The sequence below is a fragment of the Lynx canadensis genome, chromosome A2 (genome assembly GCF_007474595.2).
Source record: "Lynx canadensis isolate LIC74 chromosome A2, mLynCan4.pri.v2, whole genome shotgun sequence".
NCBI lineage: Eukaryota > Metazoa > Chordata > Mammalia > Carnivora > Felidae > Lynx > Lynx canadensis.
Genome location: NC_044304.2, coordinates 153,287,126 through 153,430,418, shown reverse-complemented (window position 1 = coordinate 153,430,418; position 143,293 = coordinate 153,287,126). Strand labels below are relative to the sequence as shown.

General features: G+C 43.4%; 3 protein-coding genes across 6 annotated transcripts in view; 2 read left to right on the top strand and 1 right to left on the bottom strand.

Moving 5' to 3' along the window:
• Window positions 1-20,433, top strand: part of KIAA1549 (KIAA1549 ortholog) — a 93,784-nt gene extending 73,351 nt beyond the window's left edge. The window contains exons 17-19 of the mRNA XM_030297111.1: window positions 233-390; window positions 12,127-12,272; window positions 14,707-20,433. Coding sequence (XP_030152971.1) covers window positions 233-390; window positions 12,127-12,272; window positions 14,707-14,961 — 559 coding nt within the window. The 3' untranslated portion in view covers window positions 14,962-20,433. The remainder of the gene's footprint in view (window positions 1-232; window positions 391-12,126; window positions 12,273-14,706) is intronic.
• A 17,971-nt stretch (window positions 20,434-38,404) lies between these two features.
• On the bottom strand, window positions 38,405-44,551 carry TMEM213 (transmembrane protein 213). 2 transcript variants are annotated; one of them, XM_030308529.1, is made up of 4 exons: window positions 44,452-44,551; window positions 40,854-40,925; window positions 39,791-40,003; window positions 38,405-39,710 (listed from the first exon to the last, which is right to left on the bottom strand). In XM_030308529.1, the coding sequence occupies exons 1-3, from the start codon at window positions 44,531-44,533 to the stop codon at window positions 39,834-39,836; spliced, it is 324 nt and encodes a 107-aa protein (XP_030164389.1). In that variant the 5' UTR covers window positions 44,534-44,551; the 3' UTR covers window positions 38,405-39,710; window positions 39,791-39,833. The 2 variants fall into 2 exon arrangements, with proteins under 2 accessions (XP_030164389.1, XP_030164388.1); XM_030308528.1 differs by having other exon boundaries at window positions 38,405-40,003.
• A 28-nt stretch (window positions 44,552-44,579) lies between these two features.
• ATP6V0A4 (ATPase H+ transporting V0 subunit a4) lies at window positions 44,580-140,568 on the top strand. Of its 3 annotated transcripts, XM_030308522.1 has the most exons (25): window positions 44,580-44,639; window positions 66,298-66,392; window positions 66,506-66,571; window positions 66,666-66,784; window positions 67,478-67,616; window positions 69,789-69,922; window positions 70,997-71,075; window positions 71,373-71,467; window positions 78,677-78,802; window positions 79,252-79,346; window positions 80,665-80,791; window positions 86,015-86,097; window positions 87,232-87,325; window positions 89,920-90,132; window positions 93,575-93,725; window positions 94,812-94,951; window positions 96,788-96,945; window positions 100,240-100,333; window positions 104,377-104,495; window positions 106,123-106,339; window positions 109,373-109,474; window positions 130,999-131,127; window positions 134,796-134,913; window positions 138,297-138,468; window positions 140,061-140,568. In XM_030308522.1, the coding sequence occupies exons 6-25, from the start codon at window positions 69,806-69,808 to the stop codon at window positions 140,152-140,154; spliced, it is 2,523 nt and encodes an 840-aa protein (XP_030164382.1). In that variant the 5' UTR covers window positions 44,580-44,639; window positions 66,298-66,392; window positions 66,506-66,571; window positions 66,666-66,784; window positions 67,478-67,616; window positions 69,789-69,805; the 3' UTR covers window positions 140,155-140,568. The 3 variants fall into 3 exon arrangements, with proteins under 3 accessions (XP_030164382.1, XP_030164386.1, XP_030164387.1); XM_030308526.1 differs by lacking the exons at window positions 66,666-66,784; window positions 67,478-67,616; XM_030308527.1 differs by lacking the exons at window positions 44,580-44,639; window positions 66,298-66,392; window positions 66,506-66,571; window positions 66,666-66,784; window positions 67,478-67,616 and adding an exon at window positions 68,143-68,358.
• The last annotated feature ends 2,725 nt before the right edge of the window (window positions 140,569-143,293 follow it).

Genomic DNA, 143,293 nt, shown 5'->3' with positions numbered 1-143,293 from the left:
AACGAGGGCATTTCTTCTTCAGTCATCCGGCATCAGCTCTATTCCAGGCACCGTACTTAGTACTGAAGATATGTCAGGGAGCAAACAGGAAACATTTCTGTGTTGTGGGAGAGGAGATCATACTACACCAATAGATAGGTCTTCTTTTTCTGTAGCACGAAAGGTGGAGTTAATAAAATGCCAGAGTCCGGGTCCAGTGCGGTTCTGATGCTTGGGCTTGCTTTGCCTTCAGACCAGGTTTTGGCCCCGGTTTGCTGCCGTCTTCGGAGCTGGTGCCTTCTGAGTCCCAGCAGACACAGGCATCGGCTGACGCCCCGTTCGCTGCCCGAGGGATCTACCCTGAGGAGATGCCATCGGTGGCCCGGCCACGGCCTGTCGGGGGCACCACAGGTACATGTGGCTGTTTAGCTTGCGTTTCTGAACTAGAGAACCTCTGCTTTCTGGCTATTCCGGCAGAGTACCTTTCAGACTTCCCAGGGTACCGCCGTCCCCGTGTCCGTCACCTCCTCCACTAGTCTGTGCTCCCTGGGATCCTGGTAGAGGTGCAGGCAGGGGAGGGGGGAAGAGAGAGTGGCGGAGATCCCAAGACTGATGTCCTCTGATTTGTTCCTGTGTCAGTGTCTCAGAACATCCTTTCACGTGGAGTGCACAGCACATCTCTGCCAGGGAAAGTGTTTCTTAATTCTTATGGTAAACTGAAAGATCTGTTTCTGAGCACTTGGTATGGCTTTAAAACAAGTGTCGTTTTCTAAAAAGGCACTTTTCCAGCCTGTGATAAACAACCCCAAATGTTGCTGGACAGTAACCTAGGGAGATTTTTGTTTCATTTGGTTCTCGTGACGAGGGACGCTGCTCATAGGTGACAGTCAAGTCCAACATGGCTGAGCTGAGTCTCACATGGCATGTGGCTGGTTGGCCCTGGCGGTTTACCCAGAATTAAAAATTGCTGTTTCATGTCACAGAACTGCGTCTCACGAATAGCTGATACTACAAATACCATATTTGTGAATGTTGTTCATTGTTCCTCAAGCGTCTGTGGAGTTTAAGATTGTTTTTTTTGTACAGCTCAGCATGCTTTGAAAGGTCTTCGAAGTTCGTTATACCCATCTGACTGTTTTACTCAAAGTCACTTTTATTTTCATTTCTTCACCTTCCTGTTTGACGGTTTAATAAGAAATTGAAGCTTTAAAAAGAGGAGCTATTACATGTTTGCTTATCTTTTACAGTTTTCTAACTTTCTGGACAATATATACCTTTATAATGTCAACAAGGAACTAGTTTAAGCCTTTTCGAAACTTGTAATCATTGGTGGATAGTGATCCTTTATGGTTTCCTAGGCATTTATTATAGGTTGCATTGTCTATCAGTCAACAACAAAAATATCTCTGGATATCCCACAGGATTTCCCATATTTTACAGGTGCTGTACTTGCAGTGAGTTTTCTTTCTCCTGTTAATTACTGCTTATTTGAACATTGGTGCATATTAGATCTCCCAAACAAAATTCAGACAGCTTCATCTTTAATCTAGAAGAATAGAGAAATGGTACATATGAAATATTTGAAGAGGAAGTTATTTTCTAATAATTTCTAATAAGAGATTAAGTTGTATAAAAATTTGTAATAGAAAATATTAAGATATACTGGAAGAGTTACCTTTTGACTATTTAAAATAATCGAATATGTCTATGTCTAAAAATTACTAGAAGCAAAGGAAAGTAGAATCCAGGGAAGTATCCAGCAGGTATGCCCATGAGGTATTTTTGTGAGAGGACGATTCAAAGAAATTGATAAGTGGGCAGACTTCAGAGCCTAAATGGACAAAGGACAGGAAGGATGAATTCACAGAAGGAATATGTGTGTGGGGTGTGTATCACAGGAAAGTAAACATGAAAGATGCCCAGTTTTGAACATGACTGAAGAAATGCACATTAAAACCACGGGGAGACACCATTTCAGTCGTGAAATTGTTTTCATAATAACGTAGCAGGACAACATTAACATCCACTTTCTTCTTCTGTACAGTGGGGGTAATGTGGCTGTTGTGTGGATTACAGAAGATAACAGGTGCAAAGTGCTCAAAATAGTGCCTGACGTGTTGCAAACTTTCAGTGAATATCAGCTGCAATTATTAGTATATTTCCAGTGGTGGTAAAAGTCACTAAATATTGGGAAAGCAGCTGGGCAGTACGACTTACTAAGCTTTGCATTTGCTAATTCTACTTTTGAGAATCGAGGATCCTCCTCCCCAAAGAAATCCAAATATTGGGGAAAAATGAGTGCAAAGGTGTTTATCAGCACATTATTTGTAATAGAGAATTGTGAGCCCTCTAAATGCCTAGTAATGAGAGGATCAGTGCATAAATTGTGCAGCTGTTTATTAGTAATTAATTAATTAATTTCATTTTAGTTTTTTTTTAAATCCCAGTATACTTAGCATGCAGTGTTATATTAGTTTCAGGCATACAATATAGTGATTCAGCATTTCCATATGTTACTCAAGTCTCCATCAAGGAAAGTATACTCTTTTTTTAAAATTTATTTTTAATTTTTTTTTTTATTTAAAAAAATTTTTTTTTAAAAAAAAATTTTTTTTTTTTAACGTTTATTTATTTTTGGGACAGAGAGAGACAGAGCATGAACGGGGGAGGGGCAGAGAGAGAGGGAGACACAGAATCGGAAACAGGCTCCAGGCTCTGAGCCATCAGCCCAGAGCCTGACGCGGGGCTCGAACCCACGGACCGCGAGATCGTGACCTGGCTGAAGTTGGACGCTTAACCGACTACGCCACCCAGGCGCCCCAAAATTTTTTTTTTTAACGTTTATTTATTTTTGAGACAGAGAGAGACAGAGCATGAACGGGGGAGGGGCAGAGAGAGAGGGAGACACAGAATCTGAAACAGGCTCCAGGCTCTGAACAGTCAGCCCAGAGCCCGACGCGGGGCTCGAACTCACGGACCGCGAGATCGTGACCTGAGCCAAAGTCGGCCGCTTAACTGACTGAGCCACCCAGGTGCCCCTTTTAAAATTTTTTTTAAATGCTTATTTATTTTTGACAGAGAGAGAGAGAGAGAGAGAGAGAGAGAGAGAGACAGCATGAGTGGGGGAGGGGCAGAGAGAGAGGAAGACAGAATCCGAAGCAGGCTCCAGGCTGTGAACTGTCAGCACAGAGCCTGACGCGGGGCTCAAACTCACAGCCCGCGTGACTGTGACCTGAGTCGAAGTTGGATGCTCAACCGACTGAGCCACCCAGGCGCCCCAGATACTCTTTTTTATTAAGTTTATTTTGAAAGCGTATGCACATGCATGTACTCATAAGTGGGGGAGGGGCAGACAGAGAGGGAGAGAGAGAGTGTCCCAAGCAGGCTCTGTGCTGTCAGCGCAGAGTCCCCCATGTGGGTCTCGAACTCGCAAACCGGTGAGATTATGACCCGTGCCAAGATCAAGAGTTGGACTGTTAACTGACTGAGCCACCCAGGCGCCCCAAGATAAGTGTCCTCTTAATCCCCCTCACCCTTCCCCCCAACCCTCTCCCTTCTGGTAACCATCTGTTCTCTATAGTTAAGAGTCCGTGTTTTTGGTTTCTCTCTTTTTTTTTTCTTTATACGTTTGTTTTGCTTCTTAAATTCCACATGAGTTAAGTGATATGGTATTTGTCTTTATCTGACTGACTTGTTTCACTTAGCAGTGTACCCTCTAGCTCCATCCATGTTGCAGGTGACAAGATTTCATTCTTTTTACGGCTGAGTAATATTCCATTGTACATATACGCCACCTCTTCTTTACCCATTCGTCTATTGATGGACACTTGGGTTGTTTTCACAATTTGGCTGTTGTAAGTAATGCTGCTATAAACATAGGGGTGCATATATGTTTTCAAAATAGTGTTTTCATGTTCTTTGGGTAAATATTCAGTAGTGTATTTGTATTTTTAGATCACACGGTAATTCTGTTTTTAATTTTTTGAGGAATCTCCGTACCGTCTTCCACAGTGGCTGCACTAGTTTACGTTCCCACCAGCAGTGCACAAGTGTTTTTCTCCACATCCTCACCAACACTTGTTTTTTGTGTTTTTGATTTTAGCCATTCTGACAGACGTAAGGTGCTATTTCCTTGTGGTTTTGATTTGCATTTCCCTGATGATGAGATGTCTGTTGGCAATCTGGATGTCTTCTTTGGAGAAATGTCTGTTCATGTCTTCTGCCCATTTTTGACCTGCATTATTTGTTTGTTTGTTTTGGTGTGGAGTTGTGTCAGTTCTTTATATATTTTGGATACTAGCCCTTTATTGGTTATGTCATTTGCAAATATCTTTCTCCATTCTGTAGGTTGCCTTTTTGTTTTGCTGATTGTTTCCTTTGCTGTGCAAAAACTTTTTATTTTTATTTTATTTTATTTTATTTTATTTTATTTTATTTTATTTTATTATTTTTTAAGTTTATTTATTTTGAGAGAGGGAGAGATGGGGGTGGGGTGGGAAGGAGCAAAGAGAGAGGGAAAGAGAGAGAATTCCAAGCAGGCTCAGCACTGTCAGCGCAGAGCCTGACATAGGGCTCAAACTCATTAACTGTGAGATCATGACCTAGCCAAAATCAAGAGTGGGATGCTTAACTGACTGAGCCACCCAGGTGCCCCCAAAAGGTTTTTATTTTGACGTAGTCCCAATAGTTTATTTTTGCTTTTTTGCCCTTGCCTCAGGAGACATAGCTGGAAAAATGTTGCTGTGGCCGATGTCAGAGACCTTACTGCCTGTGCTCTCATCTAGGATGTTAATGGTTTTAGGTCTCACATTTAGGTCTTTAATCCATTTTGAGTTTATTTTTGTGTAGAGAAAGTGGTCCAGTTTTATTCTTTCGCATGTAGCTGTCCAGTTTTCCCAACATCGTTCTTTGAAGAGACTTTTTCCCATGCATATCCTTGCTTCCTTTGTTAAAGGTTAATTGACCATATAATTGTGGCTTTATTTCTGGGCTCTCTGTTCTGTACCATTGATCTGTGTCTGTTTTTGTACCAGTACCATACTGTTTTTATTACCACAGCTTTTTAGTATATCTTAAAATCTGGGATTATGATAACTCCAGTTGTTTTTTTTTCTTTGTCAAGATTGCTTTGGCTATTTGGGGTCTTGTGTGGCTCCATACCAATTTTAAGATTATTTGTTCTAGTTATGTTGAAAAATGTTTTTGATGTTTGTTTAGTTTTGAAAGAATGCAAGCAGGGGAGGGGCAGAGAGAGTGGGACAGAGGATGTCAAGCAGGCTCTGCGCTGAGAGCAAGGAGCCTGATGTGGGGCTCAAATCCATGACCTGTGAGATCATGACTTGAGCCGAAGTTGGACACTTAACCATCTGAGCCTCCCAGGCACCCCTATATTGCTGTTGATAGTATGGACATTTTAACAGTATTCTCCTAATCCAGCAGCATGGAATATCTTTCCATTTGTTTGTGTCATCAGTTTCTTCCATCAATGTTTATGGTTTTCAGAATGTAAATCATTCACCACTGTAGTTAAGTTTATTCCTAGGTGTCTTATTCATTTATTTCGGTGCAGTAGTAAATGGGATTTTTTTCAAACTTCTCTTTCTGTTACTTCATTATTAGTGTATGGAAGTGCACTAGATTTTTGTGTATTGATTTTGTATCCTGTGACCTTACTGAATTCATTTATCAGTTACAGTAGTTTTTTGGTGGAGCCTTTAGAGTTTTCTATGTTTAGTAGGTATCTGCAGATAGTCAAAGTTTTACTTCTTTCTAACTGATTTGGATGCCTTTTATTTCTTTTTGTTGTCTGATTGCTGTAGCTAGGAATTCCAGTACAATGTTGAATAAAAGTGATGAGAGGGGAGCCTGGGTGTCTCAGTTGGTTGAGCACCCGACTCTTGATTTCAGCTCAGGTCATGATCTCTCCGGTTTGTGGGTTCAAGCCCCCTGTTGGGCTCTGCAGTGACAGCAGGGAGTCTGCTTGGCATTCTTTCTCTCTTTCCCTCTCTCTATCTGTGCCCCGCCTCCATTCCCTCTCCCTGTCTCTCAAAATAAATAAATAAACTAAAAAAAAAAAAGTGGTGAAAGTCAACGTTCTTGTCTTGTTCTTCCTGATCTTAGAGGAAAATTTCTCAGTTTTCCACCATTGAGTGTGATGTTAGCTGTGGGTTTTCATATATGGCCTTTATTATGTTGAGGTATTTTCCTTCTAGACCTAGTTTATTGAGGGTTCTTAGCATGAATGGATGTTTTACTTTGTCACATGCTTTTTCTGCATCTGTTGAAATGATCATATTGTTCTTATCCTTTCTCTTGTTGATGTGATATATCACGTTGATTGATTTGGGAATATTGAATTACCCTTGCATCCCAGGAATAAATCCCACTTGATTGTGGCAAATGAGTTTTTTAATGTGTTGTTGGATTTGGTTTGCTAATATTTTGTTGAGGATTTTGTATTTATGTTCATCTGAGATATTGGCCTGTAGTTTTCTCTTTTTGTGTTGTCTTTATCAGGGTAATGCTAACCTCACAGAATGAGTTTGGAAGCTTTCCTTCCTGTTTTTTGGAATACTTTGAGAAGAATAAGTATTCTTTAAACTTTTGGTAGAATTAATCTGTGAAGCCATTTTTTCATAGACTTTTGTTTGTTGGGAGCTTTTTGATTACTGACTTGATTTTATTACTGGTAATCAGTGTGCTCAAATTTTCTATTTCTTCCTGATTCAGTTTTGGGAGGTTATTTGTTTCTAAGAATTTATCCATTTCTCCTAGGTTATCCAATTTGTTGGCATATAATTTTTCGTAATCTCTTAGAATCCTTTGTATTTCTGTGGTGTTGGTGTTATTTCTCCTCTTTTGTGTCTGATTTTGTTTATTTGAGTCTTTTTTTTTCTTTTTGATGAATCTGGTTTAAAGGCTTATCAATTTTGTTTGCGTTTTGAAAGAACCAGCTCCTGTTTTTCATTGATCTGTTCTATTATCTGCTTAGTTTCTATTTCATTTATTTTTGCTCTAATATTTATTATTATCTTCCTTTCATTGGTTTTGGGTTCTGTTTGTTCTTTTTCTGGCTCCTTTAAGTGTAAGCTTAGGGTATTTATTTGAGATTTTTTTGCTTCTTGAGGTAGGCCTATATTGCAGTAGGCTTCTCTCTTAGATCAGCTTTTGCTGCATCCCAAAGATATTAGGCCACTGTGGTTTTTTTTCTTTTTTTCATTTGTCTCCCTGTGTTTTTTGATTTCCTCTTTGATTTCTTGGTTGACCCATTCATTGTTTAGCAACATGTAATTTAACCTCGATGTATTTGTGGTCTTTCCATATTTTTTCTTGTGGTTGATTTCTTGTTTCATGGTATTGTGGTCAGAAAAGATGCATGGTATGACTTGTCTTTTTGAATTTGTTGAGACTTGTTGGTTTTGTGGCCTAACCTGTGATCTATTCTGGAGAATGTTCTTTGTGCACTTCAAAAGAATTTAACCTTCGTGTATTTGTGGTCTTTCCATATTTTTTTCTTGTGGTTGATTTCTAGTTTCATGGTATTGTGGTCAGAAAAGATGCATGGTATGGCTTCATTCTTTCTGAGTTTGTTGAGACTTGTTTTGTGGCCTAACCTGTGATCTAGTCTGGAAAATGTTCCTTGTGCACTTGAAAAACATGTGTATTCTGTTTTGGGATAGAATGTTCTGATATATGTTAAATCCAAGTGGTCTAATGTGTTATTCAAAGCCACTGTGTCCTTGTTGATTTTCTCTTTGGATGATCTATCCAACAATGTAAGTGGTATGTTTAAATTCCCTACTGTTATTGTATTACTATTGATACTGCCTATATGTTTGTTAGTAGCTGCTTCCTGTATTTGGGTGCTTCTATGTTGGGTGCATAAATATTTGTAATTGTTATATCTTCTTGTTGGATTGTTCTCTTTATGACTATGTAGTGTCCTTCGTTGTCTCTTGTTACAGTCTTTGTTTTAAAGTCTATTTTGTCTGATATAAGTATTGCTACCCCAGCTTTCTTTTCACTTCCATTTGCATGATAAATATTTTTTCATGTCTTCACTTTCAGTCTGCATGTGTCTTTAGGTCTGAAATGAGTCTCTTGTAGGCACCTTATAGATGGGTCTTGCTTTTTTCTGCATTCTATCACCCTGCATCTTTTGATTGGTGTATTTAGTCCATTTACGTTCAAAATAATTATTGATAGCTTTGTACTTACTGTCATTTTGTCACTTGTTTTACAGTATTTTTGTAGTTCTTTTCTGTTTTCGTCTTCTTACTCTCTTATCTCATGGTTTGCTGGTTTAATTTAGTGATATGCTTGAATTCCTTTCTCTTTATTTTTTTTCATATTTATTACTGGTTTTTCCTTGTGGCTACCATTAGGTTTATATAGAATATCTTATGCATATTGCAGTCTATATTAAGTTGATCGTCACTTGAAGTTGAACCCATTTAGTTGAAAGCACTAAATTTTTACTCCTCTCCATCCCGTGTTTTAGGTATATGGTGTCATATTTTCCATCCTTTTATTTTGTAAATCCCTTGACTGATTTTTATGGTTACGCTTAATTGTAGAGCTTTTGTGCTTCCTATGTTTCTTATTTGTGCTTATGTTCTCTTGTTTCCACTCAAAGATCCCCTTTAACATTTCTTGTAGAGCTAGTTTAGCGGTGGTGAATTTCTTTAACTTTTGTTTGTCTGGGAAACTCTTTGTCTCTCCTTCTATTCTGAATGATAACCTTGCTAGATAGAGTGTTTCTCGGTTGCAGGTTTTGTTTTTGTTTTTGTTTTTGTTTTTGTTTTTCCTTTCAGCATTTTGAATATATCATGCCACTCTCTTCTGGCCTGCAAAGTTTCTGTTGAAAAGTCCACTGATAGCCTTATGGGGTTTCCCTTGTATGTAACTGTTTTCTTTTCTCTTGCTGTTTTTAAAACTCTCTTTTTATCACTACTTTGTGCCATTTTAATTACTATGTGTTTTGTTGTGGACCTCCTTGGGTTGATTTTGTGGAGGGCTCTCCGTGCCTCCAGGATCTGGATTTTTATTTCCTTCCTCAGATTTGGGAGGTTTTCAGCTATTATTTCTTCAAATAAATTTCTGGCCCATTTTCTCTCTCTCATTCTGGGATCCTTCTAGTGCAAATCTTGTTGTACTTGATTGTATTGCTGAGTTCCCTTAATCTATTCTCATTTTTTATCCTGTTGAGTTTTTTGTTTGTTTTTTTTTTTGTTTGTTTGTTTTTTAAGAAGACCTGGCTAGCTACATGCCAGGAAACCAATTCCCTTTATTAAAATAAAATTAGAAATATTAAGGACTATGCCTTCTGACGTGTATTTTTACAACAAAGATGGTGTAACATATTAAGAGAGATCAATACATCTGCAGAGGCAAAGAAAGCTTTACCACAACATGAACCACTAAGAAAGAAAAACTAGACATATGTGGCACAGCATGTTGAAAATAGGATTTAAAAGAAATTTAAAAAAAAGCAGGGTGGAACCTTTCAGGGTTCCTGGCACACTGCCACACTTAGGGCGCCTCTTTGGATGGACTCCTGCCAAGGGCATTTTGGAGGGGGTGTGTCTGCAGGAGAATGCGGGAATAGGGTGCCTGGTATTAGCAAGGTTTCTCAGTTCTGCCCTGGGAGGAACCTGGAGCCACTTTGGAGAGGTGCTAAGGGTGGGTGGGAGGGGGTAGGTCCACAGAAGAGTGCAGGGGTGCAGTGCACAGTTAGCGAGCTCGGTGGAGAGTATTTGTGCTGCACTGGTTCCCGCAGGTGTCACCTATATAGGCTGAGGGGCAGGGCAGGGAAGTGACACCTCTATATCCCAGGCGTTTTTCAAACTGCTGCTTCTATGCTGTATCTAAGTGGAGCTGTTTGTTGTCTTGTCTCTTTAAGGGTGGGGACTCAGTTTCCTCTTGCCCTCTGACTACCAGAGTCGAGTCTGCTTGTTTTTAAAGTTTCGGGTGTTCAACCCCACTGATTGTAAGAATTCATGAAGTTAAGCTCCTCTGGTTTTTCAAAGCCAAATGATCAGGGGGTTTGTCTTCCCAGTTTGAGTCCCCTGTGCCTGGGGTGCCTGGTGTGGGGTCTGCTTCTCACCCTTTTCTGTACTTGAAGTGACCCTCCCTCCTGAGGACAATCTGGAGGGTCCGTTTGGTTCCTGACCATGCCTCTGCCCTCCCTACCCTTTTGGATATGGCCTCTTCACTATGTTTAGTTGTGGAGAGTCTGTTCTGCCAGACTTCAGGTCGTTTTCTGGGTTATTTACACTGGTGTGGGTGTTATCTCGGTGTCAGTGTGGGACGAGGTGAGCCTCAGATCCTTCTATTTCGCCACCTTCTCTGGAAGTCCCCAAGTGTGTAGCTATTTAAAATGAAGAGCTCAAAAGGAATCAGAAAAAGAGGATTTAAGATTTCCCAATTGCCTCTTATGTTTATGGTACTTGACCTATTTTATCTCTTTCAATTCTGAAAATAACATCATGAAGTGGGTGTTTTTTCCCCATGTGAGAAATGAGGCATCAGGGCTCAGTGGGAGTGGTAGCCGTCTGCCCAAGGTCACAGGGCTGTCACTGCCGGGGCTGGAATGCAAACCCAGGCTTCCTGGGCGTGATGCCCCACTTGAATCATGGGGAAAGCCTGTGCCGTATTGTTAAGTAAACAAAGCAAGATACAGAATTGTGTCTGAATTATGATTTCGACTACCATTGCACTTTTAACACAAAGGTATGCTTTTCTGTCTGTGCACTTGTGTGCACCTTGGTAAATGCTGGGGAACAGTGTGCTACATTTTTGTTCTTTGCAGGATTTGCTCAACCAGTATCTGTTGAGCAAACTGTACTGATGGTCCTAATAATTTTATTTTTTTAAGTTTGTTTATTTATTTTGAGAGAGGCCGTGCAAGCGGGGAAGGGGCAGAGAGAGAGGCAGAGAGACAGAATCCCAAGGAGGCTCTGCACTGGCAGTGCAGCGTGGGGCTCGAACTCACAAACTGCAAGATCATGACCTGAGCTGAAGTGGGATACTTAACTGACTGAACCTACCAGGTGCCCTGGTCCTGATAATTTTAATCAATATTATGAAACTTCAGTAATTGGCAAGAGCTCTTCTGCGTACATTGCTGACAGGAGCCTAGCAGGTTTTTTTTTCTGACCTTTAGCATTTAGTTATTACAGATCCAAATGAAACTGTGGCATTCCTTTGTTTAAAAACATGTATTTGGTTCATGGAGGCTGTTACTTTGACAGCTAGAGTAGGAGAAGGCTGGAAGAAGGAGAGGGCCGCCTTCCCTACCTCTGAAATCTCTGAACCTCGTAGGGCCAGTCTGCACAGCATAGACAGATTTGATGATCCTGGGAGCATTTGGGAACAAGTATTTGATTTCCCAGAGCTTAAAGGTCACTTTTTTGTCTCCCTTAATCTATGGAGTAGGGATATATCCATATGCCATAAGTTGATGGAGTAGGAAAATATGTCATTTACAGCCTGGCCTTCATAGCTCCCCGAGGCCACAGCATGTCTACGTGTAGAGAATGAGCTGTAGAGAGACTCCTGGCTTTGCCATCAGCACAGCTCCCTGAAGAGGCTGGGTGGGTGGCTTTAAAATTTTAATTATGACATGCCTAAGTTGTGGAAACAGTGTAAGTATAGTGAACATAAATGTATGTAAACATTCTGAAATCAAAGAAATACACACCCTGCCTTTTAAGAACAAATACATACTGTATTTTCTCTCCTCGTGAGTCTCAGAAACACGAGCACACAGGAGCCAGGTTTCAGCTTTCTCCAAAACCTTTCCCTTCTTTCTTTGGAATCAATAAGATCATCCTTCTTTATAACCTCTTGGAAATGAGTGGAAAGGCCCTCTGCTATAGCCTTTATTCCCCGTCCTCTGATGTCTATATAGAAACATAAGAACATCACCGTTAGGCACCGTATTAAACGGAAGTAAGAGGAACCAAGAAATTCACAGTCCGTTTTTCCTAGGAAGTATCATCCTCTGGAGATGGAATTGGGGCCGTGTTTGAACAACGCTTGTATCCCTTGTCCGTAAGGAAGATCTGTAGTCAAAACCCAAGCGTCTTGCCAGGCGACTTCGCTTCTCAACAAGTGTTGACCCAAGTGCCCGCTCTGTTCCTTCAGGCTCCCAGATTCAGCACCTGACACAGGTGGGGATTGCAAGCAGAATTGGAGCCCAGCCAGTGGAAATCCCACCGAGCAGAGGCGGCCAGTATGGGGGACCAGGCTGGCCTTCCTACGGGGAGGATGAAGCGGGCCGAAGAGAGGCTGTGAGTATCTTGTGTGTGGGTCATCACGGAATAATCACTTAATTTAGCTGCTTCTGCCTCTGCTTTGAGGATCGCTCTTTAAAACCTACATACATAAAAGTTGTAACTAACTCCCTCACTTTTTTCTCCATAAGTGTATTTTTGCCTGCAGTTTTTAGATCATAAATTCCCACCCACCGAGAGGGGGAGAGTACTGGCATTGAACTTTTCAAAAATGTATCATCTTTCTTGAGGCAGATTTTAGACTTAAAGTAGTGAATTTTTGAAAATAACCTTGCAGAAAAAGTAATAAAAGTGATGTTCGTTACATTAAATTTTAATGTAACGACAGAGACCTATAAGTAACAGCTACTTTGAAAATTTTTCCAATTTTTTTATATTGTGGTAAAACACACATAATACAAAATTTACCATCTTAACCCTTCCCAGTTCCCAGTTCAGTGGTTTCAAATACATTCATGATGTTGCACAACCATCACCCCCATCCATCTCCTTGGCATTTTTCATCTTGTAAAATGGGAAGTGTGTGCTCATTAGACACTAAGTGCCCTTTGCCTCTCCCCCAGCTACAGGCAACCACAATTCTGCTTTCTGTCTCACTGATTTTAACTTTCAAGTAGTGAATGCGAACCTGTAGGTGACTAAAATCTGGACTTGATCTTTGGTGTTACTGTTGTATACACGTGTATGATCTCACATGCCTACTTGCTCACCATTTGTGCTTTGTCGTGGGCTAATCAACGTCATATCCATTATGACCCCCACGAGATGCTTCTGCCGTCATCTCACAGGTTGGAGCATTCCAAGGCATAGGGTTTCTTTTAGAGGCTTCTCCTTGCGTTGACTGCTCCTTTGTAGGAATGGAGTCAATACGGGCACAGGTAATTTCCACAAATGATTTCCTTCATTTTTCTCAAGACTTTTACATGCATTTATGTGTCTTTCCAGCAGATACACTAAATTCTTTTCATGGCCAGATGGTTCTACTATTCAGAGAAAGAAAATTAACTCCAGAATGTAATTTTCCCCTATCAGATATGCTCTTATACTTAGAATCTCAGGTGTCTACTTGACATTTGCTCACACTTTTCTTTTTCTGCCTTCGTTGTGCCCAGCTTATTTTTTTACTGTGCTTTGTGTTTTCCTATCAGATCTAGCGTTCACTTTATACTGCCTCTTTTATCACTATTTGGAAACGTGAAATGTAGAAATATTCTAGAGCTTGAACGCCATGTTTACCATTAGGCTAATTTTTAGCATAAGTGAAACCACAGATTTAGTACTTATATGTACATCCAAAGAGAGATTTTTCACTGAAAAAATATGAAAAAAAAATCACTGAAAAGTATAATTCTGGTCAAATGAATGCCAAATGAATTTATATTATGTAAATATAGGCAAAACTCTCGTGTGTTACAGTACAGATAACTATTTTAAAATGTTTATTGTTTAGAGAGAGAGAGAGAACGTGTAGGGAGGGGCAGAGAGAGAGGGAAACAGAGAATCCCAAGCAGGCTCTGTCCTCTTAGTGCAAAGCCTGACATGGGGCTTGATCCCACGAATCCTGAGATCATTATCTGAGCCAAAATCAACAGTTGGACGCTCAACCGACTGAGCCACCCAGGTACCCCAGTGCAGATAACTTTTTTTTTTTTAATGTTTATTTTTGAGAGACTGAGAGAGACAGAGCATGAGCAGGGGAGGGGCAGAGAGAGAGGGAAGCACAGAATCCAAACCAGGCTCCAGGCTCTGAGCTGTCAGCACAAAGCCCAACAGGGGGCTTGAACTCATAGACCACGAGATCATGACCTGTGCTAAAGTCAGACGCTTAAACCAACTGAGCCACCCAGGTACCCCAGTGCAGATAACTTTTTAAAGAAAAAGGTCTGCAGAACAGTCAAAAGACACACATGAATAAAATGGAAAATGATTTTGTGACCTTGTGCGTGTTCTGTGGTCTCAGCATGTGTCACAGGCACACCCTCCCAAAGCTCCAGGCCCAGAGCAGAGGCAGTTCTTGTCATTTGCTCTGCAGGGACTTGCTCACCTCTTCCAGCTCTCAGATGCCCTCATTTGACCTTTCACCTCCCCAGGGAAGGGACCCCAGCTCTCCAGGTCCCTTCCTGTTCTCCCAGTGGACCACTGACCTCCACACATAGAGGCCCAGAGACTTGGCCAACCTCATCATTCCTTCTGTCTGCTTTTAAGCAAGTATTTATTAGGCATCTGTGAAGTCCAAGGGTTTCTTTATTGTACTGCTCCCCTCCAGCACTTTTTCACAGTCTGTCCATCCCACCTTGAGGCCTGATTGGAGAGCCAGGGTGGGTGCGCAGTGGTCAGAAGTCGTCCTGGGAGTACACCTACCACCAACGAATTTGACTTTCCCTCCTGTTCTTACGTGGGAAATACAGTAACGTTTGCCATGTTCTTTCAGACGCACATGCTTGGCCATCAGGAGTATTCTTCCTCACCGCTGTTCCAGGTGCCAAGGACTTCAGGCAGGGAGCCCTCCGCTCCTCCTGGGAACCTCCCACACAGGGGGCTGCAGGGCGCGGGGCTGGCTTACGCCACCAGCTCCACAGAAGACCTCCAGCCCGGCCACTCCTCGGCTTCTCTCATCAAAGCGATCCGCGAGGAGCTCCTCCGGCTTTCCCAGAAACAGACCGCCGTGCAGAACTTCCACAGCTGATCGGCCTCGCCTTGCAGATTTGCCAAGTATCTGCTTCCCGTGGAAGCAAGACTAAATGGAAATCAACTGAGTGGGTGTTTGTAAGAGGATGTGCATCTCCTGGGCTAGGCGCCCATGTAAGGGAGCAAGTTGCAATTTTAGAAGATGCCATAAGTCACATGACAGCTCATGATGCTTTTAATCGGTTGGCAATTTTTTGACCACTTGGGTTTCAGTCGAAATTTACGTACTTTTGGCCAAAAGCCAGCAGCACTTCATGAAGACAAACCATAAGACTAAGCTAACAAAAATCACTAAATTAGTCTCCTTTCTAAAGGTAAAGGATGAAAATTGTGTAGATGGTTTAGGGATTATTGGAATCCAGCGTTTCTGTGGGAAGATGTGATTCAGACTGGTTTGTATGATGAACTTGCTGCTTTGTTTTTTGAGAAAAGAGATTTGAAGACATTTTATTAACAGCTTGATTTTCCTCTTTTTCTCCATAGGAACTTATTTTAATAGTCATATTAACAACAAAAATACTAAGACTGTTTGGGAATTTACAAAGCTACTAGTGAGAAACCAAATGATAGATTGTAGAGCCTGATGATTCCAAAAGAAGCCATCATCTGCATTTTTCCTTCTACTTCTGGTGCTACAGCTCCGAGGGCCCCCTTCACCTTTATGTCTGTGAAATGCAAACTTTGGCTTTTTCAGTGGAAGAGTATGTTGAGGATTTCATTTTGTCCTAGGGAGGAGAAAACAAACAAAAAAACCTCCCAGCGCGGAGAGGGGAAACGTTAACTATTTATTTGGTTATTCAAAATACATATCGAAGTTTAGATTTACATTCTTAAGTGTATTTGCTGTTTAATTAATTGGGCGCATGTGACTGCCAATAGCATCCCATCTCAGCGCATGCCGTCAGTAAGGCCAGTGCTAGAGGAGGCGGCTTTCAGGAGGTCATAACTAATCCTTGCACTTAGCTGATGAGTTGCTCGCAAATCACATTTGAATGAGAAATCTCCCACGAGCAAAAATTGTCTATGAAAACTCCTAGGGCCAACAGATTGTTATGCACGAGTGCATTTCTAGTAATCACGTTCTCTGTGTTCAAGACCTGGAAATGAAATGGAGTTCGGTCCAGTCTCTCTGTAATAAATCAAGAAATGTAAAGAGGAGCTTTGAGGACCACAAGGGAAAGGAGGGAGTTGCTCCCAGTTTCTGATTGTATTGTGCACGACCGCTGAGTGACTGTTAAAACTATCTTACATCCTTGGGGCCTGACAGAGGGTATCGCCTCTCTTGAGATTCACTCTTGAAGTAAACATTTCCCTACTTCCCAGATTAGAGGAAGGATCATAATAATAAGGGCCGTTCTGCTTTCTGGTACTTGAGTGAAGTTCAGAAGAAAAACAGATAACTGGTTTCCACTCTGAATCCTTTTTTATTAGATCAACTATTACTTTTAACTAACCACAAATCAACAGGCAGAATTCAGGACTCTGAGGAATCAAAATCTGCATCAAATTTTAAGAACCCTGCAACAGCTGAAATAGGTTTTCAAAATGTAATCAATTATTGGGAGCCAGAATCGTTTCAGCGCTTCCTCATTGAAGTCTGTCAGATGGTCTTATGATACAGGGCATCTCGCTTCTGGGAAGTTAAATGTAGCCATTTCATCCCTGCCCCTCTGGAAGAGAAGGGGCGCAGGAGAGGAAGTCTCTCGAGGATGTTAAAGGAACGGAGACCCCTTTTCAGGCAGCCCTCAAAGGCTCCAAGGAGTGTGGGAGAGAAGACCCCTCTGGGCTTGATTTCTTACCTCTCAGTCTTGGTCACATACCAGACTCTCCCCAGAATGGAGGAGTACTTTGCATGTCATTCAGAAATACCAGGTTTCCCGATACCCAAGCAGAATTTTATTTGGGACATCTTACAGTGAGTTCAGACTGTGTGACAGCAAATGGAATAAACACAGGCTCCCTTCTGTTCTGCTCAGTGTTGTGTTTGTACCCAGTGTACTAAGAATCATTACCTCCTGTGTCCATCACAGAACCAGATGTCTGTTCTCCAGGGAGCTGCAGTAGGGGATCTTGATGCCTTTCAGATGAGCATGAAAGGATTCTACCTGTATTGTGCTTAGAATTGATACACTTTTAAGCAAATGTCAAGACCAAAGATAACATGTGATAACCGGTGGTGTGTGGTGTGGTGTGAGCAGGCCCGTGGGATCACAGCGTTCGTGAGTTGGTCGTAAACCACACTTGGTCTGCACTTGTGTTCTCTAAACACCTGCAGCAGTCTACCTGTCACAGAACTCAGGACAGACTAACTGTTGTGGGGAGCACCACACCCAAATGGATCTCCAGACGCCCAGTTAACGTGATCTACTTAAAAGAAAGGTCCTCATGTCGATCGTGGGTGGCCTTGGAGTTCTAAAATGAAAAGTTAAATTTTGAGTCTCTTTTTCCTTAGTTTGAAAGTTCTAGTGGTAATAACGCAAGCTATGAAGTTGAGTTACAGTTTTAGAGAGAGTTGGAGAAATGATTGTTTTCAGAGACTACTCTGTCACCAACTTGCTGTGTCAGGTCCATTCCTGAGCCTCATTCTCCCCATCAGCTGAATGAGAACAGACCTCCCCTGCCCACCTCCCAGAATTTCTTGTTTTGAGATTCACATGTGCTCATATGTGCAAACAGCCTTTGAGGAGGGAGCACAAAGCTTGGTGAAATGTAAGATGTTATCTGTATGATTGCACTGGAATTGGACAGTCTGATACGCTGTCATCTACCAGTGAATGAATTCACGTGGAGGTAACCAGAGCGAAACTAAGGTCTCCGTGTGTCTCTTCTTCTCTCCCGATTTGCTTTAAATTCGCTTCCGTTGCCATTAATTTCAAAACAGTGTTTATCAAACATCTTTCTGCTCGTGATTTTTTGCTGTTTGTAGCACCAAAAAAAGTCACCATGAGCCCTGTATTCTGAGATCTTAGAGTCTAAGGCAGATAGCACAGATGGGTATAAAAGACAGAAGAAGATACAGATACATAATGTGGTGTGAACGTCAGAAAGATTCATTGAAAATACACCAGTGCGTTGGGTACTCAGGAGAAGGGAAGTTGCACTTTGGAAACCACGGGGTTCTGGGGAGAAGCCCACTTGAGAAGCTACTGTAATGAAGACGGGGGAGCTGGTGAGATGGCAAGGAAACAGCTGGGAGTAGGCCTGAGGAAGGACGTAGAAAGTGGGCGAAGCTGTCATTGAACATGAACTTGATCTGCTGCAATATGAGGACAGGATCCCTAACCGCACTCAGTAAGGAGTTTTAATAAAACAAGAGGAGGAAATGGGACTGTGAGAATGGGTTTGCAGTAGTACAGCAAGAAAATGGCCAGGTCCGCGAAGAAGGTCTGCTCAGCAAGAGATCCAGTCTGGAGGAGGGAAGAGAAAGGTACCAAGAACTGCTGGAGGAACCAATTACAAAGTATGAAAATATTGCAAGAATTCCACCAAGGTTTATAGCGTAGAGCCGATCTCAGTGGTCAGCCCTAAAACCACATTAAATCCTTTGTGGAGCAGAGTAGGTTATAAATAAATACATTCCACTTCTTTGTAGCTACCTACACAATTTTCTCCAGATTTTATTTAATTTCAGAATATGGTTTGATTGTGGTGGCATATGACTTTTGAGCAGCAGACTAAGCGGGTTTTGCCAACCGGACTTTTCAGGGCGTGAGGCCTGTGATGCAAAGCACAGGTGAGAGGGGCACCTGAAGGCTTTGGGCCGAAACAGGTAATGCTGTGCTTCTTGAGCCTCCCATTTAACTGTGTACAGGGTCAGTGTTTACTGTATTCGCACTTCTTAGTGCTCCAGTGGCCAAACCGGTCACTCGGACACCGATTTGCTTTTGCAGTAATTCACACATTAATCATTACATGAACTTCCCGTCCCCTTTCCTACTGGATTCTCAGACGTGAATGAATTTGCTGGTTGAAAGGAAAGCTGGTTGAGGTTCTGGGCAGGGGAGAAGGGGGCTTCCAGTCTTAAGTACCACACTGACCTCTGCTCGAGGTGAGTTGCAGCCATTCCATTTCTACCTCCAAAGCCAGTCTCCAGAGCCTGCTTATCCACATTTGTCCCGGCGGGAGGGTGAGGGGGTCTGCTTCTGTACCTGCACACTGACCATTTGATCACAAAATGCATTTTTATGGGATGGTAACTTGAACTTCATTCTGACATTTAATCCAACACATTAATGGATATTCTTGTAACAGGTGAGAGGGGTTTCTAAGAGCAACTGCTGTAACATACTCATAAAATGTAACAGGCTCACACTTACTACCTAATGAATAAGGGGTGTGTATATTTCAGGTTTCTTTTGATATTTTTGGAGGCAACTTTCAGTGTTTAGGACTCCTCTCTCTAGTATTAAAAAGACTTGAAAACTGAAACCTCACGGTACGATCCTAATTCCATGCTTGTGTGTGTTAACAGTACATTTGAGAATTTATCTTAAGAACACGCAGCAGCATTGAAATTTAGGTAAAGCATTTTAAATGCCTTTGGAAACATGAAACAAAGTTAGGAACCCGCAAGCAAGTGAGAGAAGGAATGAATGTCTTAAGCTGAGGTGGTCTAGTCCAAATTAGTTTCCCACAGGGTAGTTATGCAGGCTCCTTGCTTTGCCTTTCTTCCTCTGGGTTGCTCTGCCCTGGGCCACTTCACATTTAAAGAAAGAGTGAATAGTAGAAGGGACAGAGATTTTGAGTCGCTTGGTCCCTGATTCCACCGGAACTTTCTGGACAACTTGGAGCGTTGTGAAGGGTCTCATGCCCCTGATTCAAGTATTCATGACTTGACAACCTAAGTGTGCAAGTTAGGAAGAGCACAGGGCCAAGTTCAAGCCAGACACCCTGTGCTGTTCCTCTTGTTCATGGCGGGGGAAAGAAGGAGGCTTTCACCGATTAACACACTTGCTCTAAGCACCAGAGGGCTCATTTCAGGAAGGGGTATACACTCTGCTTAGCCCTCCTCCAGAGCATCTTCGAAGGAGCATGGAGATTGGGCTCATTACCCTTGCAGGAAAGGAGGCTCAGCAGAGCCATTCTGGGATACCTGCTTGTCTCCTCCTACTTTGTCAAGGTCCACGTTCCTCTGACTCTTCCTGCACTCTCCTTCCTGGATTGTGAGTGATAATGTACGAAAATACGCAGAGTCAATTGAGGCCACTTGTGGCATCAATACTGCAACTTGAACTTGACAATCATGGTTTGCTGGTCTCAAACGGGCACTTAAATTTCAGTGTGGGTATATGATTTAGTAATCGAACCTTCCCTTCTATTTGTCAGTTATGTTTCTACCCTTCAATTAGCTGCACTGTTTTCTAATGTGCTGTAGAGTTTTTGAAATAATTTATGCAAGTGTTTGGTTTCCATGTTTACAATTTATACTGCTTTCCTAGCATTTTAAATGGAAATGTCAATAAATGCTATGAATTGGTGTCAAATGATATTTTTCTGTTTCTTTCCTTTGTAACGTGATCATTTTTTCTCATTTGTGAAATGTGATGGTTGAAGGAGATGATCTTTTTCTCTAATTTTTGTGGCCCTGGCGAGAACACCTATGACTTTGATTTTCTGAGGAATTAAGTGGAAAGGAGTCTCGTCAGCCTGTGGAATTCGCAGAATTGTTTTCACTCCCCTGGGTTGGTGCCCACCCCCTTCTGCTCACTGTGTTTTGCACTAATCAAATTGATGCTTGCAGATTCATTTAGGAATTAAAAGATTAGGACTCTACAAAAGATTAGGACTCTACCTTTATCTAGAAAGGTAAATGAGAAGATCAAAGTCTGCACAATCTTGAAAGGTAATAGGGTCAACCTGGAGTTGTTTATGAAACCCAAGACAACGCCTGGAAACGGAGGAAAGCCAAGGGAACAAAATGCCGTAGAACATAACAACGAGATGAAATGTGGAAACCTGGATGGGATCCTGGAGCAGCGAGAACAAAACAAATGACATTAGAGGAAAAAAAAAAAAAAAAAAAGCAAAACCAGTGGGACCCAAATAAAGTCCCTAGGCTAGTCAGCGGTATTGTGCAAAGGTTAATTTTGTTGGTTTTGCTAACTTTACTAGGATTACTAAGACTTCTCTTAATGTCAGTAAAGGGCATGCAGAAACACTATTTTTACAGCTTCTCTCGAAATCTAAAATCATCTAAAAATTTTTACAACAAGTTTGATGCAGATCAAGCCCCTAGACCCGTGCAGAGGCTCACATGAGCCTTCCATGGGCACCCACAGCCCAGCACCTGCCGTGCTCCTCTGGGCGGCCAGCTCTTGCTGAAGTCGGAACCGTGGTTAGCAGCTGCAAGTCGTGGGTGAAAATAAACCTTCATGAAGGAAAAGTCACAGGAGCAACCGCAAGGAGAGTTTGGACCTAAAAAATCAGAAAAAAATAGACCACTATGAAAGAGACCTTCAAGTATGTTTTAAATGATTAAGAGGTTTATGTTAAAGAGAAAACAAAAGCCCAGTAAGCAACAGAATAGGATATTATGGAAGTTGAAGCACATTCGACAAAACCAAATATTAATCCTTGAAGGAAAAATAAAGGAAATTTAAAGCATACACATGCACGCACAATGGCCAGATACTCTGGTGTTTTTGACATAGCTGAAGAAGCAGTCGTTGTGGTAGTGTTGATGAATAGATCCTTATGTTTTAGTAAACACAGCTTGAGATTAAAAACAAAAAATAAAATACAGGGTAGACTAACTGCACACCTCGTTCCCCTAAGGCATTTTCGATGGTCTGCATGCAAATCGCTTCAAAACTGTAGAAGAACAAGGAGTTACCAGAAGTAGCTAAGGCTTATGAGAAAGGTCGGGCTGGTCCCATGCCCAGACCTCGAACACCGAGTTGACATGAATATGAATTTAAGCTGTAATTGGCATTTCTTTTCCCTCTGTCTCCTCTTCCATATTATACCTGCCAAGCGTAGCTTAAGGTAAAAAGAAAACGAGAAACTGTAGCATTCCCAAGAGAGAGAGCCTTTGGTCCAGTGTCTGAGATAGTCACACTAACAATATGTTTTTATTGTTGTTGGACCACCTGCTATTTGTTTAGTAACTTTGTTCCTCTAAAGATCTCCTGAACGTTCCTTGCTACACCCTCATGAGGAATAAATGAGGCTGGTGTAGGCTTGATTTTTCCTGTGTTGAGGACTTGAAAAATTACAGCCCCACCTCCAGGTAACCCACATTTGTGTAGTTGAATGATGTTTTGCTGTACTCTTGCCAAAGGATAGCATTCAGAAGCGTAAAATAGAACATGTCTAGAAAACTTACTGTGAACTTGCTTTAGAGTGGCTGTGTCATGGGTGGTTTATACCAGTGTCTTGAAAATTCAGCAGTGTAAATACTTAGGTTTTGATTCTGCGAAATGATGATATGCCTTAAATCAGTGGTTTTCTTTCAGCATCTTAAAGTTCTGAGACTGTTCTTTAAAAAAAATTTTTTTTAACATTTATTTAATTTTGAGAGAGAGAGAGAGAGAGAGAGAGAGAGAGAGAGAAGAGAGTACAAGCCGGGGAGTGACATGGAGAGAGGGAGACACATAATCCAAAGCAGGCTTCAGGCTCTAAGCTGTCAGCGCAGAACCCGATGCGGGGCTTGAACTCACAAACTGTGAGATCATGACCTGAGCTGAAGTTGGGTGCTTAATCAACTGAGCTGCCAAGGCACCCCAGAATTCTGAGATCGTTCTAAAGGAAACAGTACAAAGAGTTAAAAGAGAGAGAAAGAGAATGGCTTAAAAGCTGAAATGGGGTTGCTGATTTCAGTACAAATGAATGTTGGTCTTTTTTTCCCAACAGTAGTTGTGCACTGTGGTTGCTTTCTTTTAAAAAAAAGTTTTTTTTAACGTTTATATATTTTTCAGACAGAGACAGAGCATGAATGGGGGAGGGTCTGTGAGAGGGAGACACAGAATCTGAAACAGGCTCCAGGCTCTGAGCTGTCAGCACAGAGCCCGATGCGGGGCTCGAACTCACGGACCGTGAGATCATGACCTGAGCCGAAGCTAGCCACTCAACCGACTGACCCACCCAGGTACCCCTGTGGTTGCTTTTAAAGAGCAGCAAGAATGGTCTACTTTGGGGCGCCTGTGTGGCGCAGTCGGTTGAGCGTCTGACTTCAGCCAGGTCACGATCTCGCAGTCTGTGAGTTCGAGCCCCGCGTCAGGCTCTGGGCTGATGGCTCAGAGCCTGGAGCCTGTTTCCGATTCCGTGTTTCCCTCTCTCTCCGCCCCTCCCCCGTTCATGCTCTGTCTCTCTCTGTCCCAAAAATAAATAAACGTTGAAAAAAAAATTAAAAAAAAAAAAAAGAATGGTCTACTTTGAGCAGAATCTAGAAGAAGCTATTCCCCCTTAGAGTGTCCTAAAAAGTGTAAGAGACAGGAGTCCTCACTGCCTAGGTTTGAAGTCCAAGAGCCTGTATGTTTTTAGATTGCTTTACATTTCTCCAATACTGTTATTTCTGGATTTCTTGTGAGACCAATTTTATACACAGATTAGGAATACAGTTGTTTTTTTTTAAAGAGGACATAACCAAATTTTAAATCAGAACATCCTATTACTGTATGTAGCCCTTTAGCCCTAACCTTTTTTGTTCTACCTTTTCTGGTCAAGATGCAGATTAGCAAAAAAAGAAGGAAACAAAAACAACACCATCAGAAATACTGCAGTCAATATTTTAGTAAATTTTGGTCTTTAAAAAAAATATATCTCAGCCAATTTCATCTCATTTGGTGACTGGGACTGATTTGCTTTCTAGTTGCTATTACAATAAGCTGTTGATTTGGATTCCAAAGCATGGGGTGGGGGGAGGGCGAGGCGGGGGGCGAAAGGATTAGAATTGGTGCTGGGGGCAATCTGGAAAGCAGCACAGGGAGATGTGTCTGAGGGTCTTCAAGCAGTAGTTTTCTAACTGTTGGAGGAAAATGGCACCATGACCTCGAGAGGCCCAGCTAGTGCCTAATTCTGCACACCAGTGGGGGGCACTGCTCGACGGGTCCCCTGACACAATACGTGGAATTTTGTAGGGGCTTTGTGCCTGGTGTTTGTAGCTCTCTTGGAGGACTTCGTGGGTAGCAGAAAGCATTATTCTGGTCCAGAAAGCGATATTGTTTCTGGCCCTTGGCCTTAATGCTAGTAATTTACAGATTTCAGCCCACAAACGGCTTTTGGGGGACCCTTGTGAAAAGTGTGTGCTTTGATGTCTTTTCCTTGACAGTGGGGCTTCTCTTTAACTGGTGAATTTAGGCATACACATCAACTCTGCGCAATGCATTTCCTGCTCTGGTTGGCCCTTCATCTGTCTCTACCCCCTGCCACTTACATACCCATTGACCACACGGAGAATGAAGCAGGAATAGTGCCTCAGCTCTATCTGCAGGGTCCATGACCTGTGGTTTCTGACACATTTCTCTGTGCCTCAACCCTTTTCCAGATAACTAAAGCTTCACCTTCTGAGGTTACTGGCCCCTGGAACTCAGAAATTAGAGTTTGTATGGTCTTCACATCAATGGGTTCAGAGTGACCTACTAAATTTTATAAGCTTCAAAATTTAGAAGGATGATATTGTGATGGGTGGCAATCAGAAACACAGGCCAAAAAATAAATAATAATATCATTTATTCCTACTAAGTTTAAAGCCCTACTTCTAGGATTAAAATGTGTGTGTGTGTGTGTGTGTGTGTGTGTGTGTGTGTGTATCCCATATATATGTATATGGAATATGGCCTAACAGGAAAAGAGTTGAGGATGTTAATGGGCATGTTAGGAGTGCTGGGGATACTTGAAAGATCAACCCAGCCTCAGACACTTCAAACAGAAATATATTGACCCAGTGAGGGGATATAAGAATTTCCACCTCCCCAGCTGGTTACTTGAAGAATATAGGTGCCAAATTTGGAAAGGGATGTTTATGAATTGGATGGAGAGACTGGGAGAAGAGGAGCAAGAATGGCAAGATTAGAATCCATGTCATTTGAGGAAGAGTTGAAGAACCTAGGTGTTTCGCATGAGCAGGGAAGGCTTTGTAGGAAGCAAAGCTGTCTTCAAATATCCGAAGAGTTGTCTTGAGAAGGGAGATTGATTTGCTTTACAGTATCTTGGAAGACAGAACTAATACCTCATAGTAAGTCTTGGCCCAGTCAAAAGAACTGAACAATTAATAGGTCAACACAGAAAAACCATTCTCTAGAAGTCCTTCCCATTGGCCTCTGGTGAGGACCTGTTTGCCATGGCACTGAGGGCATATCTGGGCCCTGAGACCTTCCAGCTCACCCAGTCCTTTTCTAAGACTTTCATGAACTGATAAGGTAGAAGGTGAGGATATGGACCCCTGGAGGAGAGATGGTGCTATGGAGGAGGGACTGCCCAAAACCAGCTCAGGCTTTCCCCAGAGTTAGTACAATGGGGAAATACTCCATCCCCCACACCACTGGGGGGAGAATATTGTTTTGTATGTCTGGGAAAAATAACTATGAATAAGGTTTAATGGCTTATAAATACCCTTCTGCAGTTAGAACTTGGCATATCACTTGTGTATAAAAGCAATCTCAGCTCCAGTGTTAAGAATGTCATGGAACAGCAAATACGTTCACTGCACTGCACTAGTGTGTATGGAAATACTACCGGCACATGAATGCATCATGAGGACCTTGACAGGAGCAGTCTGTGTGGAGTCCTGGAGAAAGAAGCTAGGTTGGAGGGGGAATGAAGGAAGACTAGGAGATGGGAATGGAGAGACAAGTGAATTTAGACAGTTCTTTTCAGATATTTTGCTGAGAAGGGATGCAGAGAAATGGGGTGGTTACTGAAAGGTAGGGATGTAGGGTAAATGACATACAAGTTGCCAAATAAAATACAGGGAAACCAATTAAGTTGAATTTCAGATAAACACGGGATACTTTTTTTAGTTTAGGTATGTCCTAAATATTGCATGGACACACATACAAAAATATTGTTGCTTATCTGACATTCAAATTTAGATGTGTATTTTTTTTTTAATTTTTTTTTCAATGTTTATTTATTTTTGGGACAGAGAGAGACAGAGCATGAACGGGGGAGGGGCAGAGAGAGAGGGAGACACAGAATCTGAAACAGGCTCCAGGCTCCGAGCCATCAGCCCAGAGCCTGACGCGGGGCTCGAACTCACGGACCGCGAGATCGTGACCTGGCTGAAGTCGGACGCTTAACCGACTACGCCACCCAGGCGCCCCTAGATGTGTATTTTTATTTGCTAACTGGAAACCTTAAAATGACAGGTACCAGATGTGTTGCCTGCTTATGGGGATGATCCACGGAATTGGGGAAGTTGTTACTGTTAATGCAGAAGACAGAGAAGAAAGTGAGAGATGCTGGGATTCAGAGCATAGTGGGGAGATTAGCCTTTGGAAGAGCAGGGATATTGTTCCATTGTGCAAAGGAGAGAAAACAGAGCAGAAAACAGATTCAGGTCAGTGAATTTTTGATTCTGAAAAAAAAAAAATTGCAAGTGAATATGCTACCATTTCCTTCAATTTGTAAGCTCAGGGATTGTTTTTAGTAGGTAGCAAAAACATTATTTGATTTCACATTAAGTTGTCTAACCTTGTGCTTGTTTAAAGATGAACTCCGGTTCATTTTACGTGGCTGGTAAGATATATTCAGGTTATTAGTGTCTGTTATTTGGGGTAACATAATGAATGAGTGACATAGTAGTATTTATTATTTTAAATTTGTGAAGGTGTGTTTTATGGTCCAGAATGTAGTCTATTTTTGGTGAATATTACATGTAGGCTTGAGAAGAATGTATCATCTGCTGTTGTTGGATGGAGTAGTCTATATATGTCAATTAAATCCAGTTGATTGATGGTGGTGTTCAGTTCAACTGTGTCCTTACCAATTTTCTGCTGCTGGGTTTGTCAGTTACCGATAGAGGGGTGTTGAAGACTCCAACTGTAATAGTGGATTCATCTGTTTCTTCTTGTGGTTCTATCAGTATTTGCCTCACACATTTTGTTGCTCTATTGCTAAGAGTTTACACATTACGGATTGTTAATGTCTTCTTGGAAAATTTGCCCCTTTATAATACTCCTCTTTATCTCTGACCAGTTTTCTTGCTCTGAAGTCTGCTCTGTATAAAATTAGTGTAGCTACTGTAGCTTTCTTTTGACTAGTGTTAGTATGGTATATTTTTCTCCATCTCTTTAATTTTATCTATGTCTTTATATTTACAGTGGGTTTCTTGTAGACAATATATAGCTGGGTCTTATTTTTTTTAATCCATTCTCATAGTCTCTGTCTTTTATTTGGTGTATTTAGACCATTCACATTTAAAGTGATTATTACTCTATTTTTTACTATTTTCATCTACTGACCTTGTTCCTTGTTTTTGTTTTCTTGTCTTCCCTTCTTTTTCTGCCTCCTCTGGTTTTTTGAGCATTTTATATCATGCCATTTCTCTCTTCTCTTAGCATATCAATTTTTACTATTTTAAGCAGTTGCCCTAGAATTAGCAATATACGTTTATGACTAATACAAGTCCATTTGCAGATGACACTGTACTGCTTTACAAGTAGTGTAAGGACCTTACAACAGAGTTCCGAGTTCTTTACATGTTGGACTAAAACTTGGAAGACATAGTGTATCTAATTCACAAACACATACACACACTTGCCATTAAGATACACACATTTCTGCATCATGTTGCTCAAGATTAGTATGCATTTATTCAAACAGTCTTCAACATTTAGATGAAATTTCTTCCAAGCTCTTTCCTATGCCTTTTCTTTTACCTAGTACAGGGACATAATGTATATATATAATGTTCTATCCTGTTTTCCTTCTTTATTTTTTAAGAAAAAGTTTTAATGTTTATTTATTTTTGAGAGAGAGAGAGAGCATGAGCAGGGGATGGCCAGAGAGAAAGGGAGACACAGAGTCCCAAGCAGGGCTCCAGGCTCTGTGCTGATAGCTCAGAGCCTGATGCAGGGCTCCAACCCATGAACCATGAGATCATGACCTGAGCTGAAGTCAGATGCTTAACTGACTGAGCCACCCAGGTGCCCCCTGTTTTCCTTCTTTAGCATTATCATAAACGTTATCTTGTGTCATTAAAAATTCATTTTTGTCCATGATTTTCTGTCTAGATAGACATATTTTCCCCAAATTCTTGTATAATTTATTATTTGTTTATCTTATAGCTTCCATGTATCCGAGTTCATTTCTTTACTAAAAACATTTTTTCCCCCTTTGGCAACTCAGTTACGCTTGGTTCTTTTAAAATTTTTGTGGTTGTCACTCCCGGTTCCTTTAAAATTTCTTTTTCTTTAAAAATATTTTTTTAATGTTTATTTATTTTTGAGAGAGAGAGAGAGAGAACATGCGTGGGGGATGGGCAGAGAGAAAGGGAGACACAGAATCCGGAGCAGGCTCCAGGCTCTGAGCTGTCACCGCAGAGCCTGACATGGGGCTCAAACCCACAAACTGTGAGATCATGATCTGAGCCCAAGTCAGATGCTCAACCGACTGAGCCACCCAGGTACCCCTCCTTTAACATTTCAATAAAGGAATTGCTGATTTGTTCATTATTATTGTCTAAATATGATGTACATAATTCTGGAGGTGGATGTTGGAGATCAGGGTATCAGCTTGGTAGGGTGAGTGCCCTCCGTCTGCCGAGTTACAGAATCCTCATTGTATCCTCACAAGGTGGAAGGGGCTAGATATTTTTTTCTGCATAATGTTTTTTTTCTATGGATCTACCATAATTTGTCCATTTCTCTAGTGTTGATGTTTGGTTGTTTCTGATGTTTTGCTATTATAAATAATGATGGGCTAAATACCTTTTGTGTATAAGTTGTCTGATTTTCAGATTACTTCCTTGGAATAAATTCCTAGAAGTAAAATTACTGAGGTGAATGATCTGAGTAGATTTAAAGGGACTCCTTTGTATTTTGAATTATTTTTCAGAACTCCTGGGTCAGTTTAGATCCCCAGTGTCCACCTTGAGAATACATGCCATTGTCCTCGGAAACCAACATTGAGAAAACAAAACTATATTTATATTTATTTTTTTATAGAGACTTTTAAAAAATGTTTGTTTATTTATTTTGAGGGAGAGAGAAAGACAGCGTGAATGGGGGAAGGTCAAAGAGAGAGAATCCCAAGCAGGCTCTGTCTTATCAGCAAGGAGCTGGATACGGGGCTTGATCCCATGAACCACAAGATCATGACCTGAGCTGAAATCAAGAGTCAAATGCTTACCTGACTGAGCCACCCAGGTGCCCCTTTATTTATATTTTTAATATTTTATAATTTGACCAACAAGAAAGTTTCCACATAGTTCTCATGGTTATCATTTTACATCTATCTAATATCCCACAATGTTATCTTACCTTTACCCTGTTCTTTGCTAGCAGTCTTTTTCCAATATGTTATATTATCTAGCATAGCAAATTATTAGAAGCAACTATTTTCCAGACTATTTTCTAGTCTTGTTTTCTTTGAATTATTTTCTGTCAGGCAAATTATCAGCAATAAGTCATAAGTTCTGAACATTTTTATTATGTATGGATTTTAAAGGGCTCTCTCATGGCGTGACGAACATCATTTACTGGAGGTCACTGAGCAAGGACACATCCTTCTTGAAGTGTGGGAAAGTGTGTGTGTGTGTGTGAGAGAGAGAGAGAGAGAGAGGAGAGGGAAAGGGGGAGGGAAGAGGAGAGAGAAGGGAAAGATGGGAGGGGAGGGGAGGAGGAGAGAGATGGAACCCATTGGCCTCTAAGGTCTCATCTAACTCTGATTTTGTGGCTTAGTATATCGTCTCAGTATCCAAGGCAGTCTTGCTGATGAGGGTTTGAAGAACTCCAATGTGACTTTGGCCAACTCACATTATCTCCTTGGGTTTCATTGAAACCCATAGATGCACATAAAGATAATTTATGTAAATCACATTAAATGCTAAGTTAAATATCTCTGGGTAAAAAAAAAAAAAAAATAATATTGTCACCCTTAGACCATCATGGAAATCTGATTTGCTTCACATGCAAATTCCTTCCACCCCACAGATTTTGTCCACCTGGCTCCTTGCTACTCCCTACCTGCCCCCCACCCCCCAGCTTAGGGTTCTTCAACGGGAATTACCCTTGGGAAGCTGGAGGTGAGAGGTTTGTTTGCTCCTGTTGAGCTGGCTGCCTTCCACATGGCTTTATCTAGGATGGCTTGGAAAGCTGCCATCTCTGAATGCAAATTGGAGATGATGGGAGACAGTGGGAGGTTCATTGTATCCTGGAGAATTGAACTCTTGCAATAGTATGTGTCAAGCCTGTGAAAATTAGTTTAAAGTACTAAAAATAACTTTTTAAAATTCCACTGTAGTATTTTATAGAATAACACTGCACCTTGGGGCGCCTGGCTGGCTCAGTCAATAGAGCAGGAGACTCCATCTTGAGGTTGAGTTTGTTCAAGCCCCACGTTGGGTGTAGAGATGACTTAAAAATAAAATCTTTAGAGGTGTCTGAGTGACTCAGTCAGTTAAGTGTCTGACTTCAGCTCAGGTCATGATCTCACGGTTTGCGAGTCTGAGCCCCGCATCAGGCTCTCTGCTGTCAGCACAGAACCTGCTTTGGATCCTCTGTTCCCCTCTCTCTCTCTGCCCCTCCCCCAGTTGTTCATTCTCTCTCTCTCTCAAAAATAAATAGACGTTAAAAAAAATAATAAAATCTTTAAGACAAAACAAAACAGTGGACCAAAATATCCTCCACATAAGCCTCATAGGTCATGGTGTCTGAAGTTTTCTCGGCATCTTAACACAAAAACCGGGGTGGTGTTTAACCTCATAATCTGCTCATTGTTCCGCAGACTTGGAGAAGTGACCCGCTTTGTGTACATCTTCATTCATTTCTGAGAAAAACACATGGTGGTCTCACTCAGTACCAAAAAAGCCAACTGCCGATTGCTCTCCTGAACAAAACAGTTTCTTCACATTCTCCCAAACTTGGCATGATCCTGGTACATCTGAGGGCAAGAAGACCGTGCTGGAGCCCAGAATCTGATAACAGGGCTGTAAATTTTATTTTTAACCAGCCAGAATGCATACTTGCCTAGAATTTTATTTACAGCCAACTTTTGAAAATCTCACATTGAAAGCAAAATGCTAAATCAGATACAAATCAACAACAATTCTGTCTTCAGATTCAAAACAAAATTGAATTCAGTAAATCGAATTCAATATCTAACAGTGGGAATGCTGTGCATGTTATTTTGGGAGAAGGCGTGGACATGATTGATGTCTATCGTGAACAGGCAGATAGAAATAGTAAAAAGTCGATTTCAATTTCTGAGGCAATTGAATGAAATACCTACGTGTGGATTTAAAAAGCATGTATCCCATACTACTTAAATTAAGAATGTGTTTCTTCTGTGACCCAGCATTACTGCATCTGGCAATATTTCCCAAGGAAATACATTCACAGGCCCATAAAGAGAGCATGTGGGGATTTTCATGGTGGTGCAGTGTGGAAGGGGGGCTTGAGCCCATCAGGAGTGCATATCTGAGGGAAGGGAGAAATGAACCATGGTGGCTTACACAGTAGAATTCTGTGTGGCAGCTAGAGGCTTGGGACATATGGACATAGTGTAGGTAGATCTTAAAAACATTACTACTGAGTGAGCAAAGAGGCAGGATGAGATCTAGGTAAGGTAGGTTCAAAATACCCGAACTTATAATCGTTCACTTTTTATAAGAGCATAGATAGGGATTCATGTGGTTGCCTTATGGAATGGGAGCAGGAAACTGAGAGAGGATTGGGGATGAAAGTGAATAAAGGGTAAAAATGCATGCAAATTCCAGAGGCCAATGACGACAGAATGGCAACGATATCCTGCACAGACACCCAGAAAAGTGGAGGAAAGTACAAGGTATGAGTGAATAAAACTTCACGTGGAGGAAGGCTGGGTCTCACACTGGGAATATGGCATACACTTTCCCAAAATAAGTAAAAAAAAAAAAAAATGAGTTCTGTTCTCTTAAGGATAAATGCATATTTATAATTTTAATTTATTCAGCCATCCCAAGAATGGATTTAGTGAGCTAATTGGGCATTAAAGTTTGATGCTAGTGCATGTGATGCAGAAGGTGTCCATCCATTAGTTGGTCTTCTCTAAGTTGGTTTTTCAAAAAATACACTCTTCCCATTCATCCTTTTCTCTCCCACTAACTACTGATCTGTTCCCTGTCGACGTAGTTTTACCTTTTCCAGAATGTCATATGGTTGGTATCAAATGGCAAGGAGCCCTCTCAGATTGGCTTCTTTCACTTACTAATATGCATTTAAGGTTCTCCCATGTCACAGCTCGGTAGCTTATAAATCAGTTTTCAAAAGAATATTTGATCTGAGTATCTTCAGAGTATAATTAAATATTCTCTGTGCTTAATATATTGCTTATAACAATATGAAATTTGTATCAGACTAGCCTGTAATTGAAGCCAAGTGTTACACCTTACCTGTCATTTTTTCCCCCCTCTTAGGTTTTGGTGGCCCTTAGGACACCTCTCTGCAAATTAAAAAAGGTGCCCATTCCTCAAGAAAAACTGTGTAAGTGCAATGAACAACATGAGCTACCCTAGAAGGGCTTTCCAGATGCCAATGGGCAGCAGCCTTGCTGCCTTCAATTGCCCTCCTGCTCATGTGTACCCCGGACTCCAGGGTGCCCTGTGTTGGCTTCTCAAGCGCTCCATGTTCCTTCCATGCTGCCATGTAGAGTCAGGCAAGGGACTCTGGCTCACCAGTGTCAAGTGACAGGTAGGTGAGGGAAGCAAGCTCTGAGCCCCCAGAGAAGGGCTGGGACAAGGTGTGTGCACGTGAGCTCTGCAAGTATGTTCACAGCTGTGTGTACAGTGAAGGCTGATTAGAGGAATTTACCAGAAGGAGACTTCCTGCTGCCCCAGGGCTTGTACAAGAGCCTGAAATGGTACATTCTCCACCCACTGCTGCCACCAGCTCTCACATAGGTAAGTCTGGATGGAATGGTGACTTTGTGGGGTGCACGGGATGGGTGTGACCCTGTGGCTGGCATCCGTCACCTCAAGTAGCATCTCCCAAGGAGAGTCTCCACCCTCTTGACCTGTTCTTGGGCAAGTAGTGTGTGGTGTGGGGGAGGAGAGCCATGATGGGGCCCAGGGAGGGGCAGGAAGGCCATCTGGACGTCCTGTGGTAGAGGGTGAATCACTGCACACTCCCATGGCTTGAAGTTCCCTGGGTACTGCATCTTGCCTATTTACCTACTTGCTTACAGTTCTGTGGTCTGTACTTTGCAAGCCTTTGAGCACAAGGCTGCCCTTGGTTTCCAGTTGAAACTACTCTTTTCAAAAACTCCTGCTCTGCATTAGTTTGCTGGGGTTGCTATAACAAAGGACCACAAACTGGGTGGCCCAGACCAACAGAGATATGTTGCCTTACTGCTCAGAGCCTGAAAGTCTGAGATCAACATGTCAACAGTGCTGGCTCTTTCTCTCCGAGGGGGAGAATATGTTCTAGGTCTCTCCCCTAGTGTCTGGTAGTTTGCTGGGGATCTTTGGGATTCCTTGGCTTGTGGACGCGTCACCCTGATCTCTGCCTTCAGCCCGTGTTGTTCTCCCTGTGTGCAGATCTGTGTCCAAGTCTCCCTTTTACATAAAAAACCCGCTGGATTAGGGGCCCACCCTATTCTCGTGTGACCTCTTCTTAAGCCATTATACCGGCAACGACCGTTATTTCCGAATAAGTTCACATTCTGCGGTCCTGGAGGCTTCAACGTAAGAAACTGCAGGGGATACAGTTCAGCCCATAGTACTCCCTCCTTCCCAGTAGTTTCCTTCATTTGACCCAGTAACAGGAATCTGTCAGGTGAAAACGTCTCCTTGAGGGTACGAAGTTTTCAACAAAGAGTCACTATGGAAATAAATGAGGACCACTTGAGGAGCCAAAGCTATTCATTCCGAGCTTGCTCTAGCGACGACGGGGGCTGGCCACCGTCACTTCCATTTGGCAGACAGAGGCAGGCAGGGGAGGGGGAAAGCTTTATCATGAAGAGGGGGGAGGCCCTGCATCTTCCATGCGCCCTGATTGTAGGCTGTTGGCATGGATCAACTGTAGGTGGGCTAAGGAGTGGGGTATCCCGTGTGCCTGGTTAAAGGGGCACATTTGGCTTTCCCTGGATGGTCCTACGTTGGAAACGGGGGCGGAAATTAAATCACCGAAGCTATCTGTTACTAACCAAATCCTGGCTGTTTGGGCCAGTTGCTGTGGAGGGGTTTGGCTTCCTGGCCTGGGTGCTGCAGGTAGTAGTTGGACTTCCTAGACCAAGTTGACTTCCTGGACAGGTAATGGGTTGGCTGCCCGGACTCGTTGCTGCAGATTGTGAGCCAAAGTTCCGTTCTTATGTATGATCTGGCCCCTGGTCCATTTGTCTCTCATCGCAGAATTAACTTGTTGGGCAGACCTGCCAGTTACTCGCTTCCACAAATGGCTTAAGCATGTCTTAGTATAAACTTATGGAGACAATAATTTAAATGTTTCCCAATCTTGAGGACTTTCCTAAGTTTTCCCAAGAGCCTCCTCCCCTGTAACGGCTTTACTCCGGTTGTTAGCACAGGCCATGTTCTTGGGTCTCCTGTGATTGGCTAAATCATCAGATGTTTACTAAAGCGTGTGCCGCACATGTAGGCCTTGGGTGGATGGACCCCTGCCTTCAGAGGGACCAGTGAGAAAGACAAGCAGGTAGATAGTATAGTCCAACCTGCTCCGTTGTCAAAGGTAAAAAAAAGTCAGACGCTGAAGTGGCGAAGGACAGATTTTAATTGTAATATACTATTACTCTAGGGAAGGGGGTCTAGCGGGAACTCAACTTCAATTATACAGAGGTGATTGGGTGTGTTAGGGGGAATGAGGGGGTAGGGAGTGGGGTGAGCCGGGGCTCAGTAGAGTTGGCGGAGTGAGAAATTACAAAAGTCAGGTCAGTGTAAATGCCCATTAGGCCAGCTGTGACTGCCCGCTGTCAGTCGTCCAAGTTAGGATTCTGTCCTCCCAGAGGCTGGGGAGACAGAGGCCCTGTCCTTCCCGATGATTACGTTATAAAGGATAGCTTTCAGGTCCCGGTTGTGGCTGATAGATAGATGGATAGATAGATATGTAGGTGTAGAAATAGACATCTACATCTCAAAGGGACAGAGGCAGAATTCACAATTGTGAGCCCGTTTTAGTAAATGCTCTAAGAAAGGGTGATCAGGTGCCTATTGTCAGACTTTGGTTAGAACAAAGGGTTAAATCTTTCCAGTCTGGAGCTTTCTCAGGCAAGCATTTGGTGAGGTTGGGTCATCCTAGGGATGTGACCTTGAGCTGTTAGAATCTGTTGGTGTTTAAGTCTCTGAATATGTGGGGAGAAGGTGGTCCTATCAGAAGAGGGAAGGAGAAGGGGAGGAGTAAGGTTGAGGTTTATGGGGCCTAACATGTATACAATTAAAAGACCCTCTTTAAAAAATACAGAATACAAAATTAGGTAGTTGGGGGTGGGGGGGTGGAAAGCAGGCAGTGAGGTGACCTGAGCTGTAAGCTTCTCTTGGTTCTTGAGAAATCTACCTCTTGGGAAGGGTGTCTTTTGGGCCCTGTGAATGTCAAGAGCAAAAGTGGTGAGGATAGAAAGGCCTGGCATGTTTAAGAACTGAAATCACTCAGAACTGAAATCACTCAGAACTGGGTGTGCGTGAAGGATTTGTAAGACATTAAACTAGAGAAACGCCCCGGGGATCCAATTACAGAAGGCCTTAGGGGTCATCCTAAAAGTATGGATTTTACTCTGTCAGCTGTGGGAGTCACAGGGGCATTTCAGGCAGAGGAGTGCCTTGATCATTTACTTACGTATTAGAAAGAATTATTATTCTGGAAGGAAGTCTGGAGGATGCGCTCGACCAGGTAAGGCTGGAAGGAGACGCCAGGTACAGGTTGGCTACAAGGCACTCCTACCACAAACCAAGGAAGACCTATGTAGTCAGTCACAGCACATTATATATAAATGACCTTAGAACAGATGCCAGGGTGCCCACAGAGAAAGCTGCTTTCCATCAAAAACATTTCTAGGGGCACCTGGGTGGCTCAGTCGGTTTAACGTCTGACTCTTGATTTCAGCTCAGGTCATGATCTCGTGCTTTGTGAGTTCTAGCCCTGCCTCAGGCCCTGTGCTGACAGTGCAGAGCCTGCTTGGGATTCCCTCTCTCCCCTCTCTCTCTCTCTCTGCCCCTGCCCTGCTCATGCTCTCTCTCTCTCTCTCAAAATAAATAAACTTAAAAAAAAAATTAAAAAACAAACATTTCTAGATTATTGTTTCTCTAAGTTTAAAGGTAAATTTACATGCATTTTTATGGAAAAGAGGCCCAGGCCAGCCTCAGGCTTGTTGATGAGTTTTGCATGCATAGTATCACATTTTATTTTTAATAAAAAATTATATATTTATTTATCCTTAGGTATCATACATATAAAACGGAATCGATTTTCAGATGATGATTTTTAAAAGTCAGATAATTATACCACACCTTAATGTTTAATATTCTATCTCTACGCCTTATACTTTGGTACAGAAAATGCCTTGAGCAGTGTGGGCTCTGTATCACACAGCCTGTGACAGTGCTGAGGGCGACATCATTTACTAAAAGCAAAAACCTTAAATGAAAACTGCTAGGCAAGTCCTGCTGCTTTATACCAGGGAGTTCTTAGATCCCTGGAAGGGGATACTTGGTTTTCCCCTCCAGGTTTTCCTTTTTCATTTATTGACAAATCTTTGCTTTGATAGAATAAAGAGATTCCATGTTGAGAGGGAAGATCTGAGATAAAGCATGTGGAAAGCATAACCGTCAAATTATATAACTGTCTTTCTCGTCTCAAAGGGAAGAGGGATTATTTGCATTTGGTCTGTCCTTCCTCTTGTACAGATGAGAGAAGGGCGATTGATTCACAACACGCCTAACTCTGAATTCGGCAGTGGCGGCCACATTCACTTGAATTCGCTTGAACGTAGTCTAAAAACTTACAAGTTGTCCGGATTGGAGGGGATATCAGGCACCGACCGGTGTTCTGGCTTTCTGCCTTTTAAAGCAGCAAATGAAATCTTACCGTAGGGGTCTGGTATAGACGGGGTAAGAGCCCTGGTTGCAGGGACGGGCCTTATGCCCACCTCCTTCCGTGCGGCCCTCCAGGCTTTTCCCCTGAGTTAGTAAACACTGACGTCCATTTCCTACATTTTCCACTTAGAAAACTGACACTCTGAGAGTACGTGGGTGGCTCAGTTGGTTGAGCATCCATCCAACTCTTGATTTCCGCCTGGGTCGTATGATCTCCTGGTTTGTGAGTTCGAGCCCCGTGTCGGGCTGGAGCCTGCTTCGGATTCTGTATCTCCCTCTCTCTCTGCCCCTCCCCAACTCATGCTCTATCTGTCTCTGTCTCTCAAAAATAAATAAATGTTAAAAAATTAAGGGGCGCCTGGGTGGCTCAGCCGGTTAAGCATCCGACTTCAGTTCAGGTCATGATCTCATGGTCCGTGAGTTCGAGCCCCGTGTTGGGCTCTGTGCTGACAGCTCAGAGCCTGGAGCCTGTTTTGGATTCTGTGTCTCCCTCTCTCTGACCCTCCCCCGTTCATGCTCTGTCTCTCTCTCTGTCTCAAAAATAAACAAACGTTAAAAAAAAATGCTTGCGGATGTTAAATCAAAGGGTGGGACTTCCCGGGTTTTTCCATCTCTAAAGAATTCAACCATCACAGATTGTGGAAACCCTTTCCTCCACTGTCTAAAAAAGTGGATCATGCTCGTGTATGTTCATACCGTCTCATCGTGCCGACACTTCTGTGCACGTTGTTTATTTAACATGTAGGAACAGTAAATCCACTCATTTTATCGATTAAACAACTGAGATTCTGAAACTACCTGGCTCTTGAGAAAACAGCAGACTGAGGCCAGGCAATTGTTTCAGTGCCCGTTGTCAGGGAGATGTACTGAGATTTTCTTTTTTTAAATGCTTAGTTTTGAGAGCCAGCACAAGCGGGGGAGGGGCAGAGAGAGGGTGACAGAGGATCCGAAATAGGCTCTGTGCTGACAGCAGAGAGCCTGATGCAGGGCTCGGACTCACACACTGTGAGATCATGACCTGAGCTGAAATCAAGAGTCGGACACTTAACCCATTGAGCCACGCAGGTGGCCCGTATTGAGATTTAAAAAAAAAAAAATTTTAATGTTTATTTATTTTGAGAGAGACAGAGCATGAGTGGGGGAGGGCCAGATAGAGAGGGAGACAGAATCTGAAGCAGGCTCCAGGCTCTGAGCTGTCAGCTCAACTGACTGGACCACCCAGGCGACAACCCTCCCCCCCCCCCCCCCCCCCCCCCCCCCCCGCCTCGCCCCGGCATCGAGATTTTCTAAAAGAACAGCCAAGCAGCTTTGAATCACCTGCCGTCTCCAGGAGATGCTTCTTCCTGCTTCAGAAGCCTCTCCCTTTTCTGTATTGTTATTTCGTTTGTCCAATCTAAATACGTACTCCCTCCCAAAGGGCAGAAATCGGCTCCCAAAGAGAGTCGTTTTGTCCTTTCTTCCTTCTGGTGAACCCACCCTCCTCTCCTCCTGACCCCACTGGAAATGTTCACGATGACCAGCAGCATCCTCGTGCAGGATGAACAGAAACCAAGCCAAGTGGCTTTTTTAAAGACTGGCTATTTTCAACCATTTATAGAGAAATGGAAGTGCTGTATGCGGAGCGATAAGCGTAAGTTCATGTAGGGCAAGGACTCATTCGTTCATCCATTCATTCATCGGACAAATGTTACAGAGCGGTCTGTCCCCAGGAGCGAGAGGAAGTAGCTCGGACTGTGTCTTCACAAGGGCTGCACTTCAGGGCGGAGCAGATGCGCCCCAAAAAGCACCAGCTCCAGGTCCCCCACGGCCGTCGGGGAAGGGAGTGTCAATCCTCCAATCTGGAGGCGGAGTTGGAAGGCAGGCCCGGAGGCGAGGGCCTGGCAGCAGAGAAGTGGAAGATGGGGGGCTGAAGACTGGGCCATCGGTGCCCCGCGGCGCCCTGGCCCTGGATGTGCGGGGAGACAGGCCTGGGAAGGTGGTCGGACTCCCGTGAGGAGCTGAGGGCCAGACTGAAGTTCTGTGTTAGGTGTTACTGAAGGTCATGCTCACAGCTGCCCCCGGGGAGTGGCCAGTGGGGAGGCAGGTTCCTGCCGGCGGTGAGAACTACACGGGATGGGTCTGCGACAACGTAGGGGCAATGTAGGAAGGCCAGAACCGGGGTGCCGGCGGGGAGAGTGGGGCGGGATGGCCCTGGCAGATACCTTGAAGAAGGGACAAGAGCTGGAGAAGCAAGGCACATGGGGGTGAGGACAGAGAGTGGGTCAATGACGACGCTTCCGTTTTGAACTGCGACAGCGGCGCCCGTGACTGAAGCGAGGGATGGAAGACAATGACCTTTTTGGTGAGAAGGCTCTGAGTTTAGCTCTGAATGCATGGACAAGAGTCTAGGTCGCATGTTTCTTGTGCTTCCAGAAGGAAGCAGCAGTTACAAGAGAAGCACTCCCCGTAGACCGAGAAAGGAGACTGTCAGCGCTCAGAAGGCATGACCGCCTTGTGAATTTAGGTGTGAAGCGGTACTGGCTTTCCTTCCTTGGATCCCCCTTTCCATCTTCCTCCCCTTTCAAGAGCAACTGAAGCACAAAGGTGACAGATGACCGTCACACGGCAGAAACCACATCGGCAACCACACTCCCCTCCCGCTGTTACCCACCCAGTGGTGGCCACGGCCATTCTTGGGGCTGCGGCTCTAAGCCTCATGCTTGCAAATCCTTGGGCTCCTCCGGAGTGAGCTTCATCAGTTTATCCACACAGAGCAGGATGAGGGTGAGGAACCACAGGCTCCAGCCAACCGCGGCCGCGATCCAGCCGTATTCATCCACTCCGGTGTGGCAGCACCGGGCTGCCTGCGGGCAGAAGTCCACATCTGGTGGGGGAAGGGAGGGCAAGAACAACGGGGTGCATCACACCAGCCCACCCAGCTCTTCTCTAACGTCTGCAAGAACAGGCAAGGAGGAAGAATACGGTAGCTAACATTTCCAAAGCGTGTGCATGCGCTATTGCTACGTGCTTCACACACGTTCCCTTATTTATTCCTGCCAGAGTGATGGATACAGTTAGTGTTCCCATTCTACATGAACAAGCTGAGGCTGTGACTCACCCGAGATGGCAGAACAAGAGCTCCAGCCCAAGTCTGTAGGAGTCCAAAGCCATGTGCTTCACCTCTCTTGTGTTATTGCCCGTTACCCTCCTTCATAAGTGCCCGTAAGTAAACACATTGGGTCATTCAGTGAGGGCAGCATAAAGGGAGCCAGATATAGCATAAAGCAAAACTTTCTAGTAATTGGACGTGTGTGACAGCGGTTGGTGCTTTATGAAGTACGGGCCTTCTTGCCATTGGGAATATTCAAGTGGGGGATGGACAGAAATAAGCAAAAGGTACAAAACCAAGCTCCTGCAGAGGATAGAGGCGGATTTTCATGGCTTTTTCCTCTTGTAAGTTTCTAAGGCCTCTTTGGCTGCTGTCCTGTGGATGGGTCATTAAAGCCACCTATACTAAATATCATGAGCTTAGATCGAGGCCAAGGCTGAGATAGCTTTTTATATGTGCTATGCATGCAGTTCTGGAGGCCATGAACAAACCACACCGTTGCACAGAAAGGCCAGGCAGGCACTCAGCCAGTGGACACCAAACAACAGAAAGCAAGGAGGCTTAAGATTCCCTCCCAGGTCCAAGGCCACCTCTGCAGTTAGGGCAGTTACCAGGAGAAGCTTACTGGGACACTGCTCCAGGGTTCCGGGGTCTGGGTGGTGGGTGGTCAAGGTTGTGTTGATGCTGTTCCTTGCTTCTGGAAGAAAAGATAGAAGATGGTCTCAGATGGTAGGAAAAGTCATTCCCAGGTATAGAGTTTGAAATCTGTTTTGTGAATCAGTAGTGATACTATGAGATTATTATAGATGTTCCACTCTAGGTACGTTACGACTTCATGCGACAAAGCCAACTCTCTGTTATGGACTGAACTGTCTCCTCTCCCATGAAGTTCATTGAAGTCCTAACCCACAGGAGTGACTGTATTTGAAAAAAGCGCCTTTAAAGAGGCAGTCAGGGTTAAACAGAGTCATATGGGTGGGTCCTCATCCAATATGACTGGTGTCCTTGTGGGAAGAGGAGGACACATCACGGAGGCACCTGCACAGAGAAAAGACCTAGTGAGGTCACAGGAGATGGTCATCTGCAAACCAAGGAGAGGGGACCCAGGAGCAAACAAACCTGGTGGTGACACCTGAAGTCTTCAGAACTGTCAGAGAATAGATTTCACTTGTGGAAGCCACCCAGTCTGTGGTATGTTGTTATGACAGCAAATGAATACACTCCCCTTTTCCTTTCACCGTTATCATTCAGAGATGCTTTATCTGCATATCTCATTGACTCATTCCTTCACACCTCATATCCTCCAAATCTCATCTCTTCAGTGGCCAAGGGCCTGTTGTATACAGCTTTCCAAACACTGTTTTAGCTGCTTTCTATACAAAGAGCTACATCCATAAGTGGTTTTTCTAGTATATATTAAAACAATCACTTAAAAATCTAGAATGTCTTTCCATAATTCTTCAATTCCCTTTAAAAACTTGAGCAAATAAATGTTGAAACCTGACTTTGATTCTGTACTTCTGATGATTATGTTGGTATTACTCAGGCAGATGGTTATCACAAAAATGAAACCCTGTACAAACAAGTCCACAGGTTGCTAGAATATGCAGCCTTTAGAATTGGCTCTCAAGGAGCACAAAGATAAAACGAGCTCTAGCAGGAATTCTCAAAGTTCTATCATTTTGGGGGTGAGGTGGGGCTATGGACATGAACATAAAGATCCCAAGCCAGAGAAGCCATTGTCCATGTTCCCTCTCAAACTGACAATGAGCAGATGGATGATCTAAGTCCATTTTGTCCAATATGGCAGTGACTTGTGGCTATAAAAAATTCAGCTTCCTGGTCATATTGGCCACATTTAAAGTGCTCAATTACCACAATGGATCACCACATTCCAACATACTACCATATTGGAAGCACAGCCTGGATCTGGAACATTTCTGTAGAGGCCACTTTTAGGCAATGGGCTTGAGCCCTGGAAACTTGAGGACGACAAAAGGGCCCACAGTGACCACGGAGCTGAATGCCAACAGGCTGATCAAGTGACCCACCTTGAAATAGCTATAGGCCCCAACTGACCAATTATAACCAGGCACAGTTCCTAAGATTACCAAAAAAGAGGAAAAATTCCATACATTCCCCACACTCCTCCGTTCCGCCCTATAACTACAGCCCCTCACCACCACCGTGTGGCAGACAGTATCTCCTTTGCTGTCCTGCCTTCTGCTCCCTTGCAAAACTTCTATCTCATTTGTTCCGCCTTGGGTGAATTCTTTGACTGCCTGTACTGCTGGCCCCCACCCAGCAACTTGCATCATCAAGAAAATGTTTATTAGATAGTGTTAATCTAGGTAGATCAAAACCAAGAGATCAATTTTAAAGATTTTTTTCTGGACGTTATATGGATGTTCTGCTTCCTTGAGGATGCCAAAAACAAAAAGCAAAAACACAAAAAAACGTGTGGCTTGGAAACTTTCAAGGCCCCACTGACTCCAGGTCAGCGTGTCCTTCAAAGAAGCTTGTTGTCACGTAGCAGGACAAGTCAGGAGGAAACTTCTTGTTTAGCCAAAGCCATGAAATTGCTGCCCACTAATTTTATGCCACCCACCCACCCACCCAGGCCACTCCAATGTCCTGCCTAAAGTCTAGTAATTACTTTGATGCAATCTGATTGTTACTGTAAATTATTTACAACTAAATGACTTAGAACTCGGTCTTTATTTGTTTTGGAGAGATTGATTCAACATTTAATTTCCCTTTTAACCCAGATGACTTCCTTGGCCTTGACTTTCATCTCCCCTCTGCCCTAGAATGGAAGTGGTCTACATCTAGAGCAAGTGAGTGGAAAAAACCTACTTAATCAGATGCTGGTATTAGGTTAAACCATTTGAAATTGCCATTTCAATAAGTCAAAAAATTGCTCAATATCTACTGAATAGCTTAGTTATTAATTTCTAACAGTTTAAATCTCATCCTCCTCCCTTATAAGCACAGCTGGTCAGGGACTGGTCCTACTTGGGGTCACTTCCAAAGTACAGGGTGCTGGGAGGACCCAACAATTCAGTGTAGTTAGTTTTGTCAAGTTTCTTGAGAGCCTATCATAAGCAAGTCTCTGTGAAGGTAAATAAAAGGAGTAAAACAGTCTTACTTGGGGAGGGGTATTGGAAAATAAAACAAATATGCTAACAGTCATTGAATGTTTACCATGTGCTAATTTATTGAAAGTTCTTTACCTGCAGTACTCTCATTTCATCTTTATGACAACCCTATATATAAGCACTGCAATTATCCCCATGGTATAAGAGAGAGAACTGGGGCACAGAGAGGTTATGTAATTTGCTAAAGTTCACACAGCTGGTAAGTTGTGGAAGCCAGAATTAAGTTGAGGTTGAGTGGCTAGAGCTCACACTCCGAACCTTCAAAGAAGAGGTGGTGAGGCTGAGAGAGACAGATACTGCCCTGAGGGGGACGTTGACGGGTTGGCTTTGGGAGGGGAAAATCTCAAGGAGCTGTGGAGCAAGATCAAAGCTGGAGGGCAAAGCCAGGAGCTTAAGAGTGTAAGGGAGGTCTCTCTGCGTGAGTTGCAGAGCCCAGCCTGAGAAAGCAAGACAGGGGCTGCCACTCAACCCCTCCAGCCTCTTTGAGAAGACAAGACAATAACTCAACATCTCCCACGCCCGGAGAAGGTAGGAGAATGGTAGTCAGGCTTTGGCAGCTTTCATACCTTAAGGTTTTGTGAAAGTTGCAGAGGAAGTGCAGGATCAAGGGAAGGAGGGAGGACCTTAGGTGAGGATCAGGAGTACAAAGAGGGGATTGCAAACCACAATAGCCAGGGGCACTGAGAAGGAGCCATTGAGAAACAGCAACCAAAAAAATTTTAGGACAGTTTGGTCCCTTGCTGGGAGAGACTGTCAGTACATTGCTTTCTCCTCTTTGTGGCAAAGGCCAATTGAGATGGTTGCTCCTGTCCTAGCTAAGGAGTTGATTATTTGATCATGGTCTTAGGTAAACGTAAGATACCCCCACCCCAACCCACCACCTCCTGCCTAATCCTTTAGATGAAAAAGAACTGTTTGCTCTTTCCTTTGTGCAGGACCAACCCTAGCCAAGGAATCCTCCTCCCTCCTTCTCTCCCTTCCACCCTCCCTCCTTCCTTCCCTCCCTTCTTCCCTCCTCTCCCTCCCCCTTCCCAGGGTGGCCAAGAATAAAGTTCACAGTTCTACCTGCCAAGCAAGCCAAGTGGAAGGAGGCAAAGACCAGGCTGAGGGCCAGAGTGGCCCGGGGTGCAGGGGTGAGGTGCTTCATGCTGAGAGGAAGACGTCTGTCTGCACTATCTCCACAGAGGAGTGCTGCGTGCCATGGGTCCTGTATGCACCGTGTCCGCAGGAGCTTGAAAGCAGTGTTGTCAGAGGTGAATTTCTGCTCTGTGTTTGGGGGAAAAGAGAGGGGGTGGAGCAAAAGAAACCAGCTGTCACTCCTTGCTCTTACCTCTCTAGAAGGGAAGCTGAACTGTGTTGGCTGGGGAGGGGTGGGGGTAAGGTGGGGGGAGGAAGGGAGGGGCGATTTATGCAATTCTTCCTTGAGTTCACATTTTATCCCTGCTGATAAAAAAGAGGACAGGAGGGAAGTTTTGTGCTCTCCTGGTTCCTTGAAATTGAGCTGGCTGCCTCTTCCATTTGAGGTGGAGCACTGGGTACCTTCTTCTCTTTAGTCCAGTTTTTACTGAAACCTACTGTGTGCACCACACTATGCTAAAGTCTGGGACACCTGCCCTCAAAGTGCTTTTATTACAAACACACCTCTTTGAAACACAGTAATGTTTCAGGAATGACTCCAGAAGGACAAAGTACTTTGGTTCTTAGCAACAAGAAGCCACATTTACTGATAGGATGCTTCATGAAAAACATGGCATTGGCATTGGGCCTTAAAGGATGAGTGGAATTTTGACAGGCAAAGAGAAGAGGAGGGCACTGTAGGCAGGAGGAACAGAGGAGTAAAGGTCCAGAGAGAAGGGGTGCTCGAGAGTCCACTGTGGCTAGAGTGCAGATAGGGGAGGAGACCAGAGGAAGGTGATATGGGTATGTGAATGGATAGCCATGAGGCTAGCAGATTGGAGTGCCAGGCTGGGGAGTTTGAAAGAATCAGGAGGCAAAAAAAGGCTTTGTAAAGATTTTGAACCAAGTAATAACATTGATTGAATACCCACCATTTATATGAAAGGCATCATTCTAGGTATTTGGGATTCAATACCTTGGATTCAATGATGCCTGACATGATCCTACTCTTGATGCTACTCATGGGCCAGCAGTGAGACCAAGTAGTAAAGAAAGACTTGTGATGCTGTATGGTAAGACTCCAATATAGTATCCTCGGCAGTTGTGGAAATACACAAGAGAGAGTGGTTAAATCTGCCTGAGAGGTATGGGGGAAGCATTCACAGGGGAGGTGACATTTGGGCTGGGTATTAAAGTCTGTATACACAGATGGGAGTGGATGGCCTTTCAAATAAAAGGAATAGGATGCACAAGGGCAAGAGAATTGTCTGTGTGCATGCAGGCCTGCCATGTATAGATACATGCACTGTTTTCTTGTACAAAAATTTGTTCAGTCAAGAGAGTGAGAGAGAAAGTCTAGCTCATTCAAAGCTATGCGGAAGGACATGTAAGCCATGTGTAAGCTCAGAGGAAAGGTGTCTTTGTATTGGACTGTGTATTGGAATACATCATCTCAGAGCAGGCGTTGTTTTCTTATTTGCCCTAAGGTACAAACTTTAGTGGTGGCCCTGTATTCTTGGGCTTGAGAGCTGGGGGCGGAAGTGCTTTAAGAAGGCTAATCTGCAGGTACACAAATCTAATTTAGACCTACCACTTGTTTGAACATTCAGTTATTGAGTAGTAGCCACTATGTGCTGGGCCTTTGGTGTGGCAGAGGGATCTGAAGTGGGTAAGGCAACACAGCTCCTGTCTTCAAGGAGTTCAGGGTCCAGTAAGGGAGATGGACAAACAAATGATGACAACACAATGAAATAAGTATGGTGAGGAAGTCTCTACAAAGAATGGGAAAATCGTGGAGGAGAGTTGGGGATTAGGGGACTCAGTGAACATTTCACAATAAAGATGGCGTGCTGACCTGAAACTTGAAAGCTGTGTAGTCCACTAGGTACAGGAGAAGGGAACAGTGTGTGCAGGACCTCCGAGACATGAACGAACGTATGCCCCTTGTCCGGGGAGTAATTACCATCTTGGAAGCACGGAGCGGGGTCACAATGTGTTTGGTTTGACTAAGTACACACTAAATGGTCTTGAATGCCAGACGAAGCAAACTGGACTCTGTCTTACAACTGGGGCACCTTGTAAGGAACTTGTACATGTGGATACCATTATATTTCAGAAACATGGAGGACAATCCACCAAGGGCAGGCCTGGATTCAGAAGATCCTCTCAGAAGCTGTTGCAAAAATCCCAGCCAGATGGGGTGTCTGGCTGGCTCAGTTGGTAAAGCATGGAGCTCGTGATCTCGGCATCTTGAGTTTCAGCCCCGTGTTGAGTGTAGAGCTTACTTAAAAAAAAAAAAAAAAAAAATCCCAGCCAGAGATGGAAAGAGCCCTGAATTTAAAAGTTGGACTAAGGATAGAGAAGAGGGGAACAGAGTCAAGAGGCATCTAGCTGGCTAATTCAACAGAAGGGAACCCGGGGAGTGGCATCTTAAGTGAAGACACGGTTTCCAGCTGGGGTTCCTGGGTGGCCATGAGGCCAGCCTCGGGTGGAATTCTAGCCTGGCTCTTCTTGACCAAGTGGCCCTGGCAAGTTACTTTATACATCCAAGCCTCAGGTTCTTTATCTGAGAAGGAAGAGGGTCTATCTCATGACTTGCTTTGATGACTTAATGAAGTAATCCATGTGAAGTGCTTCACACAGTGCTCCTGGCCGACGGTAGTAAGTACTCAGTGAATGTTAACTACCCTTTTGACGGAAGGGTCCTTGCACTTAGAAAATATGGGACAAAGGCAGTTTTAGGGGAAAAAAGAATGTTATTTACGTATTGGCTTATTTATATCCTGCCTTGGTCTAAAAAGGGCTCAAGGAAGCTTACATAGGATTAATTAAACTAGATAAAATGAATTTGAAATGAGTGGGAAGAAATGAGGCGAAGAGAAAGTTAGGGTAGGAAATATATAAATGAGTTTAGAGCACAAAATGGCATGCATGTTTTCTAAGCTTTGCGGCGGTCAGTGGGAAGAGGGTAACATGGTCACGTGCATGATTCATGGGCTCACAAGATGAAAAAAAAAAACCAAAACAGCGTGAATACAACAGTTCCTGATACCAGACTAGAGAGACATTTTCTCCTCGGGTTCTCACAGAGGTGACATTCCTTAATGGGATGGACACTCTTCTCGACATTTTCCTCACGGTAAACCCCACACTAAGCTTCATAGACGAGGGCTGATTTATCCAGTGGGCCCTAGAGATGACAGTGTGTGGGGTCAACGAGATTTTCAAGGATCTCAAAAATGTTGGAGACCTTCACGAAAGGAGGTTCTCAGCCAAAATATGAACAACAACAACAGCAGCCTGTGCATTCGAGAAGAAAAGATTTGTTTCTCAAAAGCAAATTTTATATAATTCATTTTAAATATGGAAACAGAAACAATTGAGTATAGGAGGTTGGGTGCATGTTCATATGTTTGATGTGAGCGGGGCGTGTCCCTCCAAAATGATGACAGCCTGGGACATCGAAAGGTTTGAAACAGCCCGGCCTAGGGTGGTAGTGACAGTGGTTTGAGTGACACCCCTGATCTAAGCTGACGGCATCGTATCAAATTGTGCCAATGAAAATAATTCTGGATCTAGTAGATGGAGAGGGCAAGAACAGTAATCTGTCCCCTCTCTCCTTTTTAACCCACTGTTGTTTGACTGGGACTGTTTTAGATGTTTCGAGCCAATTGAAAGAGAAACATTCTCTTAGCAGATGAAAGGATTTTATTATCCTAAAATAGGAAGGGCTTGACTGGTATCTGCTAACTCATTAATTCCCAAAGGAAGGGCTGCATAGCAACTATTTTCAGAAATGTCACCACTATTAGCTGTTTTTTTTTTTTTTTTTTAAACAGGTCTGTAATAACTCCATGCAGCTGGTTGCCTCACCTAGCAACTTCTCCCATACATTTTATATCAGGTTTGCTTTGGAGAGCGTATGGGGAAGTAGATTGCTTAAAGCTAGACGTTCTGCAGGAACTTCCTCAAGATTTTTTTTTTTTAAATAGTTAAGATAGGTGTTTGGTTACACATACTTTTAAAAAAGTCCAGGCTAAAATATTTGTGGCCAGGCTCCATGGTGGTGATTGGGATGGAACTGGCCAGAGGGGTGGGGATTCCATGGCCCTCAGTGCCTCCGATTTTATCTGCTTTCCCTGATAACATTGCATGTAAAAAAAGAGAAGAAGGGGGCACAGTGTTCCCTGTGCTAAAAGACTGAAACCCAGCATTCTGTGGCCTGGAATGGCCTCCTATGGGTAGGATATTTTATGTTAAGGAAGCTTCCCTTGTGATTCTGATAGGCCCCTTTCCCATCCCTTCCATCTCTGGGAAGAGACTACTGCCTTTGAATTTGGGGCTTTGAACTGAGCCTGGGTGGCTCAGTTGGTTGGGTGTTGGGCCTCTGACTTCGGCTCAGATCATGATCTCACGGTTTGTGGGTTCGAGCCCCTAGTCAGGCTCTGTGCTGACAGCTTGGAGCCTGCTTGAGATTCTGTGTCTCCCTGTCTCTCTGTCCCTCCCCTGCTCGCACACTGTCTCTCTCTCTCTCTCTCTCAAAAATAAATAAACGTTAAAAAAATTTAAATGAACTTGGGGCTTTCATTTCCAATTAACCTGTCCTAAAGAGAATCTTGGCCCCGAATACAACTATGCCTGCTATATTCTAACTTGTGACCAGAGATAGGTCCATAGCTCTTCCTGCAGAGGGCTTTGTCAGAATGTGTTTTCACAAAATAATTGCCAATCTCCAGCTGCTCACAGGACTGAAACATGTAGTTTCACCTGAGCAGGATCTAGTTAACCACACTCACTGCTGTTCCGTTATGGCTCTATAATTTGGAGAGATTGAGGAGTACACTTTTAAGAAAAATGAAGTCCAATCTGGAGATCATGCCATAGAGTTGATCAAAGTAACAAGGTAAACAAGGTCTAGAGCCCTCCATTTGGAACCATTTCTGAACAGTTCCCAGGATAATTCATTCATCTGCACTAATGCTTCTGTTTGTACCAGACAGAAGTGGGGTTAACAGAAGGATGGGATTTCCTCTTGGCTAAAGCCATCTTCCATGTGGGTCCTGGATCTCATCCCCTCCCTGCCCCCATTTTCTTGGATTGCCCTGCAATCTGTGAACATACTTTGATGATTTCTATGTTTTGCTATTTATTAACAACCATCGTATGGCCATTTTTTTGGTAAATATTTGGCAGTGATTGAAAAGAATGTGTCATGTAGTTGTGGGGTTCAGTGTTCCGTGTTAAGTCCATCAGATCAGGAGTGCTAATTGTGTGGTTCACATCTCCTGTATTTTTCCTGTTTTTAAAAGTCTGGTCTGCTTATTCAGTTGAGTACTGAGACAGATGATTGTGGGTTTCTCTCTTTGCTTTGTAGTTTTGTCTGTTTTTGTACTAAATATTGGAGGCTGTAATTAGGCCTCATGCAAATATAGAACTGACACCCCAGTGAACTGAAACTTCCTTAAAAAGTCATTTTGAAATACCCCTCTCTATCCCTAGTAATACTTTGTGCCATCAAGTTTACTTTGTCTGATGTTACTATACCACCTTTCTTTTGCTTAGTTTTGCATGCTGAATCTTTTCCCATCATGTCTTTGAGTTTTTCTAAATTCTTATTATGTTTTAGAAGTATACCTTATAAAAACATAGTGTAGGACTTAAAAAAAAAAAACAACCCAGTCTTACAATCTTCATCTTTAATTTGGCCGCTTAATCTGTTTACCTTGGCATGTGTTTACTGATCAGTTTAGATTTGAAGTTCTGTCTTACAAGTGCTCTTTGGTTTTCCCATCTGTTTTATATCTCTTTTCTCTTTTTGCTCACCACTTTTGGGTTGAGTCTTTTATTCCCTTTTTTTAGAGATTACTACATGTATTCTTGTCTTTATCAAAGTCTAATATTAATTGATACTTTTACCATCTTCCCAAATAATGGGAAGAGCTTGGAACTTTAATTCTACCTGTCCATTCGTGATTGTTCTATCATTACAGTCATGTATTTTAACTATATACATATCTTTTTTAACTTGGTAACTCATTATTACTTTTTTTTTTTTTACATTTATTTAATTTTGAGAGACAGAGACAGAGCACAAGTTGGGGAGAGACAGGGAGAGAAGGAGACACAGAATCCGAAGGAGACTCTAGCCTCTGAGCCATTAGCACAGAGCCTGATGCGGGGCCCGAACTCAAACTGTGAGATCATGACCTAAGCTGAAGCTTAACCCCTGAGCCACCCAGGCGCCCCTCATTATTACTTTTTTATTCAGTGAATGTTTACTTAAATTTATCCACATATTTACCAATTTCTTGTTCCTTGATTCATTTCTGCATGTCTGGTCTTCCATTTATGATGCTTCTTAAGTATTCCCGCAGTGGAGTGACTAATGCTGTCAGTTTTTGTTCGTCACGATATGTTCTCATCTTCCTTTATTCTTGAAAGTTATTTTCACTGAGTGTAGAATTCTAGGTTGACAGATATTTTCTTTCAGTGCTTTAAAAATATGATTCTATTTCTTTTGACTCCCACTGTTTATGTTGAGAACTGTCCATCTAACTGCCCTCCCTCATAAGTAATTTGTCTCTTTTATCTTTGGTTGTTTGTAAAATTCTTGTGTTGTCTTGGTTTTCAGAAATTTTATTACAGTGTGTTCAAGTATGGATTTCTTTTTAATTGTCTTGCTTGAGGTTTGTAGACAAGTGAATATGGAGTTTGAGGTCTTTCATCAGTACTGAGACGTTGTCGGCCATCAAATACTACTGTCCCATTCTTTTCTCTCCACTGCAGACTCTAATTCTCTTACTATTTCCTTTATTCTCTATCCTTTTGTTTTCATGGGCTTTATTCTGAATATTTTCTTCAGCCCTATATATTTTTTTAAATTTTTAACGTATTAATGTTTGACAGAGACAGAGTGGGAGCAGGGAGGGGCAGAGAGAGAGGGAGACACAGAATCCAAAGCAGATCCAGGCTCTGAGCTGTCAGCACAGAGCCCAACGTGGGGCTCGAACCCATGAACTGTGAGATTGTGACCTGGTTGGATGCTCAACCAACTGAGCCACCTATCTTTTATTAGAACTCTTATCATCTGTGTCTAATTTATTTTTTTAACTACCCATTGGGTTCTTAATTTCAGTTATATTAGTTTTAGAATTTCCATTTTGTCCACTATGAAATAACTTTTTGTTATACAGTCTCATTTTTCATATTTGTGAACAGAGTGACCATAATTTTTAAAAATCTGTTTTATAACTTTAATATTTGTTCACCCCCATTGATCTGTTTCTTTTGTCTATTATTTCTGCTGGTTTTCATCCATGTTGCTGTGTTTCCTTATGTACCTGGTTATTTTTATTGTGTGCATAATTGCAATTACACATATTGTAAAAATAAGTAGGATGAGTCATGGGGTTTTTTGTTTGTTGTTTTTTGTTTTTTTTTGTTTTTTGTTTTTGTTTTGGTTGGGTTGCCTTAGTCAGGTACTTGGGGCCAACAACATTGTGTTACCATATGTCTAGTCTCCGATATTGGCCTATTTGTAGCTAAGTTGTAGACTTTGTAAGGGTTAATTTATTTTAGTCACCTTTCTTTCTATGTGAGGCTCATTGGAAATTTTTTTTCCCCAGGGAAATAGAGATGAGCATAAAAACATATATCCAAGATTCTCTACCTCAACATTATAATATTTGTGAAAATGAAAGCCTAGAAGCACCTTATAGCGGAATAAAAGATAGATTCTATCTGTTAAAAAAATTTTTTTTTAACATTTATTTATTTTTGAGAGGCAGAGTGTGAGCAAGTGAGGGGAAGAGAGAGGGAGACACAGGATCCGAAGCAGGCTCCAGGCTCTGAGCTGTCAGCCCAGAGCCTGATGCAGAGCTTGAACCCATGAACCATGAGACCATGACCTGAGCCAAAGTCAGATGCTTGACCGACTGAGCCACCCAGGTACCCAAAGAGGGCTTTTAAAATGATGTTTTAGAATGATATATTTTTTTCCTTTGATATTTAATGATTTGGAAAAACACTTGCTATGTAATACAAAGCAGAAAGAGCAGGATGTGAAACTATATATTCAGTGGGATTCCAGCTATTTATTACACATGCATAGGCAAAGAAAAGGCTTGGGAAGCATCCTATCAAGATGTCAGCAGTAGCCATATCTAGAATTAACACTTTGAGACAATTTTTATTTTCTTCTTTACACTTTTATGTGTCTTTCAAATTTTCTGCAGTGAACACATATTACTCTTATAATCAGGCAATAAAATCAAATTAATACATTTTATTTAATTATTCATTTATTTTAAAGATTTTATTTTTAAGTAATCTCTACCACCTATGTGGGGGCTTGAACTCACAACCTTAAGATCGAGAGTTGCATGCTCTACCGACTGAGCCAGTCAGGTGCCCCTCAAATTAATATATTTTAAAAAAGGATATTTCACAGGAAAGCAATACAGTCACAACAGAGCAGATAGACTACATTTAACAGTACCTATCTGGTTGTGTGGGAAAATTTTCAATGTCAGGAAATCCTTGGTTGCATTAAAGAAAAATCTTAATCAAATTTCAAGTTGTATTGGGGCACCTGGGTGGCTCAGTCCATTAAGTGTCCGACTTCAGCTCAGGTCATGATCTCAGTCTGTGAGTTTGAGCCCTATATCGGGCTCTGTGCTGACAGCTCAGAGCCTGGAGTCTGCTTTGGATTCTGTGTCCCCCTCTTTCTCTCTGCCCCTCCCTTGCTCATGCTCTGTCTCTCTCTCTGTCAAAAATAAGTAAACATTAAAAAAAAAATTAAAAAAAAACCCATAGACTCTCAATGTTGGAAAGGGATCTAGAAGCCGTCTGGCCCAATCCTTAACCTAGTAAGGATCCTCTCCTGCAATGAAAGGAGAAGTTAGAGAGTTTGGTATGGCTGCATTTGACTTCTCCTGGCTCTCAAGGTTGTGACTTGGACTTCTGCTAAAATGCCTCAAGTAGCAGGCTTCTTACCAATTGTTAAGGCAGCCAGTTCCACTGTGGGATAGCTCTACCTGTTAGAAAAGTTAGTGAGTTACTAGCATCAAACAGGTAAGGGCATTTTAAGGTGAAGTTAATAAACAGTAGGAGGGCAGGTCCTGTTCAGCTCTGCAGCCCTATGAGTGGCTATTTCTGGCTCCTTCATTCCCAGCCTTACGATTTGTACAAAATATTTCTGTTGGCACAACACTGCGTGTGGTCAGATTCATTTTGTGTTTAATAAACAGAGATGCGTGTTCTCAAAGAGTAATTTTAAGCTAAGGTTTTGGGGAAATAAACTACACGTTTGTGGTAAACACTCAGCCAGTTTTTCTTTTCCAGTTTGTCCATGTGAAAAGTAAAAAGGACCAGAGAGCCGAGTCAGAGATTGTTGGCCTTCCTTCCTGGCATCCAGCTTCTTCTCTCCGGCCATGTCTTCTGGTCTCTTCTGTAACCTTCCTTCACCATCTGTCTCTTGTCCAGGCTGCCTGTGGCTTGGACAACCAGCCCTGAGTCAGGAGTCCTGGGTTCCCTTTTCACGTTGTCACCCTCTGTGTGACCTTGGGGGAAGTCATGTAACCTTGGTGATGATGCTTCCCAAGAGATGTGGTGGGGGTTCTCTGGGAGGGAGTCACTTGGGGAAAAACCCAAGGAAATGTTGCCTTCAATCCTCTGTGAGAAAATCTTTGTCTGGGATCCCCAGGACTCTCCAGAGGGGATAAACTGGTTCTGCTACATATAGTACCTGATACAAAGGGATGTTATGTCCTTTGAGAAACAAACAGGAAAGCTATGAAGAGAGCATGAGAATCAGGGGCACATATTCTGCGTCAGGCTCTGCCACTAATTTGCTGCAGGACTAGGCACATCCCTTCACCCCCTGGGGTCGTTTACTCATCCCTAAAGCAAGGGGATTGGACTAGAGGATCTCAAAGTTTTCCTCCAGGGGTACAATTCTGTGACTCTGCTCAACACAGTATATTAAACGGAGAAGAAACTAGAGGTGGGAATTGTGCTGAAAAGAGCCTCACCAGTGGATTTGGGGGAAAGTATTATTACAGAAAAATAACTGGGGAGGCTCCCGAGTGACAAATTTGGAGATCTGATGGGTAAAACGCATCCATGACAAACGTTGAGGCATTCTCTTCTCTTCATGATGAAATTTTACTTTCCTATATCTCACTTCCAGTCAGTCTGTGACTTGGCAAGTGAAGACAGGAATGAAAGGGGTGTAAAGTGGGTTTGCTTGCTCTGGAGAGGAGAGGCAGAGAGACCAGGTCAAGAAACGTGGAGGTGGAGAAAAAGGATGTGGGAGGGTTCCATGATGGAGGGTCTTCTCCTAAGGAATGAGACTCAGCCTTGTGCTGAGGGGAAGGAGGTGAGATGAGATGGAGGGGAGAAGAGAGTGTGCCAGTCAGTGAGAGACGTTGGAGGGCTCTTTCTTTTTTAGGGCATGATCTGGGGGACAGAAAGGTGTAGAACATCCGTGAGGACCCACCTGATGTTGGATGTGCGCCATTGTTCCCTCTGACACTCACCACTCACTGGAGGGAGTCCACGGCCAGGAGGGAAAGGGAATGTACGCGGCAGGAGATGATTCTGGTTTCAGCACAGAGAACACTGACTTCAGTGTGCTGATGACGTGAATCTTGGACATTACTGTCAACAAATTGCATTTGTGTGTGTGTGTGTGTGTGTGTGTGTGTGTGTGTGTGTGTGTGAGTTGAATGTCATTCCCTCTCTTTTTAGCAACCTCAAGCCATTCTCTGTCTCTAGTACTTTGTCTCCATTAACGCATATTGTGAAGGTTTGTGGATGTTGGGGTCAGTGCCTGGCCAGTGGTGGGAACTGCTAGGTAAGTGGATGTTAAAATCAATTACGTGAAGGAAGGTCATCTGGCCGGAATTCAGTTCAGAAAAATCAGACACTGTTTGTGGAGAATCAGGTTGTTACTTCTGCAGCTACAATTTTATTTTTGGATTAAATTCCTTGCAAGCATTTTAGCTTGCTCTCCACTTACCCCTTTTCATTTTTTAAATTATAATGATCTCCTGAAAGTTGATCCTGTACCGCTGAACATGTGGTCGTACACAGTATCTTCCTAATCCCCGGTAGAGGGATACAGGAACAAAGGGGGCCCTTTGTTTAAAGGAATGTCCGCTTTGAAGAGATGTACGGGGAGTGCTCGCCTCTTTAGCTGGTCAAGAGCCACCTTATAGAATGTCCTCGGGCACAAAAGTGCCTCGCCTGAGACCTGCCCAGACAAGTGTAAAGTGGCCCAAACTGGCATTGTGCCCCAGACTTGCCTAAAGAACAGGAGTAGTGGTACGAAACCACTAAATGTCCAAAACAGTACTCTTACAGGTGGCCTTAGGGGATTGATTCTGTTCTAAGGGGGTTGTTTCCCTCAAGACCTCGTGCCAACTGTAAGTGTCATTTTCCTTTAAAGCATTGGGTTGAGAGGTGCCTGGGTTCCTCAGTTGGTTAAGTATCCTATTCTTGATCAGGGCTGAAGTCATGATCTCACGGTTTGTGAGTTTCAGCCCCGTGTGGGGATCTGCACTTGGAGTGCGGAGGCTGCTTGGGATTCTCTCTCTCCCTCTCTCTCCGTGCCTCCCCTGCTGGCCCTCTCTCTCAAAGTAAATAAATAAACTTAAAAAAGAAAATAAAATCTTTAAATGAATAAATAAGGAAGGATGCTTTCAGGCCAGTGAGTGGTCAGGACTCAGTCTTTGGCTCTTTTCTGCCCGTCGCCGGAAACCCTCTTGAGGCTCATCACTGTGAAGGGCTCTCCTCTCCCCTTTTCTCTCCTTCCTCCACTGTTGAGATCACAGGAGATAATCTGGGAAGTTTACTTTGGTCCTAGACCACCTGGACTGTGGGTGCTCGCACTTGAATCGTTCCGACCTTGCGTGAGTCAGCGATGCTATGAAATGCTGCGTGTAAGATACCAAGCTCAGTCGGGACACTTGCAGAGAGATGTAAAAGATACCTTTATGGGATTCAAGGTGATTGTGCCACAAGCACCTAAAAGATCAGGAAAAGTAGAAGTTGCCAGTTTCTACACGTGCTGGGCCCCTAGAGCTCACAGAATTGTCTTGGATTATTAACTGTCTCTTCCTTGAAAAAAATAGAGGAAATCTTCCCACGAGGCTAATTTTCTCCTCAGTTCCTTCCCTGCTCCCTCCTTCCTTTTCACAGCCTGGTATTTTGGAAGAGTTGTTGGTATTGTCTTTCTTCACCGGCCAGTGACTTCCCAGTTCCCCAGTCTCTGAATTCTGCCTCCTTCATGCCCCTGAAGGAGGTCCATCAGTGTCACCAGGCACCTCCAGATGCTTCTCAGCTCTCCTGTTGTGTAAGCCCTCCACGATTCTTGAGACACTTCTCTCGAATTCTCTTTCTTCTGACTGTTCTCCTCGATCTCCATTCCTGGTCCGTCTCCTCTGTCCTGCCTTGGAACCTTTCAGGTCTCCCACACTCAGCCCTGATTTCACTGCTTCCCCCTTGTCACAGACCGAATTGTGTCCTCCACCCCCCACCCCCATTCATATGTCGAAGTCCTAACCCCGCACCTGAGAATGTGACCTTATTTGGAAATAGGGTCTTTGTAGAGGTGATTAGTTAAGATGAAGTCATACTCTTACTGGAGTAGTCTGGGCCCCTGCCCCCAACCAACATGTCCTTATTAAAAGGGGAGATTTGGACACAGACACACACACATGTGAAGATGAAGTCAGATCCCAGAGGCTTCTGTAGCTAAGGAACCCCAGAGATGGCCAGCGAATCACCAGCAGCCAGGTCAGAGGCATAGAACAGATTCTTCCCCATAGTCTCAGAAGGAATCATAACGCCCCACCCCCATCACCTTGATCTTAGACGTCCACCTCCAGGACTCCTAGACGATGAGTTCTGTTGTTTACGCTACCCAGTTTGTGGTGTCCCCTGTCGATGCAGTTCTAGTGAGCTGATAAACCCCAGGCCAGTGGCGGACCAATGTGTTGGTCTAGAAGCCTCTTCACTCTTAAACATTATTGAGAACCCCAAAGAGCTTTGGCTTATGTGGATCCTATCTACTAATATTTCCCACACTAGGAATTAAAACTGAGAAATTTAAAAATGCTTGTGTATGAACTCATTTAAATTCATATGAACCTGTTTATTATGTTAGTATAAACACCTCTTTTTATGAAAGTACTGTATTTTCCAAAACAGTTTCGTGAAGAGTAGCACTGATTGCTTTCTTTTGCAAATCTCTTTAATGTGTGACCAATAGAAGACAGCTGGGTGTCTTTTGCATATCTATTTTTACATTCAGCTCATTGCTCTATGTTATTTTTTTTTGAAATATACAATGAAAATCTGGTCTCACGTAACTAAGTAGTTTTTGGAAAGGGCAAAAAATTTTTTTTAAATTTTATTTAAATTCAAGTTAGTTACCATATAGTGTAATAACTAACACTACTACAGTAGTAGAATTCACTACTAATTCTAGAGTAGAATTTAGTGATTCATCCCAGGAAAAATGTTTTACTAGACTTTTCAGTAGTTGTGGACATTTTTCTTTGATACTATAGGCCTTTTAAAAAATTTTTGTTAATGTTTATTTTTGAGAGAGAGAGACAGAGTGTGAGCAAGGGGAAGGTAGAGAGCGAAAGAGGGAGATACAGAATCCGAAGCAGGCTCCAGGCTCTGAGCTGTCAGCACAGAGCCCCACACAGGTCTGGAACCCAGGAACTGTGAGATCATGACCTGAGCAGAAGTCAGACGCTTAACTGACTGAGCCACCCACGTGCCCCAACAAGTAGTACTTTTTAAAAGCTTAGTTGCAGTGTGGACTCTGAAACCAAATCAATGACCTTTTCATTAAAATCCCTTGGTTAAGCATGTACTTTTCAATGGATCGTTTGCCCAAGCATGACTTTATAACATCACGCATTGGGCATTTGGGAAATAATGGTTCATTGAGTTTTGCAGATCTCCCAAATGCTGTCCCGTTTCATTATACAATAACTTTTAAAACTCACATTTATAAATATCCCCACAGAAATATCCTCATCAGAAAAGTTGTTAGCATTGAGAAGCTGTCACGTTCATGTGGGTGCATAAAAGTTTTCCAAAATGTTAATTGTTGTTTGAGAGTTAGAATTTCATCACTGGCAACAAACAATGTCAGTTGTTTGCCTTTCAAGTGACAGAATCATTTGGATCATTTCTGAGAAAATGCCTGCCAAATGCCTATGTCTGAATAACCACAGTGTGTCAGCTGTTCTTTTCAAGTAAGAATGGTGTTCTGTCAAAATAGCTAATTCAGCTGGCAAGTCAAACCATCACTCTTCTTACTTCGTTATGCCACAAAAGGGCTTTATGTGTGCTTTCCATTTTGTCACATGGGATATTAACGATGAAACAATATTTCGTCTTTTGCCTGGGCCACAGTGCTGGTCTCAGAACTGCTCTGTCTGCTGCGGGGATTGCCTCTCCTTGTGTCCACTCTGCAGTTAGTAACGTGTTTTCTGGGGCGCCTGGGTGGCTCAGTCAGTTAAGCATCAGACTCTTGATTTCAGCTCGGGTCGTGATCTCCTGGATTGTGGGTTCGAGCCCCTTGTCAGGCTCTGCAGGCAGCTCAGAGTCTGCTTGGGATTCTCTCTCTCCCTCTGCCCCTTCTTCACTCTCTCAAGATAAATAATGTTAAAAAAAATAAATATGTTTTCCAAGTTGTGCCATTTACTCCTACCCTACCTGCTTCAGAGCCGTCAAGGGCCCCAGACGCTCTTGTGATAAAGGCACAGTCCTTAATACAGCCTGCAGATCATGTCCTCATCCTGCCCGCTTTGTCCCCACCCCCTCATTCTCTCTGCCCTGTGTATACTGCCTTCTTTCCCCAAGAAGGAGTCAAGTTACACGACTTAAAGAGCTGTGTTCTCTCCTTCAATGTACCCATCTTCGTTCTGACACATTTGTCCCCGTGGTTATTTAATAATTTGATTACTGAGACTAGACTGTCTCAGCTCTGGGGCCACACTACCTGGGTTCAAGTCCCCTCTCTACCACTTGCTAGTGAGCAACCTTGAATGTGTTACCCATCTCGGATTGCTAATCTGCAAACCAGACAAACAATAACAACGAGGGTTTTAATAATACCTATCTCTTAGGGTTTTGTCTTAAATTTGCCCGTAGTGGGCATCATCTGTTTGCCATTGATATTAGGATTATTACTTTTGCCTGCCCTGCTAGAGTTTACCACAACAGGCACTGTTTTGCCCAATTCGTACCTTAAGTGCCTAGTGCCTTGCCTGGCATTTCATAGTTGCTCAGTCAATATTTTTGAGATTATTTTATTTTATTGTCGTTTTAATTAAATGTTTGATTTTCTTCAAATTAGCTGATGGATACAAACTGTAAAAATCAAGTCGTACAAAGGGTTTGAAAGATCAATGCTCAAATCTCCTCCCTCTCCATTCCATCTGCAGCCTTGTTCTTACTCTTGACTAATTTTTTCCTTTTGTGGTTACTTTCAAAATCTCCAGGGACGCCTGGGTGGCTCAGTCGGTTGAGCGACCGCCTTCGGCTCAGGTCATGATCTCACGGCTCATGGGTTCGAGGGTTTGAGCCCCACATCAGGTTCTGTCTGTGCTGTTAGCTCAGAGCCTGGAGCCTGCTTCGGATTCTGTGTCTCCCTCTCTCTCTGCACCTCCCCTGCTCATGCTCTGTCTCTCTGTGTCTCAAAAATAATATAAACATTAAAAAAAATTTTTTTTTTAATCTCCAGATAATATGCTCACGCTGCTCTTCTCAGTTTATCGGCGTTTGACATTATCTTTTGAATTGAATACTTGTTTCTTTTTGGTCTCTCCCATCTCCACTAAAATGTAAGCTCCATAAAAGCTGTGACTTTGGGGCGCTTGGGTGGCTCAGTCAGTTGAGTGTCTGAATTCAGCTCAGGTCATGATCTCACAGCTCGTGGCTTCAAGCCCCGCTTTGGGCTCTGTGCTGACAGCTAGGAGCCTGGAGCCTGCTTCGGATTCTGTGCCTCCCTCTCTGCCCCAACCCACTCGCATTCTGTCTCTGTCTCTCTCAGAAATACATAAACATTAAAAATAAATAAATAAAAAAAAAAAGCAGCGACTTGGTTGTATTTCCTGCTGTGTCTGCAGAGCCTAAAACAGGGCCTGACGCACTGGGGGTGCCCCATAAATAAGCCCTGGATGAGTAAGCATCAAGACATGCTTCATGAGCATCTGTAGATGCTTAGCGTTGTGCTGGCCTCTGAGAGGCACTCAGCGAGCACCAGTAATGCTCCATGGAAATGAAATCGGTGCCGTCTCTATCCTTACTCTCGTACAACTGTTACCTTCTCTCTCTTCTTTTGTCTGATCAGTCTCCAGGTCCAGGTCCATTTTATTACTTATACAGCTGTGAATATGAGGCCCGCTCAAGTTGACATTTTGTTTTGTAACATTGCATCGCCAAGGGCTTAAAGTTTCCCCTCAAAGCAGTTTCTTGTACTGTTTTTGTCTTTATGGTCCATAATCTGTGATCTGCTCTCCAGAAATCCATAAAGCTCTGAAAACAAAGATGTTTTTATGCACGTGGCAGCACAGTCTGACCTGATTTAACGTGAGGCATGTGTAATTTTTATTGATTCTTCATAGTGAGGATGTATATATTTAAGTACAGAAGGATTAACATGCTTTGATTACAGCGTGCTGCCCCCAGGGCCCATGTGGTGTTATATAACATATAGTATATACCTGGCTTAACTTTCTAAAATAGGCGACATTCTGAAATCCAAAAGCCTTCTGGCCCCAAAGTTGAAGACCTGTAATATACGAGCTTTATGTGTTCGTTACGGAAATATCAGGGAATAAAGAAAAGGACAAAACACATAAATCTAAATCCAAATCCTATCCACCACGATGATTTCAGTATAGTTCCTTCCACATCTTTCCTGTATTGATTATACATGTTGAAGAAAGTTCAATGATCCTGTTTCATAAAATACTTTTTATCAACAGCGTTCCAAGAACCTGCTTCCTTGTCTATAGAATGCTTTTCATGCTATTTTAATAGCTGCACTATATTCTATCACAGAGATGTGTCAGAGTTCGCTTAACCGTCTTGATCTTTTACTTCTTCCTCAAAGCGGCCCCTGAAGAGGGTTCTGCAAAATCTCCAGGGTTCTGTGCACCAGTTTGAAAACCACCAATCTGGCTTAGGATCCTTTTCCAGTGAAGGAACTGAGTCTCCTGATGGGTAGCTGCCTTCTCTGGAGCCACTCAAACCTCCCGGGCTACTTTTGATTTAGAACACACATCTCCAGAGATTTGTCTCTGTCCTCTCTCCACTGTATAACGCCAGCTAAGCACAATTCTTCTTTGCTCTTTCTGAAATCTTTTTTTTTTCTAACCTTTTATTTTGAAATAATTACAGATTTTACAGAAAGTTGCAAATAGTACAGGGAGGTCTTGTGTGCCCTTCAAGCAGTTTTCCCCATTGGTTATTTACGTGGGGAAACTGACAGTGATAGAAAGCTTGTATATGGTTCTGTGTCATTTTATCACGTGTATAGATTCACATCTCCGGCACCATAGTCAAGCTATAGAACTGTTCTGTCACCATGAAGATTTTCCTCATGTTGCTCCCTCATAGACACACACATACACCACCACCATGACCATTCCTAATGCCTAACAACCAGTAATTTCTTCTCCATCTCTATAATTTTTGTCATTTGGAGAATGTTGTCTAACTGGAATCATATACTGCATGACTTTTTCAGATTGGTTTTTTTTTTTTTTTTCCACTTAATCACCTTGAGATCTATCCAGGTTGTTGTGTTTATCAATAGTTATTGCTTTTAGTGCTGAGTGGTGTTCTCAGGTATGAATATACCATAAGCAGGATATTTTGGTTGTTTCCAGTTCTGGGCTATTACGAATGAAACTGCTATGATTGATGTATAGATTTTTTAGGGGTGAACATAAGTTCCATTCTCTGGGATAAATAGCATGAGTGTGACTGCTGGGTCCTAAGGAGAGTGCATATTTAGTTTTTTTTTTTTTTTTTTTTAAATTTTTTTTTTTAACGTTTATTTATTTTTGAGACAGAGAGAGACAGAGCATGAACGGGGGGAGGGGCAGAGAGAGAGGGAGACACAGAATCAGAAACAGGCTCCAGGCTCTGAGCCATCAGCCCAGAGCCTGACGCGGGGCTCGAACTCACGGACCGCGAGATCGTGACCTGGCTGAAGTCGGACGCTTAACCAACTGCGCCACCCAGGCGCCCCTATTTAGTTTTTTTTAAAAAGCTGCCAAACAGGGGCTCCTGGGTGGCTCAGTCGGTTAAGCATCTGACTTTGGCTCAGGTCATGATCTTGTGGCTTGCGGGTTTGAGCCCCGCGTCAGGCTCTGTGCTGGCAGCTCAGAGCCTGGAGCCTGCTTCAGATTCTGTCTCCCTCTCCCTCTGCCTCTCCTGATCTCACACTCTGTCTCAGTCTCGCAAAAATAAATAAACATTAAAAACAAATATTTTTTTAAAAAACTGCCAAACAGTTTCTCAGAGTGTACCATTTTACATTTCCACTGGCAATGCATGACACATCCAGTCTGTCCACATTTTTGCCAGTGTTTGGAATTGTCACTATTTATTATTTGTCATTGTTCTGATAGGTATATATTGATATTTCATCGTGGTTTTAATTTGTATTTCCCTAATGGCTAATAATGTTGAACGTCTCTTCCTGTGCTTAGTGGCCATCTGTACATCTTTTTAGGTAAAATGTCGTATGGCTTTGGCCCATTTTTCCAGTTGGATTGCTTGATATTTTGTTGAAGTTTGAAAACTTGATAAATTCTAGGTATGAGTCCTTTATCAGATACGTGACTTGCGTATATTTTCTTCCAGTCTTGAGCTTGTCTTTTTATCCTTTTTTCTAGAATCTTTTGCACAGCAAATTTTTGAATTAATTTTTTTTATTTCTCTTGTGGATAGCAATTTATGTGTCTTATTATAGGAACTCTTCACCAAACCCTCGGTTCTGAAAATGCTCTACTATGTTTCTGCTCAAAATTTTATAGTTTTACATTTGAAATTTATCCCTGATCCATTTTGAGTTAATTTTTGTCAAGGGTGTGAGGGTTGTTAGGTCTTTGTTCCATTTTTGGCCTGTGGATGTCCGTTTGCTCTAGCACCATTTGCTGAGAAGGTGATCTTTCCTCTACTGAAATGCTTTCCACTTGTGTCAAAAATCAGTTGGACTGACTTGTGTTGGTCTGTTTCTGGGTTCTCTATTTTCCTGCATTCACCTGTTTGTCTGTCTTTCCCCCAGCGCCACAATCTTGATTACTGTAGCTGTATGGTAAGTCTTGAAATTAACTAGAGTGGTTTCTCCTACTTTATTTTTCTATTCATTATACCTCTGCTGATAAGACCCTGGCTGGGAGGAGAGGAGTGCCTGGTTACTGCTCCCCACATGACCTCAATGAGGGGGTGGCCTCATTGCCAGTGGCAATCGGGAAAGTTCCCATTAGATCTCCTCTGACATCACCCAGTGAGGTTAACAAAGGGTGTCTTATTACCACAGGGTGGGTCTGGGAGTTCAGACTCCGCACTTGGCCTTCTCTGACACGATACTGGAGGGTGTCGCTTTGGTGCACTTGGGGGAGGGTAGAAGACTGGGCTCTCCCCACTTGGGCTTTGCTGACATGGGTGGGCATAGAATCACAGTTTTTTCTGTGGTGTTTGGCTGGATTAGAGTGATTACTATCTGAAAGTCTTCTTTCTTACTAGGCTGCCTCTTTCCTGATGCCTTGGGTAGAGAGAGCAGGCTGTATTGGGGATTTTTTTTCTATCTGCCTATCTTGCTGGCTTCTGCAGCACCATGCCTAGAACACAACAGGCAAAAGAAACCCCAGAGAACTTGCCTCTGTCATTCCTTACACCCTCAGGTTCCTAGAAGGTCTGTCTTCTCTCTACCTTTCAGAGTCTTCTAATATTTCTTGTACGTATAATGTTCCGGGTTTTCAGTTTTAGTTATTGGGAAGAAAAAGTGTTTCCACTCCATCTTTCCAGAAGCAGAATCAAAGTAATTTTTCAAAAATGTCAATCAGTTGGGGCGCCTGGGTAGCTCCGTTGGTTAAATGGCTGACTTGATTTCGGCTGAGGTCACGATTTTACGGTTCATGAGTTTGAGCCCACATTGGGCTGTATGCTCACATACAGATCCTCTGTCTCCCTCTCTCTGCCCCTCCCACGTGCATGCACTTGCACGTGCGCTCTCTCTCTCTTGCACTCTCTCTCTCAAAAAGAAATAAATGTTAAAAAAAATTTTTTTTAATGTGAATCAGTTAAGTAATGTCATTTCTCTGCTTCACAATTTCCAAGGGCTTCCTGGTATGATTATAAAAAATAAAATATATATAAATCATAATCAAAATATATAAAATCAAAATTTCCTAATCATAATCAAAATATATAAAATCAAAATTTCCTAAAAAAAGCAAAAGAACAAAATCCAAATTTCCTATTGGCCCATCAGAACTTCCGTGGCTCCCTGTTTCCACTCTGACGTGCTTTATACTCCCTCTCCCCACCCCTCTCATGCCCCAGCCACATTGGCCTCCTTTCTGTTTCTTGAACGTGTTGCGCCTTCTTGGACTATGAAACAATATCACGCATAGTTGTAAACAGGGACTCTGGTGTTAGATGACCTGTCCGGAGTGACTGTGTGATCTTGGGCCACTTTCTCGGCCTTTTTGCGCCTCTATTTCCTCATATGTGACTTGAGAATAAGAATACTGTCCGCCTCCTAGGGTTATTGAAACGATTAAATGGATTGGCCCATGTGATGTAATTTGAGGAACTCTAAAGTGCAGGAACCATACCCAGCGCAGAGGAAGCATTCAACAGATAAATCAGCTGTGGGGATGAAGTTACTTACACCTCCCTGCTCTTGAATGGCTGTTTCTGTTGCCTGGAATACCTCCTGCCACCCCCTGACTCCCATGCCCCCCAACCCCACTTTTTTTTTGCAAGACTGACTCATTTAAATCTTCCACGCCTCAGCCTAAGTAGCCTTATCTGCTTATGTAAAGTAGTCTCTCTTCCTTTCTCTAAAGCCTATCTTTCTATAATTGCACTTTTTATAATCTGTGATATCTGGCTAACCTATTACTCGTTTACTGTTTGTCTCTTGCCCCGTGGACAAGAAGCTTCATGAGGGCAGACACTCTTGTCTCTTACTCACTGCCCTACCCCCCCCCCCCCCCCCCCCCCCCCCCCCCTAACAGAAGGAGCCACATAGTAGACTCTTAATAAAGATTTATTGAATGGATGAAAGAATTCAGGTCATTTATGGTTACACACCTATTACACATAATGCTGCAATAGACATTATTGTGGTTAAATTTCCGTATACAACTTCCAAATTTTTTCGTAGGATGAACTTCCTAGAGTGGGGTTGCTGGGTCAAAGGATATACACATGGCCTTTCAGACAGATTGTATTAATTTACTGTCCTGCCAGTGTCCTGTGAGTGTGTTGTCCTTCTGCATTTTCCACTCAGGGCTTTAGGAGGGAAAAAAAGAAGCAAACCTTGAAATGCATTCTCCCTCCTCTCCTTCTCCATTCAAAATAATTAATATTCTGTTATACTTTGCAGATGAGGATACTGGGAACCTGGGGTTAAATAAGCTTCCCCAGGGTCAATGGCAGAGCTGGGATCGTGGCTCGGGTCATTTGGTTGTAAACTGTGGTCTTAACTATCGAGGTGTGCTTTTCGTCTATATTTTTCCTCAGTGATTCCTGGGCACCGGGACATTTGAGGACGTCTGCACCACCCACTGACTGGGGGACCCAGCAAACCCCAGGGGGGCTGAAGAGCAGAATGAGAGGTAGGCAGCGGAAGGGACATGAGGAGGGAGGCACCAGTCGAGGCAGGGGCTCCTCGTGCCTCGAGTTCGTCTGGCAAGAGAGACGGAATCAGTGTCGGGCATTCTCTTTGCAGTTGCCAGTTCGAATCCTTCTGCTCTGTGCTGTGGGTCCTGAGTTCAGCCTTCAGAAGTCTGACCAGGTGAGGCTGGACTCGAGTGATTCCGCCACGTTGGGGTGGGCGGCTCTGGCCAACCTCTGTGTCTGAAGCAACCCGAGCATTGCTTTTCCTACAGGCCTCGGCACAGGCCACCTGCTCCCCCCAGGGGCCCTGGCCTCCGCTCCCCCAGGTTCAAGCTGCCCCTTCTCAGCTGATCTTCCCAAACTGCCTGCATTCACCCTGCTGCCTCCCAAGGTAAAGTTAGATTGTCCACCCTGTGTTCTCAAAAGCAGTAGTTCTAATTTGATGACACACAAGCATCACCTGAGGCGCTTACTAAAAAGACCTCAGACAACCTGGGCCATTTGAATATTGACGGGATATTTGATTACTGTTGAATTACTGTTGAATTTTAAGTGTGACCATGGTATTACATATGTGTGTATTATATATGTAATATATATGAATATGTATCTTTTAGGTTACATATGTATTATATACATTATGTTATTATATAATATATAATATATTATATATTATAATATATAATATATTATATATTATAATATATAATATATTATATATTATAATATATAATATATATGTATATGAAAATGTATCTTTTAGGTTACATATGTATTATGTATATTATATAATATATAATATATATTATATATATAATATAATATATGTATATGAAAATGTATCTTTTAGAGATACATACTGAAATATTTTGAAAGAAGAAATATGTGTGTGATTAGCTTCAACGTAGCCTGGGGTGGGTGGGAGAAGTGGGTAAAAGAACTGATGATACAAAATTCACCAGTTGACGCTGAGCGGTGTGAATATGGGGGTGCCTTATATTGGTCTCTGTACTTTTGCGGTTGCTTTAATTTTTCCACTCTAAAAAGTAACAACAACAACAACAAAACACCCTTCTTGTTCTAGGGTACATGTGCCACTCACCCCAGGTGGGTGCATGAAGGGATCTGCACCCCCCCACCCCCTTGAGGAAAGCTGCTTTGCCAAGCTCATTAGTGTGAACGAAGGTGGCCACTGCAGAGGACCCCCAACCAGGAGACACGGTGTAATTGCTTTACTCCTCTGCTCCTCGCCCCTCTCCACCAAATAAGTTGATCAGGGCAGTAATTCTCGGTCAAAGGGTAAATAGTCATGTCTGGCCCTGTCTCTTTACCTGGGCCACATTGGAAGCTGAATCGTAGCTATTGAGTGTTTATCTGTCTGTTTTGTGTTGCAAGTGAAGTGTTTTTGAAGATAGTTGTTGATAAGATAGTGGGCATGATTTGTTTTTCATGTCCCAAACGATTTCATTTTACAGTGACAAGAAGGAGTGTTTGATGTGCTTAGTAGATGCACTCTAGGGCCCTTCTAAGTCCTCTAGAAACCTTTCCCAAAACTGCTCACCGAGGGGTGAGTTACTTTTCTTACAGGAGAAATTCACTGCTTCCTGGTGGGGCTCCAAGGTCGTGGCCCTGGGCTCAGGTGGCTGGGGGGGGGGGGGGGGGGGGGGTTTGAGCAGGGCTGGCCGGTGAGGCAGGTTCTCCTCACTCCCAGGCAGGTGTTGATACAACAGAGCTGCCTCTGGGCTCTGTAGGCACCTAGGGAGGAGAAGCACCGGGAGGGGCTCTTTGCCTTAGGGAAGCCACCCGAGGAATCCTGGTCCCAGGCCTGCCACTCACAGGCCCTGACCAAACACAGCTGCCTCTGGGGGCTCCCTGCTAGGGGGGTTGGGCCGAGGGAGTACCAGAGAGCTGCAGCCCCCGCCCTGCTGCGGATCCCTGTCTAGAGCCTGCTGGGACAAAGCCCGGGTAAGAAGGCCCTTTACACTGTGTTCTTGGTCTGCTTGATGCTAATGTCTTGTGTCTCTCTTCTACGGAAACATTCCTTTATTTATCAGAGAGGGTAGTATGAAAAGTTTTGATTCATCTAGGTGTCAAAAGGCAAAAAATGCAGCATCAGGCGATGCATTCTGGAGGGAGGGATGATGTTTGGTCTCTAGTCAATAAATTGGGCAGTAACTTTTGAGAACCTGCTTTGTGGCTGAGCTATACTGGTGATAGAATGGAAAACATGACATAGTTCTCACCTCATGGAATTTACTGGTTAGTGGGCAACACAAACGTGAAACAAGTAGTTGCTGATGATTTATCTTCTGGGAGTACTGGTTTCACGTGGTGGTGGTGGTCTGAAAGGGCTTAGGGTAGAAGAGGATCTTTGCACTGAGGCTCCAATGACAGGATTGTGTTGGGTGCATGGAAACCAAGGGGACTTGGGGAGGAAGAAAGTGAGGTTCCAAATCTAGGGGAATGCATGGACAAAGGTCCTGAGGTAGGAGGGAGCTCCGGGAGACATTGTGTGTCCAGAGAGCAGTGTGAAGGGCAATGAAGCTGGAGGGGAAGGCAAAGGCCAGATACACAGCCTTTTTGTTGGCCAAATCAACGGTTTTAGACTTGATTCTATGAGAAATAGAGATACAAGAATAATTAAAGCAGAGAAGGGATAACCCCAGTGTCTGTCAAACAGCAGCTACTGTATATATGATAAAATGAAATGAGAAAAAGGGGCCCGTTCTGGAGGTGTGATAGTTATTCCAGAAGGTTGGTCTTTGGGGAAATTGATTTGGCTTGGCAGTGGTAGATCAGTCCAGAGGGCCTTTGGTGGGAGTGGGTTCTACATGAATACCCTTTTTCCATACAGAGGACATACATACAGATTTATTTCATTCTGGCTGACTGCACAGGGTTCTGTGAGTCAGCTTAATCACTGTCCTGTTGATGGATATCTGGGTTAGATCCATTTATTATAATTATGATATACAATGTTATCAGGAACATCGTTGTGCATACATTTTCCCATACATCTCCAAGTTTGTCCAGATGAATAGCAGTGGAAATCCTGGGTCATGGATATGAGTGCTATAAAATTTGATAGGCACTGACAAATTGCTCTCTGAAAAAAACTGTCCAAATGTATACTTCCAAGACTAAAGTACAGTGTATGAAGATGCCTGCTGTCTCATACCGTCCACAACATGGGTCTTTACTCATATTTTTTAATCTCTTGCCAGTCCGATAGGTGGTGAAAAGTGCTATCTTGTTTTTGTTTATATTTTTAGAATTAAGAGTCATTCCTGTTGGATTTTTTTCCCCTGTCGGATATTAATATAATGCAACTAAAGCCAGTTTTCATCCTAAGGCTTCTATACTCTTATTCCCTCCGATGTCTTTGTCTCCTGCAGACTAAGGCTGTGTCAAGATGGCGTCCGTGTTTCGCAGTGAGGAGATGTGTTTGTCCCAGCTGTTTCTCCAGGTGGAGGCTGCATATTGCTGTGTGGCTGAGCTTGGGGAGCTTGGACTGGTTCAGTTCAAAGATGTAGGTGCCACATTCTTGGGAGACCAGAGGAAGGTGGGGTGGGTGTAGACAACTCTTTCACACCAACTTCTTGGTAGTGAACTAAGTTCAGGGAGTAGAGCCCCGAGCTGGGATAGACGGAGTTCCACGTGGTTCTAGTTGTTCTTGCTAAGGTTTGTGATAACGTTGAGAAGTGACTTGCAAACATGTTCTCCTTTCCTCTAGATGTATCTCTTCTATAGGAATGTTTTGAGGCTCTAATGCAGTCACTACATTTAGATGGCATTATACTTTATTTCCTACATAGTACCTTCAAAGAATTGGAGGTCTCCAATGGGCATGTGGACTACCAAACCTTGTTCTGAAGACAGAAACCAATTGTTCCTAACTAGCTGGTCTGAGGACAAAGTGCACAGTCTCCCTAGAGTGACATTCTAGGGCTAGACAGTCTTGAGTGTGATGTTGGGGTATCATTTCTCAGAGGTGGTTTGGATCCTTACCAAGCTTTTTTGAACAACGTTCTTTACTCCTTTACTTCCTCACCAAGATCACAATCAAAACTAAGCTCCTGCAGGAAGGATCTTGTCTTGTTCTGTGTGTTCTTAGTTTCTAGTACAGGACCTGATGTGAGGCAGTTCCTTAATAACATTTATTGGGCTGAGCTGAGGGTCACCATCACTAGGACACTGAATTTTTGTTGTGATAACATTGCATGGAGCTATGCAATTTCAAGATTCTGTCATATTCATGACTCCACTGAGGATTTCAAGGCTCATTTGGATGTAAATCCAACTAAAAGCAAGGAAACCTTAACTGTGGGAGGACTTTCTAAGTGTAGGAAGACCAGAGCTGAGGCATTTGGGAGATTGTGTATAAGAACATCAAGGTGTGTTTTGCCTGTAACTTACCTGTCTCATGCATGGAAGTATCTATTCCGAAGATGGTTCCAGCAACCTTCCCCAGCATTAATAATAATAATAATAATAATAATAATAATAATAATAATTCCCCAGCATTAATAATAATAATAACCAAAGGGAATACATTGGCATCTGTTGCTACTAATGTGTGGCTTCTGGTTTCCCCCCACTCTAGTTAAATGTGAATGTGAACAGCTTCCAAAGAAAATTTGTGAATGAAGTCAGAAGGTGTGAGTCGCTGGAGAGAATTCTCCGTAAGCCAGTTTTCTGTTTACTGTCTAAGTGTCACCTGGTTGGGAGGTAAATGGTTTGCAGAACTAGATTATAACAAACATGTACCTGTTTGTATACTTTTTGAGGTGATTCTAGAGACAGAGTGGGGAAATTAGGGTTGGGTTGCTGGTGCCATGGCAGTCCTGGGGGGGCGGGGGCGGGGGTGGCGGGGAACTCAGGTAGCTGGGCTGGCTGAAAGGTACCTGTCTGCTTGGGCCCACTTCTTAGGTGAGAAAACACAATCACCTTGGGCTCTCTCGTGGGGTTTCATCCCACAGGTTTTCTGGAAGATGAGATGCAAAATGAGATCGCGGTTCAATTGCCAGAGAAAGCCCCACCAACCCCTCTCCCACGGGAAATGATTACCCTGGAGGTAGGTTCTTTTCTACTTTGCTAAAGACAGTCACGAAGCCTGTCTCCTGAGGAGCTCAAAAAAAACCACTCACGGATCTTTACCCAGTTGCAGAAGGTGTAGGGGCGGATTTATGTGACTGTCCACTTTTCAGTATTAATCCCCCAGGAAAATCCCACTGTAAAATTTTTATTTTCATTTTAAATGTTTATTTACTTTGAGAGAGAGAGTGGGTGTGTGCATGTGAGTTGGGGAGGGACAGAGGAGAGGGAGAGACAGAATGCCAAGCAGGCTGCATGCTGTCAGTGCAGAGCCCGAGATGGGGCTCAATCCTGCCAACCATGAGATCATGACCTGAGCTGAAACCAAGAGTTGGAAGCTTAACCCACTGAGCCACCCAGGCACCCCACCCCCACTGTACAATTTTTAGAGTCACTTCTGATCATGGGGAGAGCTCTTGTTTTCTCCTACTGCAGCCCGAAGGGAGTTCACCCCACTTTGAGAAGTGGTTTCATTGATGGACATAAATTCTCTCTCTCTCTTTTTTAATGTTGTATCTATCTATCTATCTATCTATCTATCTATCTATCTATCTATTTGAGAGATATAATTTTTATTGAGTATTCCTTAGGTCCAAAATACTGCTCAAAACATATTGTATGTTTTACATGTAATTGTAATTGGTCAATGATTGTCCCTATTTACAGGTCAAATATTTGAATCAGACGTCAAGTAACATTTCTGTCATCATAGAGTTAATAAATGAAGGAGCCAGGAACTTATCCCATTGGTATTCAGAACCCATATACTTTTTGTGGGGGAGATACATTTTATTTTGAAATAATTACAAATTTATAAAAAAATTGAAAGAATAGGCCAGGAAACTCCTGTTTATACTTGTCTCAAATACCTTAACTGTTAATATTTTGCATATTTTTTCTCTCTTATTTTCTCTTTCACTCCCTTTCGCTCTCTTTTTCTTTCTTTTTCTTCTCCTTATACACACTACACACAGATAAATGTGCATACAAGTTTTTTCTAAACTATTTGAGAGTAAGCTGTAGATACGTCCTTAACCCCTAAATACTTTAGAGTACTTTTCATGAGAAAAAGGACATCCTTTTGCATAAACTCACTACAGTGATCAAAATCAATACATTAACATTGAGACAATACTATTATATATCTCATTTACAGACCTTGTTCAAATGTGACCAACTGTCTCAACAATGTCATTTACAGAAAATTTGACAAATTTTGTAGTCTGTCTATTCTCCTCTCCAGTCTAGTATCATGCATTGTATTTAATTGTTATTGCACTTTATTCTTATCTCTCTGCCACAAGCCGTCAGTCTTACTGTCTTACTCAACCATAACAATTTTGAGAAGTCTTAACCATTTACTAGAGTGTCCCTCAACTTGGGTTTACCTGATTTTCTATGCTTATGATTAGATTCAACTTATGCATTTCTGCTGGGAATACCACACAGTGATACTACATCCTTCTCAGTGCATTATGTAAGTTTGCACATGATATCCATTTGTCCCAGAATTGTTGACATTAAATTTGATCTCTTGGTTAAGGTTGTATTCATCAGATTGCACTCATGTAAAGTTAATATTTTCCCATTGTTCACTTAAATATTTTGTGTGGGGATACTTGGAGGCTATGGAAATTTTCTGTTCTATGATCCATTGATGATTCTTTTTTTTTTTTTTTTTTTACTTTATATTTCTTTTTGTTTTAAATAATTTATTTATTTTTAAATTTACATCCAAGTTAGTTAGCATGTAGTGCAATAATGATTTCAGGAGTAGATTCCTTAATGCCCCTTAACCCATTTGGCCCATCCCCCCTCCCACAATCCCTCCAGCAAGCCTCTGTTCTCTATATTTAAGAGTCTCTTATGTTTTGTTCCCCTCCCTGTTTTTATATTATTTTTGCTTCTCTTCCCTTATGTTCATCTGTTTTGTATCTTAAAGTGTCATATGAGCGAAGTCATATGATATTTGTCTTTCTCTGACTAATTTCACTTAGCATAATACCCTCTAGTTCCATCCAGGTAGTTGCAAATGTAATGTTTTATTTATTTTTGAGAGAGCGCAAGCAGGGGAGGAGGAGAAAGAGGGGGACAGAGGATCGGAAGTGGGCCCAGCTCTGAAAGCAGTGAACCTGATGTGGGGCTTGAACTCACCGACTGCAAGATCATGACCTGAGCCAAAGTTGGACGCTTAACTGAATGAGCCACCCAGGACACAAAGTTCTTAGAAGCAGTGAAGTCTTGTCTTTTTGATGCTACTGAACAAGACTTTTGCTGGCACGATGGGATCTTCTTTTTCTTGTCTTGTCTTCCTTCTTTTCTTAACTATTGTCACTGTACTATACATTATAGCCTAAGGATTTATTTATCTTATAGCTGGAAGACCACCTTCACCCATTTCACACCCCGAAGCCCCCATAACCACCAGTCTGTTCTCTGTATCTATGAGTTCAACTTTTTGTTTTTTTTCTTTTCTTTTGTTTCTTTTTTTTTAAGATTCCCTATTTAAGTGAGATCATAAAGTATTTGTCTTTCTCTGCCTGATTTATCTTACTTAGTATACCCTCAAGGTCCATCCATGCCATTGTTATGGCAGGATTTCCTTCTTATTATGGCTGAGTAATATTTCCCTGTGCACATATACCCCATCTTTATACGTTCATCTGTTGATGAACAGTTAGGTTGTCTTCACTCTTGTAAATGATGCTGCAATGAACACGGGACTGCAGGCATCTTTTCGAGACAGTGATTTTGTTTCCTTCGGATAAATACCCAGAAGTGAAATTGCTGGATCCAATGTGTTGTTAACTAATCATCTTTCTGGTGGGAAATGACTCATGCTTTATATCTACTCTAGACTGAGGCCTCTCCTCGATTGGCTTCTGGGATCAGCTGTGCCTCAGCCAGCTGTTTTCTTTAGCCAAGGACATTATAACTGAGGGGACTACCCCTTTCTTTCCCTCTCTCCTTCCTTTTATAAAACTTTGAGTGCCCACCATGCACAAGGTAGCTTAGAGAGAAACAAAACATGGCCATGTCCATTAGGAGCTTCTAGAGCAGGTGGTGGTGAAAGGAGGGAGGGGTGAGGCAGTGAGATAGAATGTCAAAAGGTAGGCAGAGCCAGATCCTGGAAGGCCCTGTAGATCTTGATTTAAAAAATTGGATATTTTATGCTAAGAAAAGGAAGGGCCCATTAAAGGAGGCAGGAAGGGAGGGGAGCTTCACTGAGCTGAGCCTTATCTCTGGCTGGGTTTGTTTGTTTGTTTTCTTTAAAGATAATGTAAAGTTCTTGAAATTTTTGAAGCCTTTAGTAGTATAAATAAAGATACTCTAACAGAGATACGAGACTGGCAACTCCCCTGGAAAATATTTTGGACTGGCCATACTAAAACCTGGATATTTTGGAAGATATTGAGTTGGTTATACGTTTCAGATAGTACTTAAAAAAAACAAAAATCATTGCCTCCAAAGGAGGTAGGCATTGGCCCACTGGTTGGTTTTGAAACTCTACACTTTCATACATTTATACTGGTAACCAGTTAGATTACAGTCCAATGTGTACCAACAGCCCTTCCTCAGTATTTTCCTCCTGGGTATTATTTGTTGTAAAGATGAAATTAGAATGGCATGAGCTTGTACGTAGCAATATTTGTCTAACCATTGACCAAGGGAACAGACTGATTCAACGGTCTGGCAGTTAGTTGAGTGTTCCTCCAGCATTCCTATGAAGGGGAATCCTTCAAGATTGTGCAAGAGTACACAAGTGGCTTTGGGCCCTTGACTTGCAAATTTTCTAAAGAGGCTTTCATAACAATCCTAGAGGAAATATTAATTCAGAAAAAAAAACTTCCCACAAATCCACCATCTCAGCAGAAACTGCCATAACTTCTCAGTTTTTAGGTTTTATCCTTATCAGCTATATTTTTATGTAACCCCATGTCCATTGTCTACATTATAATTTTCTACTTTTTGCATTTAACTATCACTTTGTAAACTATGTTTTAAATAATGGGCTGTTGTCCAAAATATTTTTAAAGGCAGAATTATTTTTAAAAAAAGGTTTTTTTTTAATGTTTATTACTTATTGAGAGAGAGAGAGAGAGAGAGAGAGAGAGAGAGAGAGAGAGACAGAGTGTGGGGAGAGTTAGAGAGGAAGATACAGAATCTGAAGCAGGCTCCAGGCTCCGAGCTGTGAGCACAGAGCCTGATACAGGGCTCGAACTCATGAACCGTGAGATCATGATCCGAACTGAAGTTGGATGCCCAAGTGAGCACTATTTATGTAACCCCATGTCCATTACTATTTTTTCTTTTTAATATATGAAATTTATTGTCAAATTGGTTTCCATGCAACACCCAGTGCTCATCCCAAAAGGTGCCCTCCTCAATGCCCATCACCTACCCTTCCCTCCCTCCCCCCCCCCCCATCAACCCTCAGTTTGTTCTGTTTTTAAGAGTCTCTTATGCTTTGGCTCTCTCCCACTTTAACCTCATTTTTTTTTTCTTTCCCCTCCTCCATGGGTTTCTGTTAAGTTTCTCAGGATCCACATAAGAGTGAACACATATGGTATCTGTCTTTCTCTGTATGGCTTATTTCACATAGCATCACACTCTCCAGTTCCATCCACGTTGCTACAAAGGGCCATATTTCATTCTTTCTCATTGCCACGTAGTATTCCACTGTGTATTTAAACCACAATTTCTTTATCCATTCATCAGTTGATGGACATTTAGGCTCTTTCCATAATTTGGCTATTGTTGAGAGCGCTGCTATAAACATTAGGGTACAAGTGCCCCTATGCATCAATACTCCTGTATCCCTTGGGTAAATTCCTAGCAGGCCCCAGCACTATTTTTAATAGAATCATTGAGCATATAGAGCAAATGGTTAAGAAGCAGTTAAGAAAAAACTTCATTTTCTCCCCCAACTTTCTGCCACTATAGTTAGTGTTCAAAATTTAGGGTAGTGATTATCACTGGGTGATGTGCATGTGGGGCCCATGGTGGAGTTCTCTCTGCAACGTGTATGAAATTTTCCATCATAAAAAATACCAAAAATTCAATTTTTTTCTGATATTAATATGCTTTTTTTGGGAGGGAGGGGAACTAACATTTGCAGGAATATTTTTGTTTTATTGTTTATTTTCTAATAATTAGAAAATTTATTAGACTGTTGGTAAAGGTGTCTCTTGGGTAGATTAAAAAAATATCTAGCATGATCTTCTCCGTCTTTTAACAGGTGACCTTAATCCACTTTCATCTATTATGGTTGCTGATTCACTGACCATTGTTTTTGTTAAATGTTGAACTGATACAGTAGAATTTTTAGAAACTGTGTGTAAGGTATAAAGAATAATGATACAGTAAACACTGAGTGCCATCACTCCGAATGAGATAAAGGTGACCACAGTGATGGTGTTAAAGCCCTCTGTGTGCCCTCCCCTCCCCCCTCTCCCCTCCACTCTCCTCCCCACTCCCCTCTGCACTCCTCCCCACTCCCCTCTGCACTCCTCCCCCCTTGGAGATAATCACTGTCCTGAATTTTGTATTTTTCTTTTCTTTGTTTCTGTAGAGTTTTATCGCGTATTTAGTCTTCTAAATAGCATATGATTTAGCTTTGCACATTTTAGTTTTATGTAAATGAAATCATGTTTATTCTTTTGCAACTTTCTGTTTTCTTACATCGTTTTATTTTTAAGACACCATATTGTTTCATGTTTCTGAAATTAATTCATTTTCACTGCTGGGTAGTGTTTCTTGTATTGAATGTACCACACTTTATCCATTCTATTGTTGTTGGACATTTGACTAAGTGAGAAATGAGCTTTCATATGTGTGTGTGTGTGTGTGTGTGTGTGTGTGTGTGTGTGTGTTTAGAGAGTCAGGGAGAGGGGCAGAGGGAGAGAAAGAGAGAGAGAGAGAGAGAGAGAGAGAGAGAGAGAGAGAGAGAGAGAGAATCTTAAGCAGGCTCCATGGTCAGTGCAGAGCCTGATGTGTGGCTCGATCCTACCACTCTGGGATCATGACCTGGGCTGAAATCAAGTTGGGCCCTTAACCAGCTGAGTCAACCAGGCACCCTGAGCTTTCAAATTTTTTAATTATTTGCCAAATCTCAGTAGTGCATTCACAAATTGTGCCCAACAGAGAGATCCTCACCTATTACATTTTGAATTTCAATACCTATATTTTACATTTCCAAGATTTCTTGTTTTTAAAGTTTATTTATTTTGAGACAGAGAGAGTGAGCACAAGCTGGGGAGGGGCAGAGAGAGTGGGAGAGAGAGAATCTCTCCCCCACTGACAGTGCGGACCTGTCAGAACAGAGCCCAACTCAGGGCTTGAACCCATGAACTGTGAAATCATGACCTGAACCGAAATCAAGAGTTGGATGTTTAACTGACTCAGCCACCCAGGTGCCCCACATGTCCAATGGTTCCCCTTTTATATTTACCTGTTTTTTCATTTTAGGACATGCTTATTTAATAATTTAGTGGTGTGTGTGTGTGTGTGTGTGTGTGTGTGTGTGTGTGTGTATGTGGTGCTCTTTGAGCATTCTAAAAAAAACCTTAAACTCTTTTTCAGACTATTCCATAAAAATAATTGCACCCAGTGTGAGTTTGTGTTCTGACTGTTGATTTTGTTGGTGATTTTCTTATCGTAAGATTTCTTCTTGAGACTTACTCATTTTGTATGCTCATTTTGGAAGGAAGATTGTTTCTTATTTTTTGATTTTGTCTTCATGCCTATCTTGCCGTTTCTCTATGTAGCCTTTTTCTCTTGCCTGTACCTGGTTCTCCAGACTCCAACCCAGAACTAGTGATTTCTCTTTTTGTATTTTATCAGTACAGTGTGTTTGAGGCGGAAGGAATTCTCAACATGTAAATTCACTTTAGCTTCCCTTTTAAGTGTTTGAAATGGGGGAGAGACACATACTTTACTGAAATGCCTTGGCTTCCCGAAGCTAATTTCCATCCCCCCAAAGTGTTTTCTAATCCTCCCTATTTGGTGAAAACGGATCTAGCTTGTAGCTCTGCGGTCATACTGTGTTGCACTGAATGGGCCACTCAACTCCAGGCTACCTTATGATGCACTGAATTCTTTTTGATATTTAGTTATTTGTAGTGGTGAAGGTAGGGCAAATGTCATAGGACTTTCTGCCTGCTTTACCTTCTTTTTCCATTCTGCATAGACTCTTCTAGAAAAACTGGAAGGAGAATTACAGGAAGCCAACCAGAACCAGCAGGCTTTAAAGAAAAGCTTCCTAGAACTGACCGAACTCAAACATCTCCTGAAGAAAACCCAGGACTTCTTCGAGGTTGTTATCTGGGGATTATTTATTAAAGGGACCTTTCCCCCAGGGCCTCAAGTTTCCATTTTGAAAACTGACTGGTTTTGGAATATGCATAAATCACTGTGTTTCTGTCCCATGGCTAGGTCATTAGTGAGGGGGAGGGTATTCTGGGTGAAACATGTTGCCATTGTGAACTAAAGGCAGAAATATTATGGCGCTCATTAAGTAGTACGTGCCCTAAACACGCAGAACAAAGTCAGAACAAAGCATGAGATTGGACAGTTTTGGGCTTTAAGTAGTAAAAGACTGGGGAAGGTTTTGATCTGGCAAGGAGCACTCCACTTTTTGAATTCTACTAACTCTTTGTGGAAAATTAAAGTTTCATGAAACATGGACAAACCCTTGAGACGCGGGGAGATTTTAAGGTAGTCCAAATGCATGTAAAAGAAAATAAATGGTTCTTTGACTTTCAGACCGAAACCAGCCTAGCTGATGATTTCTTTACGGAGGATACCTCTGGCCTCCTGGAATTGAGAGCCACACCTGCATATGTGACTGGAAAGCTGGGGTTAGTGTCTCTCTGCTCTGAAAGTTACATGTAGATGGGTTTCTGGTCCACAGCTCAGTGCCTGGTTGGTGTTGGATTTCCCCGAGTGTTTGAGTGAGTGAATGAATGAATGAATGAATGAATGAACAAGCCCCTGGAATGATGACTATTTCAATAAATATAAGGCCTCCACACAGTAATAAACCCCAGAGTAACCTTTTCAGATTGGTGGAGTGATAACTTCCTGTTAGTGGTGAAACTAACATGCTGGAGCCTGAAGAGTACAATGTTTGTGTTGTCCCCACACGCAAGGGCAAGACTATGGCAAGAATTGTTTAGATGGGTTTTCGCAACTGTTCCCTGCTTCCTTATCTTTGATAATAAAATAGATTTGGAGTTTGCCATTTGAAGTGCAATTAGAAATGAGGTAATTATGTGAGCAGCTCATCCATAAGGAGCAGTAATGTGATATGATGATACCCACCAAAATGTGTGGTGATTCAAAATGGAGGGATTTCATTCAGTGTCCAAGTCAAATTGATGAATCCGTATAGAAAATATTTGATCAGAAGGTAATATGGGATCAGCGTAGGTTTAAACTAATAGATCGCCGAAAGTAACCATTTTGAAATGAGTATAAAGTTTCTGTCAGAAATTATCTAGACACCTGGATGGTTTTAAAAGTAGAGATGAATGGAAATTAGTATGTATGTTACACTTCTATTTTTTAAATTAAAGTTTATTTATTTAGAGAGAGAGAGGAGAGAGAGAACGGGTAGGGGAGGGGGGCAGAGAGAGAGAGGGAGAGGGGGAGAGAGAGAGAGAAAGAGCGCATGAGCGAGCGCATCCTAAGCAAGCACCACATTCAGCACGGAGCCTGATCTGGGGCTCTGTCTCACCACCGGAGGGGCAGGACCTGAGCAGAAATCAAGAGTCAGAGGCTTAACTCACTGAGCCACCCAGGCGCCCTGTATATTTCATTCTTAGTACATTATTTGTAAAAATACCCAGAGCCCATTGTTGAGCAGTTGGGATAGTTCCTTTCTTTAGTTCTGATGCCATAACAAATGGTCTACTGTATTTCTAATCGCAAATAAGTGAATCGTAGTATCGAGGTGAGTAGGGAAACCTCAACACATGAGAGGAAACACGACTTGGTGGGGTTGGGGCTCTGATGCAGGGTGGCCTCCCTACGCCTGCCACCAAGAGCCGAGTCGTTGCCTCCTGCTCAGGGAGAAGCGGGCCTCTGTCTCCTGGTGGCATAACCTCACGTCCTACGGGGCCTTCTCCCTACCTCCCGCTCTCCGTGCTTCAGCAGTGCCTCTGTCTGATTGCCCAGGTTCACGGCCGGTGTGATCAACAGGGAGAGGATGGCTTCCTTTGAGAGGCTCCTGTGGAGAGTCTGCCGAGGGAACATCTACCTGAAGTTCAGTGAGATGGACGTGACTCTGGAGGATCCCGTCACGGTGGGTGTCACGGGCTACAGAGAACTCTCTCCTCGGCTTCCTGGGGCCTTGGGCCTGCAGGGGTGGGGGTGGGGCTTCTCTGAAACAGTGAGTCTGTAGTTCTTTGAAGCTAATATCTGCTTCCTTTCTTTTCTCTGCCCCCCCCCCTTTTTTCCTCGTTTCTTTTATTTTTAAAAATTTAAATCCAAGTTACTTAACATATAGTGTAGTAATGGTTTCAGGAGTAGAATTTAACGACTGATCACTTACATGTAACACCCAGTGCTCATCCCAACAAGTGCCCTCCTTAATGCCCATCACCCATTTAGCCCATCCCCTGCCCAAGTCCCCTCCAGCTACCCTCAGTTTGTTCTCTGTATTTCAGAGTCTCTTCTGGTTTGCTCCCCTCTCTGTTTTTATATTATTTTCCCTTCCTTTTCCCTATGTTCATCTGTTTTGTTTCTTAAATTCCACATATGAGTGAAATCATATATTTGTCTTTCTCTGACTTATTTTGCTTAGCGTAATACATTTACTTCCATTCACATTGTTGCGAATGGCAAGATTCCATTCTTTTGATCACCGAGTAATATTCTATTGTATATATATTCATGGTATATTTTATTAAAAACTTTTTTTTAATTAATTGATTATTTTTTACATTTATTCATTTTTGAGAGACAGAGAGAGACAGAGCACGAGCAGGGGAGGGGCAGAGAGAGAGAGAGACACAGAATCCGAAGCAGGCTCCAGGCTCCGAGCTGTCAGCACAGAGCCTGACACGCGGCTTGAACTCACAAACTGCGAGATCATGACCTGAGCTGAAGTCAGATGCTTAACCAGCTGAGGCGCCTCTATTTTTAAAATTTTTTAACGTGTATTTATTTTTTTTAACATTTCTTTCTTTCTTTTTTATATTTATTTTTTAGTTTACATCCAAGTTAGTTAGCATATAGTGCAACAATGATTTCAGGAGTAGATTCCTTAATGCCCCTTAACCCATTTAGTACATCCTCCCTCCCACAACCCCTCCAGCAACCCTCTGTTTGTTCTCTAAATTTAAGAGTCTCTTGTGTTTTGTTCCCCTCCCTGTTTTTATATTATTTTTGCTTCTCTTCCCTTATGTTCATCTGTTTTGTCCCATGAAGCCCTCATATGAGTGAAGTCATGTGATATTTGTCTTTCTCTGACTGACTACTTTCACTTAGCATAATACCCTCCAGTTCCATCCTTGTGGTTGCAAATGGCAAGATTTCATTCTTTTTGATTGCCAAGTAATACTCCATTGTATATGTATATACCACATCTTCTTTATCCATCCATCTGTTGATGGACATTTGGGCTCTTTCCATACTTTGGCTATTGTTGATAGTGCTTCTATAAACATGGGGGTGCATGTGTCCCTTCAAAACAGCACACCTGTATCCCTTGGATACATACCTAGTAGTGCAATTACTGGGTCATAGGGTAGTTCTATTTTAAATTTTTTGAGGAACCTCCATTCTGTTTTCCAGAGTGGCTGCACCAGCTTGCATTCCCACCAACAATGCAAAAGAGATCCTCTTTCTCCGCGTCCTCGCCAACATCTGTTGTTGCCTGAGTTGTTAATGTTAGCCATTCTGACAGGTGTGAGGTGATATCTCATTGTGGCTTTGATTTGTATCTCCCTGATGATGAGTGATGTTGAGTATTTTTTCATGTGTTGGTTGGCCATCTGGTTGTCGTCTTTGGAGAAGTGTCTATTCATGTCTTTTGTCCATTTCTTCACTGGATTATTTGTTTTTTAGGTGTTGAGTTTGATAAATTCTTTATAGATTTTGGATACTAACCCTTCATCTGATATGTTATTTGCAAATATCTTCTCCTAGTCTGTTGGTTGCCTTTTAGTTTTGCTGATTGTTTCCTTCACTGTGCAGAAGCTTTTTATTCTGCTGAGGCCCTAATAGTTCATTTCTGCTTTTGTTTTCCTTGCCTCTGGAGGCCTGTTGAGTAAGAAGTTGCTGCAGCCAAGGTCAAAGAGGTTGTTGCCTGCTTCCTCCTCTAGGATTTTGATGGCTTCCTGTCTTACATTGAGGTCTTTCATCCATTTTGAGTTTATTTTTGTGTCTGGTGTAAGAAAGTGGTCCAGGTTCATTCTTCTGCATGTTGCTGTCCAGTTTCCCCAGCACCACTTGCTGAAGAGATTGTCTTTATCCCATTGGATATTCTTTCCTGCTTTGTCAAAGATTGGTTGGCCATACGTTTGTGGGTCCATTTCTGGGTTCTCTATTCTTTTCCATTGGTCTGAGTGTCTGTTTTTGTGCCAGTATCTGCCCCCTTTTCTAAAAAAAAAAAAAAAAACCTACAAAAGTTCAGTTCAAGGTCTGATTGTTGGTAACACCTCCAAGACACAGCTCTACCAGTTCCTGGAAGTTTAGCTAAGAACTGAGTTCAGTCAGTGCAATCCAAGCTTCAGGGTGCACAGGCACATGAGTGACCCTGGTACCTAGTTAAATGCAGATTCTGATACAGTGGGGTGGGGGTGGGGCCTCAGATTCTGCCTTTTTTTTTTTTAGAGGGTTTATTTTATTTTATTTTTAAAGTTTATTTATTTATTTTGAGGGCGAGGTGCAAGCAGAGGAGGGGCAGAGAGAGAGAAGGAGGGAGAGAATCCGAAGCAGGCTCTGCACTGTCACTGAGGAGCCATGAATTGTGAGATCATGACCTGAGCCAAGATCAAGAGTCAGATGCTTAACTGACTGAGCCACCCAGGTGCCCCCAGATTCTGCATTTTTAACAAGCATACTGATATTGGTTGTCAGTGGACGGGATGCTTCAAACAAGGCTGCTGAGAGGGCTCTTCGCCGAGTGCCACGCACTTCCTGTTATTAATTCCGTAGGGTTTACTTCCTCTGCCCTTCCAGTTAGTATTTAAATTCCCTTACTTAAAAAAAAATTTGTTTTAATGTTTATTTTTGAGAGAGAGAGAGAGAGAGAGAGAGAGAGCATGGTTAAGGGAGGGGCAGAGAGAGGGAGACACAGAACTTGAACCAGGCTCCAGGCTCTGAGCTGTCAGTGTAGAGCCAGACTTGGAGCTCGAACCCATAGACTGTGAGAGCATGACCTGAGTTGAATTCCGGTACTTAACCAACTGAGCCACCCAGGCGCCCCTAAGTCGCCCTACTTTTTAATTCCAAGTTGGGCTTACTTCTGAGTGTCATCATCTTTTCCAGGATAGAGGGGAAAAAAATTAACTTAGGTTTTATTTCATGGAAAACAATTTCATAGTTAAATTTAAAATAGGAAGAAAGCTTACTTTTCTCTAGTGCTATTTTTCTCTTGTTCATAAGCCATAGGCAGGTCGTAGTAATAAACATGGAATCATGTTTTTGGCCTTCTCTTGATCTGAGCTGATACAAAATTCCTCTATATCACTATGTGTCCCTTATAGATATTATTTCAAAAATTGACTTTAAATCATCACTTTGACAACCATGTTTTGGCATGTAATAGTCATGGTGGTAGAGACAGTATTTATAAAGTCAGCATCTGGAAAAGGATGACCTTAGCCTGTCAATATTGAAGATCACTGAGCAGATCAGATGAGATCAGAGCAGATTCCTGGTTCTGGTGGATTAAGGGACAAGTGGAATTGAAGGATTCAGAAAAGGACCAGTGTTTCTTGGACAAAGGAACCTTTGGAAATAATGTAAACCAAGCAGCTCCCCAAATCTTAAATACCCCTCACCTGCTGCCAAAGAGACGTTTCAATTTATCTTCTTTTTAATTGATGCCTAGGATTTCCAGTGAGTTGATGTGACATTAACTATCTATTTATGGACTTTATTTCCTGTGTTTCTCCAGAATATAGACACTATGATGAACATCTTCGTGCATGTGGATTATTTTCTTTTGAATTATTTCCATGATATAAATTCAAGGAAATAGGATTGCTGGTTTAAAGTGTATGGGCATTTTCATGACACTTGATGGGTCCTGACAAATGACTTTTCAGTGGGGCCATACCTGATTCCAGTGCCCTGAATGGTGTGTGGTTATAACTTTTCCAACAATGGATTTCATAACTTTACCTTTACCCCCATCCACCCCGAACTAAATAAGAGCAAAATAGCTCATTTCTTTGCTTGAACATTTTCATATATATTTGTGAAATATATATTTTCTCTTTCTTGTGAACTGTCAAACTTGAACTTTCTTTTTTTTAAATTTTTTTTTTTTCAACGTTTATTTATTTTTGGGACAGAGAGAGACAGAGCATGAACGGGGGAGGGGCAGAGAGAGAGGGAGACACAGAATCGGAAGCAGGCTCCAGGCTCTGAGCCATCAGCCCAGAGCCTGACGCGGGGCTCGAACTCACGGACCGCGAGATCGTGACCTGGCTGAAGTCGGACGCTTAACCGACTGCGCCACCCAGGCGCCCCACAAACTTGAACTTTCGATTTGCATTTTAATCAGTGTTCTTATGGGCATACAGTGAGTCAAAAATTAGACATGGCTTTATCTTTGTTAAACATCGAACACCCACTCACCCCTGAAATATAGAAGTTGTGTATGAGTTGGGGCACCTAGGTGACTCAGTTGGTTAAGCATTCGACTTTGGCCTAGGTCATGATCTCGCCGTTCCCGAGTTTGAGCCCCGTGTTGGGTTCTGTGCTGACAGCTTGGAGCCTGGAGCCTGTTTCAGATTCTGTGTCTCCCTTCCCCCACTCATGCCCTGTCTCTGTCTCTCTCTCAAAAATAAATAAACATTAAAAGTGGTGTGTGAGTTAACTTTAGCAAGCTAGGTCAGCTATTTTCATTTTAAACTTTATAATATCCTGGTTCCTGTCTTCTGCATGGTTTCTTGTTTATCAACCCGTCTCTTAAGTGTAGGGTTAGAGCTGAAAACAGGCCCAGCTGTAGTCCAGCTAGTGTAGCCAGTTGTTGGTTGTTGTTTTAAGGCTGCCTTGACCTGTTTCAGGGGCCTTGCCTTCAACCATAAGGAATAACGGATTAGATTAACTGGGAGAGAGTGAAGTTTTCTTCTTTCTTTCTTTCTTTCTCTCTCTCTCTCTCTCTCTCTCTCTCTCTCTCTTTCTTTCTTTCTTTCTTTCATTTGGATGCTTAGCCGACTGAACCACCCAGGTGCCCCAAATTTATAATTTTTTTAAAATATGAAAACAAGATTTTACATTTCTGTTACATTATAACCACAAAGAAAACATTATATATATATAAATATAATTCTGATTTTTGATTTTCCAGAAAGAAGAAATTAAAAAGAATATTTTCATCATATTTTATCAAGGAGAGCAACTCAGACAGAAAATCAAGAAGATCTGTGATGGGTAAGAGACTGTTCATGGCTCTTTCATCAGGGATTGGGTCATGATTAGGTGAAGAGGGATGGGAGACAGAGTACTCTTGACTGGGCCTTCTTTGAGATCCCTTAGGATTTTAGAACAACTTTCTGACGTTTGACCAGATAATGTTAAACATGAGACTGATTTTTATGGGGCACCTGGGTAGCTCAGTCAGTTAAGCATCTGACTTCAGCTCAGGTCATGATCTTGTGGTGAGTTCGAGCCCTGTGTTGGTCTCTGTGCTGACAGCTCAGAGCCTGAAGCCTGCTTTGGATTCTGGTCTCCCTTTCTATCTGCCCCTCCTCCACTCGCATTCTGTCTCTCTCTCTCTCTCTCTCAAAAAAAAAACAACATTAAACAAATTAAAAAAAATTTTTTTTAATGTTTATTTATTTTTGAGACAGAGACAGAGCATGAAGGGGGGGGTCAGAGAGACAGGGAGACACAGAATCTGAAGCAGGCTCCAGGCTGAGCTGTCGGCACAGAGCCCGACACGGGGCTCAATCTCACAGACTGTGAGATCATGACCTGAGCCGGAAGTCGGAAGCTCAACTGACTGAGCCACCCAGGCGCCCCTAAATTTTTTAAAATGCAAATAATTTTTAAGAGCTGTGGGACTAGGAGCAGAGAGGACTTGAATCAGCAAAACTCAAGGTAACTAAAAGTAGACATTGTAATCAAATAAGTGTATTCCCTCTCACACCCTTTATCAGCCACTAATGAGTAGGCAAACTGCATGCTGAATTGTTTCTGATTTTACAGAATCGTTTTATTCCAGCAGAAATTATTCAGTAGGGAAGGACGTTATTGCATTAATATATTCTGGGGAGAAGAAGAGACAAGTCACGCTGTAGTCTTATTTACATAAGAGCCCACAGTTTCTTTGGTTTGAACGAAGCTCATTCATATAATAGAACCATAGCTTTAATTCAAATAGTGCGAGCGATGCGTTGGGAACCCTTAGAACTGGGATTCGCTTTCCGAGTGCCAAAGAGACAGTTATTCTAGAAAAGGATGGTCATCCAACCGAAGCCAGTGATGGCTAGCAGAAGAGGACGTGCGGAATGCTTTTCCGCAGTAATCCCCCGCCTTGTGACCTTTGGAATGTATGAAACACAGGTTTCGAGCCATCATATATCCCTGCCCGGAGCCTGCAGCGGAGCGCAGAGAGATGCTGGCCGGCATCAATGTGAAGCTGGAAGATTTAATCACCGTGAGTGAGGCGTTGAGGCGCGTGACCTACCTCCCCCACTTCCAGAGAAGTCCTGTGTCCCAGGGCCCTCGCTTCCAGCCTGGCTGGAATGGTAGCTGTGCTCTCCCAGCTACCACTGCAGGAGATTTTGTAATCAGAAAGCAGTGTTCACGGGGGTGCAGGGGGTGATTGGGGATGTCAGTCCTGCTCTTCCTGGGCTGAGAACTGACCGCAGCCCCGGTCGGCTTTTGGGTGGCCAGCCCAGTCTGATATTATCGCTGAGGCCACATCTATGGTACAGCTAACTAGCTAACTAGCCAGTTAGCTAGCTAGCTAGCTAGCTAGTACAGCTAACTAGCCAATTCAGTTGACCAACCAGTCTGACGGATTCTTTTTCCATGGACTCACACACTTCTTTGAGCTGACTAATTACTTCTGTAAAAACAGTGAGTGAGTCCTGTTTCACCAAGGGCACATACCTCAAATTCAGATCCTTTTGTAAAGTTAGTCGTCCCCCAGGGTGACACTCAGCACTTCTGTGATTAGAACACTTGCTTCAGTAAACTTTCAAAGTAGTCTCTGAATGCTGCTGGGCCTACGTCAGGTTGTTTATTGTAGATGAATGCGTTCCACCGGAACTTTCTGTGGACCTGTTGTCTGACTTGCAATGCCGTGGCCATGAGCTCCACGTAACCACTGAGCACTTGACACGTGGCTAGGGCAGCTGAGGAACTGAATGTTTTTTTTCACTTTTTTTAAATTTGTTTTTTAAATTTTTTAACATTTATTCATTTTTTTTTCTTTTTTTTTAAATTTTCTTTTTTCTTTTTTAAAATTTACATCCAAATTAGTTAGCATACAGTGCAACGATGATTTCAGGAGTAGATTCCTTAATGCCCCTTATGCATTTAGCCCATCCCCCCTCCCCCCACCCCTCCAGCAACCCTCAGTTTGTTCTCCATATTTATGAATCTCTTCTGTTTGTCCCCCTCCCTGTTTTTATATTTTGTTTCCCTTCCCTTATGTTCATCTCTTTTGTCTCTTAAAGTCCTCATGTGAGTGAAGGCATAGGATTTTTGTATTTCTCTGACTGACCAGGAACTGAATTTTTATTTTCAATTCATCTTAATTAAGTTTAAAATTTTAATGGCCGCATGTGTCTACCGTGTTGGTTGTTAGCACAGTTCTGGATCCTCCGTGAGTATCTTCAGGAATTAGGTGTGCGAATGTGTGTGTGTTTCAAAACTCTTAGGATAACAAATGTCTTTGCCTTCCCAGAAAAATCTTTGCTTAATTTCTTTAATCCCTTCTCCTCCTTCTTTCTCACTTGTCAAAGAGACTGTGCTTCCCTAAAGCAATTACCCTTGAACTCCTTTCCCCGAACGCTCCCTACTAGATTTTAGGAAAACCTCATGGGGAAAAGGAGTTATGCCAAACTTACGCTCCTGGGGAGCCACCTGAGAACGTTGCTGAGAAGGGTATTCTCTTATAGCCCTGAACAAAAATGAATCCCATTAAATAAATAAACTCTGTGGGCAAAATTGTCCATTCCCTCCTTCATTAATTCACTTGTCGTTTATTGAAGACATTAGGTACGAAAAGCATTTTGATAGATGTATTAATTTCCTCGGGCTGCTATAACAAATTAGCACAAACTGGGTGGCTTAAAACAACAGAAATTTATTCTCTCATGGTTCTAGAGGCTGGAAATCTGAGATCTAGGTGTCAGCAGGGCCGTGCTTCCTCTTAAAGCTCTAGGAAGGGGTCCTTTTCTGTGTTGCCCCCACCTCCAAACTCCTGGGTTGAAAACCTAATGCCCAAGGCGATGGTATTAGGAGGTGGGGCTTTTGGGAAGTGATTGGGTTATGAGGAGGGGGCCCCCATGAATGGGATTAGTGCCCTTATGAAGGAGGCCCCGGAGAGCTCGCTTGCCCCTTCTACCATGTGAGGATAGCCCAGAAGAGGATCCTCACCTGACCGTGATGGTGAGTGCGTTGATATCAGACCGCCAGCTTCCAGGACTGCAAACGATAAGTTTTTGTTGTTTGTAAGCCACCCTCTATGGTATTGTATTATAGCAGCCCGAAGAGACATAGACATCTCCTTAGCCCCTGGTCGTTGTCTGCAATCTTTGGTGTTCCTTGGTTTGTAGTTACCTCACTCCAGTCTCTGCCTGAATCGCACAGGGCATTCTTCCCTGTGTGCCTAGATGTCCAAAGCCCTTATAAGGACACCAGTCATATTAGTTAGGGCCCACCCCACTCCAGTATGACCTTAACTTAATTCCATTTGCAAAGACCTTGTTTCCAAATAAGGTCACATTCATAGGTACGAGCGGTTAGGACTCAGCCTATCTTTTTTGGAGACACAATTCAACGTATGACAATAGTACTGTAAGGAATTTAGAAGAAAAGGAAGATACGATCTTTGCCCAAGGGTTTTAACCTCTACAAGGGAAGATACTCTGCTCATGAGGGTTGAGGGCGGGGAAGGGCCACAGGCCAGGGGAGGGAGCCCCGAGCGGAAGAAGCCTTTATGACTGACGAGCTTCCATTTTGCCACATTGCGGGGCTCCCTGTGTGTTCCTTGTTTCTCTGTGTGTCTGTCTCGCCCAGGTCATCACACAAACAGAGTCTCACCGTCAGCGCCTCCTCCAAGAAGCAGCTGCCAACTGGCACTCCTGGGTCATTAAAGTGCAGAAGATGAAAGCTATTTACCACATCCTGAACATGTGCAACATTGACGTCACCCAGCAGTGCGTCATTGCTGAAATCTGGTTCCCGGTGGCAGACACCGGGCGCATCAAGAGGGCATTAGAGCAAGGCATGGTGAGTGGCAGATGGAGCAGGGGAGGGGGAGGAGGAGTCGCGTCCAGCCTCTGCAGCCCCTCTGTCAGGCGCTAAGGTTGTCATCCTCCTACGTCACATGAACTTCATAAGTGACTTGCTGGTGACAAATGGCAAGTCTCCTTCATCTTTGTGTCTTCAGTTCTTCTTTTTTAAATTTTTAATGTTTATGTATTTCTGAGAGAGAGCAAGCACGTGCACACAGGTGGGGGAGGGGCAGACAGAGAGAGAGAGGGAGGGGGCCGAGGATCTGAAGCAGGCTCTGTGCTGTCCGCAGAGAGCCCGATGCGGGGCTCGAACTCACGAACTGCAAGATCATGACCTGAGCAGAAGTTGGACGTGTAACTGACTGAGCCACCCAGGCGCCCCTGTATCTTCAGTTCTTAATCTAGTGCTGGGCATGTATCAGAAAATTCCTTTTCTTCTCGATGTTTGACAGATATCCACCATCTCTCTGATTTACTGCAAGCGCATGTTGAGCACTGATGTGCTAGTCACTCTGCTAGATGAGACTGTAGGTCCCACATGCGGTGTGACCGTAGGTATGTCCGTTCCCTCATGAAGGTCACCGTCTGGCCAGAAAGACAAACAGCCAGACCCCTGTGCTCACTCTGTGCCCACAGCTATGCTCTGCACTCTGTACCTTGGTTAATCTTACAGCCTTCGTCGTTCACCTCTCCAGATGGTCACTGTGCACCAGGAACAGATCCAGGGCTATGCAGGCAGAACGAAGCCCTGGTCTGACAGACTTTCTAGAAAGGAAGACAGATAGTAGGCATGTCCATAACTAATGTGATTTCAGGTGGTGATGGTGGTGAGCAGGAGGGCGGCAGATGGTGGAGGATGAGGTGGGGGGAGACGGGCTTTGTTCTGATCACCTGTTTACCCCGTTGGTGAAGAAAGGAAACTCTGCCCTAAATGGTACAAGATGGCCAAACACACAACACTGGCCATCGGACACATGAAACTGGCAGCGGTTGATTAGTCACATATGCTTATAGCCCAGGGTAGGAGGACACCACTCCCCACACAGGGCTGCATGGAGGTTGTACTTGGGGCTTGGGGGCACAATGAGCCAGCCGGGCTATGGGAGGCAGCCTCCCACAAGAGGAGGGGGTCTGGTTTCCATGGGAGGATGTGAGTAGCTTGTTAGAATACCTTTCTGGGGTGGCAGGGGGGTCAAGCCCATTGGGTCGAAGACTAGGCAGTGTGCAAATGGTCTGGCCTATGGGAGAGCTAGCTGGGTGGGGAGCCCTTCCCCCTCCATGGGAGGCAAATCTGATGAAAACGGAGGAACTCATGGCTTGGACTTTGGGGCCCTGTGAGACTCAAAGACATCAAGGTGACACCTGGAATTTTAGGTCTTACAATACTGTGATAGGGCTGTTGCCCTCAGAAGGCCCCTCTGAGCGGGTGGCTTGGAGCAGGAGCAGGTGACAGGCTAGGAGGGAGAACTTTCAAGCTGAAGGATCTGGAAGTAAAGGCCTTGACATGGAATTGGCCTAGGAGGCAGGAGCTATCTTTATCCCCTTTGTACATATGAGGAAACTGAGTCACACAAAGTACAAGTGACCTGACTGTGATCCTGAAGCCAGAAGGCTGGATTTAAATGTCCCCATATGGTAGTCCAACAATGCACCTAGAAAGAGCATTTCACCCAGCTTGGGAAGGGCAGGGGTGCTCCCTGGAGGAAGTGATGCCTGAGCTGAACCATGGAAGGGTCATCAGTGAGCAGGTGGATGGAGGTGGGGAGGAGCGTGGAGTGCAGGCCCACCTGGCTGGAGTGAAGGTGTGGCAAGTTTCAAGAATGGGAAGAAGGTCAGGGAGAGGCTGCAGGGCAGGTCCTGAAGGACTTAACAGTGGTATAAGGGATCTGATTTTATGCCCATGCTAGAGCTGCACAATCCAGTTTGCATTTTAGAAACATTTCCGTGCGATATGGACAAGACAGCAGGGCCACCGGGGAGGTGTCCTGACGCACGTATGTGAACGAGACAGGGTCATCCTGTAATCACAGAGGGGCCAAACTTCTACAAGTCTGCTTCGGACTGTTTCTTCAGTGTCTTCAGCCCTCTGAAATAACAAGTCTTTCCCAGATAGGAGTAGAAGGCTCTACGTGGGTAGGAGGTGAGGAGAGAAGTGTAATAGGCTAACTTTCGTTGTCAGCATCACAAACAAGCAAAATATACTTACTCTATGCCAGGGGTTATGTCAGCTGCTGGGGCACATGTTAAGAAAAATGAAGCACCATAATTCTTGCCCTTAGGGAGATCATAATCTCACACATGAAAAGATATATCACAAGAGAGTAAAGAACTCCACCGCTTGCGGTGGGACCTAGGGGAAGTTACTTAACCTCTCTGGACCTTTGTTCCCTCACCTGTCAAGTGGGGCTGGGTAGGAAGGTGATACGGACCTCATGGCATTTTAGGAGGATTGATGGGCAGTCATTTAGCCAGTGCTAAGTCCCACTGAGTACGCAGACTTTGGACTGACTGAAAGGTTCCTAGGGAGTGAGCCTGGGGAACGGTTCATACGTGGGTAAGTGAAGAAGAGAGATGGCTGGTGTAAAGTCACCTGTTTCTGTGCAGAAGTAGTGGGGGTGAAGGTGTGAAAGGAGTAATAGTCAATATTGGAAGGAAGTCTTGATGACCAAATGGAAGAATTTTGATTCCATTCTCTAGGTAATAGGAAGCCTTTGAAGATTTTTGAGTAGGGGAGTAACATGACGGAAGCAGTACTTGTTTGTTCTATTTTATGAAAGAAGGATTGCACCATCTGCAGCATAGGCTAAATGGGGAGGCTCAGGGTTAGGCTAGTGGTTATGGGAGCAAGAAAAAGAAGGACTTTAAAGGGACAATCAGCAGGATTTGGCGATCGATTGATTGAACTAGGAGAAGAGACGCGTCTGTTGATTCCCAAGGTTCAGGGATCTGGAGAACGGAGTCTGCTGAAGGAGCAGGGAGGCCAAGGGAGAACCTGGCTTTTGAGTTTGATTTTAGGCTCCTGGATATTGTGGGGTTGCTGAGACATGAGAGTTTGAAAGCCCAGACAGGAAATTAAAACAGAATCGAAACTGGGGAGGGAGTAGGACCATTTGGAAGAAAAGGGCAGAATCAAGAAAGTGGGTTAACTCTTGAGGGTGTGAGTAGAGAGAAAGGAAGAGGAGAGGACCCAGAACTGGGCATAACAGGTGAATTGGCAGGAGCAGGAGAATGGAAATGGCCAGAACTCCACTCTCTTGATGACTCTCCTGTAAGATAAATTAGATATTAGGAAGGTATTTTACAGAGTGGTCATGGATGTCAGAGAGGTCAAGAAATTGTCCCAAGTTCACCTATAAGGGATGGCAGGAATTGGACATTCATGGGCTCACACTCTTCCTTACGTTTTTGTCAATTTTTTTTTTTTGTTTTTTTTGTAGGAACTAAGTGGCTCCTCCATGGTCCCCATCCTGACTGCAGTGCAGTCTAAAACATCTCCTCCCACATTTAACAGGACCAATAAATTCACAGCTGGCTTCCAGAATATTGTAGATGCATATGGTGTGGGCAGTTACCGGGAAATAAACCCAGGTAAAGTGTCTGATGCATTGTATAATGGGGCAACTTGAAAATGAAAACTGGGTAAGATTTACCCCTTGGGTGGCCTAGGAGGTGAATTGCTTAAAACTGGATCATTCCTGGGGCGCCTGGGTGGCGCAGTCGGTTAAGCGTCCGACTTCAGCCAGGTCACGATCTCGCAGTCCGTGAGTTCGAGCCCCGCGTCAGGCTCTGGGCTGATGGCTCAGAGCCTGGAGCCTGTTTCCGATTCTGTGTCTCCCTCTCTCTCTGCCCCTCCCCCGTTCATGCTCTGTCTCTCTCTGTCCCAAAAATAAATAAACGTTGAAAAAAAAAAAAAAAAAACAAAAAACTGGATCATTCCTAAAATTTTGTTTGGCTTCCTAATGCCCTGCATTGGTTGCCTAAATGGTGATTAGTGAAAGATTTGTTCTTTGTCAAGATTTCACCTGTTCTCCTTGAACCATCGCCTTATTAGGCAGTCAAATTCAGTTCTTGTTTCCTTAACGATTCAGTGGGGTCATCTCTCAACATTTTCACAGAGCTGTAGCTGTTTTGTGGGTGAGATGGGAACACACAGCTGGCTTCCAGGACTTGGAGTCAGAAGACTGGATTCTAAGTGACATAAGCTGTGTGATATTGGTAGTCTGGTTTGTAAAATAAAAAGGGTAGACCAGGTGCCCTTCAGCCACGTAGTCTATAGTGCTCTTTTTCTCCAAGCAGAGTCCTAATCTTGTGACCTGTAATGCAGCGACCCCATAGGCTGGGTATCCTGTGAGTAGAGGTGTGTGATACATGTGGAGTATACGAAACACTCAGAGATGGGAAACTGGTTTTAAGACCCGATACATTTTGTGATCTTGGGCAAGTCACCAAACTGCTTCAAAACTCAGGTCATCTGTAAACAGGGACTTCTAATGCTTACTTATTGATAAGCTAATGTGTGTGTGAGCTCAGCAAATGTTGGGGATGGGGAGGGAAGACAGAATCAGAAAGATACGAGGGAACCAGCTTGTGGGTCACGGATCACGTTAGACAGGTCTTTGATGGGGCCACTGGCTGTGGGAAGGACTCAGGCTGTTGTGGGTCTCCCCTCTATAGCTCCCTACACCATCATCACATTCCCCTTCCTCTTCGCTGTGATGTTTGGAGACTGTGGTCATGGGATTATCATGCTCCTGGCAGCCCTTTGGATGGTCCTTAATGAGAGACGCTTGCTCTCCCAGAAGACCAACAACGAGGTGGGTGTCCGTCAAATACCTTGCCTCAGTTCTCCGAGGTTGTAAGTAGAATCTGAAAAATGTGTATGTTGTTTTCACCAAAGAAACAAACCTGTTTTATGAAAAGCAAAGGATAGAAAGGAAAAAGGGGCCAAAATTCAGCCTAGAAATTCCTGTCCAAAGGTCAGTGCTTTGGATGGTGTGGTGCAATTTCTTTCAGCATTTTTGTTTTTTGTACATTGCTTGACAAGGCATTGATCTCTCTTTATTTTTAAGTTTTTTCCCTCCTAACATGAATTTTTTTCTTTGATTATAAAAAACAATATATGTTTATTTTTAAAATTGGGAAAATACAACAATTTAACTACCTAGAGAAAATCACAACTAATGTTTTTATCTATCTTCCTGTATTTTTTCTGGGCTTATACACAAATTTTTCAACATTTTTAAAAATAGGGATCACATATTGCATATTAATTTGTGGCCTTTTTTTTTTTTCACTTAAAATATCACAAATAGTTTTTCTCATGGCAGAGCCCTTCTCCCACAATCAGTCCATGCTCAGTGTTCTTATGAGCTCTGTGTTCACTGGAATACATCTTGTAAGCTGGAAACATGCCTTTAGCCGTGTTCTGAATTTTAAGAATATCTGCAAACTTTTATTACAAGTTGTCTTAACTAGAGCTAGTTCGGTGATGTCACAGCAGCTTAATCATAAGCGAGGTTAGTGGGAAACTCCACCTCTGGCCAATATAGTTTTGTGTGACCAACACTGTAAGAGACGTAGCTTCCTAGAATAAAGAATTGAAATCTCAGAGCTACACTTTGGCAGGTCTGTGAGTGATTGACACCCATCATCCAGTATTATAGAAAGCACTTGACTCTTCTTAGTGGACGTGCTTAGACAAGACTTGATTTTATGACAGAATGAGTGGAGCTTTGACTTGCCATGAAATTTAGCTGCCATATGCATCCAGCTCGGAGCTTGTCTCCTAGAAGTACTTGAAAGAGTGGCTGCACACTTTCATGTCCCTCCATAACGTGTGAGGCCTCAGCCTCCGCTTCAGTTATGTTTTCTTTTTCTTTTTCTTTTTTTTTTTATGTTTATTTATTTTTGAGAGAGAGACAGAGCTCAAGAGGGGAAGGGCCAGAGAGAGAGGGAGACACAGAATCTGAAGCAGGTTCTAGGCTCTGAGCTGTGAGCACAGAGCCCGATGCGGGGCTGGAACTCATGAACCGTGAGATCATGACCTGAGCCGAAGTCAGACGCTTAACTGACTGAGCCACTCAGGCGCCCCTTCAGTTATGTTTTCTAACCAGTGATGACTTAAAGATTATGAGGCTTATATGGTTTTTCTTCCACAGTAACAGCCACCGGTCTAGGACTTTTCTTTTCTTTTTTTTTTTTTTTTTTAAATTTTTTTTTTCAACATTTTTATTTATTTTTGGGACACAGAGAGACAAAGCATGAATGGGGGAGGGGCAGAGAGAGAGGGAGACACAGAATTGGAAACAGGCTCCAGGCTCTGAGCCATCAGCCCAGAGCCCGACGCGGGGCTCGAACTCACGGACCGCAAGATCGTGACCTGGCTGAAGTCGGACGCTTAACCGACTGCGCCACCCAGGCGCCCCGAACTTTTCTGACTGATGTATGTAGGCTCGGGGAAATCACGGTGTGTGTGCTCTCTTTGGATCGCTTTGATGTTGCCCCGTGCTGTGGCCCCTCTGTGTGGGGCCTGTGTGCCTTGCCGTGGATGTTCCACTGGTGCTGGAGACATCCCATAACACATTCCCCCCCACCCCGGGCTCTGGTGCCAAGCCCCCTGACGGCCATCTTTTCTGTCTCCCTGAGACCAGATCTGGAACACCTTCTTCCACGGACGCTATCTGATTCTCCTTATGGGCATCTTCTCCATCTACACGGGCTTGATTTACAATGACTGCTTCTCCAAGTCTTTCAACATCTTTGGCTCTTCTTGGAGTGTCCGACCGATGTTCAGAAATGGCACGTGGAAGTAAGTTTACAGACAGAGGTGGGTCACTCGCTTGGCTGTCCAGGTGGCTTCAGGGGCACTTTTCATGGTCAAGAAGTCTATGCCTGGCTCTGCTCAGAGGCGTGCCCACAAATTCAATGAATGATTCCATTTTATTTACCGAGTGAGCAACCTCCAACCAGTCCCTCAGTAACTGTGCTGGTCATTCTATTGTGTGGAGATAGTTTGTAACATTTCAATTAAGTGTATATCATGGCGTCTGTAGCATGTGCCAACACTACTGTGAAAACAAATAGTGAGGCAGGTACAAACTGGGCATCTTGATGTCAGTCACAGAAGCTAAGTTCCCCGGAGGAGAAGGTGGCATTTGAAGCAGACCTAGTTCCAGCAGGGGACTGGACGCAGTGAGCACTTAGGACAGAAGCCTGACGTGGTGTTGAATTATATAAATCACTGGTTTCCAGTGCTCAAGGCCCCAGACTCACCTGAAGGGCATTTTCTTTGATGGTTCAGAGTGACTCCATTCAATGTCAAAAGGAAAGGAGGGGGTGGCTAGTTTTCATAAGCAGCTCCTTGTGTTTGTCTTTTGGGTGATGGAGTGAGGAGGGCAGGTAGGATAGAGTAGCTGGCGAGGAGTGGCTGCGTGGGTGGCTGTGTCATGGGGAGGTCAATGCATCCCCCCTAGTTTCTTTGCTGGTCCAGCTTCCTTGCAGTAGAGGACAGGACTATTAAACAATAAGGAAGGGAAGGAAGGAAGGAAGGGAAGGGAAGGGAAGAAGGAAAGGAAGAAGGAACAGAAGAAGGAAGGAAGGAAATGAAGGATAGGACATTTTCCAGAATACAGATGGCTATATTGACAAGTACTTTTGTTTTTGTACTTGCTTTACGATTAAGTACCCTGAAGAGATGCCTAGGAGAACAAAGCTTTCATAAATTTAAAGACAAATTACTTAGTTCTGCTCTTTAGATGTAAACTCGCAAGCATAGCGATGGGCTTTGAAGCATGTTAAATCAGCACAATTTCACCAAACTACCTCCATGAAATCTCATTTACCCAGGAGCGTGATTGGGAAAGGTCCGAGTCACCTGGCTTTTTGTCATTCTGCAAATGTGGGCTCGAGTACTCTTTTATGCACCTGTGAATGGAATGACCCCTGCCCCAATTCAAGGCTCTCGGAGGCCAAGCCCAGTCTGAGGGACACTCAGCCACATGCCAGGCATCCCTTGTATGAAGTGGGACCTTATTAACAGGGAGACAAAAGAAAATTGCAGTCATCCATCAGAGTGGCAAAGGACACAGCAAGCTGGTTTTGGTCACCAGTCACAAGCTAGGTCTTGGGCTTGCTTTCCCTGAGAATTGACTAGGGACACTGTCACAACGTTCTTCAGCCAAGGACCACCAGAAGCATGCCTGGCATCACCCAGAACTGAATTTACTAACTCAGGGAGCTGGTGTACCAGTGGGGGAGCATGGGCATCTCAGCAAGAGGACGTAGGGAAAGGGCCTACAGGGTCTGGCTTCTAGGCGGATGAGGGCAATGTTTGGCCATTTTTGTGGTTCAGGCATTGCCCTTATTTTGATATGTCCATATTTTAATATCAGATATGATGTGGATCGGTCTTGTTTTTGTCTGGATCCACCAAGGTCAGAGGGTGGCTTTGTCTGATGTTGGTGTTCTGTGAACTTGTTTATGTCAACAGCAGAGATCATGCCTTAGCTGTGGGTGCCGGTTCCCTCTTATCGGGAGCGGCTTTGTCCACACACAAACAAACCTCTTCTAGTTCAGTGTAACCGTACGCACTGAGGCATGCATTAGGGTCTGAGTCTGAGACGGCCAGTGAGGCCATCTGTTCCCACTGTGTCCTGAGGGTCTGGTCATTGAGATCAGGCTTCCTGATCCCCCCTGTTGCTCCCTAACACCTTCGAGCACCTCAGTTGTAGGAGGGAGGGAGTATATTTCTAGGTAGCCAACCAAAGTTGCCAGCACTCTTTTCTTCATCATTTCAGTATTCCTTCTTGGCCCTTCTATAGATGTGGGCTCTGTTAAACAAACAAACAAACAAACAAACAAACAAACACACACCCCTAATATTCTCATCCCCTTGGGGCTTGCAGAGATAGTAAGAAATTCCTACCCACTGACGTTCATGCTTCTGAGCAAAACTGGGACACTGATTTAAAGACATTCAATGATTTAAACAAACTGTCAGTTAAAAAGTTATGAGTAATTTGGGAAAATTTGAGCAATGATTGCATGTTTGATGATTTTAAGTGATTGCTGGTAATTTTTAAGGTATGATACTAGACTGTGTTAATTTTCCTTAAGTCTGTATCATTTAAAATACATACTAAAATATGTGTGGATAAAAGTAGCGGTCTGTTAATCGGAAATGATTCATTTGGTGGGAGGCAGCACTGGGTAGAGGGTCAGATGGAAAAGACTGGCCATGTATTGACAACTGGGGAATGGGTAGCTATATGGAAGTTTAGTATATTATGCTCTCTACTATTATGTAGTTTTGAAATTTTCTGTTCTAAAATTTCTTTGTTGCACATAAAATAAAAACTAAGATTTAAAAAACTTACCTGAGCAAAAAAATAAATAAATAAAGACATTCAATGGACTGCAACTTTTGAGAGCTAAGTTTCATGAAGATTAGGGTCTGTGGGTGAAAGCCAAATTATACCTCCAGATGAGCCCATCTGTACGCAGGGATGATTTCCCAGGCTTGTCCCCGGGCTGAGATTTCTTTCTTATATGCTCCTTCATCCCTGACCGACTTTTTTTCTGACGTAGTATAACTGCTTTTCTTTTTTTTTTTTTTTATTTTTGGGACAGAGAGAGACAGAGCATGAACGGGGGAGGGGCAGAGAGAGAGAGGGAGACACAGAATCGGAAACAGGCTCCAGGCTCTGAGCCATCAGCCCAGAGCCTGATGCGGGGCTCGAACTCACGGACCGCGAGATCGTGACCTGGCTGAAGTCGGACGCTTAACCGACTGCGCCACCCAGGCGCCCCTATAACTGCTTTTCTTTACAATACTCCACCAGGCTGAGAGCCTTTGGAGACTCAGACTGTGAGCATCTTGGGGCCAGATGGTAATGTGCATAGTCTCAGCACCTAGGACAATCCTTGGCACATAGTAGGTATTCAGTACCCATTCATGGAATGATTGAATGAGCCAAATGATGAGTTGCACCAACAGTGAGGCTTTGATTGGCTTACAAGTTCATGACCAACGGCACTATAGTGTTTTTTTCTACCTCTGGTTAATCATTGGTTTTGTTTTTATTTTTCCTTTTCCCCTCTCTAGTGCACATGTAATGGAAACAAATCCATATTTACAGCTGGACCCAGCCATTCCAGGAGTGTACTCTGGAAATCCATACCCATTTGGGATTGATCCGGTAATAATGTCTTCTTGGGTTAGATATTTATTACGTAAAATGTCTTGCTGAGGAGATCTCTATGTAGAGGGGAGGAAAGTGCCAGAACCTTTGAAATCAACAAACTTACACACTGAGCTAGAATTACATATACTGGAGGTTTTGTGGCACTGTGTAGGACTCAAGTAAATGTCCTACCTGTACCCTTTACCTAGCCCCTGGGTCATTTTCCATATAGTTGCTCAAACATCTGCTTCCTTCTCCAATAATTTATACCCCTGGTGGTTAATGATTGCTTCTTTAAAAGGCCCTTGGTTGCCTGGAAAGTATGCATGTTAGAGAAGTTATTAGCATCCGGATCAAGTTCCTTACCTTGGCATTTTCTTGCAGTGAGTAACATCTCCCTTATCCTAGCAAAGTATGGATTTGCTCTTAGCTTTGCATAATTTTACCGCCTAGAATTGACACAAGTTTTTTTTAAAAAAATGGTACGAGTTAACTTTTGTGTTCGTTATATCTATCTCAACTGGATTTGAGCCAAGCGAAACAAAGGTGCTTGCTTGCACAGCCTTTCAGATCTAAAGGGATTTCCAGAAGGCTCACATGCCTATTGGCTTATACGTGATGGCCCAACACATAACTGCCACTAGATGGCAGCCTTGTGCTCCAAATGAGCTTGACCGAGCTAGACCGAAACTTGGCAAATGTTGTCAATAAATGTTTCTTCTAAGCTCTTTTTGTGGGAGAGATCCTGAGACCTTAGTTTTAGTTGCTGCCATTTGAGAGTAAACAGTACGGGCCCTAAAACTGTACTCTCCTATATTACGGGTTGTCTCCTCTTCGGTTAGCCCGAGTCCTCCCATTGCTTGCCTGTCTCCCCTCCCTTACAAAGGCAGAAGACATCACCCGGGATTTGTTTATACTTGGCCACTCAGGGACACTCGTATTCTAAATTTTATCACACGAGGTAAAGTCCTTGAAAGTTGAGCAGTAAGCCGCAAAGTGCTGAAAACAAACGCAAGTTGATATTTTTGTGGCTTGATAGGCTTTTTCTGTGGTCCGAGGAATTTCATGATTAGCACGCGGGCTGCGGAGGAGGACAGACAGAGGGTCTGGTTGACCTTCCTTTGCTTTGAATGTCTTTGCTGCCACTGTCCTCTTTTCACCTTCCCAGCCCACCCCTGAATCATCAGCATATCCTGTCTGCCCGGGTCTGCTCCTCAAAGGCCAGTGTAGCCCAGAACCCACGGAGCCAGAGTATCTACTCTGGCAATTTTATCATCTTCCCAATAGACAAGAAAGGAAAAATGTGAGGGGTAGAGGAGAAGTGCAATGTTGAGAAGAATTAACTTTTTCCCTAGTAACATTTACGTTTTTGAACATTCCTGGTCTTTTTGTGAAAAAATAAGAGTTATATGAGCTTAAAAATCCACAGAATAGTATAAACTAGAAAAGAAAGAGTCTCCTTCCCTATCTCTGCTTTCTGGCAATTCTGTTCCTCAGAGAAACCCCCTTTAACAGAACGTTTCTGTGCCCATATTAGACCCTATATATATTAATGAAGGGTTGGATTTTTACATAATGTAAATTTCTACAGCAGCATTTATTGACCATGTGCAGCCTTTTTTGTGAATCAAATCATAAGATATTCGGTTATCAGAGCTGACAGGTCTTTCTAAAAGAGTTCGTAGAGGCTCCTACGTGGCTCAGTTGGTTGAGCGTCAGACCCTTGATTTTGATTCAGGTCATTATCTGAGCCCTGTGTGGGGGTCTCTGCTGACAGCACGGAGCCTGCTTGGTTTTCTCTGTCTCCCTTTCCCCCGTCTCTCTCTCTCACCAAAAAAAAGAAAAAGAAAAAGTGTATGTATTTTTAAATAAATGAACGTAACACAATGGTTAAAAGCCTATGCTTTTGGCTCAGATAGCTGTGTATAGATCTTGCCTTTTCTATTTCCTCACTATGTGGTTTTGAGCAAGTTAATACCTCTGTGTCTCTGTTTCCTCATCTGCAAAATGGATATAACAGCAGCCCTAACTCACTGGGTTGCTCAGAAGATTAAATGATTTTTATGTGTCAAACACCTGGAACAGAGTCTGGAAAATAAGTAGGTCAAATAACCTATTTGCTATAGTATTATTTCTTCCTAGGTGTGTAGAGAACTTAATCGCCCCGAGATTGAGATAAATTTCCCTTCTCTGTAAAATGCGAATATTTACATCCGTCTCGTAGGGTTGTTAGAATTAAATGAGATAGTACATTTAAAGAGCTTAGTTTGTGCCTGGTACTTAATTTATAGTTCATCAGATTTGACTGGGCCTAAACCGTGCTGGGGACCCTGCCCTAACCATGTTCGGTGATCCCGTAGGGCTGGCCAAGCAGGCGGGCAAAGGGAAGAGCAGAGGGTACAGGGCAAGCCTGGTGCAGCTTAAATGCCAAGGCAGATGGCGAAGGGAGAGGAGACGTCTCCGGTGTCTGGGCACCTGTTACTGGAGACCCTTTGCCTACCTTGCCAGCAGCCCCCTTAGTGATGGTCCAGCTGGCAGCTGCTCAGGACATTGTAAAGGACGTGTCGGTGAGGTGTGGTTCCTGCCTGCTTGTGTGCCTGGGGTGGGTGCAGGGTGACCTTGCATTGAGGCCGTGCCTAGCAGAGCTTCGAGCTCTTACCCAAAGCAAAGTAGTTTGGAGGAGGAAGTCATGTTAGGTGGGAAGATGTGGCTTTGTTACCTTTGAGATGTGGTATAGCGAACCCTTAAGACATATGTATAATCTTTTTTAAAAATTTTTACATTTATTTATTTTAGAGAGAGAGTGAGCGGGTGTGTGAGCGCCCAAGTGGAGGAGGGGCAGAGAGGGAGAGGGAGACACAGAATCCGAAGCAGGTTCCAGGCTCTGAGCTTTCGGCACAGAGCCCAACACAGGGCTCGAACCCACGAACCATGAGATCATGAGCTGAGCCGAAGTAGGATGCTTAAGCACCTGAGCCACCCAGGTGCCCCACCCTTAAGACATATCTAGCAGGCAGTTTGGGATGTGTCTAATGTTGAAGAGGGCTGAGAGGTAAGAGCAAAGACTGAACCATTTACATAGGGGTGGGAGTGGAGACCATGGGGATATTGGAGATGTCTTTGGGGAAGAAGAATGCCAGTGAGTGGGGCCATTAACTAGCATGGGACCCTACCTAGCCCCCTAGCCACTCTGAGTGCTTGCTCTGTGTGTCAGTCTTGGTGGGAGGGCCGGGACACGTGCCCCTCACTTTTCAAGCCTGGCAGTTCTGTTAAAACAGGGACTGCGTAGGGGCGCCTGGGTGGCTCAGTCAGTTGAGCGTCCGGCTTCGGCTCAGGTCATGATCTCACGGTTTATGAATTCGAGCCCCATGTCGGGCTCTGTGCTGACAGCTCAGAGCCTGGAGCCCGCTTCCGATTCTGTGTCTCCCTCTCTCTCTGCCCCTGCCCCCACTCATGCTCTGTCTCTCTCCCTGTTAAAAATAAATAAACATTCAAAAAAAATTAAATTAAAAAAAAAAAAAAACAGGGACTGTGTGGAAGGCAGGGAGCATGTCTTGCCCATAGCGCTAACAAATATTGGCTCTAAGTGTGGTTTCTTGCGATGGGCCCTGGAAAATGCTTTGTGACGTGAAGCATTTTAGAAATGCCAAGTCAAAGGTGGTATTCTCAAGAAGGGATTGGAAAAATTCATGGGCCAGAGCTCTACGTCACTACCAAGTGGAAGTGAGGCCAGTTTGAGATCTCTCCACGATGTTTCAGAATGTCTTTTCCCTTAGAACAGAGGAGAAATCGTGTAGGATTTTTTTTCTTCTAGCCACGTAATATCTTCCTAATGGCACTAATAACTCTGCCAAACTTGTCATTAGAATCGCATTTAAAAGGGGTTTGGTCCCCTTCCTTTCCTGAACCTAAAATGTCCGCATTGAACTGGATCAGAATGTGAAAATATGGATGGTCCCCAGAGTGACTTCCTCAGGAGGAGTCCTGCTATTTCCCCCGATGCCGGGAGAACTTCTCGACTCTGATCTCACGTATTCCTTGTCATGTCTCCCATCCAGATTTGGAACTTGGCTTCAAACAAACTAACGTTTTTGAACTCCTACAAGATGAAGATGTCAGTTATCCTGGGAATTGTCCAGATGGTTTTCGGTGTTGTTCTCAGCCTTTTCAATCACGTGTGAGTTTCACGATGAACTTTCTGCCCGTTGATCTGACCGCGTCATTGATGAGCGGTGACTGAGCCGCCACATTGGTCCTGCGTCTCCTTGTGCGAGGGTTTCTTCCTTGCCACGGGGAGGAGCGCTTGGTCGGGTCTCTTGGCTTGAGCCAGGGCGGGCAGGTTTGGCAGAAGTGGGACCTCTGTTTCTCCTGAGCTGGGTCACTGAAATATGAGTGACCTTTCGCCTCAGGCATATTTGAGGGTTCAGAAAGAGACTGGCAAGCACATAGCATCTTCTGTCCCCCCAACCTGAAAGACTTGGGGTCACTGCTATATCCAGGATTAGCTCCCACCAGTGGGCAAATGGAGACATAAGTGCATTTGGGCCACCGTGCCCTCAGAGTCCTAGAATCCTGATGTAGTGTCTTCCAAATGGCTGCACCCTCTCTCTCACTTGGACTGTTAATGTTGTCTTATCTTTCCTTTCCTTCTATCAACCTGCCTCTCTAAACATCTCAAACCTATTCTCTAAGGATGTAAATATACGAAAACATGGAAACTGGTCAATTACACATTGATTCTTAAGCTTCCACCCCAAAATGACACATACCCCTTCCGTTCCCACCTGCCAGAGCCAGTCCCATGGTGACCGCCGACCTGAAAACTCGCAGAAGTACAGTTCTGCTTGAAAAATAAGATCTATTTAGTGAGCAAACTAGTTACGACTAGTGACTAGGGACCCCTGGTACTCCTGCTTACCTGAAAGGGCCGTGGGGGTTAAATGGGAGGTAATCCCAGAATGTATTTTCTGGAGCAGATTATCATTGGTATCACTGCATGTCAGGCAGGCCTCTGTCTGGTAGTCATGTTTTGTTGCGGGATCTCCCCTTTCCCTCAGATAACTCTTAGAATTAGCAATGGGCCTGGGGCCCTTTCTGACATTTTAACTTGGTGGCCCCCAACTCAGCCTCCTGAGCCTCTGTCTGTATCTTAGAGCAGGAGTTGGCAAACTTTCTCTGTAAAGGGCCAGAGGGTAGATATTTTAAGCTTTGCAGGCTGGATGGCCTTTGTCACAACTACTCAGTCCTGGCATTGTAGCATGAAAGCTGCCATAGACAATTTGTAAATGGAATGTGACTGTGTTCTGATAAAACTTTATCAATGAACCCTGAAATTTGAATTACGTATAATTTTCATGTGTCATAGACTAGTCTTCTCCTTCTTCTGATTTTTTGGCCAACCGTTTAAAAATATAAAACCTATTTTTATTTAACTTTGGGCTGTTTAAAAACAGGTGACGGGCTCAGTTTGGCCCGTGAACCTTAGCTTGCCGACCCCTGTCTTAGGAGAAGCGCTTCCTAGTCGCTCCTCAAGGGCACACACTCTTTGTGCCCTTGAATGTTTTCGTATAAGCTAGATGTGCAGGTGAAGCTGTGGCCGGATCCCCAGCTCTCCCTACAGGCATGCCCTTTGCTTCTGACGCTACCTTCCAGACTCTGGCTCTCTTGAATCCTTCCTTTCTCTTCTTCTCCATCCATGCATAACTGCTGCTTGCCAGGAGAGTGGATGCGGTGTGGGGGGGGGGGGGAGAAAAAGAACATTTCGTGCTTTGGGGGAGAATAATGGGTGTGTTTCCCACCCCCAGATACTTCGGAAGAACTCTCAACATCGTTCTGCAGTTTATTCCTGAGATGATTTTCATCCTGTGTCTGTTTGGATACTTGGTCTTCATGGTCATTTTCAAGTGGTGCCACTTTGATGTGCACATGTCCTGGCACGCCCCAAGCATCCTCATCCACTTCATCAACATGTTTCTGTTTAACTATGACGACCCTTCCAACGCACCCCTGTACAGACGTCAGGTATCTGTGGCGTTTCCTTCTTTTATGCGCTGGGGCGGGGCGGGGTCACGTCTGTCTCACGCTCCCAAGTGTCGCAGAGCGTAGCCATTTGCAAGACTGCTCCAGGTTAGCACCCCGCCGGGGTTGTTAGGTCCTTTCAATTTCCGAAGGTGTTTATTAGACTTGGATGAGTGCACAGGTGCTGGGGGCGGTATGCCGCTGCCGCTCTGCCCGCTCCTGTTGGGGTGATGCCCGACGTGGGTATCGCTGTGCAGTTGAAAATCGGCTTGTGCGTCGTCTATGAAGAAAGGAAAAAAAAAAACCAAGTCCTTCAGATGGATTGGCCTGAAACCGCACATGGTCTGCATAGCACCTTAAAATGTCATCATCTTTGATTCTAAACATAAGCTGAGGTGTACGAGAAAGAAACTGGCACGAGACAAGAAGAGGAGTCCCTCTGTTGACATGGGCAGGGGGCCCCTGGAAAACTAGAATCCAAATCCCCGCTCTTCCTGCTCAGAGCGTCCATGGCTAGTTAGAGGTGACTTCTCTGTCTCTGGCTCTCTTTTTCTTTTGATTCTTCTTCCGGGGACAGTACCTCCCAGCACCTGGACCGTGAGGCCGTTCTGATTTCTTCCACTACTGGCACTTCATTGTCAACTTAGCAATTCAGCCTCATTGTCGACTTAACGTTTTTGTTTTTGTTTTTTGTAAAAAAAGCATAAATGTTCCACGGGAGCTGGATATAAAAACAACTCAGTGAGTAACTCTCGGTTAACGCAAATAGTTTTCCTCTGGCCTCTCCCCGTGATGATACCGTGTGAAGGTAGATTTTCGCTCAGGGAGGCTGTGCTTACGTAACTTGTGACTGCTCTGTAGCAAGTACCAGGGCTGTTTGCCCAGTGCCAGGTGACCCTCTGTTGCTCGCGTAACTTACCCGTGGTTGCTCACCCTGCATGCCCGCATTAAACACATGCTCCGCTCCTCCCGTGCACGGCCTCATGAGTTTGATTCCTAGGTGTGGCCCCCTCCTCTGTGGGAGCAGCAAACAGTAAGAAGAGAAAATGTTTTGTGACAGGGCATTTTTTTATGCAAAATAAGGAATAATTTTGTTTTTAATTTTTAAAGTTTATTTATTTTGAGAGAGAGAGAGAGAGCGTGAGTGAGCTAGGGGCAGAGAGAGAGAGACGGAGAGACAATTCCAAGTAGGTTCCGTGCTGTCAACGCACAGCTTGACGTGGGGCTCGATCTCATGAATGGTAAAATCATGACTTGAGCCAGGATCACGAGTCGGACACTTAACCGACGGAGCCACCCAGGCACCCTGAAAAATCAGGCAGGATTGTAGATGATAGTGAAAGAAGACACGTGCCTCTGAAAGCTCTTTTGAGGTATCCCTCCTTTACTGTGGTAGCACGTTTTGTTATACATCAATGAATGGTTGTATGGACCACCCATAGATTGTAAGCACTAAGTAAATATATTTGGAAGGTTCATTGACTCAATGCTGGAGTCCGAATGAAAGTTTACTTGTATTTCCCAAACAAGTCTTCCCTTTGAGGCAAAGGACTCAGACTCATCAATTATTTCATGTGCTAACTCCTTCCCTAGAGACTAAAGTCCTCACCTGGTCTGACATATATATTGAACATTGCACAGTGAGTGACTTTTTTTTTTCCAGCTTTTTTCCCATTCAAAACCCTTACTGGGAGTTGGCTGGTTTCCCCACGCCCTAGTATGAAGACGAATTATCCTGACATAGTTTCAGGTTTCCATGACGTCATTTTGGGGTCACGCAGCTGGAAGAGACGATGTCAGTTGATAAATTCAGCCCCTTCCCGACACTGCCCTGGCCGACTTGGTGCCTTGTCTGGATATCAAAGGACAAGAGCAACAGATAAATATAAATATCTGGTTGCTATGTACATCACGAGGTGGGAAAGCCTCACATAAAGATGGACAAACTGCAGGGAGGTAGCTTTGTGTGCAGGGAGTCAGAGCTGGCAAGCACAGTGTGTGTTTCTGTGGCTTCCCTCCCTCTCCTGAGCCTTCCAGAGTGGAGAAGCATAGAAGATTGGGCAGATAAGATGTCCCCACCGTTAGCAGGGCAAATCTTGTTACAACTGGGCTAAAAATCATCCCCTGGCGTTCAGTGAGAACTTGGCCAGAACAGTTGAAGAAAAGGGAAGGCTCAAGGAATGTTTTTCCTTTCCTCCAAGCACCCAGTGTCCATTCCTTTCCAATAGCTCTGGCCAAGCCTCCCTGGGCTGCCTGGTTCTTTTGACAGCTCTAGGTCACTCCTCAAAACTGGTGACTAGAAGGTGTATCACAAGTGAGGTGGGGACACGAGGGCGTGATAGGAAGCGTGTAGCAGGATGATAAGGGGGGATCACTCCCGAGTTTCAGCAGAAGCATAAAGACTATGGGTGCCTCATCCCAGAGGGAACCGTGAGGGAGACAGCCGGGGAGAGTTCAACATGGCTACCCCAGAGCCCCATGTCAGGTGACTCACCCACAGCGAGAGCGTGCTGGTCAGGGGAGAGCGTAAGGAAGCTTTGTTTTTTTATTTTGAAAGAGCAAGAGAGCTCAGATAATTATCTAGCACTGGAAAGATAAAATTACTAATTGAGATAAATGCTTGTGACTTAAAGTGACCCAAGGACTTCTGGCTACAACAGAGTGACCAGTGAAGTCATGGGGCCTGTCACACTTTTCATGCAGGGCCAGGGGCTATTCCCATGGGGCAAGGGATACATAAAGCTGCCCTTATGTGCCTCATGAATACTTGTTCACATATGGTATGGGTAGATAGCAAGGGGGTACTCGGTAAAGAATAAGAGAGTGTGTTTCCAGTGACTACCCTGGATTGACACAGGGCACCACTGGTCCGAAATAGGAGTACTCCAAGATGTAAAAGTGAGTGGATTCATTGAAATGCTTTAGATCTCTTAAAATAGGTACAACTAAAATGATCCATGTTTACCATTTTTATCATATGAAGTATGTTGTGTGATCACCTTAAAATGACGGGATCTTACCATTTTAATCTTACAGCAAGAAGTCCAAAGTTTCTTTGTTATCATGGCTTTGATTTCTGTGCCCTGGATGCTTCTGATTAAGCCGTTTATTCTTAGAGCCAATCATCAAAAATCCCTGGTAAGAGCCGTTCATTTAAATTCACTCACTGTGGGTAAGAACGTGGGCTCCTTGAAAATAGAAGTCTGGGCTTTAGACAGATTGCTGGGCTTCCCGAGACCCGAAGGACCTAAAGAAACTGCCCCCCCCCGCCCCCCCACGGCATGTTTCCTTCTACAGAGCTCCACATTTCCCTGGGGTCTTATTTTATTTTATTTCATTTTTATTTATTTTTTAAATATGAAATTCATTGTCATATTGGTTTCCATACAACACCCAGTGCTCATCCCAACAGGTGCCCTCCTCAATGCCTATCACCCACTTCCCCCTCCCTCCCACCCCCATCAACCCTCAGTTTATTCTCAGGTTTTAAGAGTCTCTTATGGTTTGCCTCCCTCCCTGTCTAACTTTTTTTTCCCCCTTATCCTCCCCCATGGTCTTCTGTTAAGTTTCTCAGGATCCACATGAGAGTGAAAACATATGGCATCTTTCTTTGTATGACTTATTTCACTTAGCATAACACTCTCCAGTTCCATCCACATTGCTACAAAAGGCCATATTTCATCCTTTCCCATTGGGGGGGGTCTTATTTTAGAATAATGTTGTACTAAGGGCAAGCATGTTTAAATCTTATATTTTGCAAACTTTGCTCAGGGTGTGTATGTGTGTGTATGCACGTGTGTGTGCACCAAGTCTACGGGTAGCTAATGACTTACAACAGTCTGAACACGGTTGTTTCATTAGTTGGAAATAAAAGTACTTCACTACAGTTTTAGTTTATTAATGAATATTGAAAGTTGTTTTTACTAGATTTTAAAGTTGTGAGGTTTCACTGTTCATCTATCATGTCATAGATTGTTTGAGTGAAGTTGTAAACACTTACAAGTAAGCCAGCTTCTATTTATTTGTGATTTTTCCCCATTGCCAAACACCAATTTCAGTCCATTTCCTCCTTTTGTCTGAACTGCTTCTGAGCCCCAGATTTACTCAGGGAGCGAAGAAGAGTTTACTATCAGTTTAAATCAAATGGGATTTGGGAAGATTGACCTCCTAGGGCACGTCAAAGTCTAGAAATCCACACGAGCACTGTTTCAGATTATCACTCTCTGCTTTCTCTATCTACATCAGTACAAAAGAGTAAGTGGAACTTGCTGAGATCACATATGTTTTAAGTTGTAAATATTTTCAGATAAATTCTACCCCCCCCCCCCCCCCCCCCCCCCCCCCCCCCAATATCTGTTGAGTATTGACCCGGCTGAGTTCTGGACCTGGAGATGATGAAACTGGAGTTCCAGAGGTTCGTCCCTAGGTGGCGCCCTCTCTCCACATCACCTGCTTCTCTCCCTATTGTGTCCTGCCCGCCTTGTTTAGTTATGAAATTGTCTGATAAATACAATTTATATGGGAGATAAATAGGCGAAGCAAAGAAGAATACTTGTTTATTGTTTAGTCCATTTGTAAGAGACCCAGATGGTAAAGCGTGGCTGAGGTGGAAGGCTGTCTAGAGGTGACCGAGTACTTCAAAGGAACATGGCAAATAGCTCTTTATAGACATGGATGCAACTCTCTTTTCTACCTGTCCGTAAATTTAATGAGCTTAAGTCCATGAGTCCCACCTGAGTCCCCAGACTCTAAAACAATAGCTTCCCTTGCTCTTTGCTCCGCAAAAAGTGTAAACAGTTGCTGATCTCAACCTGGTTGATTTCTCTCTTTACCCCATGGTAACTTACACAATAGGGAAGGAAATATAGAGGGTTTTCTTAGTCTGCCATCTTGGATGATACCCCCTAAACCAACTCTGGGTAGTAGGAGCTCCCTAAGACTGCATGGAGGGCTATCTCCTTGGGATTCCTTGGAATACATAGCTGTTGATCGGTTTTATAGGCTGCTGATTAGGGTCTTGGTGATCCTTTTTCATGTTTCGTTAGAAATATTTCTACCCCCTCCATCCAAGAGATGATCCCACTAGGGCGTTATTTGCCCCCCATCCAGTTCCCTCTGTGAAACCTTAAGGAGGCCCAGTATATTGAGATTATAAACATATTTGTTCTGATGGACCTCAGGGGTATGAGCAGAAGTCCCATGTATTCAGGCTCCTCTATACGCTATAACCTGCGGCCCCTGCAGAAAGTGGTTTGGAAACCTCTGCACTAGAGGGCCACCGAGTAGTATTCCATTGTGTACATATATGTATATACACCACATTTTCTTTTTTTTTTTTTTTTTTTTACACCACATTTTCTTAATCCATTCATCAGTTGATGGACATCAGTTGATGGACTCCTTCCATAAATTGGCTATTGTTGATAGTGCCGCTATAAACATTGGGGTGCATGTGCACCTTCAAATCAGCATTCCTGTATCCTTTGGATAAATTCCAAGTAGTGCAATTTCTCAGTTGTCGGTTGTAATTCTATTTTTAATTTTTTGAGGAACCTCCGCACTTTTCCAGAGTGGCTGAACCAGTTTAGTTTGCATTCCCACCAACAGTGCAAGAGGGTTCCCCTTTTTCCACATCCTCGCCAACATCTGTTGTTTTTCTGAGTTGTTAACTTTAGCCAGTCTGACCTGCGTGAGGTGATATCTCAATGTGGTTTTGATTTGTATTTCCCTGGTGATGAGTGATGTTGAGCATCTTTTCACGTGTCTGTTTGCCATTTGGATGTCTCCTTTGGAGAAATGTCTGTTCATGTCTTCTGCCCATTTCTTCACTGGATTATTTGTTTTTTGGGTGTTGAATTTGATAAGTTCTTTATAGATTTTGTATACTTACCCTTTATCTGATACGTCATTTGCAAATATCTTCTCCCATTCCATTGGTTGCCTTTTAGTTTTGTTGATCGTTTCCTTTGTTGTGCAGAAGCTCTTTATCTTGATGAGGTCTCAGTAGTTCATTTTTGCTTTTATTTCCCTTGCCTTCAGAGACGTGTCAAGTAAGAAGTTGCTGTGGCCAAGGTCAAAGAGGTTACTGCCTGTTTTCTCCTGTAGGATTTTGATGGTTTCCTGCCTCACATTTAGGTCTTTCATCCATTTTGAATTTATTTTTGTGTATGGTATGAGAAGGCGGTCTAGTTTCATTTTTCTGCATGGTTACTGTCCAGTTCTTCTAGCATCATTTGCTAAAGAGACTGTCTTTTTTTCCTGTTGGATACCCTTTCCTGCTTTCTCAATGATTAGTTGCCCATATATTTGTGGGTCCATTTCTGGGTTCTCTATTCGATTCCATTGATCTACGTGTCTGTTTTTGTGCCAATAGCATACTATCTTGATTACAGCTTTGTAATACATCTTAAAAAAATTTTTTTTTAACGTTTATTTCTTTTTTGAGAGAGGCAGACAGAATGCAAGTGTGTTAGGGACAGAGAGAGAGGAAGACACAGAATTCGAAGCACGCTCCAGGCTCTCAGCTGGCAGCACAGAGCCCAACACAGGGCTCGAACTCATGATCTATGAGATCATGACCTGAGCTGAAGTCGGACGCTCAAGTGACTGAGCCACCCAGGTGCCCTGTAATACATCTTGAAGTCTGGAATTGTGATGTCTCCAGCTTTGGTTTCTTTTTCAACATTATTTTGGCTAGTCAGGGACTTTTGTGGTTCTGTACAAATTTTAGAATTCTTTGTTCTTTCTCTGAGAAGAATTCTGGTGCTATTTTAATGGCATTGCATTGAATGTGTAGATTGCTTTGGGTGATATCAACATTTTAACAATGTTTGTTCTTCCAATCCATAAGCATGGAATGTTTTTCCATTTCTTTGTGTCTTCTTCAATTTCTTTCATAAGTTTTCTTTAGTTTTTGGCATATAGATCTTTTACCTCGTTGGTTATGTTTATTCCTAGGTATTTTCTGGGTTTTGGTACAATTGTAAATAGGATCAATTCCTTGATTTCTCTTTCTGTGGCTTCGTTATTGGTGTATAGAAATGCAGCCGATTTCTGTACATTGATTTTATATCCTGCAACTTTGCTGAATTCTTCTATCAGTTGTAGCAATTTTTTGGGTGGAGTTTTTTGGGTTTTCCTTGTAGAGTATCATGTCATCTGTGAAGAGTGAAAGTTTGACTTCTTCTTTGCCAATTTGGATGCCTTTGATTTCCTTTTGTTGCCTGATTGCTGAGGCTAGCACTTCCAACACTATGTTAAAACAACAGTGGTGAGACTGGACCGCTGTCATGTTCCTCATCTTAGGGGGAAAGCTCTCAGTTTTCCCCACTGAGAATATTAGCTGTGGGCCTTTCATATATGGCTTTTATAATGTTAAGGTATGTTCCTTCTCTCCCGACTTTCTTGAGGGTTTTTATTAAGGATGCTGTATTTTGTCAAATGCTTCTTCTGCATCTGTTGACAGGATCATGTGTTTCTTCTCCTTTCTTCTATAAATGTGACGTATCACATTGATTGATTTGCAAATATTGAACCAGCCCTGCAGCCCAGGAATGAATCCCATTTGATCATGGTGAATAATTCTTTTAATTTACTGTTGAATTCGATTTGCTAGTATCTTGTTGAGAATTTTTGCATCCATGTTTATCAGGGATATTAGCCTGTAATTCTCCTTTTTAGTGGGATTTTTGTCTGGTTTGGGAATCAAGGTAATGCTGACTATGTCATAGAATGAGTCTGGAAGCTTTCCTTCAGTTTCTATCTTTTGGAACAGCTTGAGACGAATAGATATTAACTCTGCTTTAACTGTATGGCAGAATTCCCCTCGGAAGCCATCTGGCCCAGGACTCTTATTTGTTGGGAGATTTTTTTATAATCAATTCAATTTCTTTGCTGTTTATGGGTCAAATTTTCTATTTCTTCTCTTTCAGTTTTGGTAGTGTGTATGTATCTAGGAATTTGTCTATTTCTTCCAGATTGTCCAGTTTGTTGGCATATAATTTTTCATAGTGTTCTGTAATAATTGTTTGTATTTCTGTGGTATTGGCTGTGATCTGTCCTCTTTTATATGTGATTTTATCTATTTGGGTCCTCTTTCTTTTCTTTTTGAGAAGTCTGGCTAGGGGTTTATCAATTTTGTTTATTTTTTTAATTTCATTTTTTATTTTTTAAAATTTATATCCAAGTTAGTTAGCATATAGTGCAACAATGATTTCAGGAGTAGATTCCTTAGTGCCCCCTACCCATTTAGCCCATCTCCCCTCCCATGCCCCCTCTAGTAACCCTCTGATGTTCTCCATATTTATGAGTCTCTTCTGTTTTGTCCCCCTCCCTGTTTTTATATTATTTTTGTTTCCCTTCCCTTATGTTCATCTGTTGTCTCTCTTAAAGTCCTCATATGAATGAAGTTATATGATTTTTGTCTGACTAATTTCACTTAGCATAATACCCTCCAGTTCCATCCACGTAGTTGCAAATGGCAAGATTTCATTCTTTTTGATTGCTGAGTAATACTCCATTGTATATATACACCACATCTTCTTTATCCATCCATCCACCGATGGACATTTGGGCTCTTGCCATACTTTGGCTATTGTTGACAGTAGTGCTATAAACTTTGGGGTGCATGTGTCCCTTCGAAACAGCACACCTGTATCCCATGGATAAATGCCTAGTAGTGCAATTGCTGGGTCGTAGGGTAGTTCTATTGTTAGTTTTTTGAGGAACCTCCATACTGTTTTCCAGAGTGACTGCACCAGCTTGCATTCCCATCAATTTTGTTTATTCTTTAAAAAAAAAAAAAACAACAACCCAGCTCGTAGATTCATTGATCTGTTCTACTGTTTTGTTTTGTTTTGTTTTGTTTTGGATTCTATATTGTTTATTTCTGCTATCATCTTTATTATTTCCCTTCTTCTGCTTCCTTTGGGCTTTTTTGCTGCTGCCTCTCTAGCTCCTTTAGGTGTAAGGTTAGGTTATGTATTTGGGACCTTTCTTGCTTCTTAAGATAGGCATGAATTGCAATGTATTTTCCTCTTAGGACTGCCTTTGCTGCATCCCAAAGGGTTTGGACTATTGTGTTTTTATTTTAATTTGCTTCCATATATTTTAAAATTTCTTCTTTAATTTCCTGGTTTACCTGTTAATTATTTAGTAGGATGTTCTTTAGCCTACATGTATTTGGGAGCTTTCCAAATTTTTTCTTGTGGTTGATTTCAAGTTTCATAGCATTATAATCTGAAAATATGCATGGTATGATCTCAATCCATTTATAATTATTGAAGGCTGCTTTGTGACCCAGTATGTGATTTATTTTGGATAATGTTGCATATGCAATCAAAAAGTGTGTATTCTGCTGCTTTTGGATGAAAAGTTCTGAATATATCTGTTAATGTGTCATTAACATCTGGTCCAATGTGTCATTGACTGCTGTTGTTTCCTTATTGATTTGCTGCCTAGATGATCTGTCCATTGTTATAAGTGGAGTGTTAAAGTCCCCTACAATCATGGTATTATTATCTATACATGTGTTTATGTTTGTGATTAATTGATTTATATATTTGGGTGTTTCACATTGGGGACATAAACATTTATAATTGCTAGCTCTTCTTGAGGGATAGACCCCTTAATTTTTATGTAATGCACTTCTTTATCTCTTGTTACAGTCTTTGTTTTAAAATCTAGTTTGTCTGATGTAAGTATGACTACTCTGGCTTTCTTGTGCCATCCAGTAACCTGATAGATGGTTCTCCATCCCCTCACTTTCAATCTGCAGGTGTTGTCAGGTCTAAAATGAGTCTCTGTAGGCACTATATAGATGGATCTTTTTTTGTTTTTTTCATCTATTCTGACACCCTGTGTCTTTTGACTGGGGCATTTAGTTCATTTACACTCAGAGTGATTATTAAAAGATAAGGATTTAGTGTCATTGTTTTATCTGTAGGTTTCATGTTTGTGGTGATGTCTCTGGTCCTTTGTAGTCTTTGTTGCTTTCCACTCACAAAGTCCCCCTTAGGATCTTCTGCAGGGCTGGTTTAGTGGTCATGAACACCTTCAGTTTTTGTTTTTCTGGGAAAGCAAAGCCTTTATCTCTCCTTCTATTCTGAATGACAGCCTTGATGGATAAAGGATTCTTGGCTGCATATTTTTCCTATTCAGCCCATTGAATATGTCCTGCCGCTCCCTGCTGGCCTGCCAAATTTCAGTGGACAGGTATGCTACCATCCTTATGTGTCAACCCTTGTAGGTTAAAGCCTGTTCGTCCCTAACTGCTTTCAGAATTCTCTCTTTATCTTTGTATTTTGCTAGTTTCACTATGATATGTTGTGGTGTTGACCTGTTTTTGTTGACTTAAGGGATTTTTCTGTGCCTCTTGTACTTGGATGTCTGTTTTCCTCTCCAGATTAGGGAATTTCTCAGCTAATTCGTTCAAATAAGCTTTCTGGCCCATTCTACCTTCTTCTTCTGGAACTCGTATAATATGGATATTATTTCATGTCATGGAATCACTTAGGTATCTAATTCTCCCCTCGTGTTCTAATAATTTCCTTTCCCTCTTTTTTTTCAGCTTCATCATTTTCCATAACTTTATCTTTTATTTCACTTATTCTCTCCTCTGCTTCTTCCATCCTCACTGTCACTGTATCTAGTTTAGCTTGCATCCCATTTATAACATTTCTTAATTCACTGTGACCATTTCTTAAGTCTTTGATCTCTGCATAAATAGATTCTCTGCTGTCTTATACGCTTTTTTTTTTCAAGCTCAGCTATTAGTCTTATGACTGTTCTTGTAAATTCTTGTTCAGATATATTGTTTATATCTGTTTGGAGCAATTCTCTGGCTGTCATTCCTTCCTGGATTTTCTTTTGAGGAGAATTCTTCTGTTTTGTCATTTTGGCTAGGTTTCTGTCTTTTACGTGTTTTAATAGCTTGTTATGTGCCCTGCACTGCAAGTACTACTATATTAAAAAGGAGCCATACACTGTCCAGGGCCCGGCACTTCAGGAGATGTTTCTGGAGTGTGCTGCGTGCACTCTGTGGTTGTGTATTTGGCTGTTCTGTCCCACTAGTCAGTCCTCTGCCGAGCTCCTCCTTACTCATCGTGGTGGAGTGTTGGGACTTTCCTCCAGGTGTGCTTTGATTTGTTCGTTATAGTAACCCTGGAAAAAAGGAAAGGGCTGGGAACCTGATCCCATACAAAGAGAAAAATGAAAGGGGTGAAGAAGAAAAAAAAAGACCAAGCAGAGAATCAAAGAAACGATAAGGTTAATCCAGAGAGAGAGAAAGGAAAAGAAAGGAGATCTAGAAAAGGTGTAAAAGAATAGAGTAGAAATGCCTGATGAAACAAACAAAACCGAAAAAACATATATATAGAGAGAATAAGGATTGACCAAAAATGAAATCAGAAGCCATGAGCCGGATTCCAAAAGAAAAAACAAGGTAGAAAGAAAAAAAAAGAGAGAAGAGAAAAGAAGAAAAGAGAAGAGAAGAGAAGGGGAGAGAGAGAGAGAGAGAGAAAGAGAGAGAAACAGACTAACATACAAAACTGCAGGATAGTTGTCTATTGGTGCCTAGACCAGTGGCTGTGCTGGTCTAGAGGAGAGTCTGGTTTTATCAGTGTCAGTCCCGCTCAGGTAGGTAAGCAGTTGCCAGGAGGGGTGGGGTTTGGTATAAGTGGGTTCTGCCTCCACTGGGGGCTGTGTGCTGCTCCCTGAAGCCCCACCGTGTAGGTGATGGGGAGAAAAATGGTGACACCCCAATCTTCCTTCCCCTGACTAGGTGTCCCAGACCACACTGTTCAAGCAGCCTTCACAGGGTAGCACAGGCAGGCAGCTTGCCCTGCTCCACAGTCTCCCTTGCCTCCTAGGTGCTCGGCTGGGATTCAAAACCCAATGTCTTAAAGGGTCCTGCACTGTGTGGACCCTATTCTAGTGTAGCACCCCTCCACCCTGCCCTGTAAAGGCCTCTGACTGGTGCCTGCAGGGTCTTTTGTCCTTGGGGGAGGCAATAAACCCTCTTCCCACAGTACTCAAGGAAGGAGACTGTTCTCTCCCAGTGTGCCCCTGAGATCACTACTGCCCCCCAAGGCTGGCCCCCCGAGACACGTGCACACTGCCACTCAGGTCCAGAGAAAGTTGTCCCTTTTGGAAACTCCAATCTTCAGCTCCTGAGGCTGTTTGCAAATAGAAATGGACACTATATTTCTTGTTCCCCAGTCCATGGTCTGGAGAGGTTTTGCTCTTGTACTAACACAACATCCCAGTACCACAGCCTCTCTATCTTTCTCCTTTGTCTCTCTGCATAGGGGGTTCCCTCCCCTCAATGCCTACATTGTTTTATCTCCCCCAGTTCCCATACATGCACCTCTGTCCCGCCACGCTGTCTCCCTCAACCTGTGGATATTCCTCTGCCACTCTGCACGTTGATTTCCTGGGTGTTTCAAGTGTTCTGACCTCAATACAGCTGTGTTTGAGGGACTAGGGAAATCCCAGTCTCCGTACTTCTCCGCCATTTTAACTCCTCTCCTACTCATTTCTGGTCATTTAAGTTTTACTGCTTCCTCACCAATTCAGATCCCATCTATTTCCTTTTGCCGTCTGATTGTTGTGGCTAGGACTTCCAGTAATATGTTGAATAAAAGTGTCAAGAGTTTACATCCTTGTCTTGTTCCTGATCTTGGGGTGGGGGAAAGCTCTCAGTTTTTCACCAGAGAGTGTGATGTTAACTGTGGATTTTTCATATATAGCTTTTATTATGTTGAAGTATGTTCCCTCTAAACCTACATTGTTGTGGGTTTTTAAAATCATGAGTGGATGTTATACTCTGTCAAATTTTTAATGTATCTATTGAAATGATCGTACGATTTTTATCCTTTCTCTTGCTGATGTGATATATAACATTGATATTTCTTCCTGCTTCAGTTTTGGTAGGCTATATATTTCTAAGAATTTATCTGTTTTTTTTAGGTTGTTCAGTTTGTTGGCATATACTCTTTATACTATTATAATTCTTTGTATTTTGCTGCTGTTGGTTATTATTTCTCCTTTTTCGTTTCTGATTTTGAGTCTCCTTCCTTCCTTCCTCCCTTCCTTCCTTCCTTCCTTCCTTCCTTCCTTCCTTCCTTCCTTCCTTCCCTCCTTTCTGATGAGTCTAGCTAAAGGTTTATCAATTTTTGTTGATCCTTTCAGAGAACCAGCTCCTGGTTTCATTGATCTGTTCTCTTTTTGTTTTTGTTTTTTAAGTTTCTGTTTTGTTTATTTCTGCTCTAATCTTTATTATTTCCTTCCTTTTAATAGTTTGGGTTTTGTTTTTTGTTCTTTGTCTAGCTCCTTTAGGTGTAAGTTTAGGTTGCTTGATAGTTTTCTTGTTTTTTGATATAGGCCTGTATTGCTATAAACTTCTCTCTTTTTTTAATGTTTTATTTATTCTTGAGAGAGAGAGAGCGAGCATGAGCAAGGGAGGGGCAGAGCGAGAAAGGGACACAGAATCTGAAGCTGACTCCAGGCTCTGAGCTGGTAGCACAGAGCTGGACGTAGGCTTGAACTCACGAGCTGTGAGATTATGACCTGAGCTGAAGTCAGATGCTCAACTGACTGAGCCACCCAGGTGCCCCTAAACTTCTCTCTTAGACCAGCTTTTGCTGCATCCCAAAGATCTTGGATCATTTGTCTTTTCATTTTCATTTTAATTTGTCTACATGTGTTTTTTGATTTCCCCTTTGATTTCATGGTTGCCCCATTCATTGTTGAGTAGCCTGTTAATTAACCTCCATGTATTTGTGTTCCTTCCAGATTTTTTTCTTGTGGTTTATTTCTAGTTTTATAGCCTTATTGTTGGAAAAGATGTATGCTATAACTTTAGTGTTTTTGAATTTGTTAACACTTGTTTTCTAGCCTAACAGGTGATCTGTTCTGGAGAGTGTTCCATGTGTACTTGAAAGTAATGTGGATTTTGCTGTTTGAGAAAGGAATGTTCTGAATATATTTGTTAAAGCCATCTGGCCCAATGTGTCATCCAAAGTCAGTGTTTTGGGGGCATCTGGGTGGCTCAGTTGGTTCAGCATTCACCTCAGGTCATGATTTCATGGTTTGTGGGATTGAGCCCCACCTTGGGCTCTGCCTTAAGAGTGTGGAGCCTGCTTGGGATTTTTTCTCTCACCCTCTGTCTCTCTTTGTCCCATGCCTCCTCTCACTGCTATCTCTCTCTTAAAATAAATAAATAAACTTTTTAAAAAAGTCTATTTTGAGGGGTGTCTGGGTGGCTCAGTCAGTTGAATGTCAGACTTCAGCTCAGGTTATGATCTCCTGGTTCATCAGTTTGAGCCCCACATCAGCCTGTCTGCTGTCAGCATGGAGACTGCTTCAGATCCTCCTCCCCCCCCCCCGCACCTTCCTCGCTTGCACTCTCTTTCAAAAATAAACATGCATGGAGTTCCTGTCACCGAACTTGCTTGCACCGCGCAAACGCCCAACGCGGTGGATCCATCCCTCTGATGGGCCTGCCTCCCTCCTGGTGCCGCAGGGCCCCTCCCACAGGGGACCACAGACAGCAAAGCTAGCTAAGTCTGCCCCTCTAACCCCTGTGCACCTTGCAGATCCACCCCGTCTAATATGCCCTTGGCCAGATCCCATTGAGGCAGCACCACAAGCCTGGCAGTGTGCAAGCAGCCCAGACGGGGCCACACCACTCCACAGTGAGTCCTGGCCCTGGGAGAGGGGAAGATAAGGTACACACCAGTCTGACTGTGGCCCCAGCGGTGGGCTGGGGGCAGACATTGGGTCTGACTGTGGCCCCACCCACCAACACAAGTTTCTCCAGATAGCACAGGGGAAGTGCCCTGCAGTTTGGAGCTACCGCAGGGACTACCCAAAATGATGAAACGGAAGAATTCTCCTCAAAAGAAACTCCAGGAAGTAGCGACAGCTAGTGAATTGATCAAAACCGGTTTAAGCAATATAATGGAACAAGCATTTAGAATAATAGTCATAAAAGTGATTGTTGGGCGGGGCGCCTGGGTGGCGCAGTCGGTTAAGCATCCGACTTCAGCCAGGTCACGATCTCACGGTCCGTGGGTTCGAGCCCCGCGTCGGGCTCTGGGCTGTTGGCCCAGAGCCTGGAGCCTGTTTCCGATTCTGTGTCTCCCTCTCTCTCTGCCCCTCCCCCGTTCATGCTCTGTCTCGCTCTGTCCCAAAAAAATAAATAAAAAAAAAATAAAAAAAAAAAGTAATTGTTGGGCTTGAAAAAAAGAATAGAGGACAGCAGAGAATCTATTGCTACAGAGATCAAGGGACTAATAAATAGTCATGAGGAACTAAAAAATGCTATAAATGAGGTGCAAAATAAAATGGAGGCGGCCATAGCATGGATTGAAGAGGCAGAGGAGAGAATATGTGAATTAGAAGATAAAATTATGGAAAAAGAGGAAGCTGAGAAAAAGAGAGATAAAAAAAAATCCAGCAGTATGAGGGGAGAATTAGAGAACTAAGTGATGCAATCAAACGGAACAATATCTGTATCATAGGAATTCCAGAAGAAGAGAGAGACAAATGGGCTGAAGGTGTACTTCAACAAATCATAGCTGAGAACTTCCCTGATCTGGGGAAGGAAACAGGCATTGAAATCCAAGAGGCACAGAGAACTCCCTTCAGATGTAACTTGAATCTATCCTCTGCATGACATATCATAGTGAAACTGGCAAAATACAAGGATAAAGAGAGAATTCTGAAAGCAGCTAGGGATAAACAGGCCCTAACTTACACAGGTAGACACATAAGGGTAGTAGCAGACCTATCTACTGAAACTTGGCAGGCCAGAAAGGAATGGCAGGAAATCTTCAATGTGATGAACAGAAAAAATATGCATCCAAGAATCCTTTATCCAGCAAGTCTGTCATTCAGAATAGAAGGAGAGATAAAGGTCTTCCCAAACAAACAAAAACTGAAGGAATTCGTCACCACTAAACCAGGCCTACAAGAGATCCTAAGGGGGACTCTGTGAGTGAAATGTTGCAAGGACCACAAAGTACTAGAGACATCACTACAAGCATGAAACCTATGGCCATCACAATGACTCTAAATACATATCTTTCAATAATAACACTGAATGTAAATGGATTAAATGCACCAACCAAAAGACATAGGGTATCATTATGGATAAAAAAAGAAGACCCATCTATTTTCTGTCTACAAGAGACCCATTTTAACGTTTATTTATTTTTGGGACAGAGAGAGACAGAGCATGAACGGGGGAGGGGCAGAGAGAGAAGGAGACACAGAATCGGAAACAGGCTCCAGGCTCTGAGCCATCAGCCCAGAGCCCGACGCGGGGCTCGAACTCACAGACTGCGAGATCGTGACCTGGCTGAAGTCGGACGCTTAACCGACTGCGCCACCCAGGCGCCCCTACAAGAGACCCATTTTAGACCTGAGGACACCTTCAGATTGAAAGTGAGGGGATGGAGAACTATCAACCATGCTACTGGAAGTCAAAAGAAAGCTGGAGTAGCCATACTTCTAGCAGACAAACTAGACTTTAAATTAAAGGCTGTAACAAGAGATGAAGAAGGGCATTATATAATAATTAAAGGGTCTATCTATCAGGAAGAGCTAACAAATATAAATGTCTATGCACCGAATGCTGCAGCCCCAAATATATAAAACAATTTATCACAAACATAAGCAACCTTATTGATAAGAATGTGGTAATTGCAGGGGACTTTAATACCCTACTTACAACAATGGATAGATCATCTAGACACAGGATCAAAAAAGAAACAAGGGCCCTGAATGATACATTGGATCAGATGGACTTGACAGATCTCTTTAGAACTCTGCATCCCAAAGCAACAGAATATGCTTTCTTCTCCAGTGCACATGGAACATTCTCCAAGATAGATCACACACTGGGTCACAAAACAGCCCTTCATAAGTATACAAGAATTGAGATCATACCATGCACACTTTCAGACCACAATGCTATGAAGCTTGAAATCAACCACAGGAAAAAGTCTGGAAAACCTCCAAAGGCATGGAGGTTAATGAACACCCTACTAAAGAATGAATGGGTCAACCAGGCAATTAGGGAAGAAATTTAAAAATATGTAGAAACAAATGAAAATGAAAATACAACAATCCAAATGCTTTGGGATGCAGCGAAGGCAGTCCTGAGAGGAGAATACATTGCAATCCAGGCTTATCTCAAGAAACAAGAAAAATCCCAAATACAAAATCTAATAGCACACCACAAGGAACTAGAAGCAGACCAGGAAAGGCACCCCAAAGCCAACAGAAGAAGAGAAATAATAGAGATCAGAGCAGAAATAAACAATATAGGATCTAAAAAAATGGTAGAGCAGATCAATGAAACCATGAGTTGGCTTTTTGAAAAAATAAATACAATTGATTAAACCTCTAGCCAGACTTCTCAAAAAGAAAAGGGAGATGACCCAAATAGATCAAATCATGAATGAAATGCAATTATTACAACCAGTCCCTCAGAAACACAAGCAATTATCAGGGAATACTATGAAAAATTATATGCCAACAAACTGGACAACCTGGAAGAAATGGACAAATTCCTAAGCACCCACACACTTCCAAAACTCAAACAGGAAGAAATAGAAAATTTTAACAGACCCATAACCAGAGAAGAAATTGAATCAGTTATCAAAAATCTCCCGACAAATGAGAGTCCAGGACCAGATGGCTTCCCTGGAGAATTCTACCAGACATTTAAAGCAGAGATAATACCTATCCTTCTCAAGCTGTTCCAAAAAATAGAAAGGGAAGGAAAACTTCCAGGCTCATTCTATGAAGCCAGCATTACTTTGATTCCCAAACCAGACAGAGACCCAGTAAAAAAAGACAACAACAGGCCAATATCCCTGATGAATATGGATGCAAAACTTCTCAACAAGATACGAGCAAATTGAATTCAACAGCATATAAAAGAATTATTCACCATGATCAAGTGGGATTCATTCCTGGGCTGCAGGGCTGGTTCAACATTCGCAAATCAATCAACGTGATACATCACATTAATAAAAGAAAGAAAAGAACCATATGATCCTGTCAATCAATGCAGAAAAAGCATTTGACAAAATTCAGCATTCTTTCCTAATGAAAACCCTCGAGAAAGTCAGGATAGAAGGAACATACTTAAACATCATAAAAGCCATTTATGAAAAGCCCACAGCTAACATCATCCTCAATGGGGAAAAACTGAGAGCTTTCCCCCTGAGATCAGGAACACAGCAGGGATGTCCACTCTCACCACTGTTGTTTAACATAGTGTTGGAAGTTCTAGCATCAGCAATCAGACAACAAAAGGAAATCAAAGGCATCAAAATTGGCAAAGATGAAGTCAAGCTTTCACTTTTTGCAGATGACATGATATTATACATGGAAAACCCGACAGACTCCACCAAAAGTCTGCTAGACCTGATACATGAATTCAGCAAAGTCGCAGGATACAAAATCAATGTACAGAAATCAGTTGCATTCTATACACTAGTAATGAAGCAACAGAAAAACAAGTAAAGAAACTGATCCCATTCTCAATTGCACCAAGAATCATGAAATACCTAGGAATAAACCTAGCCAAAGATGTAAAAGATCTGTATGCTGAAAACTATAGAAAGCTTATGAAGGAAATTGAAGAAGATACAAAGAAATGGAAAAACATTCCGTGCTCATGGATTGGAAGAATAAATATTGTTAAAATGTCAATACCACCCAAAGCAATCTACACATTCAGTGCCATCCCAATCAAAAGTGCACCAGCATTCTTCTCGAAGCTCAAAGAAGCAATCCTAAAATTTGTATGGAACCACAAAAGACTCTGAATAGCCAAAGTAATTTTGAAGAAGACCAAAGCAGGAGGCATCACAATCCCAGACTTTAGCCTCTACTACAAAGCTGTAAGCACCGAGACAGCATGGTATTGGCACAAAAACAGACACACAGACCAATGGAATAGAATAGAGACTCCAGAAGTGGACCCACAAACGTATGGCCAACTAATCTTTGACAAAGCAGGAAAGAATATCCAATGGAAAAAAGACAGTCTCTTTAACAAATGGTGATGGGAGAACTGGACAGCAACATGTGGAAGAATGAAAGTAGAGCACTTTCTTACACCATTCACAAAAATAAACTCAAAATGGATAAAGGACCTGAACGTGAGACAAGAAACCATCAAGACCCTAGAGGAGAAAGCAGGAAAAAGCCTCTCTGACCTCAGCCGCAGCAATTTCTTACTTGACACATCCCCAATAGTTCATTGGGACCTCATGAACATAAAAATCTGCACTGCAAAGGAAACAATCAGCAAAACTAAAAGGCAACCAACGGAATGGGAAAAGATATTTGCAAATGACATATCGGACAAAGGGCTAGTATCCAAAATCTATAAAGAGCTCACCAAACTCCATGCCCAAAAAACAAATAATCCATGAAGAAATGGGCAGAAGACATGAATAGACACTTCTCTAAAGAAGACATTCAGATGGCCAACAGGCACTTGAAAAGATGCTCAATGTAACTCCTCATCAGGGAAATACAAATCGAAACCACACTGAAATATCACCTCACACCAGTCAGAGTGGCTAAAATGAACAAATCAGGAGGCTGTAGATACTGTAGATACTGGAGAGGATGTGGAGAAATGGGAACCCTGTTGCGCTGCTGGTGGGAATGCAAACTGGTGCAGCCGCTCTGGAAAACAGTGTGGAGGTTCCTCAAAAAATTAAAAATAGATCTACCCTATGACCCAGCAATAGCACTGCCAGGAATTTCCCCTAGGGATATAAGAGTGCTGATGCATAGGGGCGCTTGCACCCCAATGTTTATAGCAGCAATTTCAACAATAGCCACATTATGGAAAGAGCCTAAATGTCCATCAACTGATGAATGGATAAAGAATTGTGGTTTATATACACAATGGAATACTAGTTGGCAATGAGAACGAATGAAATATGGCCTTTTGTAGCAACGTGGATGGAACTGGAGAGTGTTATGTTAAGTGAAATAAGTCATATAGATAAAGACAGATACCATATGTTTTCACTCTTATGTGGATCCTGAGAAATTTAACAGAGGACCATGGGGGAGGGGAAGGGGGAAAAAAGTTAGGGAGGGAGGCAAACCGTAAAAGACTCTTAAATACTAAGAATAAACTGAGGGTTGACGGGGGGTGCAAGGGAGGGGAATGTGGGTGATGGGCATTGAGGAGGGTACCTGTTGGGATGAGCACTGGGTGTTGTATGGAAACCAATTTGACAATGAATTTCATAATAAAAAAATAAACATAAACAAGCCTATTTTGTTTAATATAAGTATTGTTACCTTGGCTTTCTTTTCACTTCCATTTGCGTGATAAATATTTTTCACTCTTCACTTTCAATCTGCATGTGGCTTTAGGTCTGAAGTGGGTCTCTTCTAGGCAGCATGGAGATGGGTCTTGTTTTTTTATCCATTCTGTCACTCTATATCTCTTGGTTGGAGTGTTTAGTCCATTTACATTCGATAGGTACGTACTTATTGCCATTTTGTTAGTTGTTTTGTGGTTGTTTTTTTAATTCTCTGTTCCTTTCTTCTCTTGCTCTCTTCTCTCACAATTTGGTGGGTTTCTTTAGTGATATAATTGGATTCCCCTTTCTTTATATTTTGCATATGTGTTACCAGTTTTTGGTGTGTGGTTACCCTTACATTTATATATAACATCTTATGTATATAGGTCCATATGAAATTGATGGTCACTTAAGTTTGAATCCATTCATAAAGCACTAAACTTTTACTCTTCTCCGTTCCTCATGTTTTAGTTATGTGGTGTCTTACTTTACCTCCTTTTACTTACTGAACATCTTGACTCGTTTTTATAGATGTACTTAATTTTACTGCTTTTATGCTTCTTTTCTTACTCTTTATTACAATCTTTCATTTCTACTCAAAGAGCCCCTTTTAACATTTTTGTAGGGCTGTTTGAGTAGTGGTGAATGTCTTTAACTTTCATTTGTCTGGGAAACTTTTTATCTCTTCTATTCTGAATGATAGACTTGCTGGACAGAGTATTCTTGGTTGCAGGTTTTTTTTTCTTTCAGCATTTTGAATATATCATGTCACTCCCTTCTGGCCTGCAAAGTTTATTCTAAAAAGTCCACTGATAACCCTATGGGGTTTCCCTTGTATATAACTGTTTTTTTTTCTCTTGCTTCTTTTAAAATTCTCTCTTGATCACTACTGTTTGCCATTTTAATTACCATTTGTGATGTGAACCTCCTTGGGTTGATTTTGTTGGGGGAATCTCTGTGCCTTCTGGATCTGGATTCCTGTTTCCTTCCCCAGATTCAGGAAGTTCTCAGCTATTATATCTTCAAGTAAAATTTCTGCCTCCATTTTTTTTTTCTTTCTTCTTCTTTTGGGACCCTTACAATGCAAATGTTATTACACTCGATGGTGTCACTGAGTTCCCTTAATCTATTCTCATTTATTATTATTATTCTTTTTTCTTTTTTTTTCCGCTTGATTGCTTCCCATCACTCTGTCCTCCAGGTCATTGACTTATTCTTATGCTTCCAGTAGCCTACTATGTATTCCTTCTAGTGTATTTTTAATCTCAGTGATTGAGTTATTCATCTCTGATTGGTTCTTTTTCATGTTTTCTGTTTCCTTGTTGAGAGTCTCACTGAGGTCCTCCCCTCTTTTCCCAAGTCCAGTGAGTATCTTTATGACCATTACTTTAAATTCTCTATCAGTCATATTACTTACCTCTCTTTTGCTTAGCTGTCTTGATGTGGTTTTGTTCTATTTCATTTCGGACATATTATTCTGTCTCCTCGTTTTGTCTCACTCTCTGTGTCTATGTGTTAGGAATGTCAGCCATGTCTTCTGCTCTTGAAAGTAGTGCAATGTCCCCTGTTCTCTAGGATCTTGTGCTTCAGGGATGTTTCCTATGCGTATTGTGTTTGCCCTACTTTTGTGGCTGAGCTTCTTCAGTCCAGTTCTTCTGCAAGTCCAGTCATCTGCAATGACTCTCTTTACCTGTTGTGGGCAGGGTTTGGTCCCTGTGGCCAGTCTGGGACCACCTTGGGCTTGAGGTGGTTCACACCAGGCATTTGCCAGAGATGCAGTGGCACTGAACTTCAGGACACTTTCCCTGTGTTGTCCCTTGGAAGCTTTTGTTGGTGGGCAGGGCCTGCAGTTAGGCCCGATATCTGCCCCCAGCCCACTGCTGGGGCCACACTTGAACAGGTTTGTGTGATTATCTCCCCCTTTACCCAGGGCAAGAATCACTTTGGGATGGTGCTTTGCACACTGCCATGCTTGTGGTGCTGCTTTAGATGGACTTCTGCCAGGGGTGGGTTGGAGTTGTGGTCCGCAGAAAAGCATGCAGAGGCATTGGTGGGGTGGGGTTGCTGTTAACAAGGTAGATGGAGAGTGTTCGCTGGCTGGACTGGTTCCTGCAGGTGTCTGTGTACCTTGGCTAGGGGATGGGGAGGGAAATGGCTATGCCAGCTTTTTGTTCATGGAGAAGTCTCTTAAAGGTCTCTGCCCCTCCAGCACAAGTTCTGAGTTTAATAAGTAAATCTCCTTCCCTTATATCCCTATTTTTCAAACTGCGGCTTCTCTGTTGTATCTCAGCAGGTCTGTTTGTTATGCTGTTTCTTTCAGGGTGGGGACTCAGTTTGCTGTCACCTCCTGACTTTCCTTGGAAGCCTGCTGAGTTTTACAGTTCTAGGTGTCAAGCCCCACTGATTATAAGAACTTGTTTCGTTATGCCCCTCTGTTTTTCAGAGCCAAATGATATGAGGATTTGTCCTCCCAGTGTGGGTCCCCCAGGCGTGGGGCACCTGGTGTGGGGTCTGCTCCTCTCCCTTCTCCATGCCTGTGTGTCCCTCCCTCCTGTAGACAGTATCATAGGTCAGTTTGTTTCCCAACCTCATCTTTGTCCTTCCTACCTTTTTCTGATGCGGCCTCTTCTCTACTTTTAGCTGTGGAGGGTCTGTTGTTCTGCCAGTCTTTGGGTTGTTTTCTGGGTTCTTTACACTGATGTGGGTGTTATTTAGGAGTGTCCATGGGATGAGGTGAGCTTAGGACCCTCCTATTCTGCCATCTTCCCTGAAAGTCCTCGACCTGTTTCTAGTTTTAGTGACTACAGATAATCTGTAAATATCCTTGTGCATATCTTTGGGCACATGTGTTTTTAGAAAGTTGTCAGTAACTAAATTTAAAATTGAGTTGTGCATTTTATTTCGCTGGGAACTCTGCTCAAACATAGTGGGGTATTTAGTAAAGTGGGGAAGATGGGCACTAGGATTCACAAAGTCCAGTATCATGTTTCTATAAAATTATTCATCTTCATTTTAATCAATTCTAGGATAATGACCAGAAAGGGCTAGAGTTTAGGGATGGATATGTTTAGGAGTCTGTTGGCTTGATTTATAACTCTTAAATATTTAAATATATGGCATATGGACTTCCATTTTTACCTTTGCCCATGGCTCTGTAAATAGTAAGTGCAGAACCACTAAAGAAAGAAAGGCAAAGACATCTTAATGCCTAATTTGCAATACCCCCCTCCCCCCATGAAATCATTCTAGGAAACACTTTGGACATGGGACATTAAGTTTCACAGTGACTTGAAAGAGATCTTCTATTCAGACCTAGGGATAAAACTAGGCCAAATTACATGCTAATTATACCTAGATTTTCTTTCTTTGAATTTTTTTCTTAGCTATTTTTATAAAGTGATGTTTTTATTTTTAAAACTTATATTAGTATTGAAAAAGTCATTGTCTTAGTCCTTTTGGGCTGCTATAACAAAGTACCGCAGACTGGGTAGCTTATAAACAACAAATTTATTGCTTAGTGCTGGAGGCTGTGAAGTCTAAGATGAAAGGCTGCAGCATATTCACTGTGGTGAGCACCCCCCCCCCCACCTTCCTGGTCCTTAGCCACATTCTCACTGTGTCCTGACACAGTGGAAGGGGTGAGAGTTGTGTAGGGACTCCTTTCTAACGGCACTAGTCTCGTTCATGAGGGCTCCATCCTCGTGACCTAAGTACCTCCCAAGGGCCTCACCTTTGACTACTATCATCTGTGGGGTTTAGGATTTCAACATATGAATTAGGGAGGGAATACAAAATATTCAGACCATAGCAGTCACTAATCTCCCCTAATTTTGCCTGTAGAAATCTGGCTGTTCAGGTCGGTCACAAGATTATGTCAAAGGTACCAACGGACAATTTTATAACAATGCATATTATTTTTTAACAATAAAAGGTACTCTTGTACGTGCACCGGTTTACTGTAAAGACAGATTCATTTGGCACATTCTGGAGCACCATGGAGAAGAGGGCATACTCAGGAATCAGATTGCCTGAGTTTGAGCCCTAACTCTGCCACTAACTAGCCTTACAAGCTGTATGATCTTGAGTACATTTCTTAACCTTCCTGTGCTGTCATCTCCTTCTCAGAAGAGTAAGGGGATAATTGTGTGTATCTGAAAACATTGTTACAAAGGCTAAACGAAGTGATATAGAGAGAGTTTAGAACAGTGTCTGGTGCATAGTTAATATTTGGCAACAGCCTTTATTTTATGTAGAATTGTTGTAATTCTAGTTCTAAGGGTGAATTTAGTGCTTCACTTCCTTCCTTGCTGACAGCTGCAGGCATCCATGATCCAAGAAGATGCCACCGAGGACATTGAAGGTGACAACTCCAGCCCTTCCATGAGCACAGGTCAGAGGGCTTCTGCAGGTGGCCACGGGGCTCAGGATGACCATGAAGAAGAGGTATGTGGGATTCAACACCCAACAAAGATTTCCCAGTTTGTACAGATTCTGGATGTGGGATCTCACCAAGGGTGATGGTCAAATGTTTAACAGCCAGTAAGTAGGGCATGGGCACCAGCTCACCTGAAAGCACTTAGGCAGTAGATCTGGGAGGGTCAGGGAGACCCTGCTGGTGGCAGTCCCGTAGTTGCAAAGTCATGGGAAGTTAGGGTGGTCCCAAAGGAGGGGGAGTGCATATAGGATCAGAACAACAGCTACTCACCAGCCAATCTAGGAGTGTTTTAATATTTTAACCCAGTTACTGCTGTATCTGTGAGTGTGGGGTGAATATCAGCCTTCAGATTTACTGACAGAGAAGGTCCTCAGTGCTAGTCGGTCCTCCTTTTTTTTTTTTTTTAAAGTATATTCATTTATTTTGAGAGCGAGCAAGTGTGAGTTGCAGGAGAGGGTCAGAGAAAGTGGAAGAGAGAGAATCCCAGGCAGGTTCCACACTGTCAGTACAGAGGCTGAGGAGGGGCTCGATCCCACGAACTGTGAGATCATGATCTGAGCCGAAATCAAAGAGTCAGACGCTTAACCAACTGAGCTGCCCAGGCGCCCTGCTAGTGAGGCCTCCTTGACTCAGAATTGTACCCCTGGGAGTCAGCTATGTTTATTATGAGGTGCCCAGTCAGTACCCCTCACACCATGAGAGCAGAGACCGAATCTAGCCCGACTGAAGAAGCAAAAGGCAGGCTGTTTATTCTCAGCCCGCCTCCCCAGCAGAAGCACGCCCAGCTGCTGTCCCCTCTTTGTTCTCCTGTCTCAACCCAACCCTGGCTCTGCTGAGACTTTGCTGACCTATCTTTGTAACGTTATCTGCCTCTCCTGTGAATTCAGGAATTGCTTTGTTCCCTCCTCCCTCCCTACGCCTTTCTGTCCAAGAGCAGCCACTCCCCCTCAGGAATGTGCCACATTTTCCCAGCTGAAGGCAGGTGGCTGTTTTTATATTACCACCGAAGTATCCCATAAGCCTGAACGGGCTGGGGGCTTTAACTGGAGCTCTGTTCTAATCCTGGAGTGGGGACGGAGCTCTGTTCTAATCCTGGAGTGGGGACGGGGTTCCTGTGAAGCCTGAGAGATGCTATAAGAAGTTCCATTTGTGGTGTTAATTACCTAAAAAAAAATTCATTTAAACTAATGGGTAGTCAATTAGAAATAATGAAAAATCTGGATCAAGTTTTTCCGACAAGATTCCAGGTACAGAAAGTAACCCATATTAGTGGCTATTAATATTACTAAGCCTGCCAGACCTGCGGGGATGTTTTAGAATCCAGCCCACACATCGTCTGACTCATCCAGTCCCAGCCCGTCCAGTACAACCTCTCTCGTCTGTTCTTCCCATGCCCTCAATATTTACCCTCTCGGTGTTCATCTTCTGCCTCTGCCATGTACTGGCTGCCCTTGTTTGGGCAACTTGAGGCTCCATTTGTAGGTCCCTTCCCCCAAGTACAATCATGTGTGGATCGTCCATTGCCAAGCATATATACAGGCTTGGCTCTTTTGTCCCCTCAGGGTCCTCTCTGACCTCTGTCTACACCAGGTGTTGGCCAAACTCTGGGTCAAGTTCTGCAGATTGCCAAGTCTACCCAAGACTTCCGACACTAGCCACAGGTTTGGGGGCCCCCCAGGACCACCCTCTCTTCAGACCAGTCAGTTACAAATTCATGGTCCCCTCAGATTCCCTCAGGGTTGGTGATTTATAGAACGACTTACAGAATTCAATGAAGTTTAACCCTTACTTACAGTTAGGCTTTTACTGTAGCTCAAATATACAGCTCAGAAGCAGCCGGAGGAAGAGGCGCGTAGACAGAATCTGACGCTGGGAGGGTTCCAAATTCCAGAATTCTGTGTCCTTAGAGAGACATTAGTCTCCCGGCCTCAACATGTGGCGGTGTGCACACAGCATTGCCAGCCCAGGAAGCTCACCGGAGCTCCAGCATCCAAAGCTCTATTGGGGTTTCATTACGTAGGCGTGCAACTCAGTGGTTGTGCTCACTCTCCAACTCCATCCTCTCCCTGGAGGCTGGGCTGGTAACACATGGCTCCAAGTCTCAACCCTCCAACCACAGGAACCGTCCGATGTGGTCCCAGGGGCTCACCGTGAAGAACACAGTTCTTTCAGGTGGGAGACGTCAGGAGTTTAGAGGTTGCCTCCCTGGAGCCAGGACAAAGCCAGCCCTCTCCTTGGGTGGGGTTCGTTCTTCACCACTCATTCCTCCATTCCCTTGCCTCTCTCCCCTCTCTGCCCTTCCCTGCCCTTCACCTCCTCCCAGCTGTTTTCATTGCTGAGTCAGAGGCATTGACTCCTGTCTCCTCTCCAGAGCTCCTGACATGGTTGACTGCACCCTCCATGCCTTCCTCGGTATTTCTCTATCCTTGGCCGCAGACCTGTGACTCCTTCTGGGACTCTGACCTGTTCTTTCCATCATCCATGTCTTTCTTTCTCACCTCCAGATGAACTTTTCCCAGGCTGGGAGCTCTGTGATCTTTCCCTCGTGTGTCTTCCTGGTCCCCTTACCTCCCACAGGTGAGTCCTAGGTGTTCACTTCCAGCCCGGACTGTTCTTCTGAACCTGTTCTTCCTCTGTCACTGTGTGCTGAGAGATTCTACTTGTGTGGCCAGCTGTCACCTGAGACACAACACACCTGAACCTATCACTAATGTCCTTCTCCAATTTATCCATTTCTGTCAATGCCATTCTTTTAGCCCCTCGGACTCAAGACCCTCAGAGCCCTGTATGACCCTGGCCCCTGCTGGGTCAGAGGCCCTTTTTCTGCATTCCCACAGTACTGCTGAGTCTTGATTATTGCACTTTTCCATGCACCCTGTCCCCACCACGCTGTGAGCCACCTGAGGGCCAGGATGGTGCCAGTCACACTGTTCCCCCGACAGCATCAGAGTGCGTGAAGGGAACAGCATGCTCTTGCTGTGTGTGTGCTGTTTCTTCCCCCTTCATCTCTAGATTAGTGAGCTAGTCAACAAACAGGCTTTTTTGCTTATAAGGCTCTGCCTTTGCTAGTCCATTTTGTCACCAGATTAATCATCCCCCCAAGACTTCTTTATTCCCCCTCCCCACCCCGGCCACTTTTCATTCAGATGCTGTTTATGGTTGCTCATTGACTCCAACTTAGTTTCCCAACTCTGTTCTTTACTGAAACTTCAGCACCTGGGGGCTCCTTTCTAGTCCTCACCAAACAAGCACCTACTTCCAGCCAAATTGTTTCCCGCCCAGAACTTGCCTTCCTGATGTTCCCAAGCACCCACCTTTTCCTTACTGCGAGTCATTTTCTTCACCAGGAATGATCTTGCTTATCTTTTACTTCCAGATGCCTCCCCAGCCTTCCCGGCCCGGCACAGACCTCACCTCCTGTGACACCTTACCGACCGGTCTCTCTTCTACTTTGAACTTCTTTCAGCTACTTCTGGGAAATGTTCCTGCACACACACTGTACCCTACTTTGCGCTGCTAACTCTCTCTCTATGAGCATATTAATATTTGTTTTCCCCTAGTTCGACTGGAAGTGCCTTAAGAGCGGAGCACATGTTTTATTCATCGGTGTATCATTAGTAAGACCTTTCATGGAGGAAATCCTTAAGGAAATAGAATAAAAAATTCTCTCTTTCAGTTCAACTTTGGAGACATCTTTGTGCATCAAGCCATCCACACGATCGAGTACTGCCTGGGCTGCATTTCAAACACAGCCTCTTACCTCCGGCTCTGGGCCCTCAGCCTGGCTCATGCACGTGAGTGAGCTGCCCTCGGGGTCACGATCAGATCTCCCCTGGGAAACAGAAGCAAAGCGCTTGTTTGGAGAAGTGCCTTCTCTGGGTTATTTACGGCATGTTTGCCCAAAGAATGGTCGGTTTTTCTTAGGAAGAAGTGACTTTTTCTGTAGGTCTGACTTTATGTTACTGGAGTAGTTAGCCTCTGTGTCAATTTCCTGTTGCTGCTATAACAAATTGCCCCCGTTTAGCAGCTCAAAACAAATGCAAATATACTGTCTTACAGTTCTGGAGTTGTAGAACCAAGATGTCAGCAGGGCTGGGTTCTTTCTAGAAGCTCTAGGGGGGAATCCATTTCCCTGCCATTTCTATTTTCAGAGGCCGCCTGCATTTCTTGGCTCTTGGGCTCATCAGTCTGATTCCTGCTTCATTCATCATGTCCCTATTTTCTCTGGCTCTGACTCCTTTGGTTTCTTCTTCTAAGGACCATGTGGTTACCTTGGGCCTACCTGGATAATCCAGGATGATCTCCTTATCTCAGCACCCCTTCACTTTAATCCTGTCTGCTTAATCCATTCCTTTTTTTTTTTAAGTTTATTTATTTATTTAGAGAGAGAAAGAGAGGGCACATAAGAGCATGAGTTGAGGTGGGGGGCAGAGAGAGAGGGGGAGAGAGGATCCCAAGCAGTCTCCATGCTGTCAGTGCAGAGCCCAATTTGGGGCTCGAACTCATGAACTGTCAGATCATGACCTGAGCCGAAATCAAGAGTCAGGTGCTTACCTGACTGAGCCATCCAAGTGCCCCCTGCTTAATCCATTCTTAATCCCTTTTTGCCATATAGCTTTTTCTTTTTTTTTTTTTTTCAACGTTTTTATTTATTTTTGGGACAGAGAGAGAGCATGAACGGGGGAGGGGCAGAGAGAGAGGGAGACACAGAATCGGAAACAGGCTCCAGGCTCTGAGCCATCAGCCCAGAGCCTGACGCGGGGCTCGAACTCACGGACTGCGAGATCGTGACCTGGCTGAAGTCGGCCGCTTAACCGACTGTGCCACCCAGGCGCCCCATATAGCTTTTTCTTAAGATTAGAACATGGCCATCTTTGGGGGGTTCACTTTGAGAGAAGGCCTGCCTTGATTGTGAGCATTGGTGGGAAGTAGGCCAGTTGGCTGACCCTTGACCTGCACCCACCCCCCCACCAGGGGTACTCACCACCTCACAGGGTCATGCTAAGCCCAATTTTGGTCATGATTCCATCCCCAGGGGTTACTTAAGTCTGGAATCCTAACTCATCAAGTTACTTTGTAAGATCCTTCTTGATCCCTGCCTGATTTTCCAGTCTCGTCCCTTGGTATTGCCCTTAATGCCCCACCAGCCCCTGGTACCTACCCATTTCATAGGCAGTGGCCACCAGGACCTGCACTGAGGCTCCTGAGGCTGCCACGTGCTCTGGGCCTCTCTTTGTTGGCCCTGCAGCCCCCTTTCCTGAAATCTTCCTTTCTTCCTTAGCTTTCTCCTCACTTGATTTCTAATTCCTCCTTCAGAGCTCACGCAAACGGCACCTCTCCTGGGAATCTTCCTCCCTGATCCCCAGTCTGGCAGGTGCCCTTTCCCTGGGTTCTGGGAGTGCCCCCTCCTAACACTGATTGCGGTTCAGTCCTGATTGGCCTGTGTCCCTACTGGACTGTGAGCTCCTGAAAGGCATCGACCCTGATTTCCACCCCTGCATTCCCAGCCCTGAGCACAATGTGTGAGAGATCAGGCCAAAGTGTGTGCTAGATGGGTAGAAAACAAAGCAAGGAAAGTGAGCCTGCTTCTTGATTTTTAGCAGAAATGCAAGTACTCACTGTTAGCCTTCGCGGCTTGGGCTGTGTTCATTTCCTTACATCAACTCCCACACATACACTTTACCTGTGTGCACACAGGTGTTTGGATGCATACATCCACAAGCACCTGCCTGTGTTTGTTTGTGCATTGACATGCACTCATGTGAGGTGGTTTCCCAGGGCCCTGAAGTGGATCTCTGAGCTTCATGTGGTCAAGTGTTGTTTAATGTCAGCCTTTAGCTCTGATCCCAGATGTGGTTTGGAAGCGTCACGTCACAAGAGGGCTGAGCCCAGATGGGACAGGAGGGTGCTCTCTGACCAGTCCGTGCCCATCGAAGATGTAATTTGACATCAGAAAATCCATATGGCTTATAGCTGCCCTGCACGGTCTACCCATTGGATCTTTCTAGAACTTCCTGAGACATATAGTTCCCACGGAATATCTTCAACCCATGCTAACAAACTTGCTTGAAGAGGTGGTTTGGCAGAAAACAGATGTGATTTAAGTCCTAGTTTCTCTTCTGCCACTTTTAGCTCAGTAACTCAGGCAAGCAGGCTAACCTGTGTGTGCCTTGGCTTTCCTGTGTGGTTCCGGTAGTGAGCCTGCTGTGTTAGTCAACCAAGGCTAGAACGTGTTGCAGTCACTACCAGCCCCAGATCTCAGCAGCTTAAACAATGGAAATGTACTTACTCTATCACATCTGTTCATCAGTGCCATGCTGAGACCTAAGTTGAGGGAGGCTGTATTTGGATACATGCTTCAAAAATCACCCAGATGGGGGTACAAGGAGGAGGTGAGAGTGAAACACTGGAAATTAACACACTTTCCCATTGTGTTACTCCAGCAGAAAGCCAGGGCTGGGGGGCAGGGCACAGCACAGGTGCAGATACTCCCCCTTGTGCCCTCACATGTCTCTCTTCTCATCGTGTCCAAATATCCACTTGCAAGTGACAGGTCTTTATCTCTCTGGGCCATGCCACTTTGACCTTTTGGCTGGGTGACCTCCAGTCTCAACCCAACAATGTAATGGTAGTATCTCCCCGAAAGGGAGAGTGTGAGCAAGCTCTCTGGTGTCTCTTCTTATAAAGGCACTAATCCCATCATGAGGGCCCCACCTTTATGACCTCATCAACCCTTAATCACCTCCCAAAGGCCCCTTCTCCAAATACCCTCACTTTGGTGGGTAGGGATTCAACATAGGAATTGGAGGGTGGGCGGGACACAAACATGCAGTCCATATCAAATCATATTCTACGCATTCTGTTGTGTTTCGCTTCTCTGGTGTAACATTTTGTTGCTCAGATTTATTCATGTTGCTGCTGGTAACTGTAGTTTGCTCACTTTCACTGGTGAATACTGTGCCTCCGTATGTTTGTTGTCATGACAGAAACTCCTCTATTGTGAGCACTGCCCTAGACAGTCTCATACAGGTGCCCCAGGGCACATATGCCTGAGTTTTCTACCTGAAGAGCACAGTGTTGGGATTCTAGGGTGTGCAGACCCAGGTATATGGCATGAAAAAACCCTGCACTTGCCACATAAACTCTGTGGTTGAGAAGGTTTCTCTTGCTCTTACAGAATTGTCTGAAGTGCTCTGGACCATGGTGATGAACATTGGCCTTCGCGTGCGAGGCTGGGGAGGACTCATTGGAGTCTTTATCATTTTTGCCATATTTGCTGTTCTGACGGTAGCCATCCTTCTGATCATGGAGGGTCTCTCTGCGTTCCTGCACGCCCTGCGACTACACTGGTGAGCGTGGCTGCGCTGGGGAGGCTCTGTGTGCTCTAGAGAGAGATGATGGGCCATAGGACCAGCCAGCTGAGGTCACATCCTGACCCAGTTTGAGTCCCCTGTTGGCTTATTATTACATGATGAGGTGTGTGTATGTGTGTGCCTGTGTGTATGTGTATACACATATGATGGCTGCCCTAGGATTAATGTTAGTTCCCATTTACTCATTCTCTTTTATTTTTATTATTACTTTTTAAATGTTTATTTATTTTTGAGAGAGAGAGAGAGTAGAGGAGGGGCAGAGAGAGAGAGAGAGGGATAGAGGGTCCAAAGCAGGCTCTGTGCTGACAGCAGAGAGCCCGATTCAAACTCACGAACTGTGGGATCATGACTAGAGCCAAAGTTAGATGCTTAACTGACTGAGCCACCCAGGCGCCCCTTACTTGTTCTCTTTTAAGAGTTCGTTTGTTATATCATAACTAGCTTCAAGATAAGGAACACTTCAAGTATTGGTAAGATGACAGATCTGAGATAGTCTCGCAGCGGCATACTTAGTGAATCTGGGACATTAGGCCCTTGGTGCTGAGTGCAGGAACTATACCAGAAGTACAGACTACTAACCTCTGCAAAGTGGGAACAGAAGAAGGGTACCTGGAAGGAGGAAGGCACTCACAGGAGGCCCTTGACATCCGCAGATGTGTCCGGAGACTATGAGCCCTCACTAGGCTTACAAATATGAAAACATTTGTTGAAGCTCCTGTTTTTCTAACAAGTCATAGGTTGGCCAAGAATTTTGAGTGTGTGCTCATACCCTTAAACTGCAGAGACTGTCTTCAGCTCTCACCGATGCTTTCTACCTCCCTCTGTGCGCGCTGTTCATAAAGAAAAGTTTTTACACTCCGTGTATGGAGTGGAGGGAATCACAGTGCCCCTGCCTCAGGTTATGACATTGGCTCTCCCCATGTCCTTAAGGAAATGAACCCTGTAACATAATCAAGCGTGAATGATCATGCGTGATGTCTGCGATGTAAGTTACGAGAACGTTAAGTCAGGGTCCTGGGTATTGTGAAATAGCATAAGTCCCATGGTTAAGATGAGGATGGAGAAGAAAAACCACGTGGAACCTCGTGAAACATTCTCTCATCACTAGCTCGTGAGATAAGACTTCACAGCGAACGCTTCCCTGCTTGTGGGAGCCGGGGGGAGGGTGGCTCTGCCGTGGTCTGAGAGGCTGGTGGCAGGGGCCTGGAGGAAGTGGGGTGGGATAGGAAAGGAAAAGTGTGACTGGGAGGCAAGAGAAGGATTTTTATTTTGGGACAGAGAGAGACAGAGCATGAACAGGGGAGGGGCAGAGAGAGAGAGGGAGACACAGAATCAGAAACAGGCTCCAGGCTCTGAGCCATCAGCCCAGAGCCCGACGCGGGGCTCGAACTCACGGACCGCGAGATCGTGACCTGGCTGAAGTCGGACGCTTAACCGACTGCACCACCCAGGCGCCCCTGTGCTTGATTTTACAAATGCCCCACTTCTTCCCTTCCCGGCCAGCCTCTAGCTTACATGTTTTTATCTCGCTTTTTTCTTTTTGGTTTTGTCCTCCCCCGTCCCCCAAGGGTGGAGTTCCAGAACAAGTTCTATGTCGGGGCCGGTTACAAGTTTTCTCCTTTCTCCTTTAAATACATCCTGGAAGGGACATCGGAGGAATAGCGGCAGGTCCCGTGGCTACCGCATCTTCTGCCTCAGTCTCTGTGCCTGTGAAAGAAGTTCAGCTTTGTCTTCGATGTCAGCCTGTGCTAGGCGGTCAATGGATGATTGTTCTTAGCTACCTGGAGACAGGAAGCCGTGTATATTTTACTTATAAGCCTTGGAATTTGATACGACTTAACCATGTCACAGAGGAACCGACCTCATGTGGGGTCGTCATTGTCAAAAACTAAAATGACTGAGAAACGGGGAGCGCTACACTGATGTTTTCCTGCAATATTGTAAGTATTATATGCAAGAAAATAAACTTCTGGGCCATTTCCTTGTTCTTTAAGATGTCTTTGTCCAAAATTATTCTGTAATATTTAGTATTGATAGTTACAGGCCAAAGCTAAACAATAGAGTTACACAAACTAATTTAAGAGGATTGTGTTTATTTGATTCTTTCATTTCCTGGTTCCTCAGACGTGTTTTTTCTTTGGCCGGGGCTAAGCTTTATAAGATTAGGAACTTTCTCATGAATCTCCACTCCAGGTGGGAAAGAAAGGGTAATGTTCCCTGGACGGAGGGCTGGCCCCATGTGGCTCTATGTGTTGTTAAACCCTGTGGAATGAAGTGTGGCAACATATCATCAGCGACTGTTTGCTGGATGCACATTGTGCTGCAGGAACTGGAGAAAGAGATTTGAAGACTCGAGAAAGTTCTGGAAAACAGCCTGCCAGACGGGAGTCTGCCAGACAGGTCTTCCCTGATACTCTCTGGGTCTGTCAGCCCTGAAGTCATTTCTAAGCCTCCTGGATTGTCAAACTCTTAAGAGCCAGTTTTGTAGAGTAAAATATGTGTCATCAACTATTTAGATAACTATTTAGTTATCCAGGTTAATCATAATCTTCAAGGTAACTAGACCAGTGGAATTAAGCATTGTTACCATTGGTACAGTGCTTTACAGTTTACAAGGCACTTTTTAAAAAAATGGTTTTAATGTTTATTTATTTTTGAGAAAGAGAGAGAGAGAGAGAGAGGAAGGGGCAGAGAAAGAGACACACACAGAATCTGAAGCAGGCTCCAGGCTCTGAGCCGTCAGCACAGAGCAGGATGTGAGGCTTGAACTCATAAATTGTGAGATCGTGGCCTGAGACAAGTCAGACGCTTAACCAACTGAACCATCTAGGCGCCCCTCATTTTTTTTTTTAAGTAAACTCTACCTCCAACGTGAGACTTACACTCACAACCCCAAGATCCAGAGTCGCATGCTCTTGTGACTGAACCAGCCAGGTGCCTCAAGGCACTTCCTACATAGCATCTAGTTCTTAAGATTTCAGAGTATTTGACCAAATCCAAAATTGCCTTTTGGACATATCTCTGGGTTCTTCAGCTCCCTCCTGCCCTGCTTGGTAGTGGGGTTGATGGGTGCGCATGGAAGTGTCATGGCTCAGACCCGAGGAAGGTTCCATGTCACCTTCTGTATCAGTGTCATGACTTGTCTAGCACAACTTAAGGCACAATTAGCTGCTCAAAAATTTTCAGAGATTAAAGCAGGTTGAGCCTAAGAATGATAGTTGACATCTTTGACTTCGAATTCTGATACTTTATCATGTGTGTCCCCAGGCAGGAGACCGAGTTGTTCTGCTCATTGCCAAAATGGGGATTAGTGATCTCCATTCTCTGGGTTGTGGAAAGGAAGTGTAAAGCATGGGGCATGGACCTGCTACTTATCTGGTAACATTGCCTGAAGGAAAGAACAGACAAAAGCCATATGTAAATGTTAGTTTAAATCCATAAAAGCCAAGGTCACTGGATAATTTCAAGTTTCTCAGGACATCACTGCCCTTCTCAACTATCTAAAAATATGCTACGTGTACATGGATCACCAGGCTTTGCCTCTTTACTTCTAAGCAGTGATGGCTGTGAGAAAAGGTTTGAAAGGACAAAGCTTCCTTCTGCCCCTCACCTAGAGCCCTGCTTTTCCAGAAGTTCCCATAGCCTCCCTGAAAACTGTTATTTTCCTCCAAGATTTGGCAGCCTTCTTTAATCTCAATGAGAGACATAATTTCCCCTTTAAAAAAGGATTGGGTGAAGGGCTACAGAAAAGGGGGTGTAACCTGGATGTCACTCACTTGCCCACACCACAAGGTTGCTCCTTAAAGAATTCCACTCACAGAACTGAGCCAAAAGAGGAGGAGAAGACCAGGGGGCCGGGCTTCTTAGGCAGGTAAGTCCAGAAGCCCCTCCTGGGGCCACCAATGGTCTAACTGCTGCGTGACACTTGGCTGTGTTAAGAGTGAGCGAAAGAGCCTGAAACTGGAAAGCTTTCCAAGGACTATACAGAGGTAAGAAACTCCGACGGGCAGCATAGATCTGGATGTACTTTTCCTGCTTTGGAGTGGGGGTTGGGGAGGTAGGAGTTTGACCATTTGTACTTGACTGAAGGCACATGGAATATGAAAAGTTCCCTCTTCATACTGATGATATTGCAAAATCAATTACATCATACACACATACAAGCACGTTCAGTGTTAAAAAGCTCTAACATGGCTCAATTATTTCTGGCTAAAAAATTCAGTATAGCAAAATGCAATGGAATAAAAAGTCCATCAGTGCCCTGGAATTTATTTTAATGAAGCTTGAATGCCACGTGAGCCTTTTGAATTTCAGAGTAGACCCTCAGCGTGTCAGTTCTTACAGATATTTTGTTTGTTTATTTATTTATTTAAAGGTTTTATTTTAAAAAAAAAAAATTTTTTTTCAACGTTTATTTATTTTTGGGACAGAGAGAGACAAAGCATGAACGGGGGAGGGGCAGAGAGAGAGGGAGACACAGAATCGGAAACAGGCTCCAGGCTCCGAGCCATCAGCCCAGAGCCTGACGCGGGGCTCGAACTCACGGACCGCGAGATCGTGACCTGGCTGAAGTCGGACGCTTAACCGACTGCGCCACCCAGGCGCCCCTAAAGGTTTTATTTTTTAAGTAAAATAAAGCCCCAACATGGGGCTCAACATCACAACCCTGAGATCAAGAGTCGTAAGCTCCTGGAGTGAGCCAGGCAGGCACCCCTTTTACAGATTTTTTGAAGCTAGGTCATGGGTTACTTTCCCATTGTAGTTTTTAAGGAGCTGATGGTAAGGGGTGGGAAACATTCTT

Coding starts and splice junctions, on each gene's coding strand:
- TMEM213 (XM_030308528.1), bottom strand. CDS start 44,533: ATGAAGCACCTCACCCCTGCACCCCGGGCCACTCTGGCCCTCAGCCTG. Junction 40,926..44,451: donor CCACTTGGCTTGCTTGGCAG/GTAGAACTGTGA, acceptor CTTTTCTTCCAG/AAGCAAGGAACAGCATCAAC. Junction 40,004..40,853: donor AACCCTGGAGCAGTGTCCCA/GTAAGCTTCTCC, acceptor TTCCCCCACCAG/ATGTGGACTTCTGCCCGCAG.
- ATP6V0A4 (XM_030308526.1), top strand. CDS start 69,806: ATGGCGTCCGTGTTTCGCAGTGAGGAGATGTGTTTGTCCCAGCTGTTT. Junction 79,347..80,664: donor TATGTGACTGGAAAGCTGGG/GTTAGTGTCTCT, acceptor CTGATTGCCCAG/GTTCACGGCCGGTGTGATCA. Junction 80,792..86,014: donor CTCTGGAGGATCCCGTCACG/GTGGGTGTCACG, acceptor TTGATTTTCCAG/AAAGAAGAAATTAAAAAGAA.